The 144,179-nt window shown below is 44.0% G+C and overlaps 1 protein-coding gene, 1 long non-coding RNA gene and 1 other non-coding gene across 5 annotated transcripts; 2 read left to right on the top strand and 1 right to left on the bottom strand.

Moving 5' to 3' along the window:
• Window positions 1-32,921: 32,921 nt before the first annotated feature.
• LOC127775250 (small nucleolar RNA R71) lies at window positions 32,922-33,028 on the bottom strand. The gene has a single exon (XR_008017925.1). It is a non-coding gene; the product is annotated as a small nucleolar RNA R71 (small nucleolar RNA).
• A 27,114-nt stretch (window positions 33,029-60,142) lies between these two features.
• On the top strand, window positions 60,143-107,939 carry LOC127773545 (uncharacterized). 3 transcript variants are annotated; one of them, XM_052299647.1, is made up of 7 exons: window positions 60,433-60,604; window positions 61,519-61,590; window positions 80,832-80,897; window positions 90,618-90,683; window positions 91,822-91,846; window positions 99,226-99,292; window positions 107,613-107,939. In XM_052299647.1, exons 1-7 carry the CDS (start codon window positions 60,500-60,502, stop codon window positions 107,614-107,616), a joined length of 405 nt encoding a protein of 134 aa, XP_052155607.1. In that variant the 5' UTR covers window positions 60,433-60,499; the 3' UTR covers window positions 107,617-107,939. The 3 variants fall into 3 exon arrangements, 2 of the variants coding, with proteins under 2 accessions (XP_052155607.1, XP_052155606.1); XM_052299646.1 differs by lacking the exons at window positions 99,226-99,292; window positions 107,613-107,939 and having other exon boundaries at window positions 91,822-92,247; XR_008017584.1 differs by lacking the exons at window positions 60,433-60,604; window positions 80,832-80,897; window positions 90,618-90,683; ... (1 more) ...; window positions 99,226-99,292; window positions 107,613-107,939 and adding an exon at window positions 60,143-60,426 and having other exon boundaries at window positions 61,519-61,594.
• LOC127773546 (uncharacterized) lies at window positions 68,559-70,832 on the top strand. The gene is made up of 3 exons (XR_008017585.1): window positions 68,559-69,659; window positions 69,735-69,837; window positions 70,756-70,832. It is a non-coding gene; the product is annotated as an uncharacterized LOC127773546 (long non-coding RNA).
• Window positions 107,940-144,179: the final 36,240 nt, after the last annotated feature.

Here is a 144,179-nt window from a genome sequence, read left to right as displayed (position 1 = left end):
TGCAGGCGGAGACACCAATCGGCGGTGGACAAGGCGGCCAGTTGGTGAAGATGTAGACGCCCAACAACGGCGGCATAGTAGGCCAGCCGTGCAAGCGAAGACACCAGTCGGCAGCGGTGAAGGCAAGCCGGTCGGTGAATACGTAGACGCCCAACAACAGCGGCATAATAGGCCAGCCATGCAGGCGATGACACCAGTCGGCAGCGGTGCAGGCAAGCCGGCGGTGAAGATGTAGACGCCTAACAACGGTGGTGTGACCAACCAATCATATAGGCGAAGACACCAGTTGGCGGCGACGATGGCAAGTCGGTGGTGATGTTCTGACCGATCCATTCCTGGAGCGTAAGAGATAAGCTTAAAGCCATGAATCCCTTTTATGAATATCTGGATCTGGATCCTGTAGAACAAACATATATGATGAGTAGTATCTGATGTAAATATAATACTCGAGAAAAATTCAAGTATTTTAAAATGTATGTCAATCTTGATTTCCCCGAGCATATGACTCCTTACGTTTAAACACTCTGCCCGACTAGTCATAGCCCCCAAGCATCGGGAGTCGGCCTAGGCACTTCCCAGACATGCATATGAGTGACATGAGTTCGTCATTAATGGAATAAAGTTTCACGAATCAGAATTTACTACTCGGGTACTTTTGCAATTGTTAAGAGTAGAAAGTAAATTTATCTTATCTCTATCCTTTTGATTTATTCCGAATAATACTTAGCACGTTGCGTTACTCGGTCCATCCAACGAGCCCCCGAGTGGTAGGAATCGGCCCAAAGGCAACTATCCATCGACAAACCAAACGGGAAGCATAGGAAGATAGAACTCCATAACTCGATAGGCACTTTACTGTTACTCGGATTATTTCGCAAGCAATCAAGATAAATATTATGAAATTATTCCAAAATATGACATAACATCTGTAGCCTCTAACTCACTAGTCAACAGCGATCCAGTTGACGTAGTGAGGTAGTAAAAAAGGAAAATATCATATAAAAAAAATTAATGATGACTTAGCTTTTTTTGTATTTCCCTCGGCGACGATAGAGGCGACCGATGTGGGAACAAAGTCGTCCATCAATAGCAATGAAGACACCGGGCAACGGCGGCGAAGGCAAGCCGGTGGTGTAGATGACGAGGCCCATCATTGGCGGCGGAGTTAGTCGGCAGTAGGCGAGGCAGGCCGGCAATGAAGTCATAGACGCCCAACAACGGCGGCATAATAGGCGAGCCGTGTAGGCAGAGACACCAGTCGGCGGCGGTGAAGGCCAGCCGGTCGGTGAAGACGTAGACGCCCATCAACGGTGGTGTGACCAACTAACCGTGTAGGCGAGAACATCAGTCGGCGGTAGACGAGGCGGCCGGTGGTGAATACGTAGACGGCCAACAATGGCGGGCATAATAGGCCAGCCGTGCGGACGAGGACACCAGTTGGCGGCAGACGAGGCGGCCGGCGGTGAAGACGTGGATGCCTAGCAGCGGCGACAGAGGCAATTGGCATGGGTACATGCAAAATAAATCAATTAACAGATTAATCTGTTTAGTACCACATAAAATAAATACGGGTATAAAGAATCTTGTATATGCATGTTTGCATTTATCAATGTGTATATGCAGCTCGCATATATTGATTGGCCAATTAATCTCCTGTAGCAACGGTTGATATGCATCCACACATTGCTCGACCAATCCATGCTCGTGCAATCTAGTCGGGAAGCTTGTCTTCTTATGAATTGGACTCAAACGTTCAATAGACATGCAAAAAGATATGTCACAAATTAACTTGTGATTAGTGAAAAAAAATAAATAATTAATTAATATAATTGCTGTAACCGGCCAGATGATCGGTTGAGAACTCGACACGGCAGCCGGCGATGCTATCCGAAATCTCATTATAGATCTCTATTAGATCAGTCGTTGAATATTGGCCGACTTCAGCCAAATCGCAGGGCAAGATCAGACGCAGAAGCTCTCCGCCAGCGCCGAGCCATGGTGCATACGGTTATGCGGAGGCGATCAGCAGATCTCATCAGCCGCTAGTGCATGCACACAAACAAAGCATCTCACATAAGAGCAATCCATGATTAGAAATCAATTTGATAACAATACATTGAAACGACAAACCAGTAGATGTTTGGAGTGGTCGAAATTGTTGAGATTCCATCGCTCTTCTTTGATAGGAACTCGGCGCACCAACTGTCGAAACATGAATTCGGCAATAATTAAAGGGGGCAGCGCACGAGACCTAAAAGTGGATGGATGCAGAGACAAGGATTTAGACAGGTTCAGGCCCTCTCAATGAGAGGTAATACCCTACTCCTGTTTGGGGATTTGAATCCACCGGGTATAGTATAGATCTGACGATCTGGTTGTGTCTCAAGCCCCCTAGAGGGCCTCCTGCCCACCTTATATAGGATGGGGGGCAGGATTACAAGATAGAAACCTTAACCACTACGGTATCGGTTTTCTAAATCTACTTTACAATCTTATCTAACCCGGACTTTAGGCCGTTCCATAATATACAGGGAAACGTAATACCCAAGTCATGATCCGTTACATATTCCTTAGATATAAGTTATCCCCTATAACCAGTCGGATAACCATGCCGTGTGGGTATGGGGTACCCATAATCTCCACAGTGTGTGTGGTATATAGTGCAAATGGTATATGAGGAAAAATCAAAAAAATGCTTCTCTTTTGTGCTTACTTTCTTCTCCCAAAATCCTTCTTTTATTGATTAGGAGAGGGCATGACTACATTTTTTTTTCAACATCATGCTCATGGTTGATGGAGCATAACTTTTTTTTCTTGTTTTTATAACCATGCCTTTCCCTCCTCTCTCTTTTTTTTCAAAAGGATTTTTTTTCTTTTTAGGAGAAGACAACACATGAAAGCATGGAGAATTTATTTTGGTGGTAATATGGAAATGGAATGGAATAGTGCTTAGCTCCCAGTGTAGGAGTTTAGCATGCGCATATGAGTGGGTGTATGATCTTGATCATAGAGCATGAGAAGTACCGACACAAATCACAAGAGTTTGACAAAGTTCAATGGAATGGCAAGTAACCAGAATATATACGGTTTAATCATGATAGCATATTTTTGGCTTTGGTAGGAATTTATATCAAATGAGGAACCTCCAATTTTATCATTTTGAAAAACAAAACATCCGGAATTTAAGTCAAACTAGTATCAGGATCATAGCAACTCATATTTACTATCTCATATCTCGCAACAGCTTAGACTTAGATTAGCAAGTGCAGCCCATTTACCTCAGGTTCCCGGGTAATTGTTGGCTACTTATATTCAATCCTTGAGAGAGTATTTACCAAGAACCCATCTATCAGAGATATAAAACAAAGCAACTATTCATCATTTCAACAAAGAGAACTAGCTTGTCTTTCCTAGCATGACTCAAACCTATCCTATCTTTTTGGTATTTTCTATTTTGCAAATTTTTATATTGTTTTCATTTTTTTTATAGGATGCAATTGGAAAGCAAATATGCAATTGGAAAGGGAGATATGCAATGTGATACAAGTTACCTCAGTGGGGGTAGCGACGTCTCCCCTTCAAGCTTGGCTTTCGCTTAGGGTCCTTTATAAGGATTGAACCCCTAAAAGCGAAACTACGCTTGAAGGTCATCGTGCTGTTGCTGCATCATGTTGTTGATGTTGGCGAACTGAGGTTGTACTGGATCTCCCCTGTCTACACATCAAGGGTGTCCATTCTCCTAGTGATTTCACCCAAGTCCCAACGAGAGGAACTCGAGCGCCATTCACTTGGAGATTGAGGCACATCACTTGACCTGAGAGGTTGGTTGCCCCCCCGTGGATGTCATGAGGCGCATGCCACCGGTCCTCACTGGCGCTTGCCCACGTTAAGACTCCGATGCTATGGCGTGGAGCTGGGGTCCATCCGGGAGCATCCCCAGTTGGTGCCCAACCTGCCTCATACATCTGCACAGGTGTTAAGGATGATGAACTTTCTCGTTCGTTCCTTGTCGTGTTGCGCGTCTCCCTGTATGTTCCACCTGCACGAGATTCTTCTATGGTCTGCAGGAGAATGGTTAGTTCATGGCAGTTGTACAAATGATACCACGCATTTGGCAACGGGATTTCATTTGTACAACCGAGGAAAAAGTATATCAAAGATCCATCTGCTCCATGTTTCAAAATATGCCCTTGCACTAGATAAGCCTCATCAATACGCGGACGAGCGGCTGAGATAAAAGCAATTTGGTTGCTAACGACCCCTAGCCCTTTTGCTATCCGAGTAATCAGAGAAGTGCACTCAACAGGAGCAGAGAACTTTATACTTTCTAACCATTGCCTTATCATACATTTCACAGGAGATATTTTGATTTTTCTAACTATGGCAAACATGATAATTAATTCATCTCCCCTAATGGATCTCAGATCACTTTTAGCAAACAAAGTCATAGCAATCCATTTGTGCATGAGCCTAAGTGTAGGATTATGGATATCATTCGTTCTAGGTTTCTTGCAAATTCGAGCACCAGAAATGTCTTCCCAAAACCTATTTTTCTCGAACCCAGAAATTCCTTTCTGGAGATCGATTTTACAGGAATCGTGAAAACCAAGAAGTGTACTCAAGCCTTTCGATGTGAGTGTGTCACGCCCGGAATTTCTATCCAAAATTCCAAACGCTTACATGTGCGCGAACCCTCGTCCAGGAATCAGCCGAGGCACACAATAACAAATTGATAATAGAGTACAATTATTACTCTAATTAATAAGCGAATAAAATGTCATTCCAGAGGTAGATAGTTCCTCTCAATCAATAAAGATCTAAGCAGCGGAAAATAAGATAAACGGCGCAGACGATTCCACTCCACAGGCAGCTTGACCAGGGCTACACCTAATCCTCCACACCATCAGCATCACTGTAGAACTCCTCCTCTGATGAATGATTGCAAGGTGAGTATATGACATACTCAGCAAGCCACGCAGCAAATATGCAAGTGCACAGGATAACAAAGGATGGCATAATAGGGTTTCATTTGCATAAACAGCATTTAATAAACATTTCAGAATTTAGTAAAACAGTTGAGTAATAATTAAACAATATTATTCCAACGCTATACAACATACCCTGTTGCATAGGCCCAACCATTCTGAACAACCAATCCCGGCTGCACAGTTCTATCTCCAAACCAGGAATATACCATTCCAAACCAGGAGCTAATCAAATTATTACCAGTCATAGTATCTTTTATTATGATGAGAGGTATGAGACTAATCACGAAAGACATTGTTAAACCCGCCCATAACCGCGGGCACGGCTATTCGAATAGTTTTACTCTGACCAGAGGTGTACCACTGTACCCACAAGACACAGCCCCACGACATGTCACCATGCGCCTTGATACCACCACGGTACCTCAGAAAGGAGCTGTGATAGTACCCCTCGCACAACACAATCCACCACAGCGCACCGTTCCTGGATCATAATCACCCCCTTATAAACAAGGCATGGACTCCCCAGCGACCCCCGTGGGCTTATCTCCGCCACTTCTCAGTCTGGTGCCCCGCAATGAACTATGCTATACAAAAGGTAAAGCCGTTGCCCACGCTGGCTTGTGGTTGGCACGGTTAATGTTTCACAACCGAAACTCGTGAACCGGTCCTTAATTGTCATGAGCACGACCATCAAAACCATGTGCTCACAACCCACCATTAACAGGTTTTAGTTGGCAAATTAATTAATTAACCAATCATGATTAACCATCATGAGTTATCATTAAGCCATCATTAAATAATAGGGAGTCATAAGTTATCCCAATAGTGTGCTAATGTTTCTAAGCATGGCTAAGCAATCACATCTAATATCTAGCCGAACCAATATATAAAGCTCAACTAGTCAATTTATAAGAACCCAAGGTATCAAGGAATAAAGTAATCAAGAACAAAAGGGCTATAACAAACAATAGGTTAATTCCACCCAATGACATTCGAAAATAAATGCAATAGTTGAATAGAAACAATAGCTTTAAACGGGATCAACATGTTCAAAGGGTTATTTGGGATCTGTGTGACTTGCCTTGCTGGCCTTGGAACTCTTCAAATTCTTCTCCTGCGAAAACGGACTCTCCGGAAACGTCGGAATCTAAACAGAAAAGAGCAAAACACCAAAACAGCACATAAACAAGCATGAACAGTACATGTGGATATTTTTAACATGTAGATCTCAATTTTAGAAAAATTTAGAGACTTGAACCAACTAAATCCGAGCTAAGATGAATTAGTTATGAATTTTTAAAGATTAAATCGGATTAAAACACTTATATGGATTTTAATTGAATTATGACGCAATAATGAATTATTTTTGAAAAGGAAAAGAGGATTTATTGCGTCAGCGGCTAGGGTTAGCGGTGGACCGGGTGCACGGCGACGGTTCACAAGATTGGACGGCCGAGATCGATCCATCCAAAACGAACGGCCGAGATCGACCGGTCCACGGCCGGACCACGGCGGACGACATCGATGACGTCGGCGATGACGTCATCTCCGGCGGCGACCGAACCGCGCGAGCTCGCCGGCGAACGACGGCGTGGCGGCGCGAACGGAGAGCACCTACGGGTAGCGGACGGCACGGCGAACTCACCGACGACCAAAGCGACGGCGGACGATGACCGGACGACGTCGGCGACGAGGAAGAAACGGCAGCGACCTCCGGCTTGACGACAGCGACGATGTTCCGGCGGTCGACAGCGACGGCGAAGGGGCGGACGAGGACGGCGACGCGACGGCGACCACGACGGCGGCCTTCCCGAGCGACGGCGACGACTGGAGCGACGGCGGCGCACGGCTGGAGCGGCGGCGACGACGGCGGCGCGAGGACTCACGGCGCTAGGGCTCTACGGACGACGAGAGGCGAAGGCGAGGGTGGCGACGGGTAGCGGAGACACCGGGGATCCTTTTATAGGGGCAAGAACACGGCGGCGAAGGCCCACGGCGGCCGGCGACGAGAAGGAAAGTCTAGGGTTCGGAGGAGAGAGACCGATCCGATTCGAGATCGAATCCTCCGCTTTCCAAACGATTTTAGCCGAAGTTCCAAAAGGGAAAAGGTAGAGGAGATCGAGAAGATCATTTCCCCTCTATTGATTTCACCGGAAACGGAAAGGATCGGCCGGATTTGGAAAGAGACGGCGGCGGCGCGGCGCTAGGGTTTCGGGCGGCGGCGGCGCGAGGAAGACGACGACCCTGACAGGCGGGCCCCACCTGTCAGCGGGCGGACGCGCGCGCGAACGGCGGCTGCGGACTTGGCCGACTTGGGCCAAGGAGGAGAGAGAGAAGGTTTTGGGCCGACTTTCGGCCCAAAGCTAAAAGAGACTTTTAAAAACCTTTTTCCATTTAAATTATTCATGAAATGCAATTCCATTTATTTAAAATACTTCATTAGCTCAAATAAATCCCAGAAAAATCTAGGTATTATAGAATTAAGCAAAGTATTAAATAAAATTTTATCTAGCCCCATTTTATGTTGGAATTTATTATTTAAAATTAGATCTTCTCTTCTAGGCTTTTAAAATCAATTCTAATAATTCCAATTAAACAACAATTTATATATTTGAAATTTTTAGGGTGTGACAAACCTACCCCCCCTTAAACAGAATCTCGTCCTCGAGATTCGGAAGAACTGGCGAACAGATGCGGATGAGCTGACTTCAATTCATCTTCTCGTTCCCAAGTTGATTCTTCTTCCGAGTGATTACTCCACTGAACTTTACAAAAACGGATAACTCGATTCCTGGTTCTTCTCTCATCTGTTTCCAAGATACGGATCGGTTTCTCAATATAGGTTAGATCCTCTTGGACTTCTATCTGTTCAAGATTAGCTTCTTCGGTTGGTACCCTTAAACACTTTTTCAATTGCGACACATGGAACACATTATGGACTCCTGTTAGAGATTGAGGTAACTCCAACTGATAAGCGACCTCTCCTCTTCTACTGACAATCTTGTAAGGTCCCACGAAACGCGGTGCCAATTTTCCTTTAGTGTGGAAGCGATGAACTCCTCGAAGAGGCGTGACACGAAGGTACACATAATCTCCTTCATCAGAACTTAGATCTCTACGACGACTGTCGGCATAACTCTTATGACGGGACTGGGCCACACGCAATCTTTCTTGAATGATTTTTACCTTTTCTTCTGCTTCCCTTAGAATATCAGTCCCAAAAACCTGACGTTCTCCCGTTTGATCCCACAAAAGCGGAGTGCGGCACTTCCGACCATACAGCGCTTCGTAAGGAGCCATCTGAAGACTAGCTTGATAACTATTGTTGTACGAGAATTCCGCATAAGGTAAATTCTTATCCCAACTTCCACCGAAGTCTAAAGCACAAGCTCTCAACATGTCCTCCAAAATCTGATTTACCCTTTCGGTTTGTCCGTCTGTCTGCGGATGATAAGCAGTACTAAAGTTCAGCTTAGAACCCATCTCTTCTTGAAGCTTCTTCCAAAACTGTGAAGTAAACTGACTACCTCGATCAGACACTATTTTCTTAGGGACACCATGCAAGCACACAATCCTTGCCATATACAATTCCGCCAACCGACTTCCGGAATATGTTGTCTTTACTGGAATGAAATGAGCCACTTTGGTAAGTCTGTCGACTATCACCCAAATAGAGTCGTGGCCTGATGATGTTCTGGGTAGACCAGTGATGAAATCCATACCGATTTCCTCCCACTTCCATTCAGGAATCTTCAAAGGCTGCAGCAAACCTGCGGGCTTCTGATGTTCTGCCTTGACTCGCTGACAAACATCACATACTGCTACGTATTCTGCGATTTCACGCTTCATACTTGCCCACCAAAATCTTTCCTTGAGATCCTGGTACATCTTGGTACTACCAGGGTGAATGGAGTACAAAGTATCATGAGCTTCCTTCAGGATTGCATCTTTTAAACCTTTGTTGTCTGGGACGCAGATTCTCTCGCCCAACCATACAGTTCCTTGCTCATCTTCCAAGAAACCGATAGCTTTTCCTCTTCTCATATTCTTCTTAATTTCTTGAATATCGGGGTCATTAATTTGAGCTTCTCTAACTTGATCAATTAGAGTAGGCTTTGCTTCTAAGGCTGCAACAAAATCTCTACTAACAATTCCCAAATTTAATCTTTCAAATTCCTTGCATAACTCCAATGGCAACTGTCGTCCTTCCGTAGCATTGCAATAACCTTTCCTGCTAAGAGCATCTGCTACAACATTAGCCTTTCCCGGGTGATAATGAATTCCCATGTCATAATCCTTAATTAATTCCAACCACCTCCGTTGTCTCATGTTCAGATCTGGCTGAGTAAAGATATACTTTAAACTCTTGTGATCGATGTACACCTCTGTACGAGTACCGAAAAGATAATGACGCCAAATTTTCAACGCATGAACCACTGCAGCCAACTCAAGATCATGAGTAGGGTAGTTCTTCTCATGCGGGCGTAACTGACGAGATGCATAGGCAACCACCTTCCCATCTTGCATCAGAACACAACCTAAGCCAAGCTTAGATGCATCGCAATACACTTGGAAACCCTTCTTTGGATCAGGTAAAATTAAAATAGGAGCTGATGTTAAGCGATTCTTCAGCTCTTGAAAACTCTGCTCACATTCTTCTGACCACTTGTACTTTACATCCTTCTGAAGCAGTCGTGTCATGGGCTTAGCAATCTTGGAGAAATTCTCTATGAACCTCCGGTAATAACCTGCAAGACCCAGGAAACTGCGAATCTCTGAAACTGTCTTCGGTTGTTTCCAGTTGGTTACGGATTCCACATTACTAGGATCAACGGCAACTCCTCCGGCTGATATGACGTGACCAAGGAACTTTACTTCAGACAACCAAAATTCACATTTGCTAAACTTGGCATACAACTGATGTTCTCGCAGCTTCTCTAGTGCAAGACGAAGATGTTCTTCATGCTCTTCTTTTGTTTGGGAGTAGATAAGAATGTCATCAATAAAGACCACCACGAACTTGTCTAGGTATTTCATAAACACCTTATTCATTAAGTTCATGAAGAAAGCGGGGGCATTGGTAAGTCCAAAAGACATAACAGTACATTCAAACAATCCATACCTAGTGGTAAAAGCCGTCTTAGGTATATCCTCTTCTTTAATCCTCAACTGGTGACACCCTGATCGAAGATCTATCTTGGAGAAAACGGTGGCACCTTTAAGCTGATCAAACAAGTCATCAATTCTGGGCAGCGGGTACTTATTCTTGATAGTCACATCATTTAATGCACGATAGTCCACACACATCCTCTGGGTATGATCTTTCTTTTCCACAAAAATAACTGGAGCTCCCCATGGAGATGAACTCGGTCTGATGTATCCCTTTTGAAGCAAATCGTCGACTTGCCTTTTGACTTCTGCCAACTCATTGGCTGCCATTCTGTAAGGTCTCTTATGGATCGGAGTTGTTCCGGGTATCAGATCTATTCTGAATTCAATATCTCTCTTAGGCGGCATACCAGGTAAATCGTCCGGGAACACGTCCGGGTATTCCTGTACTATGGGAATCTCTTCCAAAGCTATTTGGTTCAGACTTGACCTTAAAGACTCAGAGGACAGTGCATGAACTGTTACAACTCGACCATCATTGCTGGTGAGAGTTATTTTTCTGTTGGCACAGTCTATCACACCTTTATACCTGACTAACCAGTCCATCCCTAGGATGACATCAAGATCTTTGGATTCTAACAAGAGAAGGTTGGCCAGAAATGGCACTTCTTGAATTTCTATTCTGACAGAGGGGCTACGTTGCAAAGAGAGTACTTGATTACTCGGGGTACTAACCATCAAAGGACGTCTAAGATCTTCTACTTCCATCCCATGATTTCCCGCAAAACTCATAGATAAAAATGAATGTGTAGCACCAGAATCAAAAAGCACTGTGGCAGGGACTGAGTTAACAAGGAACGTACCCAAAATTACATCTGGAGCACCTTGAGCTTCTGCAGCAGCAACATGATTGACACGAGCCTTTGGCGTAGGTGAGGTAAAGTTACTCTGGGTAGGGGCAACCTTCACGCGTCGGGGCTTCGGACACTTGTCAGAGTAATGTCCTGGTTCACCACAGTTGAAGCATACTCCGGGCTTGCTGCCTTGCTCCTTCTTGGCAGGCTGTTGTTGTGTTGGAGCTGCCACAGGACGTGGAGCTTGATTTCGGATGTTATTGCCAGCATTGTTGTTGAAGAACTGACGCTGCGGACGAACAACAGACGAAGAACCTCCTTGTGGCATGGACTGGGGTCCTAAAGTAAGACGCGGCCTCTGATTATTCCCTTGTTGTGCCTTGAAGTGAGCAATCCGACGTTTCTTCTGCTCCATGCGGTTGTACTTGTCCTCCTGACGAATAGCCTTATCCACTAACTTCTGGAAATCATGGTAATCCCCAGTCATGAGTGGGTAAGAAAGCTCATCATTAAGTCCTTCCAAGAACCTCTCCTGGCGCTCTTCATCAGTGCGCACATCTTCTGGAGCATAACGAGCCAGACGATTGAACTCGTGCACATACTCGGTGACCGTGCGAGACCCTTGGGTGAGCGACCTAAATTCTTTCTTCTTGAGAGACACCACTCCCGATGGTATATGCGTCTTCCGAAAAGCAGCGGTGAATTCAAGCCAAGTGATAGGTTCAGCAGTAGTCCTGTTAAGGCGGAAGTGATCCCACCACTCAGAGGCAGGGCCATGCAGTTGGTGTGATGCAAATGAGACCTTCTCCTGATCAGTGCACTGAAGCAAATACAACTTCTTCTCTATGGCGTGCAGCCAATCACCAGCTTCCACAGGATTAGTGGTGCTAGAGAAAGTGGGCGGCCTCACACGAAGAAATTCTGCTAACTTGTTCTGGGGAGGTGCGTGGTTATTTCCCTGATTCTGCTGGTTCTGGAGTTGCTGCATCATCATGTTCATAAGCTGTGCCTGTTGAGCCAGGACTTGAGCAAGTGTGGGATTCTCTCCATTGTTGTTGCTGTTGTTGTTGGGGCCATTCCCATTGCTGCGAGTGAGCACCATCTGGCACGGGCAAGAGCACAAGAAGAGAAACCGGGGAAAAAACTACTTAGGACAGAGAATTAATTTTTCCACTAACTTAACTTTTATTGATCTTAACTGAGTTTCATTATTACAAAACTGAAGACTCTCTCACACCACTAAACTCACCAACTACCTAACACTCGAAAGCAAACAAACGCATGCACTTACATCCCACCACTGATGTAAACCACATGCAGGACCCACACACACAACCAAACTTAAAACAAGCAAACTAACACAACGATCTAGGACAACGGCTTGACAAGGAACTCTAGGTCTTCCGGGCATCGGAGTTGATTGAAGGCTCGTTCGGCTCGTCTTCATCATCTTGAGTGGCTCCCCACTCGACCTTTAAATGGGTGCGCTTCGATTCTTCTCCTTCATCATCACTTATATTGACGACCGGAGGATCTGCTAGGGCTGGGGTAACTTCTTTCTCCACCACACGGACCTTTGGCGCCAATTGGTAGCGAGGGACGAATAGAGCTCTCTTCCTTGCGGTAAGACGAACCCTGGCCTTCTGCGGCGGTGCTTCCCCCTTCAATGCGGCTAGTTCTTTCTCCAAACGATCCACCTTGTCTTCTAGCTTGCAAATCTTTCCACGATTCCGGTTTTCACGATCTTGAGCTGCTAGCACAACCTCCGCGCGGGTCTCATCCATAGCCCACAGCATTTCAACCAAATACCTTGTGGTAGCATCATTCTCAATCCCCTCAGTCTCAAGGTAGCTGCCACGGTCACTTCCCTGGGGTTGGCGAGGATGGTAGCGATACTCAGTGTCGGCCAACTGATCACTGTAGCGATCACGGAGCTCTCCTATGGCGATCCTTGCCACCTCCTGACATGCATGAATATAATTTCCCCCTCCAGCTTCGAACATCACTCATGGGATATCTTCACTATTACTGTTTAAGGTGACTTTGACTCGACACTTCTCTTCATCCCGATCATGAGGAATCTGGGCATACATAGGGGCAGTCCCAAATCCTATGGCAAAGGACATCGTACGCAACTCCTGGACAAATCCCTCAACACCAAACAAGTACTCAGGCTTGTAGTGCGGCATCTAAAGACAAGTGAAAGGAGGGAGTTAAGACGTTTGTCCAATTAATAGCACAAGTTTTTGGATTAATTTGAATAAATTTAGAAAATCAAAGTAAAAGATAAGTAAATAAGGTAAACCAAGCTTGCAAGATAAGTTGAAACAGTTGGAAACAGGATCACAAATTTTGCACTTTTGAACAACAGGTTTCAACATAAAAGAAAAGCTATAAAATCAACCTGCTAAATTTATTTCATTGTAACAAGATAAAACAATGTTGTAAAACTTTTGCTGGTAAATGAGCCATTAGTACGGTAATAGATGTACGGTACTAATAGCACAGGATTAATAATAAATAAATTTTTAAATGAGAACAATTAAAGGAATTATAAACTGCATGTGCCATTTGTTTGGTTTAATTAAAAGAGAAAGAGAGGAGAATAGTTCTATTTTTCCAATATTTTTAGAGGGCTTCTATGGGTAACCATTTGGCATAACCTAGGGTCAAGGAGGCTCTGATACCAACTTGTCACGCCCGGAATTTCTATCCAAAATTCCAAACGCTTACATGTGCGCGAACCCTCGTCCAGGAATCAGCCGAGGCACACAATAACAAATTGATAATAGAGTACAATTATTACTCTAATTAATAAGCGAATAAAATGTCATTACAGAGGTAGATAGTTCCTCTCAATCAATAAAGATCTAAGCAGCGGAAAATAAGATAAACGGCGCAGACGATTCCACTCCACAGGCAGCTTGACCAGGGCTACACCTAATCCTCCACACCATCAGCATCACTGTAGAACTCCTCCTCTGATGAATGATTGCAAGGTGAGTATATGACATACTCAGCAAGCCACGCAGCAAATATGCAAGTGCACAGGATAACAAAGGATGGCATAATAGGGTTTCATTTGCATAAACAGCATTTAATAAACATTTCAGAATTTAGTAAAACAGTTGAGTAATAATTAAACAATATTATTCCAACGCTATACAACATACCCTGTTGCATAGGCCCAACCATTCTGAACAACCAATCCCGGCTGCACAGTTCTATCTCCAAACCAGGAATATACCATTCCAAACCAGGAGCTAATCAAATTATTACCAGTCATAGTATCTTTTATTATGATGAGAGGTATGAGACTAATCACGAAAGACATTGTTAAACCCGCCCATAACCGCGGGCACGGCTATTCGAATAGTTTTACTCTGACCAGAGGTGTACCACTGTACCCACAAGACACAGCCCCACGACATGTCACCATGCGCCTTGATACCACCACGGTACCTCAGAAAGGAGCTGTGACAGTACCCCTCACACAACACAATCCACCACAGCGCACCGTTCCTGGATCATAATCACCCCCTTATAAACAAGGCATGGACTCCCCAGCGACCCCCGTGGGCTTATCTCCGCCACTTCTCAGTCTGGTGCCCCGCAATGAACTATGCTATACAAAAGGTAAAGCCGTTGCCCACGCTGGCTTGTGGTTGGCACGGTTAATGTTTCACAACCGAAACTCGTGAACCGGTCCTTAATTGTCATGAGCACGACCATCAAAACCATGTGCTCACAACCCACCATTAACAGGTTTTAGTTGGCAAATTAATTAATTAACCAATCATGATTAACCATCATGAGTTATCATTAAGCCATCATTAAATAATAGGGAGTCATAAGTTATCCCAATAGTGTGCTAATGTTTCTAAGCATGGCTAAGCAATCACATCTAATATCTAGCTGAACCAATATATAAAGCTCAACTAGTCAATTTATAAGAACCCAAGGTATCAAGGAATAAAGTAATCAAGAACAAAAGGGCTATAACAAACAATAGGTTAATTCCACCCAATGACATTCGAAAATAAATGCAATAGTTGAATAGAAACAATAGCTTTAAACGGGATCAACATGTTCAAAGGGTTATTTGGGATCTGTGTGACTTGCCTTGCTGGCCTTGGAACTCTTCAAATTCTTCTCCTGCGAAAACGGACTCTCCGGAAACGTCGGAATCTAAACAGAAAAGAGCAAAACACCAAAACAGCACATAAACAAGCATGAACAGTACATGTGGATATTTTTAACATGTAGATCTCAATTTTAGAAAAATTTAGAGACTTGAACCAACTAAATCCGAGCTAAGATGAATTAGTTATGAATTTTTAAAGATTAAATCGGATTAAAACACTTATATGGATTTTAATTGAATTATGACGCAATAATGAATTATTTTTGAAAAGGAAAAGAGGATTTATTGCGTCAGCGGCTAGGGTTAGCGGTGGACCGGGTGCACGGCGACGGTTCACAAGATTGGACGGCCGAGATCGATCCATCCAAAACGAACGGCCGAGATCGACCGGTCCACGGCCGGACCACGGCGGACGGCATCGATGACGTCGGCGATGACGTCATCTCCGGCGGCGACCGAACCGCGCGAGCTCGCCGGCGAACGACGGCGTGGCGGCGCGAACGGAGAGCACCTACGGGTAGCGGACGGCACGGCGAACTCACCGACGACCAAAGCGACGGCGGACGATGACCGGACGACGCCGGCGACGAGGAAGAAACGGCAGCGACCTCCGGCTTGACGACAGCGACGATGTTCCGGCGGTCGACAGCGACGGCGAAGGGGCGGATGAGGACGGCGACGCGACGGCGACCACGACGGCGGCCTTCCCGAGCGACGGCGACGACTGGAGCGACGGCGGCGCACGGCTGGAGCGGCGGCGACGACGGCGGCGCGAGGACTCACGGCGCTAGGGCTCTACGGACGACGAGAGGCGAAGGCGAGGGTGGCGACGGGTAGCGGAGACACCGGGGATCCTTTTATAGGGGCAAGAACACGGCGGCGAAGGCCCACGGCGGCCGGCGACGAGAAGGAAAGTCTAGGGTTCGGAGGAGAGAGACCGATCCGATTCGAGATCGAATCCTCCGCTTTCCAAACGATTTTAGCCGAAGTTCCAAAAGGGAAAAGGTAGAGGAGATCGAGAAGATCATTTCCCCTCTATTGATTTCACCGGAAACGGAAAGGATCGGCCGGATTTGGAAAGAGACGGCGGCGGCGCGGCGCTAGGGTTTCGGGCGGCGGCGGCGCGAGGAAGACGACGACCCTGACAGGCGGGCCCCACCTGTCAGCGGGCGGACGCGCGCGCGAACGGCGGCTGCGGACTGGGCCGACTTGGGCCGAGGAGGAGAGAGAGAAGGTTTTGGGCCGACTTTCGGCCCAAAGCCAAAAGAGACTTTTAAAAACCTTTTTCCATTTAAATTATTCATGAAATGCAATTCCATTTATTAAAAATACTTCCTTAGCTCAAATAAATCCCAGAAAAATCTAGGTATTATAGAATTAAGCAAAGTATTAAATAAAATTTTATCTAGCCCCATTTTACATTGGAATTTATTATTTAAAATTAGATCTTCTCTTCTAGGCTTTTAAAATCAATTCTAATAATTCCAATTAAACAACAATTTATATATTTGAAATTTTTAGGGTGTGACAGAGTGTGAATTCCTTACAGAAAAAGGGAAAAGAAATACCATCTTCTATTTCTTTCAAAGTGCACAGAAATTGCAAAGTAAGCAAATGAGAACCAGGCTCATCTACCACAAGAAATCTCTGCCAACCAATAGCTTTCCAAATAGAACGAAATTCAACATCCATACCTATCTTTTTAAGCAACTCCGGTGAGTATTCTCGCGTATGAGCATACTCCCGGTCGCTCAGCATGTAGTTGGCTTGTCTCTCCTGATCACTGACAAGGTCGATGTCAGTGTCGTTTAGGAGTTGTCGCGGAGCTTCGGCGTCTTCCATCGAGACATCACCTGATGAACGAGTACAGGAAAAATCATGATGACTTAGTGAAGAGCCGGACCCTTTGAACAGACGAGACAATCGCCTCCTCATTCTGCACAATGAAGCAAGAACGGACTAACTCGACAAGGGTTAGAAATGACAAGAGTTTTACCCGCCGGTTAGTTTCACCAAAGCAACTTGTATAGATGCAACTAATTTTTTTTTTTTGAATTTGAGGGAAACTATCAAAACTTGAATGAACTTGAGAGTAAACTTTGGAAAGGGAATGAAAATGTGTTGAAATGGGGTGAAGTCACTTCTCCCGGTCGGTTAGCTTAAGTAGTGCACCCACAATGGTCAAAACCGACCTGTGGAGCCCACTAGCCGTTGCCTAAAAAAGTGAGGCAGCCGACCGTTGCCTGGCTTGTTCGGCCGAATCCCTAGTGGGCCCAACCGGCCCAACTTTTGGCTGTTGGATTCCAACGGTCAGTGCGGTCGTGGCATAGTAAATTTTCGTTGAAAATTTTATTTTGGTTTGCTCCGGAAAATTCATTTGAAGAATTTCCTCAAAATTAAAAAATCCTAAATGCAAATTTGAAATTCAAACATGTGATGATGCAAAAAATTCAAATTGTTGAAAACAAATATGCGGATACATACCAATTTACCTGTTGGCGAAGGTCGCGTCATTTAAAGTTCGACGTGCAAGACCATACCTCCTTTCGGTTTAGTTCACGGATTTTCCACCCGTCTCCGGAGGTGATGAAGCGGGTGCCTTTGGCTTTTCCTTCCACAGCTTCTTTGATTTCGGTGCAGAAGACGACTTCTTCTGAGCCAGTTGCTTTAACTTCTTGGCCGATACAGGTGATTTTACTAGCGTCCTCCAATAACGGCTCCTTGGCATGGCTGTTCCCTTCTCCAGGAAGTTTTGCATGAATTTCACCAGGCTATCCGTTTTGGGTGGCTCCACTTCGACCACTTGAATATTCTATGGATTTGGCCCGTACTTGATTCTAATCATGGAGCATTGTTCCGTCCTCGGTTGAAACTCAAACTTTTCCACCTTCCCATTGATATGGAAACGGATACTCCCTGTTCCCACGTCAATGTTGGCTCCTGCGGTGCTAAGGAATGGACGCCCCAGGATGAGCGGCGTATCTAGACCACAAAATCAACCGGGATGAAGAAATCCCGTATCTTGATTGGCACATCCTCCGCTATCCCTGTCGGGTAACAAACTAATGAATCAGCCAGTTGGAAGCGAATCGGTCTTGGTGCCAACACCGTGAAGTTGATCTTGTCGAAGACGTCTTTTGGCATGACGATGACGCTGGCTCCAAGGTCGCACAAGGCCTAGTCGAATTGTTGTTCCCCGATCGAGCAGGTGATCGTAGGACATGCCAGATCTTTCTTTTTCTCCGGGAGCTTGTGGAGTATCAGGTTGCTGCATTGCTCCATCAGCTTGACCACCTCCGTTCTTGGGAGCGGTCTCTTGTTGTTGAGTATGTCCTTGAAATTAACTTAGGATTATATATAGGCGCGGAGGTATACCCGCACTGAGCTGTCACCATCAGCGGCCCACCTCTCATCCGCAAAATATAACCCCAACTACCAGATACTACTCTAAAATCATCGTTATGACATAGAGCAATTGCATGTGCAAACACTATACCCACACCAAAGCATCTCCTAGATAAGCCAGCCGTACATTTAGTATAACATGAACATAATGTAAAGTTGGTACTCATATACTCGGAAAGTATTTTAATACTAGAAATGTATATAGAAAAGTATTCTAATAAAAGTACAAAGCTTACAAAAGAGGAAAGGAAAGCTACTAGAGCCATACCGAACTCTTCCGATGACTTCCAGACTCCTGATTCCTATTCTAATTCTATTCCACCAGCTAGATACTACTAAACTAAACTTGAGAGGAATGAGAGAGCTCTTGCTTGAGGTGTGTGCTGAAGTGAAGAGAGTGAGCTCCTTATATAGAGGTAGGTATGACGGTTGTGGAAGGGGAATTGTCCGAAGTGCCCACCAACCATCATTGGGATGCAATCCTGGGCGTTCACGCCAAAACCTGGATCCAACGGCGCCAGGATTGGCTCAGCCGAACCACTAGGTTCGGCCGAACCTGGGGCTGGCCCAATCCAGCCCAATCTCGGCTGGTGGCCTCCTCTATGGCTCCACTCCACAGACTTGAATTTGGGCCCAATTTGTCGTGTCAATTCTGAGTTCTTGGCCTATTCACACACAAGTCTGGTTCTCGACATCGTCCGATTGATTTATCGTCTGAGTTGATGTCGATTCTTCTCTACTTTATTGTCATTCTCTGCAAAAAGGTTAGTAGACCTAATACTAGTGGAATATTATTGTTCTAACATATTTATGCATTGCAAGCATCACTAGTTCTCTATTTTGGTAATATTGATAGTCAAAACTAATCGATAACGACCGTAAACAGAAATTAACATAGGATTATATATAGGCGCGGAGGAATACCTGTACTGAGCTGTCACCATCAGCGACCCACCTCTCATCCGCAATATATAACCCCAAATAATGATATCCCGTAATCTAGACACCACGTGTAAACTACCAGATACTACCCTAATATCATCGTCATGACATAGAGTAATTGCACAAGCAAACATTATACCCGCACCAAAGCATCTCCCAGATAAGCTAGCCGTATATTCAGTATAACATGAACATAATATAAAGTAGGTACTCAGATAATCGGAAAGTATTTCGATACCATAAATGTATATAGAAGAGTACTCTAATAAAGGTACAAAGCTTACAAAAGAGAAGAGAAAAGCTACTAGAGCCATACCCTAACTCTTAGGAAGGCTTCCGGACTCCTGACTCCTATTCTATTTCTATTCCACCAGCTAGATACTGCTAAACTAAACTTGAGAGAAATGAGAGCTGTTGCTTGAAGTGTGTGTATGAAGTGAGGAGAGGAGCTCCTTAAATAGGCTGCCAATGACGGTTGTGGCAGTTGGAATGGTCGGAATTGCCCTCCAACTGTCATTGGGGAGTGATCCACGCCGTCCAGCCAAAACCTGGATCCAACGGCGCCAGGGGAGGTTCGGTCGAACCAGGGGCCGGCCCAACCTAGCCCATATTCGGCCGAATCGGCAGGTGGCCTCCTCTGTTGCTTCACTTCGTAGACTTGTGAGGCCTGATTCATCGTGTTAAGTCTGCGTTCTTGGCCCATTCATACACAAGTCTGGTTCTCGACATCGTCCGATTGATTTATCATCTGAGTTGATGTCGATTCTCCTCCACTTTATTGTCATTCTCTTCAAAAGGTTAGTATACCTAATACTAGTGGAATATTATTATTCTAACAGATTTATGCATTGCAAGCATCACTAGTTCTCCTCTATTTTAGTAATATTGACGGTTGAAACTGATCGATAACGACCGTCAACAGGGGAATGATGGGTGGGCCCCAGCCGTCGGCGAGAGCGGACAGGCGGGCCCGCCTGTCGATGGCTGCACGCGAGGGGAGGCCGAGTGGGCCGCGGGGAGTGGGGAGAGAGGGGGAAGGAGTTGGGCCGAATTCGGCCTAGATAGAGTGGTAGGGATTTAGGGTTTTTCTTTTTAGAAAAACTATTAAACTTTGTTTATTTCTTGATAATTATTATTTGTGCTCTAAAAATTCCACCAAAATTTGATTACACTTTTTAGGCTTTGAGAAAGTATACAAAAATTCTACAAACCTCATTTGACTTTTAGGTTTACACATTTCAATGTTGGAGGCTTTAACACGAATTTACTTATTCCAGGAATAATTTAAGGAATGTATTTTAGGGTCGCTTTGGGGCGTGACAGACTAGCAGTATCACCATGGAAGCACCATCTGGCAACATGGCTGATGAATAGGTTGTTGACGGTCGTTATCGATCAGTTTCGACCATCAATACTACCAAAATAGAGGAGGACTAGTGATGCTTTCAATGCATAAATATGTTAGAATGATAATATTCCACTACTATTAGGTATACTAACCTTTTGCACAGAAAGACACTAAAGTGGAGGAGAATAGATATCAACACAGATGATAAATCAATCGGACGGGGTTGAGAGTTAGACTTATGTATGAATAGGCCAAGAACTCAGAATTGACACGACACACTGGGCCAAAATTCACAAGCCACCTACCGAATGTGGGCCAGGTTGGGTCGGCCCTGGTTCGACCGAGCCAGGAGGTTCGGCCGAACCTCCCGTGGCACCGTTGGATCCAGGTTTTGGATGGACGGCGTGGATCACTCCCCAATGACGGTTGGAGGGAAATTCCGACCATTCCAACTAACACAACCGTCATTGGTAGCCTATTTAAGGAGTTCACTCTCTTCACTTCAACACACACCTCAAGCAATAGCTCTCTCACTTCTCTCAAGCTTAGTTTAGTAGTATCTAGCAGGTGGAATAGGAATAGAGTAGAAATTAGGAGTCCGGAAGCCTTTGGAAGAGTTCGGGTACGTCTCTAGTAGCTTTTCTCTTCTCTTTTATAAGCTTTGTACTTTTATTAGAATACTCTTCTAAATACATTTATGGTATTGAAATACTTTCTGAGTATATGAGTACCTACTTTACATTATGTTCATGTTATACTGAATATACGTCTAGCTTCTCTAGGAGATGCTCTGGTACGGGTATAACGTTTGCTTATGCAATTACTATATATCATGACGATGATGTTAGAGTAGTATCTGGTAGTTTAGGCATAGTGTCTAGATTACGCGATATCATTATTTGGGGTTATATATTGCGGATGAGAGGTGGGCCGCTGACGGTGACAGCTCAGTACGGGTATTCCTCCGTGCCGGTATATAATCCTTAGTTAATTCCCCGGGAGGGTATTCCTCCGTATTTAGCCCCGGTTGTATGGTCATGATGGGTTGCCGTAAGGAACTAGGCAGTCAGGGATGGCTTCTCGAAGTACCAGGATGGCATCGGATAGAGGGTATTAGCTAGTATATTAGTTAACTAGAATGTATGTATACTATGTATATTAGAAGTATAGGAATTGATTTTCTTTTTCTTTTCTTTCCACTTAGATTAGATAATATATTTTGAGAGTGAGTAGTTAATGTTTGTGTTTCACTCGACCCTTGGATTATCTTAACCCCTGCTTAGAATATGATCATCACAAGTAATATATAAATTATTAGTCAAGCTCTCTCTACATGATCTTCCCACGGGATAAAATAAATACGATACCCTTGGAATACTCTCGAGTGAAATTCTACAATGGTATATCCGTGTGCTTGCGGATAAACTCTATAACCATAATATACCAGAAGTATTTCTGCGCCATTGCTGGGAATTATATTTCTAGTAATGCCGTTAAGAAATACCAACAGAGGTTCAGCCAGAGAAGACTGTGCCGCAGGAGTACTGCAACACCCAGTTGCAGCCGTTTCTACAAAGAAGCAGGTAACCGTCAGTGGACGAGCAGTTCGCTCGTTTTGTTAAAGTAATCCAGAAGATCCACATCAACATGCCATTGTTGGACGCTATGCAAGTGCCGACATACGCACGTTATCTCAAGGACATCCTGAACAATAAGAGACCACTCCCTACAATGGAGGTGGTCAAGTTGACGGAGCAATGCAGCAATACCATACTCCACAAACTCCCGGAGAAGAAGAAAGATCAAGGGTGTCCTACGATTACCTGCTCGATCGGGACACAGTAATTCGACCAAGCCCTTTGCAATCTTGGAGCAAGTGTCAACGTCATGCCCAAGGACGTATTTGACAAGCTCAACTTCACAGTGTTGGCGCCAACACCGATGCGCTTGCACCTAGCCGATTCGTCAGTCCGTTACCCAGCAGGGACAGCGAAGGATGTGCCGGTAAAGATATGGGATTTCTTCATCCCGTTTGATTTTGTGATGCTGGCCATAGACACGTAGAAGGAAACGCCGCTAATCTTGGGGCGTCCGTTCCTTAGCACCGCGGAAGCCAACGTCAACATGGCATGTTTCCATATCAACGGGAAGGAAGAGAAATTTGAGTTTCAGCCGATAACCGAACAAGGCTCCATGGTCCGAATCAAATACGGGCCAAATCCGCAGAACATCCAAGTGGTCAAAGCGGAGCCACCCAAGACGGACAGCCAGGTAAAATTCATGCAGAATTTACTGGAAAAGGAAACAACGTTTCCTAGGAAACGTTATTGGAAGACGCCAGCAAAAACCAGTACACCGGCCATGAAGCTAGAGCAGCCGGCTCAGAGGAAGCCGTCTCCTGCACCGAAACCAAAGAATGTGTGGAAGGAAAAACCAAAGACGCCCGCCCCATCACCTCTGGAGACGGGTGGAAAATCCATGAACTGAACTGAAGGGAGGTACGGTCTTGCACGTTGGACCCAAAATGACGCGACCTTCGCCAAAAGGTAAATTGGTATGTATCCGCATATTTATTTTCATCACTTTGAATTTTTGCATCAATGCATGTTTGAATTTCAAAATTTGCATTTAGGATTTGAATTTTGATGAAATATTTTCAAATGAATTTTTCATAGCAAACCAAAATGTAATTTTCAACGAAAATTCACTATGCCACGACCACACTAACCGTTGGAATCCAACGGCCGAAAGTGGGCCCGGTTGGGCCCACCAGGGGTTCGGACGAACCCTTGGTTCGGCCGAACCGGTAACGGCTAATGGGGCCGACATGTAATTTTTGACAATTGTGCGTGCCGTATATAAGTCGGCCGGTTGTGAGAGGGAATTAGCTAGTTAATCATATGACTGGAATGTATGTATACTATGTATACTAGAAGTATTGGAATAGATTATTTCCTATTTTCTTTCCACTTAGCTTAGGTAATTTAGTATAAGAATGAGTAGTTCTATGCTTGTGTGTCACTCTACCCTTTGGATTATATTAACCCCTGCTTGGACTATGATTATTACAAGTAATATATAAATTATTAGTGCGGTTCTATCGGGTCCCAAAACTAATAACTTGGATCCGACTGAGATTAATGTATCAATCCCTGGATCAGTAAATATTTATACATGTAATACAGCTGGTTCTTCATTGCATATGTTAAAGTTTACAATACTAAGGGTTTTACAAGGGTAGGTACTCACCTAATTAAACATAGGTGCTAATATTACACAGCGGAAGTTCTAATACATTCTGACTAGAGAGGTATAACCTCTAGGGATTTTCTAAGTTATCAGGGTCATCATAGTAATAATCATAGGGGTACTTCTCTTTTCCAAAATCTGAAAAAGGGTTAATAAGAGCAAGGATGAGTATTCACAAAACTCAGCAAGTTACCATGGAAATATGTTATGCGTTGGCATGGAGTAGAGTTCTTTGCAGAAAGCAATAATAGACAATCTGGAAATATTAAAGCAAGAGTTTGTAAAATATATACTTTAGATTTCTAACCAGGGTACCACATGTGTCCCGGTACTCAATTCCATGAGCACGGCTATTCGAATAGTTTCATGAATATTCTACTGCAGTAGATGTACACTTTACCAGCAGTCCACGACTTGCCAATGTTCATTAGCTTAGTCATGGCCCAGTATTAGGTTAATAGTAGCGAGAGGAGTTCTAGCGTTCCCGGCGTATTTGAGGGGAACTGATCGTATGACACCACGTCATCTCGATCAGGGTTTAGAATTGTAACCATAATTATAATTGAGCTCAACAAATCAATTACCAGTACATGGTAATGGTAGAAATTGCCCTTCGTGGCTATAGTTGCCTCCTGCTTGAGGACTTAAAAAATAAGAACCACTACACAGAGGTACCACATTGCTAAGTAATATAATGACTAGGTCTATCCCCATTCTAGAAACTACGGTCGTACCCGTTTGTTTGACATAAGTACCTGGTGATAACTATATCGATCGAGACAGTACTAGCCACCCGGAAATCATCCAATTCCTACGTATTGTCCCAATCGAAGTACAAAATATTTTAACCAAACTGTAAGCAAAATATGCAATACTAAATTATCTGGGTTTCTATGGTTGAATTATGCATATAAAAATAGAGTATTGAATAGAAAGGCAATAAATAAATAATTTGTAAAATATAGGCTTAAATGATCAAAAGGTAGATAGTAACTTGCCTTGCTCGATATTCTGAGATTGACTGATATTATCTAATGTGTCAGAAGAATCCTCAAGACCTAGGGTTAAACATATAAAATTCAAATTCAAAAGGAATTCGGATAAAATCCAAAAATAGGAAAAAATGAAATAAAATGAGAAAATAGCAAAAATAGCCTCGAAAGATAGAGAAAGATTTTAGAAGAATTTTTGTCCAAGTTTCACTGGAATTGGGTTTATATTTTAAAAGACATGGGCTTCTAAAGTTTGGATTTTGAATTAAATAGAGAAAATACGAAAATTTACTGTTGATGGCCCACCTGTCAATCTTCCTTTCGTTTTCTTTTCTTTTTCTCTCTCCTTCTCTCGTCTTCTTCTTCCTCTCTTCTTTTCTTCTCTTTCCAACCGAGCAACAGAGGAGAAGGAGAGGAGGGGCGCTGGCTCTCCGGCGGGCGGAAGGCGGCGACGCCAGCGGCGGGTGGTGTTCCCGAGCAACACGCACCTGGGGAGGGCGGTGGCTGGCGGAGAGGGAGAGGGAGGAGACTGGAACGCTAGTGGCAACAACATGGTTCGGCCGATTTGGGAGGTAGTGGTGGTGGCTTAACTCAAGGTGGAAGGGATGGGGGGGAAAGGGGTGAAATGGGTTCTCCTCGTCGAGGCAAATGTGATGGCGCAAGGGCTTGCCCGACGGGGCACCGGTGAGGGAGATCGATTTGATTTGGGAAAAGAGGAGGGATGGCCGGCTATTTATAGGCGGCGGACGTCAGTTTGGAGGAGGAGGGAAAGAGGGACACGACGACGGCAGTGGCGTGCAGGGAAGGGCAACGGCGGCCGGCTCTGCTTTCTTAGCGGTGACGAAAGCGAGTTGGCGGCGGCGTGCGCGTGTGCAACACGCGCACCCGGAGGAGGAAAGCGGTTTGACTGTGGGCTGATTTGGGCCAAGACAGAGAGAAGGGCCGGAAGGGAGACAAAAGGATTTCGGCCCAAAAGAATTATTTAGGAATTTGGAATACTTTGCCTAAGGAATATTTTATCTAGAGATCTTTAGAAGAGTTTTGCAAAGATTATGCACTATAACAATGTCTCACTAATAGAAGGGTAATCTAGAGAAAGTTTCTAAGTTTTGGAATTTGAAGGAAATTTGCTAAATTCAGAAAGGTTTAGGATAGGGCAACAATTTATGGTTTATTGGTAAACTAGGTTAAGGGGGTTCTAGGGGTAATAATTGAACCAAAATCAATAATAAAAAGATAACTTTTAAAGAGAATTTTGATTTTTCTAGTCTAAGATTAGAACCAGCATGATGCAGTCAAATTTTAGTTTAAAATTTGAAATGTTACAGGTTCTCTCTATTATCTCTATTATGATCTTCCCACGGGATTAAACAAATACGATACCTTTAGAATACTCTCGGGTGAAATTCTAAAATGGTATATCCGTGCGCTTGCGGATAAACTCTGTAACCATAATATACCAGGAGTATTTCTACGCCTTTGCTGGGAATTATATTTCTAGTAATGTCGTTAAGAAATACCAACATACATAAAATGGAGAAAAATCGACAGAAAATAGATGAATGATCAATCAGACGCTGTTGAGAATAAGACTTGTGGATAAATGTTCTGATAACACAGAACTAACACAAGTAAATAACTATTCTACACCCCCTCCCCCATCTCACCGATCCAAACCCCCACCTCCATCCCACGCGCGGGTCGTCCTGCCCCTCTCCTCTCGCGCCCCCTTCTCTGGACCGCGTTTTTCTCTCCATCCTCCCGATCTCTCTCCCATCTCCCGATCCCACCTTCTCTCCCTCCTCCCGGTCTCTCTCTCCCACCGTCCCTCCACCTCCTCCTGATCTCTCTCCCATCTCCTGATCCCACCTTCTCTTCCTCCTCCCGATCTCTCTCTGCCACCATCCCTCCACCTCCATTTTTCTCTCCTCTCCTCCCGATCCCTCTCCCATCCCGGCGCCCCCCGTTTTTTTTTCTGCTCGATCCCTCCTTCTCTCCCCTACTCTCTCTTCTCTTCTCTTTCCCTCCCTTTGCTTCACGTGGGAAAGAAAATTAAGAATTAAAATGACAAAACTCCCTTTGCTTCACCTGGGAAAGAAAATTAAGAATTAAAATGACAAAACCAAGACTTGAACCCGTGATCTTATGTGTCATAACAAACTCTCCTAACCAAATTTTCCTCTAAAACTATGTGATTACAAATCATGGTTTGCTTTTTTTTTATGAATGTCCAAATTTTGTAATTACAAATCATTGTTTGCTTGCTTTGTTCAAATCATTGGTACTATGATTCTGTAGTAACAATATCAAAAAAGCGCAGTACTATGATATGTTACTGCAAAACTTATAACTTGTTACTGTACTTTTGATAGTAACATCATGCTGAAAATTACAGTAACATAGACATATAACAGTAATAGCGATGCCATAGTAATAATGCTTGTGTAGATCTAAAATCTTTTAAATCTCAATCTATATAGAGCAATATCTCTCACATCATTTTCTAATCCGTTTGCACCATGACATTCGTAAAAAGTTGCTTAACGAAACTAGATCCATCACGACTATTTGGTAACGTCGTTACTGCGAAATGTAGTCCTGTTACTACATATTGACTGTCGCATTACTAAGACATTCCAGCAAGATGAGAACTACAAAATGTCTAAATATCAATCTTTAGAGAGCAATATCTCTCATGTTATTGTTTTTCTAATCTGTCTACACCATGATATTCGTAAAATAGTGCTTAACAAAATTAGATCCATCATGACTATTTTATGATGTCGTTACTGCAAGAAAGGAGTCGTGTTACTGCACGATGGTCATACTGTTACTGCGCAATTCTTATGAGACGAGGACAGCAAAGAGGTGGGTGTGGGGGGCAGTGAGTGGGTGGGTTTCAACGACCTTTGACCGGCAGGGGGACGCTTTGACTGTCCTTTGACCATGGTGGGAGGTGGGTTGGGTGGGGGAGGTTGCACTGGCCCATAGGAGGGGGGTGTAGAATAGTTATTCTATGAGGGGGAGTAGATTAGATTCCGTGCGATAATTCCTCTTAATAAAACCGGTACTATGTACTCATTAGAAACCCTTTGTCATATACATCATATGCTTCGTATCCTTACTGAGTAAAAAATTAACTTGGTCTGACACCAAAATTTTGACAGAACATATACACCGTCACAATCTATAAGCATAAGTTAAATTTTTGTTGGCGCTTGCTCCAGACATCGACGGCGGCATATCGTGAAGGTGGCCGCCGCTGTTCCTCCATGTCCATCGGAGTCCGACCTCACCACCGCGGAGGTCGCGCCGTGCGCCTGGGGGCATAGCAGCTGCCGGATCCACTGTCGCCTCGCCTCCCGCCCGCTGTCACCCGTGCGAGATCCATGCCGGATCCGCCATCGTACTGCCCGCATCCACGCCGGATACGCCCCAGCGTAGCCGGATCCGCGCCCGCGGGGTGCGGAGCGGTGGCCGGATGCGCCGCCTCCTCGCGTCCCACCCGTAGTCGCCTTTCACCGCCGTGCCCCAGCCGTGCCGTGCTGGATCTGCCGACGCCGCGCCCACCACCGCTTAGCGGTGCAGGTGGAGTCATTGCGCCTCCCGCCCACAGTCGCCCGTTGTCGCAGCGCCCGCAACCGTGCCATGCTGGATCAGTCGACACCGCACCTGCAGTCGCCCATTGCCACCACGCCCGCAACTGTTCCGCCTCCTTCCCGCCGATGATGCACCCACAGACGCCCATCGCCACTGAGCCACCGCCTCTCTCTCATTTCCAAATAAATAGGATCGAGATATGTGGTTTGTTACAGGGTGGGGGAACAACATGTATATATATGCTGAAAAGTTGGGTAACATCAAGTAAAAAATTAACTCGGACTATGCGAGTGGGTGAGGGGCGCAGGGGTGGGATCGAGATTGGTCGCCAGTGAGTTAAATTTTAACTGCATACTATGAATCTGGTGGGGAACAGGGTGGGGAGCATGTGTTGATGGGGCTTGGGATTGTATCACGCTTTGTTTAATACATAGCGCCTTAGGGTGCTGTATAGTATAATTTTAGTTGCTTCATTCCTTCTTAAATAGTGTTGGGCATCTTCACACACTTGTGCGAGATATTTGACAGGATCCTACCATCGGTAGATCTATCCGCCGCATCTTCACCGTGTGGCTCGCACCGAAAAACAAGACAACAAACCTGCCGGAGCTCCTCCCCATGCAGGCGAAAGAAAAGTGGGAGCAGCGGGGATAGAATTGGTTCTACATTGGCATGGAAGCCCATGAGCGAGTGTTGACGGTCATTAGCAACCAGTTTCGACCGTCAATATTACCAAAATAGAGGAGAACTAGTTATGCTTGCAATGCATATTTGTGTTAGAATAATAATATTCTACTAGTATTAGGTTTACTAACCTCTTAAAGAGAATGAACACAAAATGGAGGAGAATCGACATCAATTTAGACGATCAATCAATCGGACGATGTCGAGAATCAGACTTATTAATGAACGGGCCAAGAACTTAGGAATGACATGACTAATTGGGCCAAAGTTCAGAAGTCTGCGGAGGGGAGAAGTCCAGGAGGCCACCAGCAAAATTATGGGCTGGTTGGGCCAGCCCTTGGTTCGGCCGAACCCCCCTCATCGCCGTTGGATGCAGGGTTTCTCCAGGACGGTGTAGATTGGCCCCCAATTACGGTTGGAGGGTATTCCCGACCATTCCAACCGTCATTGGGAGGCTATAAAAGGACTTCACCTTCTCACTTTCTCCACACACTCCAAGCAAAGCTCTCTCATATTCTCTCAAGTTTACTTTCGTGTTCTTAAGCTACTTGAGTGTGAATAGAATAGAAATCGTAGTCCGAAAGCCTTCGGAAGAGTTTGGGTATGGCTATAGTAGCTCTCCTTTCCTCTTTCCGAGTATATGAATGCCAACTTATTATTATGTCCATGTTATATTGATTATACTACTAGCTTATCTAGGGGATGCATCGGTATGGGTATAATGTTTGCTTATGCAATTACTCTATGTCATGACGATGATATTAGAGTAGTATTTGGTAGTTTAGGCGTGTTGTCTAGACTATGAGATATCATTATTTGGGGTTATATGTTGCGGATGAGAGGTGGGCCGCTGATGGTGACAGCTCAGTACGGGTATTGCTCCGCGCGTGAATATAGTCGTAACTAAATTTCCTGGGGAGGGTATTCCTCTGTATTTAGCCCCGGTTGTATGGTCATGACGGGCTATCGTAAGGAACTCGGCAATTAGGGGTGGCTTCTCGAAGTACCAGGAGGACATCGGATAGAGGGTATTAGCTAGTTAATCGCCTAGAATGTATGTATACAATGTGTACTAGAAGTATAGGAATAGAGTCTCTTTCTATTTTCTTTCCACTTAGCTTAGATATTTTAGTATGAGAATGAGTAGCTTCATGCTTGTGTGTCACTCTACCCATTGATTTACCTTAACCCCTACTTAGACTATGATTATTACAAGTAACATATAAATTATTAGTACAGTTCTCTCAACTATGATCTTCCCATGGGATTACGCGAGCGAACTGTGCGAGCCATGAGGCGCCAATACGATACCCTTGGAATACTCTCGGGTGAAATGCTACAATGGTATATCTGTGCGCTTGCGGATGAACTCTGTAACCATAATGTACTAGGAGTATTTCTGCGCCATTGCTGGGAATTATATTTCTAGTAATGCCGCTAAGAAATACCAACAAGTATTTCTAGCCCATTGCCAGGGAAGATTCATAATAGTGATTACCAGTACTAATATTTTATATTTACCTCTATATAATCACTATCCTTTGCAGGCTAACCTTGATTGTTTTCACTTTTGTTGTGGAAACAGGGTAGTGCATGATTGGTTTCAACTTGCCGGAAAGCTTTAAAGAAAATCCAAAAGCTTTCTTTCGGAGCGTCAAGCCACGAGTCATTGCGCCACAGAAAACTCTCCCAGCACCACCAACCTTCAAGACTATGGCTGACAAGACCCTCCATGAATTCACTGCTCCCTCTGCTGACAATGTGGCCATTGGGCCGCAAATCAATATGGGAGACGTGGATTTCGATCTGAAGTCCAGCCTTATCACAATGGTGCAGGCTAGCCCGTTCTGTGGCAAGCCTAATGAGGATGCCAATGCTCATTTGCAACAATTCCTGGAGATCTGCAGCACATACACCATGAAGGTTGTCAGTCTAGACGCCGTCAGGCTGCGGCTGTTTCCATTTTCTGTCCTTGGGAAAGAGAAGCAGTGGTTTGTTGATGCGAAAAACACACACTGGCCTGGAAGATCTACTTAACTCCTGTGCAGGTCCAAAATCTCGCCTTTAGGTTCATGAGCGTTCCAGTTGATTTGATCCTGCAATCAACAAGAATAAATACAAGAAAAACCATGGTTAAATCCATAAACGATAACCGATCGGCTAGTTGCCGATGACATATCATTTATCCTTGAGCCAATGTCATATTTAAATATAATTAATAAATAAGATGAAACTAAATCTATTTGATCGGCTGTAGATATCAATATCATGTAGTCTTTACTTTGACATATACATAAACTAAGTGATTGGGATAGATCGGTCGCCATGCCGAGACAGTATAAATCACTTAAGTCGAAATATATACTAAAGCAAAGATTATATAGATGTTTATAGAATAGCCGATCAGATACATCTAGCGCGTATCGTCTAGTACTCCGATACTACTCTATATCAAGATATCGAAGCAAGCAAGATATATCAAATAATAAACCTAATACAACTTTAATGCAATGAGATCTTAACATAAAGGGCGGATTTAGCATAATAATCAAGCATATGAGATATAAAGTACCTAAATCAGATAAGATCGGCTGAAACCCCGATACTATCTCCCTCGATAATCATAAAACAAGTCAGATATCACAATTATAAGTAAAACTCAATAGATCGAACTCAACTGATGCAACATCAAGCATAAAGATAATTGCGGGATCTAAACAAGATGATGAAAACCTCTAAGAGATGGTAGTTACATGATAAATCTAACTTAATAACGAAACATAACACTGTCGGTCACTCCCTGACAATAAGAACTAGCCGATAACAAGTTATATAACGCAACTAACAAAGATTGCAACGTGTATATGATAACTCGACGAATTACATAAACAAAATGAGAGTGTCGTAAAGATGGAAGTACTAATCCCGAGAACGCAAACCGCCATGACAAGTTTACCTCTAGTTGAAGATCGAATCGATGCAGCTCAACCCAAAAGCAAGAACTCGTCGAAATACAACGAAAGTAAAAAAGTGTGGCAATGCACCGAAAGTGTATTGAACGTGTGTTAATTGATTATATGGGTTCAGGTTCTATTTATACACGAGATACAAAATATGTCCTTGCTGGACACGACTCTTATCTCTAACAAACTCTAAGATACTATAAGTCTTTGCGGCAGACTTTTGCCCAAACATATCTCTAACGAAATTATAAAATATCCAAATTAATAGATACAATTGCCTTTCCGAGAGCTTCATCTCCATCGTGGCAATCCTTGTGAAGCACGTTGATAGATTCTAGAAACAACCTTGAAGCCATCACCATTAGAATCGGCCGTATCAACTCCATCGGCTATATCGGCTGTCCTCCATCCGATCACCCTCAGCCGATTCAGACTCCAGCTGATGCCTTCGCAGCCAATGCACACGCTATTCTTTGAATCTAACTCTTTGCCGAATCCGCTTTGATCCTAATGCCGAACATGGTTCATGTCTTACCAAATTTGGTCGTCAACATGGTTCTATGCCAACCGTACTACGATCAACACTTGGGATAAATGCTCTATGGCATTCCTGTCGAAGTTCTTCCAGAAGGACAAGACCAACGCCCTTCACGGGAGGATTTCAAGTTTCCAGCAGATGAGGTATGAGTCCATTCCTGAGGCGAGGGAACGACTTCAGAAATATGTGGCCGCCTGTCCTCATCATGGGATGGATGACTGACTTATTTTGCAAAACTTCTATAATGGACTCACTCCCACGTCCCGTGACCACCTGGACGCGGCAGCTGGAGGAGCCTTCTTCTCAAAGACGGTTCAAGGAGCCGTCGATTTAATAGAGAAGATGGTTTCCAATATGGGTTGGAACGAGGAACGACTCCAGACCCGTCAGCGAGGCACGCACACCGTCAAGGAGACGGAAATGCTTGCTACCATGCTGGACCTCCTCATGAAACGTTTGGACGACCATGACAAGAGGCCCCACGTGTGAGGTCCGTGTTGACGGCTGTTAAGTGCTAAAATAACGCCGTCAATACCTGCATAAAACCATAAATGTGAAACATCGAACATAGTGTTGGTGTATATTTGTATGCAGGTGATCAACCACCAAAGTTGGGAGAGAATGAGGATAAAGAATGGAAATATATTCTGCGCTGATGGACTCACTTGGTTTTGAGCTACAACATATAAAATGTGCAATCATTTGGAGCCAAAACATGGAGCATCATGAAGTGGGGCCCACAAGTCAGCATCCTGAAGAAAGATGTGGGCCAAGCGAGCCAACAAGGGTTCGGCCGAACCCCCAGCTGGCCCAGTCCAGCCCATATTCAGTATGATGGTTGTACTCCTCATCCCAATGACGGTTGTGGCCATTTCTACCGGTGGAAACCGTCATAGAGAGGACACTTGTCAAGAGGAGAAGTGAAAGTGCATTAATCCCCCTAGTGGGTTTTGGTGATTAATGACAAATGTGGTTAAGAGACTAATGAGTTCATTGAGTTACTTTCAGGTGCATTAGTCCAAGGTGTGGAAGATGGATGCTTGGAGACCCCCCAAAAGTATAAAATCAAAGCGGACTGGAACTCGAGAAGTGCATAAGATAGTTTATTTATTGCAATCGAGTTTTTAGGAAAACCCGTACTATTAAGAGGGGTTCCAGGTGATGCTCTGAGATATGTCAAGTGCTCTTAGTGTGAACCAAGTGTCAAGTTTCCTTAGGAGTTATTTTTGCAAATACTCCATCTGTCCAAAAATGCAAGTCCGAAACTTCATATTTTCCTGGTCTAGAAGTTCCGGTCTTGTTAAAAAGATTTTCCTAAGTGTAGTCCGGAAGTTCCTGTCTTACAGGTCCGGAACTTCCTGTCTAGTTTCCAATTCAAAATTGTGAGTAACGGCTAGATGACATCACCTAGCCGTTATACATATACAGCTCGTTTCCAGCTCATTCTTTGACCATTCCACTTTCACTTTTCGAACCTAGAGCTGTTGCTAGCCTCTCCCAAGTGTTTCTTGCCTTCTCCACTCAATCTAGAGTCTAATTCTTATGAGAAGGAGAGATTGAGAGGGAGAAAAGAAGATTTGGAGAGGTGTGAAGACTAGGATCTTGGGTGAGCACTTGGAATATCTCGTGGGCTGTCATTTCGGTGGTTATTACTCTTGGAGATGATCTCCTAGACGGTTAGGTGTCGCCCGCGAGAATCCGTTGCATATTGTGGATGTCCCGGGTAAGTTTGTGAAGGATCTCCTCTCCTCTGAAAGGGAACGAGGTAAGTTAATGAAGTTCTTGTGCTGAGATTCTAGAGGTTTTCAAAGTAGAGCAACCCACACTTGTGGCGGATTTCTAGAAGTAGGTTGAGTTGGATCTTGGTGGTCACTCAATTCTAGAAATTTGCCTAGGGGTGTTTAGGGGTTGAAGGCTGTGGATTTGCTCTGGGGTTTTTGCACAAGTGAGGCAAGGGGTTAATCGAGACCTAGCTCTTTGAAGCTCCTCAACGGAGAGTAGGATCACAAGATCCGAACTTCGGGAAAAAATCGCTCTTGTCTCTTTTTGTGATGTTTTTGTGATCTATCCTCTACTTAGAATACCTGTGCACCATCTTGTGAAGATTGGCTTAGTCTCCTGTTTTGAAATTTGAAGTTCATCTTCCATCTGTTACCCGGAAGTTCCGGTCCTAAGAACACCAGAAGTTCCTGGCTTGGCAGGCCGGAAGTTCTGGAGTTCCTTACCAGGTAGTTCCAGGGCTGTTTGAATTTTACCACTGCGATTTGTTTTTAAGTTTTTAGGGACAGCCTATTCACCCCCCGTTCTAGGCTTCATCAGCGCGTTCAAGAAGGAAGATGCTCTTTGGATTCTATGGAGAATATTCCTAGCATCTCCACAATCCCAAGCAAGCTCCACACTATAAATACCTCTCCCCTCTCCCTCATTCACACACACCAAAGCATGAGCTGAATTACAAGAGGCTCTAGTGTACTTCATTGTATATTAGAATAGGGAGAGAGTAAGGGAGAGAGTAAGATAGAAGGAATCGGAGGAATCCTGGAGTTGTCGGTAATCTCCTCCTACTTTTGTATCTTGTTAATTACTCTGCTTCAATAGAAATATCAGTCTGAGTAATTAAGGTTTTCTTAGTGAGAATTACTTCTTGGTTAGTTCCTAATTAGCATACGAGATCATTGTTCACTATAATCCATTTATTTATAGTGATTGCTTTAGTGTTTGATCGGCACTAGAGTAGTTATTAATTGCGTAGACGCGTTGTCTGGGTAATTAATCTCTAGTGGTTGCTGCGTATCCCACAGTACGTTTGAGGTGGGCGTAGAGGTGGTGACAGCCCTCAAGAGCACTTAAGTCCTCCCTGTCTGGGTACGTAGTAGAGTGACATCTAGGAACAGCGGGTTGCCAGTGCCTGAAGTGTTGCGTTAGGATTAAAGTCAAGCTTTCCCTAGACACTGTTTCTCATTAGGAAATCCTCTCTGCCCTCTACCCATATTAGCTTTGTGTCCTTGGATGAACCTGACGAGGAGATAAACAGACACGTTCCCTTGGATTCGATACCCTTGGAATACTCTGTAGGGGAAGTGCTACATCGGCGGTATATCCGTGCCCTTGCGGATTCTATCTGTGATCGTAACAAATACCAACAAGCATTTCTGGTGCCTTTGCCAGGGATCGGTTGCTGTTCATCTCCGAACCTTGTTCATCCTCGTATCCTTTTTTATTTTTCTTTTCTTCTACCTTCACCCCTGCTATCCCCGAGAAGAATTCCTGTAAAACCTTCTTGACCGATGGAGCCACAATCTATTTTCCAATTATCTGCTCCTTCGGGCGAATTTTACGAGCCACCTCCTTCATCGGAGCCTATTTTAACACCTGGTTATGAAATTCGTCCTGAATTTATTAGTATGGTTAGGGAGAAATCTTTCTCTGGTTTAGGCCAGGAAAACCCCTACCATCATCTGCTGGAATTCGAATAGCTTTGCTCGTGCCATAAGATTCAAGGCATGAAGCAAGAGACTATTAGGTGGAAATTGTTTCCGTTCTCTCTTCTTGAGAGAGCGAAACAATGGTGTCGGGTGTGTAAACGGTGACTGGGAGAAATTGCGACACAGGTTTTTCCTCGCATTCTTCCCTGTAACCCGTATTACTACTCTTCGTGTAGAAATTCTGAGTTTCCAGCAGATAAATAAATAATCGATTGCTACAGCCTGGTCCTGGTTCACTAATTTAGTTCAGTCTGGCCCAACCTTGTCTATACCCGACTACGTGCTATTGCAACATTTCATACGGGTTTAGATAGGGAGTCTGCATTCTACCTTGACATAACTGCTCGAGGGTCATTCATGCACAAAACTCCCGCCGAAGGCAAGGAAATTCTCGATTGCATATCGAAAAATACCTCCTTTGTTGGGCAGTGTGTTGAACCCCATCCAGAAGCATTTGTGTCACGAAGGGAGCAACCTTCTTTTGCCGAGCCTGAACGCGAGCCTTCGCCATCTTCAGGTCTGACTAAAGAGTCCTCCCTAGAGCCATCGCCGGATTCAAAAGAAATTCAAGCTCCGGGTTGTGCTCCTAAATTCAGGGATGATCCTCATAACGATTATGAGAAAACCTTGACAGGCATCCTCCCTGATAATACGCCGATAGAGGAAGTAATGGCAGTTCTACTTCATGAGTCCCCTGAATCTATTCTAGAGCATGATGATCTTCATTTCATTCAAAAAGATTCTGGCGAGACCCTTGAATTGCTCTGCATACAACCACCATCACAACCTCCTATCGAGTCTAAACCTTATCCCTCTTGCCTTAAGAACGTCGTTCTTGATAATCATCAAGAATCAACCTCATTCTTGAGCTATGTCTCTCTTGAGAATGAAAACTTTCAGGGCAGGGATAAGTATGAGACATCAACTCTAGAGGATGAGAACTCCACAAATAAGCATGAAAGCTTCTGTTTCAAAATACCCCAGGATTCATGCTCACATAAGGAATCCCTAGAGTCTTGTCAGTTTAATGTCACTTCCTTATGCGAGGACCACAACCACCTCTCGGGCCATATTGCAAATCTCGTATATGTTGTGGCACTAGTCTTGCAGCATGATGTCTTCATGGTCGAGCTTGTGACCATAAACAAAGCACTGCCGGGAAATACCCCGGATTATCTTGGTAAATTTTCTTTCCAATAAAAGCAAGAACCAGTTTTTAGGATAGTATGCACCTTCGGGTATTCTTGGTCAGTAACCATTTCAGGTTGAGATTAAGAATGAGGGATGTACGATGGCTAAGAACATGAGAGCTACATCAACTGTTCATTTTGGTGATCCTTGGTGCTGAAATACACTTTATAAAGACTCCAACATCACACACTTGGTTTTTGAAGTCTCGCGACACAAAAGTCCAAGTGTGTGGGAGGTCAACTAGCTTGCATGATGAGTTCCATCAACCAAGGCCATCCTGGTTTGCAGTCGGTGTTAGTCTTACCTTGCTAAAAAAAAAGAAAACAAGAAGAAAAAAATGAAAACAAAAGAGAGACGGAAGAAGAAAAAATAGATGAAAGATGGGAGAAGAGGAAGAGATCAAGAGGGTTGACATGCTACATGTAGATCAAAGACCGCATTATGTGCGAGTCTTTTCTGGCTATACACCTAGCTAGTAGTGATCATGCTGCTAGGCTACACCCAACCCCTCTCTTGAGCTCATGTGCCGCCTTGGCTTAGCCTTCATCCACTCCTAGCTGTGCACAACTTCTCGCTCCCACAACACCTGCATGCATACAAGCAAGAGGAGATGCCCTCTTCTTTTCGAGGTGTTTGCTGCTCCACTCCAATTAACACTTGCATACTTGCCTAAAAAGAGATGCGTCCTACGTCTCTACAGCATTGTGCCAATAGAACACGCTTTCAAGGCACAAGATTCTTGCACTAGAGGTGTATGCAGAATCAAACCACCCACCTGAGTTGGCATGGTCAAAATGCCTTCGTCCGCCACAACCCACATCAAGATGGAGGAGAGATCGACAATCACATGTGACCTTGTCACCGCTCCAGAGATTTCAACATATACATCATGATGGCGGTAAGTACACTCAGGTATACAGCAAAAGATTCACCATTTCTTTTACTCATACTTATCTCTAGTCGAGTCTACCTTGATCATACATGGTTATGCATCCTCGGTCCATTTTTGTATGCTATGGTTTGGGTGGTCTTCAACATTCATAGGCTTTTTAAATTAAGCATGATGCTTAGGATAAATAGCCTGCTTTAATCAAAGTTGACGTGGTGTCAAGTTTGCTTAAATGAACCATAGAGCCAGTACTTTCATGAACCTCGGATGTATACCCTTCGTGGACTAACCCCTGCAAGAATATTTTAAAATTGATGGGTGAGTCCTCAAGCTCGAGTCAATTGCCAACAGGCAAAGGAGAAACATATCACCTCTCAAGGTGCACGGTACGTATATTGTCAAATGCTCCTTTGCTATGTTATGTAACTTTATCTCAGCCCTATATGAGTTTTTCTTAAATAAAATTTTGATAAAAATTGTTTTCAAGAATAAAAGAAATGTCTCTCGGAAAAAAAACATTTTTCTCTCGAGTAAAAAGTAAAAATAATGACAAAAATAAAATTATGGCAAATTTATGGGATCCATGCTCATTAAGTTTTCAATCCAATTCCTTTTTAGCATGAATGTGAACAACTAATCTTGAGGCTATGATAAAATCTTTTCAATTTTTTGTAGTCCCTCCGATATTTGTTGTCCACTGACCTTCTGCAGGAAATAAAAAGACAACTAAGGGGAAGTGTATAATAATCTCAACATTCATACCACGCTCCTTGGACTATGAGAAGACAAATGCTCAGGGAACCAGGCAGAGCAAATGCAAAGTTGTGTTGCATTCTTGCATCCGAATCAAAGCTTGGTAAGTCCTATCTAGTAAGAATTCGAAACACCCTATGTATCATTGCGTCACATATGTCCACCCTGCTAGGTTACCCATCACCTCTATTGCTGCCATAAAAAATGATAAAAAAATATAAAATATAAATATAAATAAAAACAAAATAAAAGTGAAATAAAATAAAAGTAATTTTAGGCACTTCATGCGCCTAGAATTACTTGAATAAAATTTGGCTCACCGGTATTTTACCCCGGTGGAAGCCCATTTTGCTTTCCATCATTTTGTTGAATAAAGACAAGGTACAAAACAAGTGTGGGGGAGTCTTTTCGGAACTCCTGACGTGTAACAGCATCGACTCAACATGACAATATGATGAACACCCGCCCACGGCCACGCACAAAACTCAGCAGTCAGAACCAAGTCTTGGTTGGGTTGGCCGAACCAAGTGTTCATTTGACCCATGCCTGGCTCGGTTCTGTCATCGTTCGCCGTGTGGTCAGGTTTGTGCGTCTCCTTCCTTATCCTCCCTTGTTTGTGAGTTAAACTTTGGCAGAAAATTTGAATACAATTTAGTTTAACTCCAAATGAAAATTGAAAGCATTAACTCTCAACAAATAAAAAGAAACTGAATACAATTTTCCTATGATTAATCATGTATACTTTTTATTCTTTGCCAACACTTGTCACTTGTGAACAAACATCCATCATAGGGAACCTTGCTAATCTAAGTAATTGATATATGTGATATGGTTATGACAAAAGAAATTCTTGTCCAACTGTCATGATACTTGGGATTTTGTCTTTGCGAAAATTAAAAAATTCTTTTAGAGCAATACTCCTCACTAACTATATTATTACCTACAAAGGCCATATATGATTCTCATTGCAAAATCCTGATATATGTTTAGGCTGCTTGCATTACATTGAGCTTTGTCAAATTATTGTGACCCGTGTGAGATGCTTTTCATACTTTCATGATCAAGATCACGTACACTCCATATACACACTATGCTAAACTTCTACACTGGAAGGTAGCATCCCTCATCCATCATTTATTTTACCCATTATCCACAAAATAAATACTGCATGTCATTTATGCCTTTTTCTCCAAAATTCTTTCAAAGAAAAAAAAACAGAGATAGAGAGAGGCATGGCTATGCAAAAGAAGGAAAAAAAGTCTTGCTCATACAAGTATGGAGCATTGATAAACAAAAGGGAAGAAAAAAAGATAGCCATGCACTCTCTCAAATTTCCAAAGAGAGAAAATTGGAGGAGGAGATATATCAAAGGAGTTGTTATCTTCTATTTTCCTTTTTCCATCCACACAATTCTCCATACCCATACACAGATCACACACATGCACATTCTTGATCAGAGAGTATGACTTGCTATCTCCTTGGGTCCGGTATCTTGGCTTTGCTATATATGTGATGCAGGTATGCCCCGATTGATCCCTACCGAGCTCCACCTATACAACCTAGTAGAATAGGGACAATTCGGCAAACATGCATGGTGAGGATCCACAAATCAAACCACATGAGTGATCTGAGAGAAGGTCATTTGAGGAGTAAAGCTACTTTGCGAAAATATATGAAAACCCTAAGAGATTGATAGGAGGAAAAAGAAGGACTTGAATCATGACCGTTCCATTCATCAATTTCCCAAGATGGTAAGTTAGACAGGGCAAAAGTTCACAGGTACAGGTATGGCTTAGAATAATTTGTGTACTTGTATTGTATCTTGGGAAATTTTATTCCACATTAATCCTTAATCTTTACTCGGGACGAGTAATGAGCTAAGTGGTGGAGAGTTTTGTTGACGGTTGTTAAGTGCCAAAATAACGCCGTCAATACCTGCAGAAAACCATAAATGTGAAACATCCAACATAGTGGTAGGATTTATTTATAACAATTTCCACGAGTGTTGGTGTATATTTGTATGCAGGTGATCAACCACCAAAGTTGGGAGAGAATGAGGATAAAGAATGGAAATATATTCCGCGCTGATGGACTCAAATGGTTTTGAGCTACAACATATAAAATGTGCAATCATTTGGAGCCAAAACATGGAGCATCATGAACTGGAGCCCACATGTCAGCATCCTGAAGAAAGATGTGGGCCAGGGGAGCCAACCAGGGTTCGGCCGAACCCCTAGCTGGCACAGTCCAGCCCATATTCGGTATGACGGTTGTACTCCTCATCCCAACGATGGTTGTGGCCGTTTCTACCGGTGGAAACCGTCATAGAGAGGACACTTGTCAAGAGGAGATGAAGCTAGAAGGAATATGCTCATAGGATGCTTGGAGCATCTCCACTCTCTCTAAGCAACTCTCCACCTATAAATACCCCTCTCCTCTCCCTCATTCACACACACCAAAGCATGAGATGAATTACAAGAGGCTCTAGTGCACTTTATTGTATATTAGAATAGGGAGAGAGTAAGCTAGAAGGAATCGGAGGAATCCTGGAGTTGTCGGTAATCTCCTCTTACTTTTGTATCTTGTTTATTACTCTGCTTTAATAGAAATATCATTCTGAGTAATTAAGATTTTCTTAGTGAGAATTACTTCTTGGTTAGTTCCTAATTAGCATACGGGATCATTGTTCCCTATAGTCCATTTATTTGTAGTGATTGCTTTAGTGTTTGAAGGACGCGGTGTCTGGGTAATTACTCTCCAGTGGTTGCTGCGTATCCCACAATACGTTTGAGGTGGGTGTAGAGGTGGTGACAGCCCTCAAGAGCACTTCAGTGCCCCCTATCCAGGAACGAAGTAGAGCGACATCTGGGAACAGCGAGTTGCCAGTGCCTGAAGTATTGTGTTAGGATTAAAGTTAAGCTTTCCCTAGACACTGTTTCTCATTAGGAAATCCTCTCTACCCTCTGCCCATATTAGCTTTGTGTCCTCGGATGAACCTGACGAGGAGATAAACACACACGTTCCATTGGATTCGATACCCTTGGAATACTCCGTAGGGGAAGTGCTACATCGGTATATCCGTGCGCTTGCGGATTCTATCCGTGATCGTAAGAAATACCAACAGTCTGCGGCAGCACAAGCCACTCTGGGATTGATTGCCTAGAAACCCGTGAAGAGGCGATGTACATGGGCAACAACAACAACGAGTATCATCCACAATGAGGTCAGTGGTGGAACCAGCCACGCCTATTCTATCAAGGAGGTAACAATAACAGTAATTTCTGTAACCAACCCTCCTTGAAAGATCTCGTCTTTGCGCAAGCTAAAACCACTGATTCTTTAGGCAAAAAGCGAGCTGCTAATGACAAGGTCTTAGAAAACTGTTAGCGGCTGTTAAATGTCAATTCTATACCGCCAACATCTGCATAAAGTTCAGATAATAAAACATCCAACATAGTGATAGGTACATAATCTCACATATTCCACATGTGTTGGTATATATTTGTTTGCAAATGATAAACCTCGATGATGGGAGGAAAATCAGACTAAAGTGAGGAGAAATGTGTACCCCTGCAAGGATGGGTTGTGAACTTCATCAAAACATCAGTAAATCGGCCCAAAATACCGAAGAATGAATAGAGGAGGACCGGGGGGAACATGAGCTGATGGCCAGGCCAGGAGGGCCCAGCCCAGGTTCGGCCGAACCACCACCTCCACTGTTGGATGTGGGGTTTGGCATGGACGTCCCAGATGCATCCCTAATGACGGTTGGATTGCACTTCGGACATTTCCCCTTCGCCAATCCTACCTACCCCTATATAAGGACATCATCTCACTCACATCAACACACACTCCCAAGCTTGAGATGAATTATAAGAGGCTCTATTGTACTATATTGTATACTAGAATAGGAAGAGAGTAGAGTAGAAGGAGTCGGAAGAAGTCCGGAGTTGTCGGTAATCTTCTCCTATTTCTTTTATTTTATTTATTACTCTGAAGTCAATATAATATTCTTCTTGCGTAATTTGGATTTATCTTGTGAGAATTATCTCTTGGTTAGTTCCTAAGTAGCATACGGGATTATTGTTCACTATAATCAACTAGAATATATTGATTGCTTTGGTGAGTTATAAACACTAAGGTAGATATTAATTGCTTAGACATGGTGTTTAGGCAGTTGTTATCCAGTAATTGCTGCGTATCTCACAGTACGTTTGAGGTGGGTGTAGAGGTGGTGACAGCCCTCGAGATCACTTAAGTCCTCCCTGTCCGGGTACGTAGTAGAGTGACATTTGGGAACAGCGGGTTGCTAGTGCCTGAAGTATTGCATTAGGATTAAAGTTAAGCTTTCCCTAGACATTGTTTCTCACTAGAAAATCCTCTCTATCCTAGCCTATCATTTGCTTGGTGTCCTTGGATGAACCGGAGGAAGATCTGATCACACACGTTCCCTTGGATTCGATACCCTTGGAATACTCCGTAGGGGAAGTGCTACATCGGTATATCCGTGCACTTACGGATTTTATCTATGACCATAAGAAATACCAACAAGCATTTCTGGCATCGTTGCCGGGGAATGGTTGCTGATCATTTCCGAACCCAGTTCATCCTCGTATCCTTTTTACTTTTTATTTTACCTTCACCCCTACTATCCTAGAGAAGTATTCCTGTCAAACTCTTCTCGACCATGGAGCAACTGCTTTTTGAGCTGTCTGCTCCTCGGGGCGAATTCTATGAACCACCTCCTTCATCAGAGCCCATTTATACAACTGGCTATGAAATTCGTTCCGAACTAATTATTATGGTTAGGGAAAATCCTTTTTTTGTCTTTGATCTAGAAAATCTCTACCATCATCTACGATACTTTTAACAAGTTTGCTCGTGCCTTAAGATTCGTGGCATGAGACAAGAAACTGTGCGGTGGAAATTGTTCCCGTTCTCTCTTCAAGAGAGAGCAAAGCAATGGTACACCTCTACCGTTGGATGTGTAGGCGGTAGCTGGGAGAAGTTGCGAGACAGATTTTGTCTTGCCTTCTTTCCAGTTACTCGTATTACTGCCCTTCGAGTAGAAATTCTCAGTTTTAAGCAGATCAAAAATGAATCAATCGGTGCAGCCTGGTCCAGATTCACTAATTTAGTGCAGTCCGGACCAACCCTGTCCTTACCCGAGTATGTGCTACTCCAACATTTCCATACGGGTTTGGATAAGGAGTCTGCATTCTATCTGGACATAACCGCTTGAGGATCGTTCATGCACAAAACGCCGTCAGAAGGAAGGACAATTTTGGATCGCATTCTAGAAAATACTTCCTTCATGGCGCAATCCAATGAACCCCAGCCAGAGGCATCCATGTCTAAGATAGAGGAACCTCTAACGATCGAGCCACTCACTGAACCATCCACTTCGGCTAGCTCGATTGATGAGAAGGTTCCTAAGCAGCCGACTATCGAGAATGAAGAAATTCAGACTCCGGATCATGCCACAATTCTGTTCAGGGACGGCTTTGACGAAGACTACGGCAATACCCTGAACTATTTTAGAAAGAGGAAACCACCCGTTCCTTTGCCACCTCCCAATCCTATGGAACTCGGGTTCCTATGAGAAACTGTACAGGAATTAACATCCATAATGAGCGATGAATGGCTAAGGGAGGCAGAACTTTCATCCAAAGTAATTCTGATAAATACCGCTCCCCGAATCATTCCTTGCCATCTGGAAGGGAACGACGTCGGTATTCTCTACAGTCCAACTGTCGGGGCCAATCTCGTTTCCGAGTCTTTTGCATTCGCTTATTTAAGCGATAAGGCAATGACCCCGACTAACAAATTCTTCAAACATCCAAACGGAAATATCATTGAAGGATTTGGAATTGTACAAGATGTGCCTGTCTGCTTTGAAGACAGGGAGGCGATCTTGGATTTCCACGTCTTTGAAATTCAAGATTTCGACATCCTAATCGGGCTGCCCATTAAGCAACTTCTCATTAACACACCCCGTTTAGATAGCCTCAAAATAATGCTGGGAGGGAATGAATTTTCAGTTCCATTCTCACGAGCAAGGATCGCCTTGACCGATTCCCTCCCATAAATTGAGTCAGCGAAGGAGGTTAGTGCAGCTCCCCACTCATGAGTCTCCCGAGGCCCTTCTGGGAGATGTGGTCCCCGATTTTATCAAGGAAGAAGCAGATCCCGTTGAGACTCTCGACCTGCCAATCATGGAACCGTCACCTCGACCTCCGCTTGAGCATAAACCTCTACCTCCAGACCTACGATATGCTTTCCTACACAATGACAGAGAAGCTCCTGTCATAATCAGTGACAAGCTCTCTGAAAACGAGACTCAACGTCTTCTCACCATGTTGGAAAAGCACCGTTCTGTTGGCTACTCGCTTCAAGACCTCAGGGGATTAATCCCGCGCTTTGCACCCATCGTATTCCTATTGACCCCGAGAGTACTCCTTCCAGGGAACCTCAACGACGGCTTAATAATGCAACACGAGAGGTTGTAAAGAAAGTGGTCTTGAAACTCTAGCATGCCGGGATTATCTATCCCGTACCATACAGCGAGTGGGTTAGCCTAGTCCAGGTCGTGCCAAAGAAGGGAGGAATGACGGTCGTTGCAAATGCTCAAAATGAACTAATCCCGCAATGAACCATAACCGTATGGAGGATGTGCATCGATTACAGGAAACTTAACAAGGCTACAAAAAAGGATCATTTCCTGCTACCCTTCATTGATGAAATGTTGGAACGGCTGGCAAATCATTCCTTTTTCTGTTTCCTTGATGGGTATTCCGGGTATCATCAAATTCCTATCCATCCGGAGGACCAAAGTAAGACTAAGTTCACATGTCCGTATGGCACCTATGCATACTGTAGGATGTACTTTGGACTGTGCAACACTCCTGCATCTTTCCAAAGGTGTATGATGTCTATTTTCTTGGACATGATAGAGGACATTATGGAAGTCTTCATGGACGACTTTTTGGTCTATTGAAAGACCTTCGGTCATTGTCTACGAAATTTAGACAAAGTCTTACAACGATGCCAAGAGAAGGACCTAGTACTTAATTGGGAAAAGTACCATTTCATGGTCCATGAAGGGATAGTTCTTGGGCATTGAGTGTCCGAACGAGGAATCGAAGTTGATCGGGTTAAAATTGATGTTATAGATTAGCTTCCTCCTCCTGTGAACATCAAAGGAATTCACAGCTTCTTGGGACATGCCGGCTTTTATAGAAGGTTCATCAAGGACTTTTCTACAATCGCTAGACCTCTGACCAATTTGCTAGCCAAGGATGCGCCCTTTGTGTTCGATGACACGTGCCTAAAATCTTTTGAAATTCTCAAAAAGGCACTCGTCTTCGCTCCAATCATTCAACCTCCTGAATGGACTCTGCCCTTCAAGATCATGTGTGATGCAAGCGATTTCGCTCTTGGTGCGACCTTGGGCCAAACCAAGGATAAAAATCATCATGCAATCTGCTCTGCTAGCAAAACTCTAACCGGAGCTCAGTTGAATTATGCAACTACCGAAAAAGAGCTGCTCGCGGTTGTTTTTGCTATCGATAAGTTTAGGTCTTACTTAGTGGGAGGCAAGCTGATAATCTATACTGATCATGCTGCCTTGAAGTACCTGCTCACTAAGAAAGATGCTAAACCACAAGATGGATTTTGCTGCTCCAAGAATTTGACTTAGAAATAAAAGATATAAAGGGAGTAGAAAATTCCATAGCGGATCATTTGTCCAGGCTGCAGATCACTGACACGCAGGAACAGCCGATAAACGACTTCTTGAGAGACGACATGCTGATGACGGTTCGCGACTCCAACCCGTGGTATGCCAACATAGTAAACTACATGGTATCCAAGTACATACCACCAGGGGAAAATCAACGAAAACTGAATTATGAAAGTCGCCGTCATATATGGGATGAGCCATACCTATATCGGGTCTGCTCCAATGGCTTACTACGAAGATGTGTGCCAACTGATGAAGAACTTAAGATCATAGAGCGATGCCATGCCTCACCCTATGGTGGCCATTACGGTACATTCCGCACTCAGGCCAAGATTTGGCAAAGTGGTTTCTTCTGGCCAACAATGTACGAAGACTCAAAAGAATTCGTCAGAAGATGCACAAGCTGCCAGAGGCAAGGAGGAATCACTGCTCGCGATGCAATGCCCCTCACACACAATTTGCAAGTCACTAAACGATTAAGTAGAGATGTATGCAAAGAATGTCGAGATATTCGATGTTTGGGGTATAGACTTTATGGGACCTTTCCGTAAGTCTCGCAACTGCGAGTGCATTCTAGTGGTAGTTGACTATGTCTCCAAGTGGGTTGAGGCTATGCCATGCAACGCCGCGGATGCAAGGCATGCTAAGAAGATGTTCACAGAAATCATCTTTACAAGATTTGGTATCCCCAGAATGGTCATAAGTGACGGAGGTTCTTACTTCATTGACAAAACCTTCCAAGACCTCCTACGAGAGATGGGAGCCAAACACAATGTGGCCACTCCTTACCATCCGCAGACCAGTGGTCAAGCAGAAACATCAAACAAACGGATTAAGAATATTCTGCAGAAGACGGTCAACAAAATGGAAACAGGATGGAAGGATAAATTGTCGGACGCACTGTGGGCTTACCGGACAGCGTACGAGACACCCATTGGAATGTCCCCATATCAGATAATCTACGGGAAGTCATGTCGACTACCCGTGGAACTTGAGCACAGAGTATACTGGGCCATCAAAAACTGGAACATGGACTTTGACGGAGCAGGAGAATGGAGGAAAATGCAAATCACAACGCAAAGATATACAAAGAAAGGACGAAGCACTGACATGACAAAAGGATAAAAATCAAGAAATTCAAGCCAGGAGACAAAGTGCTAATGTTCAACTCCAAGGTTAAGCTTTTCAGTCACGGAAAATTGCGTAGTAAATGGGAAGGACCGTTCAACGTCATCAATACCTCTTCACACGGGGCAATCACTCTCTGCAACAATTCAGGTAATATATTCAAGGTAAACGGTCAACGCTTAAAAATTTTCCTTTAGCCAAATGAAACTTTAGATGAAGAAGTGGATGTCGTTGAATTAATCGATTATGAACCATGATGATCTCATCTTATGCATGCTTAAAACCCTTTATAATTGTCATGTTTGTGCTTAGCTTAGAAATTAGTAGGCTTAGGAAAGAAAATGGTGGCCTGTCGGACCCACCAGGGTTCGGCCGAACCAGGGCGGCACCCGTTCGGCCCCATTTTTGGATGGTAGACTCCCCCGCCCGTCCTGAGTCTGTTTAGATGCGAGTTTGGAGGTAGAGCGATCGGATCACGCCCCTGAGCTAGTTCCTCTCTTTCTTCCTCCTTTGCAAAAGCCTCTCAATTCAATCTCCCATTCACCCTCAAAAACCTTTGATCCAAGTCCTAGTGAACACCCATGGCTGGTATATCTCAGGACGAGCTCCCGGCCAATATCAAGAAGATGAGGTGAAGTCGTCAGAGCCCTCGATCCATAAGCTCGCCGCGCAAGTGAAGAAACTCCGCAAGGAGAATATAGAGCTTAGGGATCGCAACACGGAGCTAGGGGTAGAGCTTGCTGAAATTAGAAATAATTTCGATAACCTTAGTCGCGGTTTGTGCACTAAGATCAAGCGCGCATTCGTAGAAATGGGAAAGGAAAATAAGTATTACGCTAATTAGATGTTTCCTTTCCCATGAATAAAATAGTAGTAGGTGGTTGGTTTTATTTTTCCAATCATGTAAGCACTTGCTATGAATAATGTGGCTCATTGGTATTAACCCCAATGTTTGCCAAAGTTTATTTTTGTTTTATGTTTAATAAAATTCAGGTTTTGAATAAGTGTGGGGGAGATATCCCAGCTTCTGGCGTGAAGATAATCTGAAAATTGATGAATATCTGAACACCTGGAAAGCACTAAACTCTACAGAAAATTGCAGAGGTAGTGGACACCAGAGTGGTCCGGCCGAACCACCAGGTTCGGCCGAACCAGTGTTGGCCCCAATACCTCTCAGTTTTCATAGGTAAGCAGGTGAGCACGTCTTGTATCTGTATATCTCCACCATGGTATAGTACTAGAGCTGAAAATTCAGAAAACAATCGGTTCAATCATAAGAAAGATAAAATTTCCAACTAATGAAATTCTTCATATGATTGATCTTGTATATCTATCATTCTTAGCTGAACTTGTGCTTGTGAAAAACCTTCCATGTTTAGGGAACCTTTTGCATCTAATTAATAGCTTTATGTGAGATGATTGAAGATGAAAGGAATTCTTGCAACTTGTGTTATGACTCTTAGGAATATATTTTCAAAATAAAATTGTTTTAAAACCTCAATCCTCCAATTGACTTCATCTTATACCTACCAAGGCCATATGCAAGTACATTACTGATCAACTTTATTATGCATATAGTTGCTTGACATTGTATTAAGCTTTGTCAAATTTATGTGACTTGTGTTAGATATCTTTCATACTCTCATGATCAAGGGGTCATTGCCATTTCCATCTTTTTCCACATATATAATTAAGCTAAGCTTCTACACTGGAAGTCGGCTTTCCATAGAAAAAATTCCATTTAAATAAACTCCTATATTAGACTATGCTTTCTTCTGCTGGAAAAGTTCGTGGCAAAAAGAAGATGAAAAAAAGAAAAAAAAAGGGGAGGAAAGGCATGGCTATGAAAAAAAAGGGGAAGGAAATAAAAGCTTGCTCCAAAAACATTGAGCAATGTTGGAAAGAAAATATAGCCAAGCCCCTTCCATGATCATGCCAGAAAATATTTTACTTTTCCATTTTTCACCACAAATAAAGACCCTTGATCTAGGAGTATGGCTGATGATCTTCTTAAGTCCATATTTTTGGCTTTGCAATATATATGATGCAGGTATGTCCCGATTTATCCCTACCAAGCTCCACATATCAGCCTTAGAATAGGGGTGAATTCTGGCACATTTTGCCCTAGTGAGGATCCAAAAAGAAAAAATACATCCTAGAGAGACAAGAGAGAGAGTCAATAGGAGGAGAAGAGCTGATTTGCGAAAATTTCTAAAAATCCCATGAGTCTGACAGAGAAGCAAGAAGGACTGTAATCGAGATCATTCCATTTATCAATTACTCAAGATGGTAAGATAGCTACTTATAAAGTTTACAGGTACAGGTATGGTTGTGAATGATTTATATGCTTGATTCATACCTTGAAGAAATTCATTCTGTACTAACCTTTACTCAGGGACGAGCAAGGGGCTAAGTGTGGGGGGTGTTGTTGGCGGCTGTTAAATGTAAATTCTATACCGCCAACATCTGCATAAAGTTCAGATAATAAAACATCAAACATAGTAATAGGTGCTTAATCTCACATATTCCACAAGTGTTGGTATATATTTGTATGCAGATGATAAATCCCGATAATGGGAGGAAAATCAGACTAAAGTGAGGAGAAATGTGTATCCCTGCAAGGATGGGTTGTGAACTTCATCAAAACCTCAGTAAATCGGCCCAAAATACCGAAGAATGAATAGAGGAGGACCAGAGGAGAACATGGGCTAAAGGCCAGGCCAGGAGGGCCTAGCCCAGGTTCGGCCGAACCCCTTGGTTTGGCCGAATCACCACCTCCACCATTGGATGTGGGGTTTGGCGTGGACGTCCCAGATGCATCCCTGATGACGGTTGGAGGGCACTTCGAACATTTCTCCTTCGCCAACCGTCATACCTACACCTATATAAGGACATCATCTCACTCACTTCAACACACACTCCCAAGCTTGAGCTTAATTATAAGAGGCTCTATTGTACTATATTGTACACTAGAATAGGAAGAGAGCAGAGTAGAAGGAGTTGGAAGAATTCCGGAGTTGTCGGTAATCTTCTTCTATTTCTTTTATTCTGTTTATTACTCTGAATTCAATATAATATTCTTCTTGAGTAATTTAGATTTATTCTGTGAGAATTATCTCTTGGTTAGTTCCTAAGTAGCATACGGGATTATTGTTCACTATAATCACCTAGAATATAGTGATTGCTTTGGTGAGTTATAAACACTAAGGTAGATATTAATTGCTTAGACGTGGTGTTTAGGCAGTTGTTATCCAGTAATTACTGCGTATCTCATAGTACGTTTGAGGTGGGTGTAGAGGTGGTGACAGCCCTCGAGATCACTTAAGTCCTCCCTGTCCAGGTACGTAGTAGAGCGACATCTGGAAACAGTGGGTTGCCAGTACCTGAAGTATTGCATTATGATTAAAGTTAAGCTTTCCCTAGACACTGTTTCTCACTAGAAAATTCTCTCTATCCTAGCCTATTATTTGCTTGGTGTCCTTGGATGAACCGGAGGAAGATCTGATCACACACGTTCCCTTGGATTCGATACCCTTGGAATACTCCGTAGGGGAAGTGCTACATCGGTATATCCGTGCGCTTGCGGATTTTATCTGTGACCGTAAGAAATGCCAACAAAAACATAAATGATAAACTAGATGGCTTTGCTTCTGCATTTCAAAACCAGCAAAGCTTTAACAAGATGATTGAAACCCGGCAGGCTCAATTAGCTGTTTTAGTACCTGCAAATGAATCTTGGAGGATTCCGGGGCAGCCCGAATCCTCCGTAGAAAATGTTAAGGCGATCACAACGAGGGGAGGTAAGTCCACTCGTGATCTGCCGTACCCTAACCCTGCAGGGACTAGCAATATCGCCAAGGAAGCGCCGTCTGGTAATTCGGTTGATGAAGAGGTTCAGCAAGAGAAGACTGTGTAGCAGGAGTACTACGACACACAATTGCTGCCGTTTCCACAAAGGAACATAAAACCGTCAGTAGACGAGCAGTTCGCTCGTTTTGTTGAAGTGATCCAGAAAAATCCACATCAACGTGCCGTTGTTGGATGCTATGCAAGTGCCAACATACGCACATTATCTCAAGGACATCCTCGACAATAAAAGACCGCTCCCGCCAATGGAGGTGGTCAAGCTGACGGAGCAGTGCAGCAATGTCATACTCGACAAGCTCCTGGAGAAGAAGAAAGATCCGGGGTGTCCTACGATTATGTCGGGTCCCGAAACTAATGATTCCGAAACCAACATGTTTAGACTGTATCAAGCCCTGGATTAGTAAATTGATACAGGTTCAACAATCTGGATCTTCATTGCATACGTTTGAATAAGGCTCCAAAGGATATATCATTACAAAATATATGGGTATTTACAAACTTGTGGCTAACTAATACAGCAGAAGCTATAGAATGACTTAACTCTAATGTTTGGCTATAGACTTAAACCATCTATCTAATCTAGACTTGAGAATTAGCTTGAAATGAAACTAACTTATATGATTGAACTCCCAGCTTCGGCACAAACTCCAAAATGACTCTGAAAAAGGTGGGGTTGAAGCAAGGGTGAGTACAACGTACTCAGCAAGCTATTATATTCAATAATGTATGAAATAGTAGCATTTGAGTAAGGCTAGATTTAATTCCAGAAAGCAGAGGATGTAGAAGAAGAAAGCCTATAATGACTTTAATGCAACAGTATTTAGTAAAATCTTGAATTTGGTTTCTAACCAAATACCATATGAGTCCCGCTACTCAATTCTGTGAGCATGGCTATTCGAATAGTTTCATAAATATTCTACTGCAGTAGATGTACGCTTTACCCACAGTCCACGACTTGCCCAATATTCATTAGCTTAGTCATGGCCTAGTATTAGGTTATTAACAATTGTGGCACCTGTTCCATGAACTCTAGTCCCCATGCGCTCTAAACGTAACGTTATCAGCAGCGAGAGGAGTTCTGGCGCTCCCGGGGTCTTTAGAGAGAACTGATTGTATGACACCATGTCATCGCAATTAGGGTTCACAAACAGACTAGTCATCATAATTTATCTCAAATATTTACCTGTGGCTCGGTAAATATTACAATCGCCCTTCGCGGCGTAAATTTGCCTCCTGCGCGAGGACTTACAAAAGGAACCACTGTACAGAGGTACCACATTGTTAATTAACATAATATCTAGGTCTGTCCCCATTCTAGAAGCTGCGGTCGTACTCGTTCGTTCTTCACAAGTACTTGGGCAGTCTTATGTCGGTTGGAACAGTACTAGCCACCCGGAAATCAACCATTTTCTACTGTACTGTTCCAATCTAAGTTCATTATATTTTATGCAGTCTAACTAGCCATGGCTAAGCAAAAGCTAGCATATCTGGTTTGCTATGTTCAGGTTATGCATTTGAAATCATGTATGACTAATGCATAGAAAAGCGATATAGAATATAGGACATTTATGCTCAAAGGAGAGGAATAATAACTTGCTTTGCTCCAACACACATAAATCTGAGATAGACAACCTAATTATCCGATCCTCGAAATACCACAGGTTGTCATTCAAAATACAATAGACTCTACTTGAAGAAGAGAAAGAACCAAATTCAATAAAAGCCATGAAATGTCAAAAGAATGATAAATGGCTAGAAGGGCTAGAGTTTAGAGTATAAATATCTCCTTTATAAGGTATATAGGTTATTGGGCTTATATTAGTTGTATGATTTCTAAAGGGTTGGAGGCTAGGGTGGAGGGAGGATCAAGCAACTAATGTTGCTTATATTTTATGTGAAAGCTTTGATTGGTTGGAAGGATGGGAAGTAGCTAGTTTGGATAGTTGTCTTGGTTAGGCGGGTATGTAGCTAGCTATGATTTGCTGGCGGTAGGTTTAGGTAGTATCATATCTAGGGTTTGGTTATATGGGAGTTAATTGTGGTGTAAGACAATATATCGGCTAGGTTCTATATTTTATGTATAGGTTCTAGTGGGTGAAGAGTAGGTGGCTGAGAGTATGGTGGATAGGCGATACTGGTGGGTGTGGGACTTAGATGACGGTTGGAATTCAACTAACAAGGTGTCAGCTAGAGTTTGGTTGTATGCTAGTCGATGCTAGAGCATAATGACTAGATTTGGTGTCTTCTGTAGTCGGTGTCAGCAGGCAGCATATCGACTAGAGGGAATAGGAGATGGGTGCAGGTTTAGTAGGGTGGAAGTGTTACTCCGACAACCGTGGGTGGCGGCGGAGCGGCTAGGATCACACAGAGCCCGAGAACTAACTGTGCAGCATGCTGTGGAGGTCGATGGAATAGTGAAGCTTCGACCGCTATACGCATCGAGGCGTGGGGTGCCAGGAGCAGCACTTCGACCTTGGGATTGGTTTATGCCGGGCTTTACAACCAATGGTTCGACGTCGGGGCCAAAAGACCGCGCGAACGTCCCCATGGAAGGCGTAAAGTTCCAATCGGCAGTTTTTAGTGGCTAAAGAGTAGTTTTGGGTAAAAAGGAAATATTTGAAAGGCAAATCTAAGTTTAAATTGGGAATTCAAATATAAGATTAAATCAAATATTTATTCAAATAGTATTTGAATAAATTAAGGAAATTGAAATAAAAAATTAAAATAGAAAATTTTGTATCAAAATGTATATTTTGAATTTATATGAATTTAGGTCCAAGTTTGACTGGAATCGGATCTACGGTTTAGGAGATATGGGGTTCTAAAGATTGGATTTGAATTAAATAGAGAAATTGTAAAAAGTCACTGTTGATGGGCCCACCTGTCAGTACCTTTTTCCTTTTCTTTTTCTTTTTCTTTCTCTTCTTCTTCCTCCCGTCGTTCTCTTCCTTCCTTCTGCTTCTTTTTTCCCGAGCCAATAGAGAGAGAGAGGGAGAGGGGGCAGCGGCTTTCCGGCGGTCGGAAGGCGGCGACGCCGGTGACGGGTGGTGTTCCCGAGCACCGCACAGCCGGGGAGGGCGGTGGCTGGCCGAGAAAGTGAGGGAGAAGGTCGGAACGGCGGATGGAAGAGCTCGGTTTGGTCGGTTATGGTGGCGACGGTGGTGGCTTAAATCTGAGGGGGAAAGGAAGGGGGAAGTAGGGGAATGGATTTGCCTCGTCGAGGCAAAGTTGGTGGCACAAGGGTTTGGATTGGGATGCTTTAGGGACGGAGATCGATCGATGGCCGACGATGGTCGCCATGGGAGGAGAGAGAGAACTTGGCTCATGTGTGTAGAGGGAGAAGAAGAACTCGCCGGCTATTTATAGGGAATGATAGACGGTTCCGGATAGTCGGTTCGGAGGAGGAGGAAGATGAGGAGGACACGGCAACAGCTGCTTAGGGGAGAAGAAGACGGCGCCGGCGGTGGCCTGTGATTGGTCGGCGACGGCGGCGCGTACACGTGGCTGATAGAACTCTCTATTGGATCACCTAGGTTTAGATCTAGTCGGGTGGTTCTATTTGAGATGAATGACTGAACAACAATAGAGATTAAGGGAAAAAGGGTTTAGGGATGTGACCGGTTGACGCGTTGGATGAGGAGGAAGTCCCGGCCATCGTCGTTGGCGTCGCTCTGCTTGACGTGGGCGGCGGCGATGGTGGTTGTGACGGCGACGGTGCTGCGCAGTAGTGGCGGCCGTAGGCGATCCCGGCGAGGTCGTGGGCGGTGGTGGAGTCTTCCCGTCACTGGCTGCGCCCCCTTGATCGGTTAGGGTTTTGGGGTGGAGCGGCGGCGGCGGCGATGAACCTCGTGTCTTGTGCCGTCCCATCCTCCACCCCTCATTATATGGCACAGTGTGACGGGGGCCACCAGCCATTGGGCTGGGCGCCCCCGATCAGGGCCCGGGTCAAGGCCCCCTTGAGCCGTTGGGCTCAAGGGGAGGGAGATCTATCTAACATTCTCCCTCTTGATCTCACTATTTCTTTTAGCTTTTTCTATTCCATCACAGATTTATATATAGAGCATGTTTCATCGTCACGGTTAATTACCGCTGGATTTGACAGCCACTATACACATCTCTATCCAGAAACAGATACTTTAACTTTTAGGCCCTACAGTCCATGACTCATAAGGCTTACCTTAAACCCATGCATGCTACATGTTCCTTGAACATGTTGGGAGGTAGGCCTTTCATGAGCGGATCCGCGAGCATCCTCTCTGTTCTTATGTGCTCGAGACTGATTGTTTGATCCCAGACTTTGTCTTTCACAACATAGTACTTTATGTCAATGTGTTTGGCAGCACCACTTGACTGATTGTTGTGAGAGAACATTACTGTGGGTTTGCTATCGCAGTATAACTTTAGTGGTTTCTCAATACTGTCAACCGCCTTTAAAACCGGGTATGAACTTCTTTAGCCAGTTCACCTGCCCCGTTGCCTCATAGCATGCTATAAACTCGGCATATATAGTAGACCCTGCAGTGATGGTCTGTTTTGAGCTTTTCCATGAAATAGCTCCTATTGCAAGGGTAAACACGTATCCCGATGTTGACTTTGTATTATCTTTTGCAAAGTCAGAATCTGAATACCCCACTGTCTGGGGCGATTCTGATTTTCTGTAAGACAGCATGAGGCCTTTTGTTCCTTGCAAATAACGCAAGACTTTCTATACCAATTTCCAGTGCTCTGGGCCTGGATTACTCTGAAATCTGCCAAGTAACCCGGTAACAAATGCCAAGTCAGGTCGTGTGCACAATTGAGCATACTGTAGGCTTCCTACAGCTGACGCATTTGGCTTTGTTTTCATTTCATTGAGCTCACACTGATTTCTGGGACATTACGATGCCCCATACTTTTCGCCTTTGACTATAGGAGTAGGTGTAGCACTGCATCTGTTCATATTGAATTTCTTTAACACCTTTTCTATATATGCCTTTTGAGAAAGTCCCAATGCATACTTTGTTCTATCTCGGTGAATCTCTATGCCCAAAACATGTGAATTCTCACCGAGGTCTTTCATGTCAAAGTTTGAGGATAAGAATTTCTTTGTTTCCTGCAGTAGACTGACATCACTACTAGCAAGTAGAATGTCATCTACATACAGAATTAGGAAAATAAATCTCCCATTCTTAAACTTTGAATAAATACAGTTGTCCTCGACATTCTCTTGAAAACCCAAATTTCTTTATTGTTCCATCAAACTTCAAGTATCACTGTCTCGAAGCTTGTTCTAAGCCATTGGGCTGGGCACCCCCAGTCAGGGCGCGGGTCAAGGCCCCCTTGAGCCGTTGGGCTCAAGGGGAGGGAGATCTATCTAACAGTGGCAGGTGCAGTGGGGTTGGGCGGCGGGAGAAGGAGAGCACGGCACGGCGTCGATGTGGCATGGTTGGCAAGGCAGCGGTGCAAGCGGTGGGCGGCGGCGTGCGAACCATGGCAACGGTGGTGGCGGCGTATCCATGTACAGAGGAAGGAGAAGGGAGGTAATATAGACTTATTCCTGACTGGGCCAGATGAAGGAACTTTGGCCTAAAATGAATAGGAAGCTTTGCTAATTTTGGATAAATTTTAAGAAGGTATTAGAAATAGAGGAATAAGATTTTAACCCAGTATCATATGGTATGGACTAAAGGAAATTTGGATTTTTGAATGAAAAGGAATGAAAATAAATTTCTTAGCACAAGAGCAATCATTCATATATTTGTAATAGTATTATTCTTGTGCCGAGAAGGAAATCAAGCCACAGAAATTAAATTGGTGGCTAGGTCAAAAGAAGGAATTTGGATATTTGGATCAAGAGTCAAAGGATAGGTTTAAGATCAAAGGATGGGCTAACAATTAATTCCAATAAAATTGGAATTACTTTGGTTTAGGTTCAAGGGCAACATTGGGAAGGTTTCTTGGACTACAATTCACAAAGGGGTTTTTAAATAAATTTAAATAAAGGAAATCATGGTATAAAAGGAAGTATCAAATCACGATATAACTGAAGATAGGTTTTAAATAAAAGTCATAAAATAATTTAAATAAACGAAGAAGTTTTATGCAAGTTAATTTTAGGAGGTCTCTCTCTCTAATTATATTTTCCTAGGTTTAGAAGGTTAATAAGAACATAAGAACCGGCATGATCAGGAAATTCTTCCCGGGTGCACACGAGTGAGGACAAAGTGTGCAGAAAAGACTTGTGTTAGTCTGTGAGGGCATTCTATGACCTATGAGAGCTATCAGATGTAAGCGGCCCGGCCTGGGAGAGGCAGAATGTTACAGTCAGGATCAAGTGTGGGCAAAATCTGTAGAATATTCAAGTGGTCGAAGTGGAGCCTGGTGAAGTTCATGCAGAATTTCCTGGAAAAGGAAACAACGTTTTCCGAGGAACCGTTATTGAAAGACGCTGGTAAAATCCAGTACACCGGCCAAGAAGCTAGAGCAACCAGCTCAGAAGAAGCCATCTCCCGCACCAAAACCAAAGAGGGTGTGGAAGGAAAAGCCAAAGACGCCCGCTCCATCACCTCCGGAGACGGGTGGAAAATCTGCGAACTAAACTGAAAGGAGGTACGGTCTTGCACGTCGGACCCAAAATGACATGACCCTCGCCAACAGTTAAATTGGTATGTATCCGCATATTTATTTTCATCAATTTGAATTTTTGCATCAACACATGTTTGCATCAACATAGGTAAATTAGGTTTACTAACCTCTTGCAGAGAATGAACTCAAAATGGAGGAGAATGGACATCAAATCAGACGATCAATCAATCGGACGATGTCGAGAATCAGACTTATCAATGAATGGGCCAAGATCTCAGAAATGACACGACTAACTGGGCCAAAGTTTAGAAGTCTGTGGAAGGGAGAAGTCCAAGAAGCCAGCAGCCAAATTATGGGCTGGTTGGGCCGGCCTTTGGTTCGGCCGAACCCCCCTCATCGCCGTTGGATGCAGGGTTTCTCCTGGACGGTGTAGATTGGCCCCCAATGCCGGTTGGAGGGTATTTCCGACCATTCCAACCATCACAACCGTCATTGGGAGGCTATAAAAACCCCTCACTCTCTCCATTTCAATACACACTCCAAGCATATCTCTCTCATTTTCTCTCAAGTTTAGTTTAGTGTTCTTAAGCTAGTGGAGTAGGAATAGAATAGAAATCGGAGTCCGAAAGCCTTCGGAAGAGTTTGGGTATGACTCTAGTAGCTCTCCTTTCCTCTTTTGTAAGTTTTGTACTTTATTTAGAATACTCTTCTTTATACATTTCTTGTAACAAACCCAAATTGTAGAAACTTGGAAATTCAATATAATGAAAAAAAATATTATTGTGGTGAAAATTTGTTTTAGGTGTTTTTGGATCTTCTATGCATCATTTCATTTTGCATATATAAATTAAATTAGAAAAAAAAGAGTAATAAGATTAGTGATGAGTATAATAAACAACAAATTTAATTAGTTATAACTCAGCTTTTGCATCTCAATTAAAAAGATGAAGGCAACCAAAATTAATTTAAATTGGAATAAAAGAAGGAAACTTGTTTGAATTTCCAAAAAATAACTGCACATGAGAAAAATCTCAAAAAAAAATCACCAAATGGAGTTCACCACTACAGTAACTTGCAGTAAAATTGGCGCATGCTTTTGAGCAGTGTAGTCATTCCAAAAAAAAAAAAGAATTCGTCAAACCCTCAGCCCTCTCTAAAAATCCCTGGGAAGAAATGTTCCTCACCTCCCCTATTCCTGTACTTCTCTGATCAACGGGGCCAAGCACCCTGGACCCCACCTGCCAGTGGCCCAGCACCCCATCCCACTCTCCTTTTCTTTCCCATCTCTTTCCTTGCAGATATTTCATCGAACACATAGGATGCGAGCTGAAAGTCGTCGCCTCCAAGCCGCCCATTCCTCCTCTGCCCGCGAATCTCACTGCAAGGCTGTGCAAAGCTGACGACGCCTCTACCCCGCCTCTGCCCGATGCCCTGCCGCACCCAGCGCTGCCATCGCAGCCGCTGCGCCCAACCGACGCCGTCCCTCTGCCCGGAGCGACGAGACGCTACAAACTCGATCGTCCCTCTGCCGTCTGCAAAGCCGACGCCCCTGCCTCCGTGTCTCCCGCCTGCAAAGCCGGCCTCGCAGCGCGCCTCGCCAACCCGGAGCTGCCGCCCTCTGCCAAAGCCGACGCCCGAAGCGACAAGGCAAGACCGACCGCCCCTGGCTTCCTCTGACTACCCCTGCACCCCCTCTGCAATCCCTGCGCAAACCCGACGCCTGCTGCCCGCCGTGTTCCCCGCCGACCACCGCCTGCGCGCACGAGAGACGCTGAACGCATCACGACAACCTCCGCGTCCGCCTCTCGCTCCTCCCTCGCCTATAAATCGAACCCTCGCGCTAGCTAACTCTCCAGACCACCTTCTACCTCCACTCCTAAAGCGGAAGCCCTAAACCCTCTGATTCACCGGGAACGGCCGCGCCACCGTCGCGCCCCGCGCCGGCCAAACAGAACGCCGCCGCTGAGCCCACACCATCGAGCCGTCGCCTCGGTGAGTTTCCTCTCGATTCCTCGCGCCATCAGGCTCATAGGACCTCCATAAATCCATTTTCGAAATCTCTTCGATGACCCCTCGACCGGAGAGCCGCCGCCACCATTGCCGCCGCCGACCGCCTCGGGAGCTCGTCGCCATGCCACCTCAGACCGCCTCCGCCCAAAAGGAACGCGGGGTAAGCCACCACATAGTCCCTAGGTGCTTCCCTGTCCTTTAATCGAGTCGCCGTTCACCATAGCCGCCGGCCGCCATCATACCGAACCACTGCCGCCGCTTGCCATGGCCAGCCGCCTCTAGCCACCCCCGGCCACGCCACCGCCACTAGGAGATGCACGTGAACCTCCTCTAGCCACCCCTGCCTCTGCCCTAGCCAGCCCCGCGGCCGCTCGCCGCCGGCGAGCCCATCCGGAGCCGCCCTCGTGCTCCCCTCTGTGTGTTGCGAACGGAGGAAGAAGACAGGAGCTGTTCGTAAATAAGAAAAACTCTAGGGCTCTTGATACAAAGCGCCAATACACTTACATGTTGGACCGAGACCAAGATCTCAATAGCCGCAAGATTAGGGTCTGTTCTGCGAAACATCGAGACACTTACATGTGGACCCCACTGTTTAAAGTGGATGAGCACTACCGCAATACGTTTTGCATGTAGGAAAGCGTACTCTATATAGTATGCTTCAGCCTTTTGTAAAGAGAAATTAATAAATCTAAGAAAATGGTTTCGGTTAATTATTTATGCACTATAAAATGCTGAAACTTTGTAAAATCATAGAAAATTCATTTTAACTCCGATTGAGGTGAACCAAATCTCGTTAGATTCATAATAATGTTGTCTTTAATACTGTACACTCAACTTATCACCACTGTTGTGAAAATTTTCACTAATTTAAATTTGAATAGTAAACTTCGTATTTACCGTACTTTAAATATTAGAAACAGGATAACTTGCACATACAACATCAGGTTTAGGCGATTCTTTCTCATTTATATTAAATCACTCTCTTTACACTGAACATGTTCATGCACCATGCATCATATTTTATCTTGGAGTTTTATTGGATGTTCATTTGAATGTACGTTTAAATTTAATTAGAGGACGAATCGATTGTTGCCGTTGGCGAGAGTGTGCAGGACCAAGAGTTATTTGAGGAACCAACTGAGCAAGGCAAGTCCTATTCAATTCCTACTTCGATCATGTTGAATCCTATATCTTCGCAAATGCTTTATTATTTTATAAATTGCATGCGATGTTTTATAAAGAAAATGGGGTATTGGTAGAAATAACCTAATTGCTACATTACCTACCTTGATATATTGATTATCGTTGAAGCCCTAGGCTGAGAATATGTCTGTGTTGTACATGCACAATGTGGGTATATTCGAGCTGCTACTATATTAAGGACTAAACTATGTGTCACCAACTAAGATTACAGTGCAACCACATGTGTTGGTTATGGGGCAACCTTAGCTTATTATGTTGCTTATTGCTTAACCTTGCATTGGGAGGCCGTTGTAGTAGGGACTAGTCTGAGCGATGGTTCATAGGAGCTACCCATGTGACCCTCTATGGGAACGGTTGTGTTCGCCATATGGCATGGGCATCTGAGCATATCCAATATAACAGATAGTGCCTCGTTGAGGGAACGGATGTGTTCGCCTCACGGCATTAGGATTAGGTTGGGGCCCACCTTTCCTAGCAGCATTGGTTCATGGCCAATGTGGAGAAACACTCTCCGTGCTCATGCAAGGTTAATCTTTGAGCAATGTAGTGGTTTCGTCATAGGCTAGCAAAACGGGTACCGGTTTGGTATCGCGTGGCATGGTTTACATGATTGCTAGCTCGTGTCATGTGGGTAAAGTGCACAAACTCGGCAGAGTCTAAACTAATCGATTAGCCGTGTTCACGGTCATGAGTGACTTGGTGAAATGATACAAGTATAATGTTGGTGACTTTTGTTAAGTAAATTCTGAAATGGGTATGGTGAATAATGGTGATGATTTATGCCCAGCATGGGTTAAGAATAAAATTGTTACTTGTTGCCATGGAGGGCACAAGGATGGTACTATGATAACATTAATGTTACTATTATTGTTGTTTATCCTTTGATTTACAAAATTTCGTTGCAATCTACTATTATTTACTATTGTGAAACAAAATTTGCTTTATGCTGAAAATGAGCCACAAATATAGCCATCCTTGATCTCAGCTTGCAATAGTCCTAGGTTTCCCAAGGTTTGGGTAGGACTTGCCAATACCTAGTGTATTGACCCACCTCTTATTGTTGTTTTTAGACTTGGATGCAGGATGTGAGGTGCCTAGTGACGATTACTTTGCACCAAGTACCGGAGTTTTTGAGGATGGTTCTTTCTAGGGAGATTCCTAGTCGGTTGCCTGTGTGGGTTGGTAGATGGGCATACCGAAGAACATATGTATCTTTATATTTTCCGCTGCGTTTAAACTCTTTTATTTGGCCGGTCGGCCTAACTACTATGTAAGACCTATGCACCGTTAAGTTATGAGAACCACTTATCTACTTATATGTCATGTATGATTGTATGGATGTGATAACAATGTTGTGGATGCGTGTACTAGCCACTGATCATGGTACTGGTGCAGTGTATGCTCCAGGTATTCGGAAATTCAATCCCCGGGTGCCGACAGCCTTGGTATCAGAGCCATACTAACTGTAGGAAGCCCTAGATAGAATGGTCATTAGAATAAGGACATAATTTTTTTTAATAAAAATATATTAGTTGACAAAATTATTTATGAAAAATTTTAGGATATTCTCTGCTACTTTTATCCCTCTAAGAAAATCTATTCTTACCTATGTCATTCTTTCTAAACTCTTCAAATAATTTCAAAAATAAATGTTTGAGTCTTTTCTTACCTCTTTCAAAATGGTACCAGAAGTGTTAAAAAGCATCTTGAAAAAAAAAGAGAGGATTTACTCATTATTCTAATTTCTTACCTTGCCTTCAAACATATTAATCTAGTGTCCGTGACAAACGATTAGTTTGGGGTAGGATGAGCTCAAGTATTGTTTGTTTGTTTGTCTTTCGTTGATTGTTAGATCGTAGAAAAAAAATATAGTTGTCACTCAGTACTAGAAATTTTAGGGTGGATATTATGCTAACCTTGATAGCCTCAATAAATACCTTGAGTAAATTAGCTTTGGGGTTAGTCAATTAATGAGTAGATAATACATACTCCTATCCCTAAGAATAAACTTGGGCTAGAATTGATAGGTTGGTTTTTATGTTATGTTTGTGGTGATTATTGATGGTTGGTTCTTATGGATTTTTGATTGTGTGATTGTAGGATAGAAAATCAGCAAAACATGTTTACTTAGGTTTTAAGCTAAAGTTTCATGCTTGCTGTCCACAAAAAAAAACATATAAGACTTAAAAACCTATCAAAGGGATATACATATAACAGCAAAAAGAAAATAAGGATTTACCCCTTGTCTTATGATAGTCAAATCATTCCTACCCTCAGGATGACGAACACCCGTTCCATGAACGCAAACACCACAAGAGGTACAGGCACAAGCCAACAAGGAGCTACACATGAGGAGCCACGAGGAACCTACTATGGCTCAAGTTCTCGCCATGCAGAATCGTCTTTTTGAAAGGATGGTTCAGAACACTGAGAACCTTAGTGCCGCTATTGCCCAGAATGCGGGTCAACTCCAATCCAAGTTAGGGGAAGTGCAGCGCACTCACCCGCCAAACTTCTCTTCAGCAGTCGATCCTTTGGATGCCGATGATTGGCTCCGTGACATCGAAGGAAAGCTAGACCTTTGCCGCTGCAATGATGAAGAAAAGGCAGCTTATGCTGCCTACTACCTCCAAGGTGCAGCAGCAGCATGGTGGGAAAGCTACAAAACTATCCTTCCACAAGGTGTGCCTGTCACTTGGAACGTTTTCAAGGAGGCATTCTGCACTGCTCACATCCAGGAGGGTATCATGGAGATCAAGAGGAAGGAGTTCCGAAACTTGCAGCAAAGTAACATGTCATTCATGGACTTTCTCAACAAGTTCAACTATCTTTCTCGATATGTGCCTGAGGAAATGACCACTGAGTCTAGAAAGGTCAATCTTTGCCGGGAGCGCTTGAACCCAGAAATAAAGCATGCACTCTCAGCTCATGACATTCCTAACATGAAGTCCCTAGTCGATAAAGCTCTCCGTGTGGAGGAAAGTGCTAAGGAGGTGCTCGCAGACCGTAAACGCAAGTGGGTTGCACAAAAAGCAGCAAGCAGTGGTTCATCACGACCATGTACCTGGCAGCCCGCTGGCATTCGTCCTATTGCACCACCACCAGCAAGACCTCAAGCTATTACACCTCGTCCTCTAATGGCCGTAGTTCAATCCTATAACAGCGGGGGACAACGGACCGGTGCTCAAAACCGGGCCAATGTCGATTGCTTCAACTGCGGGTGTATGGGACACTATGCCAACCATTGCCCGTACCCGAAGAAGACAGCCCCTCCACCTCAGCTCCGTGGAGTGCAGCAACAGCCCCGTGGCCCAACACAGGGTCGGGGAGGGCAACGAGAGGGCCAAACCGCTCCCAAGCCAGCTCAGACTTTTGGTCATGGTCGTCTCAACCATGTGACCGCGGAAGAAGCCGCCATCTCACCAGATGTGGTTCTAGGTACATTTCTTGTACACTCAGCCCCTACATTGGTTCTTTTCGATTCCGGAGCATCTCATTCATTCATATCTACCAAGTTAGTGAACCAACACAACATACAGACCAATCTATTGAAAGATGTCATGCTTGTTCAATCACCTGGCTCGATTATTAGGTCAAGACAAGTATGCAAAGACATTAAAATCTTAATTAATGGGGTAGAGTTCAAAGCCGACCTTATCCAAATAAATTCCCCTTGTTTAGATGTCATTCTTGGCATGGATTGGTTGTCCAAACACAAATTAAACATCGATTGTGCTAATAGAGCCATCTCCCTAGTCAATACCGATGGAAAAACCGTTGACTTGACTTCCTATCGTGCTTCCAATTCCCATCAGCCATCACTTCATTCCCTCTCACTTCCGGAGATGAACTCAATACCTATTGTGTGTGAGTATCCAGATGTGTTCTAGACGAATTGCCGGGAATGCCACCCGATCGTGATATCGAATTTGTGATCGATCTAGTCCCCGGAACAGCACCTATCGCAAAAAGACCATACCGTATGTCATCTGAGAATCTAGTAGAACTTAAGAAACAAATTGATGAGCAATTAGAGAAGGGTTTCATTCGTCCTAGCTCATCACATTGGGGTTGTCCAGTGTTATTCGCGCCCAAGAAAGATGGTACCCTACGCATGTGTGTGGTTTACCGACCCCTTAATGAAGTCACCATCAAAAACAAATATCCTCTTCCTAGAATAGATGACCTCTTTGATCAAATGACTGGTGCCCGAATCTTTTCTAAAATCGATCTAAGGCTAGGATACTTCCAACTCAAAATCAGACCGGAGGACATTCCGAAAACTGCATTCACCACCCGCTACGGTTTGTATGAATACACCGTGGTTTCTTTTGGATTAACCAATGCTCCTGCCAGTTTCATGAACTTGATGAACAAAATATTCATGGAATATTTGGACAAGTTCGTGGTGGTATTCATTGATGATATCCTCATCTATTCCAAAAATGAAGAAGCGCACGCACAACACTTGCGTATGGTGCTTGACAAACTTCGTGAACACCGGTTATATGCGAAGTTTTCCAAATGTGAGTTTTGGTTGAAGGAAGTTGCCTTCCTTGGCCATGTACTCTCTAAAGGGGGCGTCGCTGTAAACCCGAGCAACGTGCAAAATGTGCTCAATTGGAAGCAGCCCCAATCTGTCTCAGAGGTCCGGAGTTTCCTTGGTTTAGCCGGTTACTACCGTCGGTTCATCGAGAACTTCTCTAGAATTGCTAGGCCTATGACCCAACTTCTGAAAAAGGAGCAAAAATTTGAATGGTCAGCAGCTTGTGAAGCAAGTTTCCAAGAGTTGAAAAGAAGGCTCACAACGGCCCCAGTGCTTGTGATGCCCGACACTCGCAAAGGCTTTGACATCTATTGCGACGCATCCCACCATGGTCTTGGTTGTGTGTTGATGCAAGATGGAAAAGTTGTGGCTTATGCCTCATGCCAACTACGGCCTCATGAAGTCAATTATCCAACTCATGACTTGGAATTGGCAGCCGTTGTTCATGCTTTAAAAATATGGCACCACTATTTGATCGGTAACCGGTGTGAAATCTATACCGATCACAAGAGCTTAAAATATTTCTTCACTCAGCTAGATCTAAACCTCAGGCAAAGAAGATGGCTTGAGCTCATCAAGGACTATGATCTTGGCATTCACTATCATCCTGGCAAAGCAAATGTTCTTGCTGATGCTCTCAGCCGAAAACTCCATCATATCACTGCCTCCTTCTTAGTAAATCAACCGGAGTTACATGAAGAATTTCAAAAGCTCAACCTGGAAGTTGTTGAGGATGGTGTCATCGCAGCCTTAGCACTGCAACCAACTCTCCTGTCCCAGATCAAAGCTGCTCAGCTCATAGATAAGAGAGTAGCCGAAATCAAGACCCAAATAAAAGAAGGGTTAACTTTCAATTTCTCTCAAAGTCCCGATGGAATAATCTTGCATGGGAAGCAAATATATGTCCCTGATGATCTGCAAATAAGAGAGCTAATCCTCAAAGAAGCACATGAATCTCCACTGTCTATCCATCCTGGTTGCACCAAAATGTATCAAGATCTCCACACCCATTATTGGTGGCCTAGCATGAGGCGAGATATTGCCGCCTATGTTGCTATTTCCGATGTGTGTCAACGCATCAAGGCAGAACACCAACGACCAGCAGGGTTGCTCCAACCATTACAAGTTCCTGAGTGGAAGTTTGATGAAGTCGGGATGGACTTTATCACTGGCCTACCTAAGACTCCGCACGGGCATGACTCTATTTGGGTCATTGTTGACCGCTTGACTAAGGTAGCCCATTTCATTCTGGTACATATGACATATAATGGAGACAAGCTTGCTGAGCTCTATATGACTCATATCGTTCGTCTACATGGAGTATCAAAAGTCATAGTTTTAGACCGTGGCCCTCAACTCACTTCAAGGTTTTGGGAGAACTTACATGATTTCCTCGGAACTGAACTATTCTTCAGCACAACCTTTCATCCTCAAACCGGTGGCCAAACCGAACGTACAAATCAAATATTGGAGGACATGCTTAGAGCTTGTGTGCTGACATATGGCGCAAACTGGGAAAAGTGCTTGGCATTCGCTGAGTTTTCCTACAACAATAGCTACCAAGCAAGTCTACAAATGTCTCCTTTCGAAGCTCTCTATGGAAGAAAATGTAGAACCCCTCTGTTCTGGTCTGAAGTAGGCGAAAGACAATTCTTTGGACCATCCATCATCAATGAAGCCCAACAAAATGTTGACCTAATCCGAAAACGGCTCAAGGAAGCACAGTCACGTCAAAACAGCTATGCTGATCGTCGCCGCCGCGAACTGAGTTTTGAGGTGGGTGACTTTGTCTATCTCAAAGTTTCACCACTGCGGGGTACCCGCCGTTTTCAAGTACACGACAAGTTGGCCCCTCGGTATATCGGTCCACACAAAATTCTCGCTCGAAGAGGAGAAGTGGCGTACCAGTTAGAACTGCCACCACAACTTTCAGACGTGCATGACATATTCCATGTCTCTCAACTCAAGAAATGACTTAGAGTCCCCACCGAGCTCACTCTAGTTGAACGCATCAACCTTCAACCAGATCTTTCTTACCAGGAATACCCAATCCGAATTCTCGAAGAAGCCGAGGACATACCCGTAGCCATTCAATAAAGATGCTTAAGGTTTAGTGGAGTAAGGCCACATGGGAATGAGAGGACCGCCTTAAAGCCGACTTCCCAAGTTTCTTTAGCTAGGCCTAGCAAATCTCGAGGATGAGATTTAATTTAAGGGGGTAGGTCTGTCACAAACCCAAATTATAGAAACTTGGAAATTCAATGTAATTAAAAAAATTATTATTGTGGTGAAAATTTGTTTTAGGTGTTTTTGGATCTTCTATGCATCATTTCATTTTGCATATATAAATTAAATTAGAAAAAAAAGGGTAATAAGATTAGTGATGAGAATAATAAACAACAAATTTAATTAGTTATAACTCAGCTTTTGCATCTCAATTAAAAAGATGAAGGCAACCAAAATTAATTTAAATTGGAATAAAAGAAGGAAACTTGTTTGAATTTTCAAAAAATAACTGCACATGAGAAAAATCTAAAAAAAAATCACCAAATGGAGTTCACCACTACAGTAACTTGCAGTAAAATTGGCGCATGCTTTTGAGCAGTGTAGCCATTCCAAAGAAAAACAAAAGAATTCGTCAAACCCTCAGCCCTCTCTAAAAATCCTTGGGAAGAAATGTTCCTCACCTCCCCTATTCCTGTACTTCTCTTATCAGTGGGCCCAAGCACCCTGGACCCCACCTGCTAGTGGCCCAGCACCCCATCCCTCTCTCCTTCTTTTTCCCATCTCTTTCCTTGCAGACATTGGATGCGAGCCAAAAGTCATCGCCTCCAAGCCGCCCATTCCTCCTCTGCCCGTGAATCTCGCTACAAGGTTGTGCAAAGCTGACGACGCCTCTGCCCTGCCTCTTCCCGATGCCCTCGCAGCCGCTGCGCCAAACCGACACCGTCCCTCTGCCCGGAGCGACGAGACGCTACAAACTCGACCGTTGCTTCCTCCGTCTGCAAAGCCGCCGACCTGCGTCTGCCGTCTGCAAAGCCGACGCCCCTGCCTCCGTGTCTCCTGCCTGCAAAGCCGGCCTCGCAGCGCGCCTCGCCAACCCGGAGCCGCCGCCCTCTGCCAAAGCCGATGCCCGAAGCGACAAGGCGAGACCGACCGCCCCTGGCTTCCTCTGACTACCCCTGCACCCCCTCTGCACTCCCTGCGCAAAGCCGACGCCTGCTGCCCGCCGTGTTCCCCGCCGAACACCGCCTGCGCGCGTGAGAGACGCCGAACGCGTCACGACAACCTCCGCGTCCGCCTCTCGCTCCTCCCTCGCCTATAAATCGAACCCTCGTGCCAGCTAACTCTCTAGACCACCTTCAACCTCCACTCCTAAAGCCGAAGCCCTAAACCCTCTGATTCGCCGGGAACGGCCGCGCCACCGTCACGCCCCGCGCCGGCCAAACAGAACGCCGTCGCCTCGGTGAGTTTCCTCTCGATTCCTCGCGCCATCAGGCTCATAGGACCTCCATAAATCTATTTCCGAAATCTCTTTTAGGACCCCTCGACCGGAGAGCCGCCGCCACCATTGCCACCGCCAACCGCCTCAGGAGCTCGTCGCCACGCCACCTCGGACCGCCTCCGCCCAAAAAGAACGCGGGGTAAGCCACCTCATAGTCCCTAGGTGCTTCCCTGTCCTTTAATCGAGTCACCGTTCGCCATAGCCGCCGGCCGCCATCATCCCGAACCACTGCCGCAGCCTGCCATGGCCAACCGCCTCTAGCCACCCCCAGCCACGCCACCGCCACTAGGAGATGCACGTAAACCTCCTCTAGCCACCCCTGCCTCTGCCCTAGCCAGCCCTGCGGCCGCTCGCCACCGGCGAGCCCATCCGGAGCCGCCCTCGCGCTCCCCTCTGTATGTTGCGAACGGAGGAAGAAGATAGGACCTGTTCGTAAATGAGAAAAACTCTAGGGCTCTTGATACAAAGCGCCAATACACTTACATGTGGGACCGAGACCAAGATCTCAATAGCCGCAAGATTAGGGTCTGTTCTGTGAAACATCGAGACACTTACATGTGGACCCCACTGTTTTAAGTGGATGCGCACTACCGCAATACGTTTTGCATGTAGGAAAGCGTACTATATATAGTACGCTTCAGCTTTTTGTAAAGAGAAATTAATAAATCTAAGAAAATGGTTTCGGTTAATTATTTATGCACTATAAAATGCTGAAACTTTGTAAAATCATAGAAAATTCATTTTAACTCCGATTGAGGTGAACCAAATTTCATTAGATCCATAATAATGTTGTCTTTAATACTGTACACTAAAATTATCACCACTGTTGTGAAAATTTTCACTAATTTAAATTTAAATAGTAAACTTTGTATTTACCGTACTTTAAATATTAGAAACATGATAACTTGCACATAGAACATCGGGTTTAGGCGATTCTTTCTCCTAAATTTATATTAAATCACTCTCTTTACACTGAACATGTTCATGCACCATGCATCATATTTTATCTTGGAGTTTTATTGGATGTTCATTTGAATGTACGTTTAAATTTAATTAGAGGACGAATCGATTGTTGCCGTTGGGGAGAGTGTACAGGACCAAGAGTTATTTGAGGAACCAACTGAGCAAGGCAAGTCCTATTCAATTCCTACTTTGATCATGTTGAATCCTATATCTTCGCAAATGCTTTATTATTTTATAAATTGCATGCGATGTTTTATAAAGAAAATGGGTATTGGTAGAAATAACCTAATTGTTGCATTACCAACCTTGATATATTGATTATCGTTGAAGCCCTAGGGTGAGAATATGAGTGTGCTGTACATGCACAATGTGGGTATATTCGTGCTGCTATTATAGCTACTTGCTTAGTCATGCTTAGAAAATTTCCAATGGTTATATATGACATGGTAATCATTCTTTACAAATGGGATATTTTTACAGAGGAGTTGCCTTTGTTGTTTATGAAGATTGGAAACTGAAAATAATGATTTTAGACTTGGGCGGCAAGTGGTGTGCATATCATAGTAGTTGCGCACCGATAGGGGGAGTGTTCGCCTAGGTCAATTAAGGACTGAACTAAGTGTCACCAACTAAGATTACAGTGCAATCACATGTGTTGGTTATGGGGCAACCTTAGCTTATTATGTTGCTTATTGCTTAACCTTGCATTGGGAGGCCGTTGTAGTATGGACTAGTCTGAGCAATGGTTCATAGGAGCTACACATGTGACCCTCTATAGGAACGGTTGTGTTCGCCATATGGCATGGGCGTTTGAGCATATCCAATATTACGGATAGTGCCTCGTTGAGGGAACGGATGTGTTCGCCTCGCGGCGTTTGGATTAGGTTGGGGCCCATCTTTCCTAGCGGCATTGGTTCATGGCCAATGTGGAGAAACACTCTCCGTGCACATGCAAGGTTAATCACTGAGCAATGTAGTGGCTTCATCATAGGCTAGCAAAACGGGTACCGGTTTGGTATCGCGTGGCATGGTTTACATGATTGCTAGCTCGTGTCATGTGGGTAAAGTGCACAAACTCTGCAGAGTCTAAACTAATCGATTAGCCGTGCTAAAGGTCATGAGCGACTTGGTGAAATGATACAAGTATAATGTTGGTGACTTTTGTTAAGTAAATTCTGAAATGGGTATGGTAAATAATGGTGATGATTTATGCCCAGCATGGGTTATGAATAAAATTGTTACTTGTTGCCATGGAGGGCACAAGGATGGTACTATGATAACATTAATGTTACTATTACTGTTGTTTATCCTTTGATTTACAAAATTTCGTTGCAATCTACTATTATTTACTATTGTGAAACAAAATTTTCTTTGTGCTGAAAATGAGCCACAAATATAGCCATCCTTGATCTCAGCTTGCAATAATCCTAGGTTTCCCAAGGTTTGGGTAGGACTTGCCAATACCTAGTGTATTGACCCACTTCTTGTTGTTGTTTTTGAGGATGGTTCTTTCTAGGGAGATTCCTAGTCGGTTGCCTGTGTGGGTTGGTAGATGGGCATACCGAAGAACATATATATCTTTATATTTTCCGCTGCGTTTAAACTCTTTTATTTGGCCGGTCGGCCTAACTACTATGTAAGACCTATGCACCGTTAAGTTATGAGAACCACTTATCTACTTATATGTCAAGTATGATTGTATGGATGTGATAACAATGTTGTGGACGCGTGTACTAGCCACTGATCATGGGACTAGTATAGTGTATGCTCCAGGTATTCGGGAATTCAATCCCCGGGTGCCGACATTTCTGGTATTCAAATACTTTCCGAGTATATGAATGCCAGCTTAGTATTATGTTCATGTTATACTGATTATACTGCTAGCTTATTTGGGAGATTCATCGGTACGGATATAATGTTTGCTTATGTAATTACTCTATGTCATGACGATGATATTAGAGTAGTATCTGGTAGTTTAGTTATATGCTGCCGATGAGAGGTGGGCCGCTGATGGTGATAGCTCAGTACGGGTATTCACTACTAGAAAAATCATTTGTTGCCACGAAAAAAATCGTGGCATCAATACTCAAATTGTGGCAATAGATACATCTTGCCACAATTGTAAAATCGTTGCTAGCCGTGGTAATAGGTTATTGCAACGATTTTTATTTTGTGGTAATAAATTTAGATGTTGCCACGGAATGGATGTGGCAAAAAGTCATATTGCAACACTTCACATCGTTGTAATAAAAATTATTGCCACCACTCCATATGTGGTATTAGTTTTACGTACCAAATTAAAAGTTCAAATATTAATCTATCATCCTATCTATTTATCTACTTATTTTTTTGATTTTGTGTCTTGGCTAGGATTCGAACCCAAGACCTATCCTTCACGCGTGCTCTCCTTTACCAACTCATCTACGCATCAATTCTGTTGGAAAATGCATATCGTTCCATTTGAGCCTAGCTAATTGAGATTTGAATCATAGATTTGAATATCTAAAAGATTTCAAATGAAAAAGTTATCACCTATAAAATTGTAGATCTCGTCGAGAGCTATAATTTCCATATAAAATTTGTCTCAATCCGTGTCCATATGAAAAAATTAATTGAAATTATGAGACGACAATTTTTTTATTGCAACGAATTTGTTGATCGTAGCAACAAAAAAAATAGTGAAAAGTACCATGTATTACATAAATTGCCACAAAAATTAAAATTGTGGTGATAGAACATGTTTTTTTGCAACAGTGCGATTTTTTGTGGCGATATATCATTTTCTATTGCAACAAAAGTACTAAATAAAACAACGATTATAGATCGTTGCAATAAAAAATAATTATTTGCCACAGAAAAATTATCATTGCAATAGTATAATATATTGCTATGAATTATTTTTTGTTGCAATAATTTGGTAGCAATAGCTCAATTATCTTGTAGTGATTCCTCCATGTGTGTATATAGTCCTAAGTTAATTTCTTGGGGAGGGTACTCCTCCGTATTTAACCCCGGTTGTATGGTCATGACGGGTTGTCATAAGGAACTCGACAGTCAGGGGTGGCTTCTCGAATTATCAGGAGGGCATCGGGCAGAGGGTATTAGCTAGTTAATCATATAATTAGAATGTATGTATACTATGTATACTAGAAGTATAGGAATATATTTTCTTTCTATTTTCTTTCCACTTAGCTTAGATATTTTAGTATGAGAATGAGTAGCTCCAAGCTTGTGTGTCACTCTACCCTTTGATTTATCTTAACCCTTGCTTAGACTATGATTATTACAAGTAATATATAAATTATTAGTTTCTCACTATTATGATCTTCCCACGGGATTAAACAAATATGATATCCTTGGAATACTCTCGGGTGAAATGCTACAATGGTATATCCGTGCGCTTGTGGATGAACTCTGTAACCATAATATACCAAGAGTATTTCTACGCCATTGTTGGGAATTATATTTCTAGTAATGTCGTTAAGAAATACCAACAGCGAGTCCTCTTCACCCTTGACATAGTAAAGAAACTGGAAGTTTGGACTGAGGTGCTGCTGGACACGGGCTAATCAAGGCCGGCCTTGATGCCAACATGGTTGACAACGACTTCCACCATCGGAGCTTGGCCATCCTGAACTAGTGGAGCTGACGGTGCTGGCTCTATACCAGTCCTATGGACATCAGTCAAACTCAACCTGATGACCTGGAGGAGGCCGCGCTAGACATGGTTTTTGCGCATCTCTTAAAGGTGGCGCAACGCCTGTCCTGAAATTGGGATTGCTAAGACACACGCTGCAACCAAGATCATCGATGTAAAAGACGCTACCCTAGAGAACGCGGAAGATGCCCCTAAAGATCTAGAGCCAGCTTGGTCAGTGCCTCTAATCCTGCATCAACTTTATCGTGCAAGGAGAGGAAACATTATCAGCATGTGACCCTTGCTGAACCAATGACAAAGCAAAGGAGGCTGGTGACTCCTCCCCACATCGTGAGCGAACAGGACTACTTTGCCTAGGCAATGTTGGACGACGACGAAGCCGGGACGATACACCTCGATGGTTCGGCGATATTGTTTCCAACACTGTTTCCGGCCAATGTGCGTTCTGAATTTGGCAAGATTCAATCTCCTTTGATTATGTGTCGATATACATCTCCAAATCTGAGTCTATCTTGTCAAATTTCGCTCTTAACACCGGATTCCCTATCACTGGGCTTCCTCTTGGGACTTAGCAACTAACTCCTTGGCCCAGTGATGTGTTGGTTAGGCACAACTAGTTAATGAACATGTTAGTTCTATAGTAGAGCCACCATGTGTTGAGTTTAAACATGTTATTCACATTGCTAGCGAGAATGAAGAGCTTAAATTGCTATATTCTTTAAATACTTAAGGTTATATTTGTCAGGGTTATGGATACCACATACTTAATAGTAGTTGACTAAATCTCGGCAGGACCCACCACATACCATGTCTTATACGGAAACTGACCTCGAGGGAGTTTCGGATAAGGAAAGACAACAAGAGTTCTATATGAAAACAATAAGGACTACTCGGATTGTATCCATATTGGTTTCCCTAGTTTTACTTGGACAAGGGGACACCTATGGGTATAAATACAAGACCCCATAGGAGGAGAGGGGACGACCACCTCAATCAACACCCACCACAATCAACATACACGGAACAATAGATCAATACACAAGATCAACATACAAGCCAACATACAACAAGACAAGCCGCCGGATATCGACTTCAGGGATAAGCACGGCTAGTCCCCTATGGTGTCTCCGGATACTGTCTGGAGAGACGAAAGCGTTATTTCTGATCTCGCCAGGCACGGATTCGAGGAGGAAGACTACCCTGTTGTCGACTACGAGTCAGACCTTCAGACCGCCATGTCGACAACAGTTAGATAGGCTACCCCAAATATTGTACTAGTGTGTGATTATGGTGAATAAGAGCACTATTGGCTTCGGCCAACAGGATGTAGGGTTATTACTTGACAATTTAGGGGCCTGAACCTGTATAAAAATCCTCGTCTCCATCCCTTTTACCTCAGTCTCGCATATATCCTAGTACCAACGATCCCCATACTATGCAAATACCGGAATCGCGACATCAAACGTCGACAATATTCAATTTGATGATCTTTGTCCACTCAACTGTTTAGAGAAGAAATTATTTGCTAGATTTGAATTGCCATGCCCTTTTGATGTGATTTTTCATGTTATTGGAAATTATGATAGTAAAGGAGAATATAATGTGCATCGAGTATATATTTGTTTGAATTTGACTATACCTCCTTTTCATGATGAAATGTATTGTCTAGAGGACAACATGCGTATAAGTAATTCTCTATCTAGTTCCTCTAGTTGTTTAAATGAGTTACAGGTTGGTTTGTAAGAAGGGGAGTGTTGTGGTTTTTCGACTACAAAGATGTTAGGACCCAATCATTTGGCCATCAAAAAATGTTCCGCAACAAATGTTGTGATAGATAAAGATAAGTTCAATATGCTCCATGACGAAGTGAAACCGAGGACGGTTTCCAATCAAGAAGGGGAGGATGATGAGGACACAACTAGCTCGGATATGACCATGACTAACTTATGTATTTATCAACCAAAGGTGCATATGTTCTATATTAGATTTACTGGTTATATATTTGAACAAACGTTCCTACACAAGGAAAAGGGACCGAGCATAACGAATGCATGGATCATCAAAGAAGTTGATTGGGGACCAAAACAAAACCTTCGCCAAGTCTACTTCTAGCTCACCACGTCATTTTTCGTCCATCCAAGAGAAGAGATAAAGTTCTACGCATTTTGGATTCGGATTCGGGGCTCCTGACAGCATCAACTTCAAATGGACATAGCCGCTGATCTAGAATGAATTTTAGGGCCATGACTACTTCTTGCAAAGCTTATAGAGTCTACTTTCAGATGGTTTTGGTCCCACGTCAAAATTTGTACGGATCTATCGGGAATATGCAAAACAAGCCATGTACCTCATCTAGTCCAAATTTGATTTGGGTTTCGGGCCTTGTAATTGTGTCGTGGGCTTAGCCTAAGGGGGTGTGCACCCTAGGGCAACCCTAGGACATCCCTAATAATATATATTCAGTAGCCATCATTGTTCATAGTCAGGTTTTGCTTAGGTTAATCTGTCAAGAACAGTTTCGCTGCTAGATCGGTTTGTGAAACCCCAAATTCAAGTGCTTAATCATTCATATGCAATTGTGTTGCAATCTATCTTGTTCTTTCTTGTGTTCTTCGATTCGCATGTAGGGATTAGCCTTCTCGGCGTGGTCAATCAGGTTTCGGCATAGTTGATAACCAGAGGAGACGTGGTACTGCGATTGCGGGGCTCAACTGTCATGTCCCAAAACGACTCTAAAGTATATCCTTTAAATTATGCCTAGAATAATTAAAATCCGTGTGAAGGCCTCCAACAATTAAAATGTGCAAAGTTAAAAGTCAAATAAGGCTTAGAGGATTTTTGTATATTTCCTAAAAGCCTAAAATGTGTAAATAAATTTTAGTGGAATTTTCAGAGCACAAATAATAATTATTAAGAAATAAACAAAGTTGAAAAAGTTTTATAAAAAGAAAAAACGCTAAAAGTCCCCCTTCCCTCCCTTGGGCCGGCCCGGCCCATCTCCCTCTCTCCCCCCCTCTCTCTCTCCTCTTCCCCGCGGCCCACTCGGCCTCTCCCCGCGCGCGCGCCGCTAACGGGTGGGCCCGCCCGCCACCTGTAACGTCCCGCCTTCCCCCAGGCCGGGCCCACTTACATCTGATAGCTTTCACATGTCTTTTCTGCACACTTTGTCCTCACTCGTGTGCACCCGGGAAGAATTTCCCGGTCGGTCACCCATCCCAAATTGCTCCAGGCCAAGCACGTTGCAACTTGTTAATATGAGTATTCTATTAATCCTATTAAGCCCTAGGCCGGGATGTTACACCCTCACCCCCTTAAGAGAGATCGACGCCCCCGTTGATCAACCCCAGGCCAGGAACGACCTCTCTTGGCCACGTCCATGTGTCCAGTGCCAGCACATGTGCCATGTTGTGTAACCACTCCCGGTCTTCACCAGCCATGCGCACCATGCCTGCGCAACTGCGACATACGCGCCCGTGAAACCGTGAGAGTCGGCTCTGATACCATTTTGTAACGTCCCGCCTTCCCCCAGGCCGGGCCCACTTACATCTGATAGCTTTCATAGGTCATAGACTGCCCTCACAGACCAACACATGTCTTTTCAGGCCAAGCAAGCTTAACCCTGGAGTTCTTTGGAGATTGGCTTCCGGAAAAGAAGTTGCAACTTGTTGATATGAGTATTCTATTAATCCTATTAAGCCCTAGGCCGGGATGTTACACCACTTGTCACGCCCGGAATTTCTATCCAAAATTCCAAACGCTTACATGTGTGTGAACCCTCGTCTAGGAATCAGCCGAGGCACACAATAACAAATTGATAATAGAGTACAATTATTACTCTAATTAATAAGCGAATAAAAAAATGTCATTACAGAGGTAGATAGTTCCTCTCAATCAATAAAGATCTAAGCAGCGGAAAATAAGATAAGATAAACGGCGCAGACAACTCCACCCCACAAGCAGCTTGACCAGGGCTACACCTAATCCTCCACACCATCAGCATCACTGTAGAGCTCCTCCTCTGATGAATGATTGCAAGGTGAGTATATGACATACTCAGCAAGCCACGCAGCAAATATGAAAATGCACAGGATAACAAAGGAAGGCATAGTAGGGTTTCATTTGCATAAACAGCATTTAATAAACATTTCAGAATTTAATAAAACAGTTAAGTAATAATTAAACAATATTATTCCAACGCTATACAACATACCCAGTTGCATAGGCCCAACCATTCTGAACAACCAATCCCGGCTGCACAGTTCTATCTCCAAACCAGGAATATACCATTCCAAACTAGGAGCTAATCAAATTATTACCAGTTATAGCATCTTTCATTATGATGAGAGGTGTGAGACTAATCACGAAAGACATTGTTAGACCCGCCCATAACCGCGGGCACGGCTATTCGAATAGTTTTACTCTGATCAGAGGTGTACCACTGTACCCACAAGACACAGCCCCACGACATGTCACCATGTGCCTCGATACCACCACGGTACCTCGGAAAGGAGCTGTGCAATACCCCCGTGGGCTTATCTTCGCCACTTCTCAGTCTGGTGCCCCGCAATGAACCATGCTATACAAAAGGTAAAGCCGTTGCACACGCTGGCTTATGGTTGGCGAGGGTGGCGACGGGTAGCGGAGACACCGGGGATCCTTTTATAGGAGCAAGAAGGCGGTGGCGAAGGCCCACGGCGACCGGCGACGAGAAGGAAAGGTTAGGGTTCGGGAGAGAGAGACGAATCCGATTCGAGATCGAATCCTCCGCTTTCCAAACGTTTTAGGTGAAATTTCCAAAAGGGAAAAAGGTAGAGGAGATCCCGAAGATCATTTCCCCTCAATTGATTTCACCGGAGAAGGAAAGACGTGGCCGAATTTGGAAGGAGACGGCGGCGGCGCGGCGCTAGGGTTTCGGGCGGCGGCGGCGCGAGGAAGACGACGAGTCCGACAGGTGGGCCCCACCTGCCAGTGGGCGGACACGCGCGCGGGCGGCGGCTCGGCTGTGGACTGGGTCGGCTTGGGCCGAGGAGGAGAGAGAGAGGGTTTTGGGCCGACTTTCGGCCCAAAGCCAAAAGAGACTTTTAAAAACCTTTTTCCAATTTAAATTATTTATGAAATGCAATTTCATTTATTAAAAATACTCCCTTAGCTCAAATAAATCCCAGAAAAATCTAGGAATTATAGAATTAAGCAAAGTATTTAATGAAATTTTATCTGGCCCTATTTTATATTGGAATTTATTATTTAAAATTAGATCTTCTTTTCAAGGCTTTTAAAATCAATTCTAATAATTCCAATTAAACAACAATTTATATTTTTAGGATTTTTAGGATGTGACACCACCCTCGCTGACGGGTGGGGCCCACCCATCATCCCCGACCTCCCGTCGCTCCCGCCGCCTCGCTCGTGCCCTAGCGCCGCCACCGCCGCAAATCCCGCCGCCTCCCGTCGTCCCGCGTGCAATAAAGTGGGGGGAAATATTCCCCATGATCCCCTCTCCCTTTCCCCCCAATTTTCCCTCCCTCTCTCCCTTGGATTCGTTTGGAAACCCTCCCCTAATCCCGCCGGCGCCATTGATGGAGCCCGAGACCACCGCGCCGGTTTCCCTCCCCTCCGGCTGCTCTCTCCCCCTTCCAACCCTATTTAAACCCTCCCCGCACCTCCTCTGTCCGTTTTCGCCTCTCGCCGCCCTTCCTCCTCGCCGGATTCGAGTTCGCGACGTCGCTCTCTCTCTCCGCCGTCGCTGCCGAGCTCTGGTCCGCCGCCGTCGTCGCCCCGGACCGCCTCCCACCTCGGCGCCGCCTCCTTCGGCTTCGCCGCATCCTCGCCGACCTCGTCCACCCCTCCGATTCGGTCGCCGACCGCCGGAGCGCCGCCGTCCCCGTCGACCCGAGCCGCGCCACCGCCTCCCTCCGCTCCGGCCGCCTCCTCCGTCGCCGCCGTCGCCCCGGGGTGAGCCGTGGACCGTCGCCTCCTTTCCCCCTTCCCTCCCCTCTCTCGGCCGTCGCTCCGCCGCGCCGGTGGTCGCCAGCGGCGACCATCGGGGCGCGGGCGCGCCGCCTCCCGCCGACCGTGCCGGCATGGCCGCCCTCGGGCGCGCCGAGTGGCTGCCGCATGGGGCCCGGCCGTCAGCCGCCCGTGCCCTCGGGTGCGGCTGACGTGTGGGGCCCACGGCGCCGGCCGGTGTGAGCCCGGGTGCACCTGGTCCACCGTGGACCGTGAGGCTGCCGCGTGGACCCCACTCCCGTGGACCCGGTCCGCACGCCCCTCCCCCTCGGCTGACGCAATAAACCTTTTTTAAATTAAAATTTAAATGAAGAAATTCGCAAATATTCATTTAAAGAGCATATAAACTTCAAATGGCCATAACTTGGCCATTTGAACTCGGAATTGGACCGTTCAAGTCTCTAATTTTTCCTTAAGAAGTCAAGAACCCATTTTTGTGCTTTGTTCCTGCTTGTTATATAGAGTTTATTAGAGTAAAAGCCTTTTCTTTTCCGTTGGTCGTTTAGACGCTGCAGCTTCGGAAGATCCGCTCTTCGTGGAGGTTGAAGCCGACGTTTGGGAAAGCGAGCAAGGCAAGTCACATCATCCTTGAACATATTGGATCCCATTTTATAAAATTATTTTGATTTAAATTATTGCATTATCGCTTTACTTAAATTCCCGCATTATCACTGTTTTATTTAGCCATGCCTATTTACCTTTGTTATGACCTTATTATTATTGTTATTGATATTATTACCTTGTTCACCCTAGATTAAACAAAACCCCAACTAGTGGACACTCTACTCATGGTAGCACTAGTATGAATTTAGGTAGATGCTTCGCTGGTTAATTAGGCAACATTAGGTGGTTTTACAACTCTAGACTTTGGGAATATTCTCATCACCTGGACACTATGGAATGGATGGATTATTGTGGAATTGGATTCACACCTCCCTCTCTATTCAAAATCCTCAAAATGGTTTTAGGCTGGGCTCGGGGTGCATGGTTTTGATAGTAGCACCTCGGCCATATAAGGACCGGTCTTCGGGCCTCTATTGCAAAGCACTACCGTACTTCCACATGTCTAGTGGGTAAGGCTTAGTTTGTGGCTTAGTCTGGTTATAAACAAAAGTACACGGATGGAGATGGACGAAGTCGGGGGTCGATGGACATCTCTAGGGCAAATGAAGGCTACACGAGCTGCGGCCGGGTAGTCGAGATGTCATGGCACAGGGCCGGTGTCCTGCTGCTAGGGGCTCAGTCCTGCCTACCTGTCCCGGAGGTTCCGGCCGTAGGTGGGGTTGGGTCGGTACTCTTGTCTATGGCTAGGATGGGTTCGAAACTATGTCACGTCTTCCGTCCGTATACCGTGGTGGTATGTGGCACGTGGTTACACGTGAGGAAGATGTGTCTTGTGGGTAAAGATGTACACCTCCGATCAGAGTAAAACCTATTCGAATAGCCGCGCCCTCGGTTATGGGCAAGCCGAGCAATGTACCCAAGTTAGTGTTTTAATTCTTAAAACCTGCTTAACAACTAAAATGTGGAATGGTTAGCCTGGGTTGGCTTGGGACGAGCTGGGACCCAGGGTCGGGTTGCCAGTTCGGTCTGAATCATCGTAGGCCTTGGGTTAAGGCAGGTTCGTGTGGGTTCACGGCCTTGATTAATAATATTGTATAGCTTTAGGACCGTGTTTACAAAGTAGCTTTGAGCAACTAAGTGACTTTTAATGCTGTTTACTGCAAACCCTAACCCCCTATATTGTGGCTCCCTTGTACTCCCTTACATTTATTCTTCACTTGTGGGTGTGTCTTGTTGAGTACGGTGGTTGTACTCAGTCTTGCTCAATTTTTCCCAAACCCAGAAGAGGAGTTCCTGGAAGATGAAGGCTTTGGTGTCTAGCTCGTGCCTGCCGTCAAGCGCCTGTGGTCATCGCCCTAGTCTTCCGCTGTTTCCCGTTTGTCTTTGTGTGTGCTGGGCCTTCGCCGCCCATGTAATAAATTAATTATTTACGCTTCCGCTTGTTAAACTCTGAAATGTATCAACTTTTGGTGTACCTTGCCTCCTGGGACAGGGAATAATACACGCACATCAGGAATGCCCGTTGGGTTATTTTTGGTCGTGACATCAACAGAGTGTTCGTTCAGAAGCCGGATCGAGTTGTGTCGCAGCTCCACCAAATCGACTGTTTATCAATACCTATCGGAAGATCAGGACCTAACATCGCCATCACTTTGGATTTCTATTGTGTTAGAGGGGCTACAAAAAACTGATGTTGAACTATTTCCCGGGGTTGTAATTCTCATAGGGGCTCTCTAAGTTGCTCTCTTATAAACCCATGTTTCCCAACAAATTTCTTTGAAATAAATAAATGTGTTGCACCAGAATCAAATAATAATATAGCAGGAATTGAGTTCACGAGGAACGTACCCAATACGACATCCGGTGCAGCTTCAGCTTCCTCTGCTGAAGCATGATTGACACGAGCTTGGACGACCTTAGGTCCATTGCAGTTCGGCTTAGAAAACTTATCAGCAAAATGTCCGTGCTCATTGCAGCTCCTAAGTCCTTCTTCTGTTGTTGGGGCTACGAAGCTTGAGACTGAGCCATTGGTGGGCGTGGGGTTGCATTGCGGTTATTCTGATTCCCACCATTGTTGCTCCCACTGTTGCCGTGGCCAAAATTTCTTGCTTGATAGGGCTGGTGCTGTTGAACAATTATGGTAGTAGGACCACTGTTGATGCGAAAAACACACATTGGCCTGGAAGATCTGCTTAACTTCTGCGCAGGTCCAAAAATCTTGCCTTTAGGTTCGTGAGCGTGCCAGTTGATTTGATCCTGCAATCAACAAGATAAAAGACAAGAAAACCACGGTTAAATCCATAAACGATAGTCGATCGGCTAGTTGCCGATGACATATCATTTATCATCAAGCCGATGTCATATTGTAATCGATCGACTGTCATGAGTGAATAAGACAAAACTAAATCTACTCGATCGGCTGTAGATATTAACATTACATAATCTTCACTTCGATGTATATTTAAACTAAGTGATTGGGATATATCGGTCGCCATGCCGAGACAGTATAAATCACTTGAGTTCAAATATACATTAAAGCAATGATTATATAGATGTTTATAGCATAGCCGATCAGATAGATCTAGCATGTATCGGCTAATACTCCGATACCACTTTATATTAAGATATTAAAACAAGTAGAATATAGTAAACAAGAAGCCTAATATACCTTAATGCGATAAGATCTTAACATAAAGGGCATATCTAGTGTATCGATCAAGCATATAAAATATAAAGTAGCTAAATCAGGTAAGATCGGCTGAAACTCCGACACTATCTCTATTGACAGCCATAAAACAAGCCAGATATCACAATTATAAATAGAACTTAATAGATCGAACTCAATCGATGCAGCATTAAGCATAAAGATAACTGTAATATCTAAACAAGATGATGAAAATCTCTGAGAGATGGTATATATACGATATAATCTAAATCAATAACGGGATCTAACTCTATTGGCTACTTTCTAACAATAAAAACCAACCGATGGCAAGTTATATAGCGAAACTAACAAAGATTATAAAGTATATATGATAACTCGACGAATTACATAAACATGATTATAGTGTCATAAAGATGTAAGCAATAATCCCGAGAACGCAAGCCGCCATGACAAGTTTACCTCTAGTTGAAGATCGAATCGATGCAGCTCAACCCGAAAGAAAGAACTCGTTGAAATAGAATGAAAGTAAAAGAGTGGTGATGCGCCGAAATTGTGATTGAACGTGTGTTCATTGATTACATGGGTTCGGGTCATATTTATACCCGAGATTACAAAATATGTCCTTGCAGGACACGACTCTTATCTCTAATAAACTCCAAGATACCAAAAGTCTTTGCGGCAGACTTTTGCCCAACCAAATCTCTAAGGAAATAATACAAAATATCCTAATTAATAGATACAATTGCCTATCTGAGAGCTTTATCTCTATCGTGGCAATCCTCCTGAAGCACATTGGTCGATTCTAAAAACAGCTCCGAAGTCACCGCCATCGGAATCGGCTGTCCTCTATCCGATCCATCTTAGCCGATGCAAACTCCAGCCGATGTCATCGCAGCCGATGCATACTCTGTTCTTCGAATCCATCTCTTTGCCGGATCCGCCTTGATTTCAATATCAAACCTAGTTCATACGTTACCAAATTTGGTCGTTAACAACCACCATGCTGTCCAGAACTATATCGGGGCTTATGCTGTCCACCTTGTTGAGCTCTAAATTGGATATCCTTCCTCTTGTGTTCCATCTTATTCCGCTGATCTTCCTAACGAAAAGCTTTGTCCGCTAGTCCCATAATTCGCATAATCACAAAAAATAAGCTGATTAGTCAACTCATCATCCAATACTGCTAGAAACTTCTCCATTCTCTCAGCATGAGTACGCACATCCTCAGGAGCATAATGTGCGAGATGATAGAACTCATGCAGATACTCAGTAACAGTCTTGTTTCCTTGATGCAGAGACCTAAACTCTCTCTTCTTCTATGCCACTATTCCATCATGAGCCTGAGCTTTCCTAGAGGCACAACAGAACTCATCCCAAGTAGCCTCTGCTCTGCAGGGCCTAGTAACCATATAGTTATCCCACCAAGCAGAAGTGGGACCCTACAACTAATGTGTAGCAAAAGCAACCTTCTCTTGATCAGTGCACTGCAACAAATCAAGCTTCTTGTCAATAGCATGCAACCGATCATTCGCCTCCATTGGATTGGTGGTGCTTGAGAAAGTCAACGGACGGACATGTAGGAACTCTGGTAGCTTGCACGGAGGTGGGTGTGGGGGACCATTGTGCTACTGGTTCATCTGCTACTGTTGAATCATAGGTTGCATCATCTGATGGTGCTGTTGCTGCATCTGATTCATTATAGCTGTCATCATTCGCGCTTGAGATGCCATGACCTGGGCAAGCGTAGGGTTCTCTTGGATAGCACCATTGCCACTTCCTGACTAAAGGTTTTTCTGGGCTTCACCATGTCCTGTCTCCCTTTGACCACTTTCACCCGTCGCACGGCCACTTGCCCTGGTGTTAACCATCTGATGTAGAAGACGGAAAAGAATAGAGAAGAAGAAAACAGATGCTCAGAAACCTATCATTTATATTTATTATTCAAACTGTAATTGCTCTGCTCTAAATTAAAATACACTCAAATCCTAATAAGACCGTCATACCATAGGCATATGGTATCGACTGTCTACTAAACCCACAAGCAAGCACACCTAAACACAAAATCTAACAAGCAACGACTAAGCAAAACGATAAGCTAGAGTAGCAAGCCTAATGCTCGAAACGACTCCTACGGTCGGTAGAGTCGACGGCGGTAGAGTCGACGGCATCATCGTCTTCATCTCCACTGGAACCACTGTGACCCGGGGTAGACATCATTCCTCCATTACCATTAGCTGGACCACGGAAAGCTAATGCTTTGGTGAAGAAACTTGAGCTGGAGCGATAGCAACGACCGGAGCTGACGGGGTTGTAGTCCGCTCCCTCGGCATCAAACGGATCCTAGTTCCTCCCGGGGGGACTGCTAATGCACGGTTGATCGCTCCTAGTGATCACCCCGCACTCCCCTCCCCCCTATACGCAATACCTCCTCCCTCTTCTCCCCCTTCCTCCTCCCCTTCTTCTCTTCCAACTACAGTACACCACAATTTTTTTTTAAAAAAAACAAAAGTTAGAAAAATTTATGTATAGAAATACTATATATAAAAAATTTGAATTCAAATTCAAATTTGAACCGGGTATGTAAACATTTGACTTATAAACTTTGGGTCTATAAACTTTAGGTGTATAAACTTTAGATGTATAGAAATACTATATATAGAAAATATTTGAATTCAAATTCAAATTTGAATCAGATATAATTCAAATTCAAATTTGAATCGGGTATGTAATCTTTTGACTTATAAACATTAGGTCTATAAACTTTAGATGTATAGAAATACTATATATAGAAAATATTTGAATTCAAATTCAAATTTGAAATGGGTATATAAACTTTTGACTTATAAACTTTAGGTCTATAAACTTTAGGTGTATAAACTTTAGATATATAGAAATACTATATATAAAAAATATTCGAACTCAAATTCAAATTTGAATCGGATATATAAACTTTTGACGTATAAACTTTTGGTCTCTAAACTTTAGATGTGTAAACTTGAGGTGCATAAACTTTAGGTGCATAAATTTACTAAAATAGGAAAGTAATGCGGTGCCGAAAAAGAAAACCAGGTGGAGGGGGGGTGAATTGATCGCTACCCGATCGCCCTTGCGATCGACCTTGAAGAGGATGCAGCAGCTGGAGGAGGTGCAGGCGATGCCCATCACCTAGAGGTGTGAGGCCCTCCGCCCTTTCTCTAGATTTTTGAAGTTTTTCTTCTTTTTTGCGTTTGCCGGGAAAGGCGAACAATGTACATTCGGCCTCTTCCCTCCATATTGTAGCCGAAAACGTCCCTTTGGGTATTTGGAATGTATGACTCTATCTTAGTCACTTTTTATGGTCGATGCCTTTGGCGTATATGATTATGTCATTTTCGTATTATGTAATATTTCCTCTTCTTTCGCCAATTCTTACTATACAAATCGTCTTTTGCCCTTTCTGCACTGTTTAACAGGGTGTTCGCCAAAAATTGTGTATTCGGTGAAGCAAAAACAAGAAATTTGTGGCGTTGAAGGGTTTGCCAACGGTGCGATGCCCATTTCGGCCTGTTTATTGCGAAATATTGATAAACGGCCGCAGCTATAAGGTTTTTAAGGTTGCCGACTGGCTACAGGCGCACCCCGGGCGAACCTTAGAAGACTACGATCTTATTCATACAAAACGTTTGGAGGATATGGCTCGCTTTTGGCGAAACCATCAGAAGACTGATCGGCAGGAGGCAATCTCCCAGCGTCGTTACAGTCTAGTCTGTGTTTCGCCCCCTTCTCCTCGCTCGTATTGGGGCGCAGTTTGGCTTCGGCCATGGCGCTGACAGCTTTCGCACTTCTTGACTTGCTCAACACAGACTTTCAGCACGGTGGTCCAGTATACTCCTTGTCGAAACACTTTGGAGGCAACTGTTCTTGCGGCCTGGTGTGCGCCACAGAGCCCCTGGTGTATTTCCTTCGCCATTTCCTCGCCTTCGGCAAAAGAGATGCAGCGAAGCAAAGTTTAGAGTATGCCGGAGCGATATAGTTGGCCCGAGACCATTTTGTATTTCGCGGCTCTGAGCTGTAAGCGCTTTGCTTCTGCTTCATCTTCCGGGAGCCAGCCGTTCTTGAAGTATCTTACGAATGGGGTTCGCCAGTCTGTTGGATCCTCGCCCAGTTCTGTCTGGTCGATTGCCATGACATCTAGGCCCTCTGCAGGCACACTTGGTGCGTATAGGACTTCGAAAAAGATGCCCGGCGAATGTGGGCCCCCATAAGCAGTAGATTTCGCCAAGGCGTCTGCTTCCTCGTTCTGGCCTCTAGATAAATGTTCGACCGTTATGCCGGCGAAGCACTTTTCCATAGACCGAACAGCCTCCAAATACTTCTTCATTCCTTCTTCCTTTGCCTCAAAGGACTTGTGAACGTGACCTGCCACCAACTTGGAGTCGGTTCGGATGAGCAAGCGCCGAACCCCCAATGTTTTCGCTTTTTTTAGGCCCAGAAGAATAACTTTGTATTCTGCTGCGTTGTTGGTTGTGTCGAACTGCAGCCTTGCGACATACTGAATCGGCACACCCCCTGGCGAAGTGAGTACCGCCGCAACGCCCGCCCCCTTGTGCGACCACGAGCAGTCGGAGTACATCACCTAGGGTTGTTCGACGGGCTCGGGCTCAAGGGCGAATGCCAGTGTCCATTCAGCCACGAAGTCAGCTAGCACTTGAGACTTGACAGCAGTGCGGGCAACAAAATGCAAGTCGAAAGGGGATAGCTCCGCCGCCCACTTGCTGAGTCGACCAGTAACTTCCTTGCCTCGGAGTACTTTGCCCAAAGGGTACTGCGATGGCACCGTGACTTTGTGGGCTTGAAAGTAGTGTTTAAGCTTGCGCGAAGCCATCACTAGGGCATAAGCAAGCTTCTCCATTTCAATGTATCTTTTCTTTGCTCCTTGCAATGCTTCGGAGACAAAATAGACCGGTTTCTGGCCTGACTCTATTTCTTGGACAAGAGCAGCACTGACTGCCACTGGCAAAGCTACCAGGTATAGTAGCAGTTCGCTTCCTGGTGCTTTGCTGATCAGAGCAGGCGGGCTTTGTACATATTGCTTTAGCTTGTCGAACGCTGCTTGGCATACGGGAGTCCACGTGAATTTTCCCGCGCCCCGGAGGGTCTTGAAGAAGGGCAACTCTCTTTCGGCTGCCTTTGAGAGGAATCGACTGAGTACCGTAATTCGGCCTGCGAGCTTTTGTACTTCAGAGGCTTCATTTGATGAATGGCATCGATTTTCTCGGAGTTTGCCTAGATGCCTCTTTTAGAAACAAGGAAACCCAACAACTTGCCCGCATGAACACCAAAAACACATTTCTCAGGATTCAGTTTCATACCCGCCGCGCGTAAGTTGTCGAAGGTCTCCTGTAGGTCGAACACGTGGTCGAAAGCCTTGCGGCTTTTTACGATGATATCATCGACATAAGCTTCCACATTTCGCCCCAACTGCTTGTAAAGGACCTTGTACACCAGCCTGGCGAAGGTTGCGCCGGCATTCCTCAGGCCGAAAGACATCCTGAGGTGACAAAAGGTGCCAAATGGCGTGATGAAGGCTGTCTTGGGGATGTCGGCCGGGTTCATGTGGATCTGGTGATAGCCGGAATATGCATCCAAGAAGCTCATGAGTTCGCAGCCAGCTGTCGAATCCACGAGTTGGTCGATCCGTGGCAAGGGGAAATCGTCCTTCAGATATGCCTTGTTTAGGTCTGTGAAATTGACACACATGCGCCATTTGCCGTTTGATTTTTCCGCACCAGCACTGGATTCGCCAGCCACTCAGGATGGTCGATCTCTTGGGCAATTTTTGGAATTCGACTTTTGCTGCTTCTTGGCGATCAACGGACATCTTGCGTAGCTTCTGTTTCCTTGGCTTGGCATCCGGCTTGACTGCCAGGTGATGCATGATGAGATATGTTGAAACACCTCCCACCTCATCGGGGCCCCAGACGAAGATATCAATGTTTTTATTGAGTGCCTCTAGGATGTTCTCAGCCTCTTTTTCGCCCATGTCGCCCCCCAGCGATACGAACTTTGTGGGGTCGGCGTCATCAATATGTATCTTGATTATCTTGCCATGAGGGGCGGGCTTTGGCGCATGCTTCGCCCGGTCATGTGGTTCGGCATCAACATTATGCACTGCTCTGTTGATTATGGCCAGATCGCATTTTGCAGCGGCCGAAGGCTGAAGCCCTTGACCACGATCACTCCTGCCGGGCTAGGCATCTTGAGCTTGAGATAGTTGTGATGGGAAATGGCTTCGAACATGTTCAAGGTCGCACAGCCGAAGATGGCATTGTAGTTGTACGGGATGACGACAACGTCGAACAATATTTGCTCTTCACATCTGTTTTCGCCTGTGCCGAAAGCTACCAGAAATTGTGCTTGGCCTAGAACTTGAACTGCTTCTCCACCGGAACCACGGTGCGAGGCTGGTGCTGGGGTAAGGGCTACGGTGGGCAATCCCATCTTGGCATATCCTTCGGCGAAGATGACATCGGCCGAACTCCCTCCGTCGCCGTCGGTTGCCGTCCGTCGTCGTCCGAGCCCTCGGTGTGTTCGCCGTGTCGCCCTCTACGCGTAGATGCCCTCCATTTGCGCCGCCACGCCGTCGTTCGCCGGTGAGCACGGGGTGCCGACCCGCCGTCGGTGATGACATCATTGTCGACGTCAGCGCCACGTCAGTCGTAGACCCGCGGTAGATCGGTTAGATCTCGGCCGTCCGTTTTCATTAGATTAGATCTCAGCCGTTCGTTCCGTAGACCGTTTCCGTGCACCCGGTCCACCTTGAACCCGAGCCCGCTGACACAATAAATCCTTTTTCCTTTTCAAAAATAATTCTTTATTGCGTCATAATCCAATAAAAATATAAATAAATGATTTAATCCGGTTTAATCTTCAAAAATTCATAACTAATTCATGTTAGCTCGGATTTAGTTGGTTCAAGTCGCTAAATTTTTCTAAAATCGAGATCTACATGCTAAAAATATCCACATGTGCTGTTTATGATTGTTTATGTACTGTTTTGGTGATTTTGCTCTTTTATGTTTAGATTCCGACGTTCTTGGAGAGTCCGATTTTGCAGGAAAAGACTTTGAAGAGTTCCAAGGCCAGCAAGGCAAGTCACACAGATCCCAAACAACCCTTTGAGCATGTTGATCCTGTTTAAAGCTATTGTTTCTATTCAACTATTGCATTTATTTTTGAATGTCATTGGGTGGGAATAACCTGTTGCCTTTGTTATAGCCTTAAGTTATTGATTACCTATACTTTGTCACTTGGTTAATAATTGGATTAGCTAGAACATTATATGGTTTTAGCTAAAGTAATTAGGATGCTTAGCCATGCTTAGAGACACTAGCTCATATGAATGGGATAATTAATGATTCACTATTACTTAATGATGGCTTAATAGTAGCTCGTGATGATTAATCATGATAGGTTGATTAATTAAGATGCCAACTAAAACATGGTAATAGTGGGTTGTGAGCACATGGTTTTGATGATCGTGCTCATGACAATTAAGGACCGGTTCACGAGTTTCGGTTGTGAAACATTAACCGTGCCAACCACGAGCCAGCGTGGGCAACGGCTTTACCTTTTGTATAGTGTGGTTCTTTGTAGAGCACCAGACTGAGAAGTGGCGGAGATAAGCCCACGGGGGTCGCTGGGGAGTCCATGCCTTGTTTTATAAGGGGTGATTATGATCCAGGAACGGTGCACTGCTTTGAATTGTGTTATGCGAAGGGTATTGTCACAATCTCTATTCGGGTACTTGATAAGTATCGTGATGCATGGTTGACATGATGTTGAGGTTGTGTCTTGTGGGTACAGTGGTACACCTCTGGCCAGAGTAAAACTATTCGAATAGCCGTGCCTGCGGTTATAGACGGGTCGAACAATGTCTTTCGTGATTAGTCTCATACCTCTCACCATAATAAATGATGCTGTAATTGGTAATAACTTGTTTAGCTCCTGGTTTGGAATGATATATTCCTGGTTTGGAGATAGAACTGTGCAGCCGGGAATGGTTGTTCAGAATGGGTGGGCCTACGCAACGGGTATGTTGTATAGCGTTGGATTAATATTGTTTAGTTAAATACTTTACTGTTTTATTAAATTCTGAAGTATTTATTAAATACCATTTAAGCAAATGAGACTATATTATGCCATCCTTTGTTATCCCCTGCACTTGCATATTTGCTGCGTGGCTTGTTGAGTATGTCATATACTCACCTTGCAATCATTCATCACAGGAGGAGTTCTACAGTGATGCTGAAGGTGTCGCCTGCGCTCTTTATTTTATTTTCCGCTGCTTAGATCTTTATTGTTTGAGAGGAACTATCTACCTCTGTAATGACTGTATATTCGCTTATCAATTAGAGTAATAATTGCAGTCTATTATCAATTTGTTATTGTGTGCCTCAGCTGATTCCTGGACGAGGGTTTACACACATGTAAGCGTTTCGAATTTTGGATAGAAATTTCCGACGTGACAAGTTGGTATCATAGCCTCCTTGATCCTAAGTTATGCCAAATGGTTACCTATAGAAGCCCTCTAAAAATGTTAAAAAAGTAGAATTGTTCTCCTCTCTTTCTCTTTTAATTAAACCAAGCTAATGGCACATGCAGATTATAATCTCTTTAATTGTTCTCATTCAAAATTTATTTATTATTCCTGTGTTATTAGTATTGTACATCTATTACTGTACTAATGTCCCATTTACCAGCAAAAGTTTTACAACATTATTTTATTTAATCGTGTTGCAATATAATAAACTTAGCAAGTTGATTTTATAACTCTCTTTTATTTTATTTCTTTTGAAACTTGTTATTCAAAAGTGCAAAAATTTGTGATCCTGTTTTCAACTGCTTCAACTTATCTTACAAGATTAGTTTACTTTATTTATTTACCTTTCACTTTGATTTTCTAACTTTATTCAATATAATCCAAAAACTTGTGCTATTAATTGGATAAATGTCTTAACTCCCTCCTTTCACTTGTCTTTAGATGCCGCGCTTCAAGCCCGAGTACTTGTTCGGTATTGAGGGATTTGTCCAAGAGCTGCGTACGATGTCCTTTACCATAGGATTCGGGACTGCACCTTTGTATGCCCAGATTCCTCATGATCGTGATGAAGAGAAGTGTTGTGTCAAGGTCACCTTGAACAGTAATCGTGAAGATATCCCATCGGCGATGTTCGAGGCTGGAGGGGGAAGCTATCCTCATGCCTGTCAGGAGGTGGCAAGGATCGCCATAGGAGAGCTCCGCGACCGTTACAATGATCTGTTGGCCGACACTGAGTATCGCTATCATCCTCATCAACCCCAGGGAAGTGACCGTGGCAGCTATCTTGAACCTAAAGGAATTGAGAATGATGCTATCACAAGACATTTGGTCGAGATGCTGTGGGCCATGGATGAGTCCCTCGCTGAAGTCGTGTCAGCTGCTCAGGCTTGCGAAGACCGGAATCGTGGTAAGATCTGCAAGCTGGAGGACAAAGTGGATCGTTTGGAGAAGGAACTAGCCGCGTTGAAGGGAGAAGCACCACCACAGACGGCCAGGGTTCATCTTACCGCAAGGAAAAGAACTCTTTTTGTCCCTTGCTACCAGTTAGTGCCTAAGGTTCGTGTGGTGGAAAAAGAAGCTGCCCCAGCCCCAGTGGATCCTCCGGTCGTTAACATAAGTGATGATGATGGAGAAGATTCAAAGCGCACCCATTCAAAGGTTGAGTGGGGTGCTACTCAAGATGATGGGGACGAGCCGAACGAGCCTTCACTCAACTCCGACACCAGGAAAACCTAGATGTCTTGTTAAGTCGTTGCCTTAGTTCGTTGTTTTAGTTTGCTTGTTTAAGTTTGGTTGTGTGTGAGGGTCTTGCATGTGGTTTACATCATTGGTGGGATGTAAATGCATGCGTTTGTTTGCTTTCGAGTGTTAGGAAGTTTGAGTTAAGTGATGTGAGAGCCTTCAGTTTTATGTAATAATGAAACTAAGTTCATATCAATAAAAGTCAAGTTAATAGAAATTAATTCCCTGTCCTAAGTAGTTTTCCCCCTTGTTTCTCTTCTGGTGCTCTTGCCTTTGCCAGATGGTGCTCACTCGCAGCAATGGAAATGGGCCCAACAACAACAACAACAACAATGGAGAGAATCCACGCTTGCCCAAGTCCTAGCTCAACAGGCTCAACTTATGAACATGATGAAGCAACTACTTCAGAACCAACAGAACCAAGGGAACAATCATGCTCCTCCCCAGAACAAGTTAGCAGAGTTTCTTTGTGTGAGGCCGCCCACTTTTTCCAGCACTACCAATCCTGTTGAGGCTGGTGATTGGCTGCACGCCATAGAAAAGAAGTTGGACTTGCTTCAGTGCACTGATCAAGAAAAGGTCTCCCCCTCTGAGTGGTGGGATCACTTCCGTCTCAACAGGGCTATTGCTGAACCAATCACTTGGCTTGAGTTCACTGCTGCTTTCAGGAAAACTCACATACCATCAGGAGTGGTGTCTCTCAAGAAGAAGGAGTTCAGGGCGCTCACTCGGGGATCTCGTTCTATCACCGAGTACCTGCATGAATTCAATCGTCTGGCCCATCATGCCCCAGAGGATGTGCACATAGATGAAGAGCGTCAGGAAAAGTTCTTGGAAGGATTGAATGATGAGCTTTCTTACCCGCTGATGACTGGGGATTATTCTGATTTCCAGAAGTTGGTGGATAAGGCCATTCGTCAGGAGGATATGTACAACCGAATGGAATAAAAGAAACATAGGATTGCTCACTTCAAAGCTCAGCAAGGGAACAGTCAGAGGCCGCGCCTCACTATGGGACCTCAGGCGGTGTCACAGGGAGGATCTTCGTCAGTTGTTCGTCCGCAGCGTCAGTTCTTCAACAACAATGCTGGCAACAACAACCGCAACCAAGCTCCACGTCCTGTTGCAACTCCAGTCCAGCACTAGCCTATCAAGAGGGAGCAAGGAAACAAGCCAAGGGTGTGCTTCAACTGTGGTGAACCAGGTCATTACTCTGGCAAATGTCCGAAGCCCCGACATGTGAAGGCTGTTCCTGCACAGAATAACTCCAACGCACCCACGTCAAAGGCTCGTGTCAATCCGGTTGCTGCTGCAGAAGGCCAAGGTGCTCCAGATGTGATTTTGGGTATGTTTCCTATTAACTCAGTTCCTGCAACAGTGCTTTTCGATTCTGGTGCTACACATTCCTTTTTATCTATGAGTTTTGCGGGAAATCATGGGATGGAGATAGAAGATCTTAGACGTCCTTTGATGGTTAGTACCCCCAGTAACCAAGCACTCTATCCACAACTTAGCCCCTCTGTCAGAATAGAGATTCAAGGTGTTCCATTTCTAGCCAACCTTATTCTGTTAGAATCCAAAGACCTCGATGTCATCCTAGGCATGGACTGGTTAGCTAGATATAAAGGTGTGATAGACTGTGCCAATAAAAAAGTAACCCTCACCAGCAATGACGGTCAAGTTGTAACTGTTCATGCAATGCATTCTGAACCTTTAAGGTCAAGTCTGAACCAAATAACTTTGGAAGAGATTCCCATAGTACGGGACTACCCGGATTATCGTGCACTAAATGATGTGACCATTAAAAATAAGTACCCTCTGCCTAGAATTGATGATTTGTTTGATCAGCTTAAAGGTGCCACCGTTTTCTCCAAGATCGATCTTCGATCAGGTTATCACCAGTTGAGGATTAAAGAGGAAGATATACCTAAGACGGCTTTTACCACTCGGTATGGGTTGTTTGAATGTACTGTTATGTCTTTTGGACTTACCAATGCCCCTGCTTTCTTCATGAATTTGATGAATAAGGTGTTAATGGAATACCTGGACAAGTTCGTGGTGGTCTTTATTGATGACATTCTTATTTACTCCCGAACCAAAGAAGAGCATGAAGAACATCTTCGCCTTGCACTAGAGAAGTTACGAGAACATCAACTGTATGCCAAGTTTAGCAAATGTGAATTTTTGTTGTCTGAAGTAAAGTTCCTTGGACACGTCATCTCAGCCGGAGGAGTTGCCGTTGATCCTAGTAATGTGGAATCCGTAACTAATTGGAAACAACCGAAGACAGTTTCCGAGATTCGTAGTTTCCTGGGTGTTGCAGGCTATTACCGGAGGTTCATAGAGAATTTTTCCAAGATTGCTAAGCCCATGACGCGTCTGCTCCAGAAAGACGTAAAGTACAAGTGGTCAGAAGAATGTGAGTAGAGTTTGCAAGAGTTGAAGAGTCGCTTAATATCAGCGCCCATTCTGATTTTGCTTGATCCAAAGAAGGGTTTCCAAGATGGGAAGGTGGTTGCCTATGCATCTTGTCAGTTACATCCCCATGAGAAGAATTACCCTACTCATTATCTTGAGTTAGCTGCAGTGGTTATGCCTTGAAGATTTGGCGTCACTACCTCTTTGGTACTCGTACGGAGGTGTACACGGATAACAAGAGTTTGAAGTATATCTTCACCCAGCCAGATCTGAACATGAGGCAGCGGAGATGGTTGGAATTGATTCAGGATTACGACATGGGAATTCATTATCACCCGGGAAAGGCTAATGTTGTAGTAGATGCTCTAAGCAGGAAAGGCTATTGCAATGCTACGGAAGGACGACAGTTGCCATGGGAATTATGCAAGGAATTTGAAAGATTGTATTTGGGAATTGTCAGTAGAGGTTTCGTTGTAGCTAGAAGCGAAGCCCACTCTCATTGATCAGGTTAGAGAAGCTCAAGTCAATGATCTTGATATCCAAGAGATTAAGAAGAATATGAGAAGAGGAAAGGCTATCGGTTATTTGGAAGATGAGCAAGGAACTGTATGGTTGGGCGAGAGAATTTGTGTCCCAGACAACAAGGAATTGAAAGATGCAATCCTGAAGGAAGCTCATGACACTTTATACTCCATTCACCCTAGCAGTACCAAGATGTACCAAGATCTCAAGGAGAAATTTTGGTGGGCAAGTATGAAGCGTGAGATAGCAGAGTATGTAGCTGTGTGTGATGTATGTCAGCGAGTCAAGGCAGAACATCAAAAACCCGCGGGCTTGTTACAACCTTTGAAGATACCAGAATGGAAGTGGGAGGAAATTGGGATGGATTTCATCACTGGTCTACCCAGAACGTCCTCAGGCCATGACTCTATTTGGGTGATAGTCGACAGGCTTACCAAAGTGGCTCATTTCATCCCTGTGAGGACAACATATTCCGGAAGTCGTTTGGGCGGAATTATATATGGCAAGGATTGTGTGTTTGCATGGTGTTCCTAAGAAAAGAGTATCTGATCGAGGTAGCCAGTTTACTTGAAAGTTTTGGAAGAAGCTGCAGGAAGAGATGGGTTCTAAGCTGAATTTCAGTACCGCATATCATCCACAAATAGACGGACAAACTGAAAGTGTAAATCAGATTTTGGAAGACATGTTGAGAGCTTATGCTTTAGACTTCGGTGGAAGTTGGGATAAGAATCTGCCTTACGCAAAATTCTCGTACAACAACAGTTACCAAGCTAGTCTTCAAATGGCTCCTGATGAAGCACTGTATGGTCGAAAGTGCCACACTCCGCTTTTGTGGGATCAAACGGGAGAACGTCAGGTTTTAGGGACTGACATTCTAAGGGAAGCAGAAGAGAAGGTAAAGATCATTCAAGAAAGATTGCGTATAGCTCAGTCCCATCATAAGAGCTATGCTGACAATCGCCGCAGGGATTTAAGTTTTGAGGAAGGAGATCATGTGTACCTTCGTGTCACGTCTCTTCGGGGAGTTCATCATTTTCACACCAAAGGGAATTTGGCACCGTGTTTTGTGGGACCTTATAAGATTGTCAGTAGAAGAGGTGAGGTCGCCTATCAGTTGGAGTTACCTCAATCCTTGGCAGGTGTTCATAATGTGTTCCATGTGTCAGTTGAAAAAGTGTTTAAGGGTACCCACTGAAGAAGCTAATCCTGAGCAGATAGAAATTCAAGAGGATTTGACTTATGTGGAGAAGCCAATCCATATCTTGGAGACAGATGAGAGAAGAACCAGGAATCGAGTTATCTGTTTCTGCAAGGTCCAATAGAGTAATCACTCGGAAGAAGAAGCTACTTGGGAACGAGAAGATGAATTAAAGTCAGCCCATCCGCATCTTTTCGCCAGCTCTTCTGAATCTCGAGGACGAGATTCTATTTAAGGGGGGTAGGTTTGTCACACCCTAAAAATCTTAAATTCATAAATTGTTGTTTAAATGGAATTATTAGAAATGATTTTAAAAGCCTAGAAGAAAAGATCTAATTTTAAGTAATAAATTCCAATATAAAAGTGGGCCAGATAAAATTTTATTAAATACTTCACTTGATTCTAAAGCTCCTAGATTTTTCTGGGATTTATTTGAGCCAAGGAAGTATTTTTAATAAATGGAATTGCATTTCATGAATAATTTAAAAAGAAGAAGGTTTTAAAATCCTTCTTTTGGATTTGGGCGAAAGTTGGCCCAAGTCTCTCTCTCTCCCCGGCCTGTGCACGCCCGGCCCAAGCCGGCCCAGTTCGCCCTGCTCTCCCTCCTCTGTTCCGCTGACAGGTGGGGCCCACCTGTCAGGCCCGTGTTCAACCTCTCGCCGCCAGCCGCGCCCTAGCCGCGCGCAAGCCACCGCCGCCCTTCCAAATTCCGTCGCCCCTTTCCCGATCCGATCAAATTGATAGAGGGGAAATGATCCCTTCGATCTCCTCTATCTTTTCTCCTATAGAAACTTCATCTAATTTCGTTTCGAAATCGTTGGATTCGAGCTCGATTCAGATTCGATTTTTCCCTCCAACCCTAAACCTTCCATCGCCGCCATGGGCCTAGCCATTGCCCCCTAGCCCCTATAAAAGGACCCCCGAGTCCTCCTCTTTTCGTCGCCACCTTCGCCTTAGCTCGCCGCCGCTCGTAGCGCCCTAGCCTCTAGAGCCCGTGCGTCGCCGCAGCCGAAGGAAGTCCGGTCGTGCGCCGCCGCCGTTCCGGTCGTCGTCGTCGCTCGGGAAGGCCGCCATCGGGTTTGCCAAGTCGTCGCCGTCCTCGTCCCGTCCTCCGTTTCCGCCGAAGACCGCCGGAGCATCGCCGTCGTCGTCGACCCAAACGCCTCTGCCGCTTCTACCTCGCCGCCGTCGCCGTCGGTTGCCGTCCATCGTCGTCCGAACCCTCGGTGAGTTCGCCGTGTCGCCCTCTACGTGTAGATGCCCTCCGTTTGCGCTGCCGTGCCGTCATTCACCGGTGAGCACGAGGTGCTGAGCCGCCGCCGGTGATGATGTCATCGTCGACGTCAGCGCCACGTCAGTCGTAGACCCGCGGTAGATCGGTTAGATCTCGACCGTCCGTTTTGATTAGATTAGATCTCGGCTGTTCGTTCCGTAGACCGTCCACCGTGAACCCGAGCCCGCTGACACAATAAGTCCTTTTTCCTTTTCAAAAATAATTCTTTATTGCGTCATAATTCAATTAAAATCTAAATAAATGATTTAATCCGGTCTAATCTTCAAAAATTCATAACTAATTCATCTTAGCTCGGATTTAGTTGGTTCAAGTCTCTAAATTTTTGTAAAATCGAGATCTATATATTAAAAATATCCACATGTGTTGTTTATGATTGTTTATGTACTGTTTTGGTGATTTTGCTCTTTTATGTATAGATTCCGACGTTCTTGGAGAGTCCGATTTTGCAGGAGAAGACTTTGAAAAGTTTCAAAGGCCAGCAAGGTAAGTCACACAGATCCCAAACAACCCTTTGAGCATGTTGATCCCGTTTCAACCTATTGTTTCTATTCAACTATTGCATTTATTTTTGAATGTCATTGGGTGGGAATAACCTATTGCCTTTGTTATAGCCTTTTGTTATTGATTACCTATACTTTGTCACTTGGTTAATAATTGGATTAGCTAGAACATTACATGGTTTTAGCTAAAGTAATTAGGATGCTTAGCCATGCTTAGAGACACTAGCTCATATGAATGGGATAATTAATGATTCACTATTACTTAATGATGGCATAATAGTAGCTCGTGATGGTTAATCCTGATAGGTTGATTAATTAAGATGCCAACTAAAACATGGTAATGGTGGGTTGTGAGCACCAAGAATGGGCGATGCCGTCTAGAGCGAGATGTATTACCTTTACCTTGGTATTTTCGTCACCATGAGCCGCTTCGATCGCGGACTCGTAGATGGAGAGGAATTCCTTTGGGTTAGTTTCGCCTGAATAGCGTGGGACAGGTGGGAACTTGAACTGGGGTTGGATTGGACGGATCTTGATTCCCCCACTCAGCAGTAGCCCCTCTTCGCCTCTGCCCTGTTCGCGGCACCTTGCTGCGGATAGGGCGTGGCGAAGGGCAAAGTCATGGCCTGCGCGTGAGGTTGGGCCATAATGTTCGTGTGCCCGGTTGCGATTGGTGATGCTTGGTGAGCCCCCATGGATGGGTCGAACGTTGGCTAGGACCATGTCATGGCGGCCAGGTTTGGTGCTTGGTTTGCCCCAAAGCCTGGTGTCGGTGCTTGCAGTCGAATGGTTGGTGCCGGAGCAGTATTGATGAAATCGAACTGCGGTCCTTGACTCCAAGGCGAAGCCCCCAGACCCGGCTGATTCGACGGCAACCCGCTAGGCGCACCTTGACCTGTATTCCCCTCCGGCTGTGCCAAAGGGGCTGTACTTGAAATGCTGTGGAGTTGGCTATGTTGTTGAAGGAAAGCTTGAAGCTGTGCTTGCAAAGCCAAAGCCCCTTCTGCCATTGCTAGTGGCACTTGGCCAGGCGGCTAAGAGTGTGCTTGGGCAGCGACCGGCTGAGCTTGCAGCTGCGCGTGAGGGGCCGGATATACTGCCGCGGTCGAAGGCTGCCCGGCGAAGTACACAGGCACTTGCGTGGCTTGTGGCGGAAGGGGCTGGATCGGTGCTTGTGGATAGACTTGGGGTGGGACGTAACCCGCCGAATACTGGAGGATTGGGGCCGAAGCGGCCTTGGCCCGCCTCGCTGCCTCATACGCTTGCTGCATTTCTTGCATCTGCCGAAGCATGTCCTGGAGGCGTGTCATGTTTTGTCGCATGGTTTCCATGTCGGCTTCAGCCTGTGTTTCAGGGTCATGGTTGACTTGTACAGCGGCGAGCGCAGTTGAGGCCGTAGCCGGCTGCAACGGGGCGGCTTGGGGCACCAGTAGTTTGCTTGCCGAAAGGATCTCCGCCCTGGTCTGGAGTGCCCTTGCCACCGCGGCTGCCTTCGCCACGTCAGCCATGTTCGGCACCTAGCCAGAGGCGGCAGGAGCCGAAGGCGGCAGTGATGGCACAGGCGCGGAGGCAAACGGCGCTCCTCCATCTTCGGCGATGGGCACCGAAGGCTCTGCTCCTTCCTCGGCAGCCATCTCCCCCCAGCTTCGCTTTCCTTTTGCCTTGTAACCTTCTCCTTCACGACCCTCTTCGGTGGCATTCGCTCTCAATGGTTTCGCTCGGAGGTCCCCACGGTCGGCGCCAGCTATTGTCAAAGCGACAACTGCATATGTCGAAAGACATGGTTACTCAACAGTAGTTGGAAAAGAAGTAAAGTGTATTAAATTGAGAATTTTTCTTGGGATCCCCCTATTACATGGCCCTATGAGACTATTTATAGCCTCATTACAGGTTCTTACTACTAGGGTTCTGGTTATACAAGGGAATTTACATGGTTGCCCTTATGAAAGGGACATTTACATGGGTATATAGTGTAACTGAGGTTCATGGGCCCCTAATGGACCATCAGGCGATCGTCGGCCCAATAGCCCCTAGGCTTCATGGGCCAGGATGGCTTCTTCCGTCCTTGCGGGACCGAACTTGCTATGGCGAAGTCGTCTCCCTTCGGCATATACTCTTCGCCCTACACCCTTCGCCGAAGAGGCCTTCTGCTTGGCGAGGTACCCGCGCGATTCCCCGCCTCTCGCCGTCCTTGTTCCATAGTCTTCACCATGGGGGGGCTTCGCCCTGACTAACCTTGACGTCTCGGGCTTGAATCCCCACTGGTTGCATGGTTTCGGCAGGTTTGGTCGAAGGGCCTCATGCCATACCGCCAACAATACCCGAAGGTGCATAATATCCTAAAAACTGGTTCTTGCTTTTATTGGAAAGAAAACTTACCAAGATAATCTGGGGTGTCTCGCGGCAGTGCTTTGTTTATGGTCACAAGCTCGACCATGGAGACATCTCGCTGCAAGATTAGTGCCACAAATACATACAAGATTTGCAATATTTATGATAAATAAAAGCATCCACAACCACACTTCTAATCATGTTAGAAATGAGGACCATAAGGTGGTTATGGTTCTCGCACAAGTAAGTGGTACTAATCGGACAGAACTCTGAGGATTCTTTATGTGAGCATGATTCCTGAGGAAATTTGAAAGAGAAACCTTCATGCTCAAAAGTGTCGTTCTCATCCTCCAAAGTTGATGTCTCAAGGTTGTCCATGGCCTGCAGGTTCTCCTTCTCAAGAGATGCTTCATGCAAGAACAAGGTTGTTTCTTGACAAATATCAAGAACAACATTTTGATGGCCAGAGGGACAAGGTTCACGCTCGATAAGAGGTTGTGAAGGTGGTTCTTTAGAGTGCAATTCAAGGGTCTCGCCAAAATCTTTTTGAATGAAATGAAGATCGTCCTGTTCTAGAATAGACTCAGGAGACTCATGAAGCAGAACCGCCATTACTTCCTCTATCGGCGTATTATCAGGGAGGATGCACATCAAGGTTTTCTCATAATCAGTATGAGGATCATCCCTGAATTTAGGAGCGCAACCCGGAGCTTGAATTTCTTTGGAATCCGGCGATGGCTCCACGGAGGACTCTTTAGTCAGACCCGAAGATGTTGAAGGCTTGGGTTCAGTCTTGGCAAAAGAAGGTTCCTCCCTTCCTGACACAAATGTTTCTAGATGGAGTTCAACATACTACCCGATAAACGAGGTATTTTTTGATATGCGATCGAGAATTTCCTTGCCTTCAGCGGGAGTTTTGTGCATGAATGACCCTACAGCAGTTATGTCAAGGTAGAGTGCAGCCTCCATATCTAAACCCGTAAGAAAATGTTGCAATAGCACGTAATCGGGTAAAGACAGAGTTGGGCCAGACTGAACTAAGTTAGTGAACCTTGACCAGGCTGGACCAATCGATTCTTTATTTATCTGCTGGAAACTCAGGATTTCTACACGAAGAGTAGTAATACGGGTTACAGGGAAAAATGTGAGGCAGAACTTTGTCTCGCAATTTCTCCCAGTCACCGTTTACACACTTGATGGTAGATGTGTACCATTGTTTCGCTTTCTCATGAAGAGAAAATTTAAACAATTTCCACCAAACAATCTCTTGCTTCATGCCTCGAATCTTAAGGCACGAGCAAAGCTGCTCGAATTCCCGTGGGTGATGGTAGGGGTTTTCCTGGCCTAAACCAGAGAAAGATATCTCCCTAACCATACTGATGAATTCAGGACGAATTTCGTTGCCAGGTGTTAAAATAGGATCCGATGAAGGAGGTGGCTCGTAAAATTCGCCCAGAGGAGCCGATAATTGGAAAATTGATTGTGGCTCCATCGGTTGAGAAGGTTTTACAGGAATTCTTCTCTAGGATAGCAGGGGTGAAGGTAGAAGAAAGAAAAATAAAAAGGATACGAGGATGAACAAGGTTCAGAGATAAACAGCAACCGTTCCCCGGCAACGGTGCCAGAAATGCTTGTTGGTATTTCTTACGATCACAGATAGAATCCGCAAGCGCACGGATATACCGATGTAGCACTTCCTCTACAGAGTATTCCATGGGTATCGAATCCAAGGGAACGTGTGTGGTTATCTCCTCGTCAGGTTCATCCAAGGACACAAAGCTAATGTGGGCAGAGGGCAGAGAGGATTTCCTAATGAGAAATAGTGCCTAGGCAAAGCTTATGTTTAATCCTAACGCAATACTTCAGGCACTGGCAACCCGCTGTTCCCAGATGTCGCTCTACTACATACCCGGATAGGGAGGACTTAAGTGCTCTTGAGGGCTGTCACCACCTCTACACCCACCTCAAACGTACTGTGGGATACGCAGCAACCACTGGAGATTAATTACCCAGACACCGCGTCTACGCAATTAATAACTACTCTAGTGCCGATCAAACACTAAAGCAATCACTATAAATAAATAGACTATAGTGAACAATGATCCCGTATGCTAATTAGGAACTAACCAAGAAGTAATTCTCACTAAGCAAAACTTAATTACTCAGAATGATATTTCTATTAAAGTAGAGTTATAAACAAAGTACAAGAGATAAGAGAGGATTACCGACAACTTCGGAATTCCTACGACTTCTTCTACCTTACTCTCTACCTATTCTAATATACAATAAAGTACGCCAGAGCCTCTTCAGCTCAGGCTTTGGTGTGTGTTTACAAGTGAGGATAAGAGGGGTATTTATAGGTGGAGAAGTGCCTTGGGAGTGTGGACATGCTCCAAGCATCCAAAGAGCATCTTCTCTCTTGTGTTGCCAAGTGTCCAATCTTATGACGGTTTCTACCAGTGAAACGGCCATAACCGTCATTAGGAGGCGGATTGCTACTGAACTGGACTTGGGCTGGGGCGAACAGCCTCTGCCAGGGTTCGGCCGAACCCGGTACGGCCCCGTTTGCTCTGGTTTTCGTCCTAGACACTCATTTTAGGCCCCTCAATTCATTGGTATGAATGTTTGGCCCATTTGGAGGTGTTTAATTGGGTTTCTGGGTCCAAAACTCCATATGTTCAGATACGGGTTTGATTCTCCTCCTCCTTCATGTATATTTCCTCTCAACATAGGTAGTTTGTCACCTGCATATGAATATACACCAACACTAGTGGAAATCATTCGAAATAAACCCTACTACTATGGTTGATGTTTTGCATTTATGGTTTTATGTAGGTATTGACGATGTAAATTTTGTATTTAACAGCCGTCAACACCAGTACTGAGCTGTCACCATCAGCAACCCACCTCTCATCCGCAGCATAAAACCCCAAATAATGATACCCGGTAATCTAGACACCACGCCTAAACTACCAAATACTACTATAATATCATCGTCATGACATAGAGTAGTTGCAATAGCAAACATTATACCCGTACCTATGCATCTCCCAGATAAGCTAGCAGTATAATCAGTATAGCATGACCATAATGCAAAGTTGGCATTCATATACTCGGAAAGTATTTCAATACCAGAATTGTATAAAGAAGAGTATTCTAAATAAAGTACAAAGCTTACAAAAGAGGAAAGGAGAGCTACTAGAGCCATACCCGAATTCTTCCGAAGGCTTTCGGACTCCGATTTCTATTCTATTCCTACTCCACTAGCTTAAGAATACTAAACTAACTTGAGAGAATATGAGAGAGATCTTGCTTGGAGTGTCTGGAGGAAGTGAGGAGGTGAAGTCCTTTTATAGCTGAACTATGACGGTTACGACGGTTGGAATGGTAGGAATTACCCTCCTACCGTCATAGGGGCTTCATCTCAGCCGTCCAGCCAAAAACTGGATCCAACGGTGGCTAGGTGCGTTTGGCCGAACCCACTGGTTCGACCGAACCAGGGGCTAGCCCATCCAGCTCACAAGTTGGCTGGTGGCCTCCTCTACTGCTACTTTCCATAGACTTGTGAATTTTGGCCCAATTCATTGTGTCAATTCTGAGTTCTTGGCCCATTCATGCATAAGTCTGATTCTTGACATCGTCCGATTGATTTATCGTCTGGTTTGATGTTGATTCTCTTTCACTTTATGGTCATTCTCTGCAAAAGGTTAGTAAACCTAATACTAGTGGACTATTATTATTCTAACATAAATATGCATTACAAGCATAACTAGTTCTCCTCTATTTTGGTAATATTGACGGTCAAAACTTATCGCTAACGACCGTCAACAAAACCCCCCAAGCTTATACCTTTGCTCGTCCCGAGTAAAGGATGAAAGGAAACAAGACTTGGTTGTTGATTAGGTGCTGCTAGTATGCTGTATGTCTCAAATGTACAGGTGCAAGGTATATGTACTTTCTCATATTAAATAATCTTTGGCACGGTTGCTTACCCTTACCCCTGATTCTCACGAGACACTGCATATCCTTGCCTTGAGCGGTTGAAAGACAGAATAGCAATTAGCGCACTAATCACCCAATCTTTATTCAACTTTTTTCCGGAAGTTTTCAAATGATTTTGCAAAAGAAATCCAAGTTCCTCAAATGATTCACTATGTCTCTCCAAATGTATCAATATGAAGTCCTCACCTTTTTACCTTTTTGATTCCTACTCTAAGGTTTGATATGTGGAGCTTGGTAGGGATCAAACATGGCATACTTGCATTCACATTTATTACTAAGTCAAAAACATAGACTAAAATAGATTACCAAACATACTCAAGATCAAGATCGTGCAAAGTGTGTCTGTGATATATGGTGGAAATGTGAAGAAAATTAAAGAAAATGTTACTCCTTTGTGCTTACTTCCATCTCCCAAAAGATAATATACCAGGAGTATTTCTATGCCATTGCTGGGAATTATATTTCTAGTAATGTTGTTAAGAAACACCAACAACTATGTATACTAGAAGTATAGGAGTAGATTCTTTTCTATTTTCTTTCCACTTAGCTTAGATAATTTAGTAGGAGAATGAGTAGCTTCATGCTTGTGTGTCATTCTACCCTTTGGATTATATTAACCCCTGCTTTGACTATGATTATTACAAGTAATATATAAATTATTAGTACAGTTCTCTCTATTATGATCTTCTCACGGGATTAAATAAATACGATACCCTTGGAATACTCTCGGGTCAAATGCTACAATGGTATATCCGTGCGCTTGCGGAAAAACTCTGTTACCATAATATACCAGGAGTATTTCTACGCCATTGTTGGGAATCATATTTCTAGTAATGTCGTTAAGAAATACCAACAAGGACCGAAAGCATTTCCTCTCGCCACAGCCCTTTCGGTGCTCCTTGCAGCATCTTTCTCAAGACTTCCAGAATTTTGCCATTTTCTCTTTCAGCCGCCCCGTTCGCTTGTGGGTGTGTGACCGAAGCAAATTTGATTTTGAAGTTTAGCCCCTCACACATCTCCTTGAACTTTTCAGACTTAAACTACTTCGCATTGTCAGTGATGAACTCCTTCAGCACATCGAATTGGCAGATAATGTTTTTCCACACAAATTTCTGCACAGCTGGCGAAGTGATTGACCCAAGGGGCTCTGCTTTGATCCATCTAGAGAAGTACACTATGGCAACGTTGGTGAAGCAATACCCATTCCTGGCTATGGGAAATGAGCCGATGACGTCCAATCCCGACACGGCAAAAGGCCATACGGTGGTGATTTGCTGTAGTTCATACGGCTGGGTGCCTTGCCTCGACCGTTGCACTGGCTACCTTACACATTTTTTCACCTGTTCGACACAAAACGTAGAACGGTTGATTTGGAGGGATTATTTTCTCTCTCTGGCTATTTTCTAGGTCACTGGAATGGATGATTTGCAGGGATTTTTTGATGGGGAGAATTGAGGTAGGACGCAAATAGGTAGGTCCATAGTTGATTTTCGCTAAGGGCGTGGATTTTTGGTGGCAGAAGGCTTGAGGATCTCAAACCCTAGCTTTGGCGGCGCTGTGCGTGAATAGGAGCGTGAAAGGGGTTTTGAGAAGATGATTGTTTCAGAGAAATTTTTATAATTAGTGTATCAAAAGATACTGTTCATTTGGGTCAACGCCTGTGAAATGTTTTCAGCCCGTAATACCAGGTGTGGCCTGTCGTGCTCTCTTATAGACATTGGCGTCTTTTGCTTAGGCATAAAACGCGCATGATTAAGTACACGATACCTTAAAATCCTTTTATACCGCAGTTGTATAACTCGTTAGGAGATGACACAAAGCATTTTAAAAGGTGCCTAGTGTTGGCGGCTGTTAAGTACTCATTTTATACTGCCAACATCGGCGTAAAATTCAAATAACAAGACATCCAACATAGTGATAGGATTTATTTCTAATATATTTCACAAGTGTTGGTGTATATTTGTATGCAGGTGATAAACCCAGAAGTTTGGAGGAAATCCAGACTAAAAGTGAAGGAGAGTCCTATCCATATAAGAGTTGGTTCTTAAACTTAATCGAATCTATACAGGATAGTCCCAAAACTTCGAGAATTGGATAAAGCAGGCTTAGAGGGAGAGATGGGCCGAAGGCCAGGCCAGGACGACCTAGCTAGGGTTCGGCCAAACCATCCTTTCCACCGTTTGATGTGAGGTTTGGCATGGATGCTCCGGATCACTCCTTGATGATGATTGGAGGGCACTTCGGACATTTCCCCTTCTACAACCGTCATTACCTACCCTATAAAACAAGCTTCACTTCTTCACACTCAACACACTTGAGTTGAATTATAAGAGGCTCTATTGTACTATTTTCTATACTAGAATTAGGAAGAGAGTAGAGTAGAAGAAGTCGGAGGGATTCCGGAGTTGTCGGTAATCCTCTCATGTTTATTTTATTATGTTAATTACTCTGTTTTCAATAGAAATATCTCTCCGAGTAATTTAGATTTGCTTGTGAGAATTACCTCTTGGTTAGTTCCTAATCATCATACGGGATTATTGTTCACTAAAATATAGTGATTACTTTAGTGAGTTATAATGCTTAGACGAGGTGTTTAGGTAATTTATATCCAGTAATTGTTGCGTGTCCCACAGTACGATTGAGGTGGGTGTAGACGTGGTGATAGCCCTCAAGAGCACTTAAGTCCTCCCTGTCTAGGTACATAGTAGAGCGACATCGGGGAACAGCGGGTTGCCAGTGCATGAAGTATCGCATTAGGATTAAAATTACGCATACCCTAGACACTGTTTCTCACTAGGAAATCCTCTCTACCCTTTTCCCACCATAGCTTGGTGTCCTTCGGTGAACCTAATAAGGAGGTAATACCTTACAATCATCTGCGGGACTTCGAGCAAATTTGCTCATGCCTTAAGATTCGGGGCATGAAGCAAGAAACTGTATGGTGGAAGTTGTTTTCGTTCTCTCTGTAAGAGAGAGCGAAACAATGGTACACATCTACCATAGGATACGTAAACGGTAGTTGGGAAAAGTTACGAGACAAGTTCTGTCTCGCCTTCTTTACAGTTATGTGTATTACCACCCTTCGAATAGAAATTCTCAGTTTCCAGCATATTAATAAAGAATCAATTGGTCAAGCCTGGTCCAAATTCACTAATTTAGTGCAGTCCGAACGAACCTTGTCTATACCCGAATATGTGCTTTTGCAGCATTTTCATACAGGTCTAGATAAGGAGTCTGCATTTTATATGGACATAACTGCATGAGGATCTTTCATGCACAAAACTCCATCAGAAGGAAAAATAATTCTAGATCGAATTCTAGAAAATACTTCCTTCATGACACAATGTGATGAACCACCTCCAGAGTCATCTATGTCTAAGATAGAGGAGCCATCGATAGTCGAATTACAACCTGAACCTTCCACTTCAACCAATTCAACTGACGAACTAGCTCCTGAGCCATCATCCGTTGAGGACGAGGAAATTTGGACTCCGGATCAAGCTCCAGTTTTATTTAGGGATGGTTTCGATGAAGACTACAACAACACCCTGAATTATTTCAGCAAAAAGAAACCACCTGTTCCTTTGCCACCTCCTGATCCTACGGCAACATCCATAATGAGTGACGAATGGCTGAGGAGGCAGAGCTTTCATCAGAAGTAATTCGGATAAATACCGCCCCCCCAGTCATTCCATGTCATTTGGAAGGAAACAATGTCGGTATTCTTTATAGTCCAACTGTCGGGGCTAATCTCGTTTCTGAGTCCTTTGCAATCGCTTATTTAAGTGATAAAGCAATAACCCCGACAAACAAATTCATCAAACATCCCAATGGAAATATTATTGAAGGATTTGGGATTGTGCAACATATGCTTGTATGCTATGAAGACAAGGCGGCAATCTTGGATTTTCAGGTCTTTGAAATCCAAGAATTTGGTATTCTGATCGGGCACCTAATAGAACAGCTCCTTATAAACACACCTCAATTAGATAGTCTCGAAATAGCTCTAGGAGGGAATGAATTCCCTTCCAGAAGACGAGTGCGCGGACGAAGTGACGGCAGTTCTCCCTCACGAGTCTCCCGAGTCCATTCTAGAAAATGAAGTCCCTGATTTCATTAAAGAGGAAGCGGTGCCCCGTGAGACTTTCGAGCTTCCAATCTTAGAACCGCCGCCTCGACCTGCGATTGAGCTAACATGTTGACATCATGCGTATATCGTCTGATTTCTTACAACCACGGGATGGACAAAAAACAATGGTTTTGCTATTGCCCTTCATAGTAAGCAGCAGGGACTTCTAGTAGTCATTACATTGAATATAGGTTCAAATTATATTCAGAAGCCGCTTGATATACATAGTTGATGATATAGTTGTCATCGGAATAATTTTATTTTAAAAAATACTAACCCAAAAGGTGTACCGCGCTAAATCAATGACGTCATAAAAAACAAATAAGGAATATTCTTCTAGCAAGTTAGTCTATTTGTTTAAATTAACTTCATGTTTGGTTTTAGTCGCTATCTTCGTTTTACTTAACAAGTAAGATAAGGGCGGCCTAATCCCTCATACCCCACATGTCGGTTCAAGATTACAATAGAGTGAAATACATGGCCGCGTTGACGGTTGTTATAAACCAATTACGACCGTCAATATACTCGGAATAAAGTAGAACTAGGTATGCTTGCAATGCATATTTTGTTTTAGAATAATCTATCTCCACTTGTACTAGGATTTTATTTGTTTGTAGAGATTGAAGTAGATATGAAGGAGAATCGACGGAAAATAAATAGATTTCTTGAACCAGTAGCTTATTATCATCGGAAGACATAACAATATCACCGATGCTTCCTTCCCAAGAGAAAGACACCACTGCTTCTAAATTCTTACAAGCTTGCCTAACTATAAGCTACTGCATTTGTCCAAAAATATACTACCTTCGTTATTTTACCGTTAACCTTTTACATCATATTTGACTGTCCATCTTACTCAAAACATCTTTCTTTTTACTGTAGCATGATTTGTCACTAAAGAAACTTAAAGCATTACTGTAGCTCGATCCCGCCGGACACTAGCGCCCCTCCTGCATCGACCTAGAGGCCGGCCTGCTAAACCCCACGCTGAAAGAAGAGAGAGAGGAAGAATAAGAGAGAAGAGAGAGTATGACAGGTGGGTCCAACATTTTTTTATAAATAGAATGCTGACTGGACTGCCACACGTACGCCACGTAAACCAAAACCACCGTGGATTGGGTCGAGAGGGGTAATTCTTCCGGTTTGCATAGTTGGGGGTGAAGAATATCCGGTTTTGTGGTGCGGGGGGCGGGGTAATTCGGTCGGCCATGATAGTTCAGGGGGTAATTCGTACCTTTTCCAAAGAAGATAACAAAAGGTACTTATATGCATATGGGATACCCATATAGAATAAATAATATTCTCCATCTCTACTTTTCTCTTCTACTGATGTTGCCTTGTATATATGTGGAAATGCCTATATTTAAAGTCAATATAACGAAACAAGATTTCGGCAATACGAAAAGGGGGTGGCAATCAAGCTGGAAAACTGGATGGGTTTGGAGACAAGAGATTTATACAGGTTCAGGCCCTCTCAATGAGAAGTAATACCCTACTCCTATCCGGGGAATGATCCGCCGAGTGTGTTATTGATCGTATGATCTGGGAGAAAAGTTATGCCCCAAGAGGCACCTGGACCCCTCCTTATATAGTGGGAGGAGTCCGTATTACAACATGCAGCCCATATTCCTAACAGAATAGGCAAGTAAAGATAAAATACAATCGTAATCGACTAGGACCCTATGTATTTCCTTAACACACAAGTTAGGAATTTAACCTGAGTCCCTTAAAGATATTCTATCTACATATGGTTCCCCTATACCCAGTCGGATATATATGCCGTGTGGGTATGGGGTATCCATAATCTCCACAGTAGCCCCTGAGACCTTTACAGTCGACGAAAATAATCTTCTCTTTGAGTCTTCAATATGATGATCCCAAGTGCTTCAATTATTCCTGCCTTGGTCTCCCGAGTGCTTGAATCAAAGACTGTGAAGGGCTAAAAAATAAAATTAGGTGCATTGACTAGATGCATCTAATTAGATGTAGCCCCCGACTATGTGATTGTTGAATAAAACTAAACATATAGTCAAGGTATATTTAACATCCATCAGAGTGGTTTTATGAATCAATTACCGAAGTAATTACATATCCAAGCATATGCGACCTTTGATGAAATATTCAGCCGACTGCTTTAACTGGATTATTATACCTGAGAGGTATATAGAGATCCGAGAAAAAACACTCCAAAGATCTGTCAATCAACATATATGATGAAAAATCCGAGTAAAAACTCTTAAAGGATTTATGAAATGTTGGAGAAATGATAAAAGACGAGTTTAGATAGCTTAAGCTATGACTCATACCATTATCAATTTAAGCATTTAACATGCCAAGAGGATGACAACTTTGAAATTGGTCATCTCAATATAACCCGAACAACTTTGCAGCCCTACAAAGGCCAGCAAAATTAGTATGATACTTTTCTATTGGGCACCTTTTTATTTGCATCGTAGTAATTCCAAAGAATTATCTAACCGCACAAAAAGGATTTTAACGGTATTGGGCAATTTCGTCGTGAGCAATTTTTGCCAAAGCAAAAAATATGCCTAAGTCCCTAAGGATCACAACCAGCCACACCGAAAGTGAAGTTGGGCTGAAAATACTGTTAAGGCCCAGGCCCATTAGTATTTCCCGATACCCTAGTGAAATAATCGCAAAAATAGAATGCTACTTCATCTTCCCCGCCGCGATCTCATCCATTTTCCCCACTTCTCGCTACAGTGCCAAAGTTGCGCCGGCGAAAACTACGGTTCACAAACACACACCAATCCGCCTCTTCCGAAGCTTCGTGCTTTTGCGAAAATCTTCCGCACAACCACCGCATCAATCTCCCTTCCAATCTCCGCCACCCTCGCTCCAAATCTCATCATCCATCTCGCATCTATGGCAGAGGAGAGAGAAAGCTTTGAGAGTCAATGGGCACGCTCCGATGTCACAGAGAAGAACTTGAAGGAAATGATGGCGCACGGCGTTCTCCCGGCAAAGGAAATCATCAGATGGCGTCCAGCATATGGCGAAGCCTTCCCGACCCCCGACACCCATGAGGTCGTTGTATTCTCCCACTACTTCTATGGGGGTTTTGCCCTTCCAACTTCGAAGTTCTTTGGGGGATTCTTGAATTTTATGGAATCAGTTTGCATCACCTTAACCCGAACTCCATTGTGCATATTGCAAACTTTGTTCATGTATGTGAAGCCTTCTAGGGAATTAGGCCGCATTTCGCCCTATTCCGTCGCATCTTCTTTTTGAAACCCCAACCAAATAAAAACAAGCCGGCTCCCATCATATGGCCTAAACAGCCAAAGAATAAGCCAATTTTAAAATTTTCAAACTTAATTTTGAGATTGATTTTGAGTTATTTTCAACGTAGTTTCTTTTACAACATTGGTTTTTAAATCACCAAGAACACATATAAAAGTTTTACCTACAAATTCATTTGTATTTCCTAATAAGCCGTTTTGGCTTATTATGGATAAAGCCAAACGATGGGGGTTGCAATGTGTTATCGGGGGAGCAGGTTTCCAACTGCGGGGCACCTTGAGCCAAAAATACATCTCCATGGCTTTTAAAACATCCAACAAGGGTTGGCACGCAAACTGGTTCTATCTCCAAAATCCTGAACCGGCGCTTCCCGAGTACTCTTGTCTTCCCCCAAAATATCAGGAAACATGGAACTCACTTCCAATGGGAGATGAAGCCGCTCAAGCCCTCACCTTGTTAAATCGTCTGCTGAAGCTCAAGGAGCAAGGTTTGCAAGGGGAGCAAATCACTCAGCGCTTTATCAAAAGCCGACTGGCGCCCATCAAGGAGAGGTCTCGTACCGCCTTCGAGTTCGATGGAAAAAATGATCCCAATTGTTAAGATCCTGACTCCCTCAGATCCTGAGTCCCTCGAATTCAAGATTATGAAGGAGAGGATATATAAAATTTTCTCATCGGCCATTGAAGTTAGCTATTCGCATATATTGCCAGTGGTCCCATATCATGCTTTCAACCCTCCTCCTCCGGTAAGTATGGAAACATATGAACTCTCTCATGATCTTTGTTGTCCTCTGCAATTTTTATGGCTAAAAGTTGAAATGTCATCTTTAGGAATTCGCTCTGATGAAGTCCGATCCACTGACCGCTCAGCGCCGTTCTCCTCTCCGACACCCTTAGACTAGCAGCCCAAAGCCAACTGATCAAACAGGCCCCAGGAAGAGGAAACTGGTCTTAAGTGATGACGAGGGTGACGATGTCAAAAAAGCCAGCAGCAAAGGGACGACTGGAAAACAGCCTAAACAGGCTAATCCACCAAAGAAGAAAACATCCAGGCGTCCAATACCCAAAATCAAAAAGTCTTCCAGGTACGAGCTTGCTGTGATCTTCTCTTTCTTTTTTAAACATGCATCTTCCGAAACAACATCGATAACGTCTTTTCAATCTTTAGGAAGCCATCAGACATCGATCCATTCGGAAAGGACTCTGACTCAGCTGTAAACTCCGAGACAGCTGATAAAGAAGCTAGTTCTGCTACTGCTGCTGAGGCCGAAACTTCCAGAGAAAACTACCCGATAGGTAGTCAGTCAGCAACCGGTGATGCAGAAGCCGGAAATACGCCTCCGACTGGAAACCAGTCGGCGGACGCCGAAACTAGTGCTAACCAGGAGCTCCGACTGGAAACCAACCAGGTGATGAACAACAAGATGAAGATATCCCTGAAATGGAGGGGCAAGCTAGCAGCCCTCCCTTAAATGACATTGATGCTGGTGCAGAAACCAGTACTTTTGACAAGGTAGAGGGGCCTGCTCGTCCACTGCCGAAGATCATAACAGGTAACAATCCTCCGTGTATATTTGCATCTAGAAAATCTTCTTCAATTGCTTTATTGTTCTCTTTATACATGTAAAGGCACAATGACTGGTGATAAAGAAGAAATTCTTCAGATCCGATCAGCTGAAGACTCACGACCCCCTATCTTAGTTAAGTGGTGGGACGACGAGATGCAGCTGCAAGGCATAGTCATAAAGAAGCAGAAACAAGACGAGGAAGTGTCTCTGCTAACAAGGACACTTAACCAAGCCATTCGTCTTGTTAATGTAAGAATTCTGCCCGCAGTTTTACTCATCCAATTGATAGATCTACTGAAATGATCGAGTATATAATGTAGAGAATTCATCTTCGAAACGAAGCAAAAACCACACAACCCGCGAGAAGCTGGTCCGTCATCTTGGAACTCTGGAAGAAACCAGAACTAAACTCCATGAAACCAGGGAGCTAGCTAGGAAAACAGATCATGATCTTAGGGACCGGGTTGCTGAGCTTCAAGATGCCAACTTCGAGTTGAGTGGTTCTTCAAAAGGTGACTTTATTCCTGCTCAATCCATTTTGAGTTGATGTTTGTGCTCAAATAACCATCGAGTTCATAATAGTCCAAGCTGCCAAGATCACCGAATTGGAGGAGCGAATTAAAGCTCTTGAAAAATACAAGGGTGATCTCATTAAGGAGAGTGACTCGGCTACAAAAGACGTCGAAGGTAATCTCAATTAGAATTCCAAAAGTAAACCGGTCTTTGCATCCTGATACTGATACAAACATAAATGCTCGTGTAGATCACAAAATTAAATCTCAGGCTCAGTTTGTCGTCTTGATTAATAAAATTAAGAAGCCTTAAGGGGCGCGAGATGAAGTCGCCAATGCTGCCACTCCTTTGATCCTAGACATGTTTTATAATAACAATGGTCCAAGTACTGTTGAGGCAGTTGAAGTCTTCGACAAATTGAGAGCTGCACCGGACATGTATTTTAAGAACATCAAGGAGGCTGGAGCATGGGAGCAAGCATGGCGCTGGGAATGACCAAATCATTGTATCCGAAGATTGATATTGATGCCATTGACGGTTTCGCAAACGGAACAAGTGAAGAGGATGCCCTTCACCTTATCAAGTGAAGGCCGCCGACAAGGTTGCTGCAGATGTTGTAGAAAGATTTCAAGATAACAATCTTGGTCCGACTGGGTCTCATGAATGCGACGATGAAAAAACTGAGTCTGACTGACTTCAAATGATGTAATCTTTGACGATGGAGCCTCAATTTGTACAATACTGATATATTTATGTTGTGCTTGATGATTTCAATTTAGTCGTTGATTTCTTAAAAGTTTTTGTCAAACCTTATTGAGCTGAGCCGAAAACCTGCAAAAATTGTCAAAAAACTTTCAGTCTTCATTAACTAAGCCAAAAAATCATACAAGGCAATGATAAATCAAGTAAGCAAATTGAATTGATAAAAAACACACTCCATTATTATTATAATAGCCCCCGACTGGTAACTCAAGAAATAACTTGATGTTGGCAGTCGAAGAGGGAAAAAGTATACAAAAGTAATTCCTAAGCATAAAAATGACGAAGATGCTCAATATACCAAGAATTGTCGACGACTGAACCATCTTTACGCTTGAGTCGATAAGAGCCCGGCTGAGTAACTTCAGAGATTATAAATGGTCCTTCCCATAAGGGGGATAACTTATGCTGATCTCGTGTAGATTGAATCTTCCTCAAGACCATGTCACCGACTAAGAATGCACGTGATCGAACATTGTGATTGTGATAGCGCTGCAATCCTTGTAAATACCGAGCTGACTGGATTAAGGCTGCCTCGCGAGCTTCCTCCAGTCGGTTGAGATCAATCACTCGGTCTTCTCCGTAGTGCTCCTGTTTGAAATTGCGAAAGCGTAAGGATTCGAATTCCACCTCACTCCGCAACATTGCTTCCGCACTATAAACTAAGTAGAACGGTGATTGCCCCGTAGCCCGACTAGGTGTAGTGCGCAGAGACCAAAGTACTGACGGCAGCTGATCAACCCACTTGCCAGCGTACGGACGCAGTCGGTCAAAAACCCGTGCTTTGATGCCTTGAAGTACCATACCATTCGCGCGTTCAACCTGTCCATTGCTCATAGGATGCGCTGCGGATGCGTAACAAATCTTGATACCAAAGTCTTCACAAAAATCTTGAAACACACCACCAGTGAATTGGGTTCCATTGTCTGTAATGATATGATTAGGCACCCCGAACCGGTGAACGATGTTGATGAAAAAGTCTCGAGCTTTGTCAGCAGTGATTGTGACGACTGGTTTAGCTTCAATCCACTTGGCAAATTTATCCACAGCTACAAAAAGGTGAGTGAAACCACCGGTGGCCTTTTTGAAAGGACCAACCATATCAAGCCCCCAAACCACAAAAGGCCAGGAAAGATGGATAGTTTGCAACTCCTGAGCTGGTAAATGAATTTGTTTGGCAAAGAATGACAACCTTCACATGTCCGCACAACTTTCTTGGCATCGGATATTGCAGTGGGCCAAAAAAACCCTATCGATAAGCTTTGCCAACAAATTGTTTGTGCGACAGCATGGTTTCCACAAATGCCAGAATGTATGTCCTGTAGCAATTGTCTTCCTTCTTCTAAAGAAACACAACATTGTAGAATTCATGACGGACTTTTCTTGTACAATCAGCCTCAATCATGACATAAAGCTTGCTGCGTCAAGAAATCCGCTCGGCCTCATTTTTGTCTTGAGGTAACTCTTGCTTAGTCAAAAATTTGATGAAAGGCTCTCTCCAGTCGGTGTCAATCATGCTGACTTCTTGAGTACCTGCTGTCTCGATTACATCCTTTCTTGGTACTGATGGCTCATAAAGGTGCTCAACAAAAAGCTTCTCGTATTGAACCAAAGTTCGCTAGTCTGTCGGCCGCTTCGTTGTTGTGCTGAAGCACATGAGTTAACTCTAAGCCGTCAAACTTGTCTTCTAGCTTATGCACTTCTTGTTGGTATGCAGCCATATTATCATCGAGGCAGGACCATTCTTTCATAACTTGATTGACAACCAATTGGGAATCACCGTAGACTATTAGACGTTGAATCCCTAGATATGCTGCAATCCTCAGTCCATAAAAGAAGCGCTTCATATTCCGCCACATTGTGTGATGCAAAAAAGTGTATTCACAGCACGTAACTTAACCTTTCTCCAGTCAGGAAATCAAAACGACCCCTGCTCCAGTACATGAAAGCCTCTTTGACCCGTCAAAATGCATAGTCCAATACTCCAGCTTCTCCACAGGCATGTCTTCTTGGCACTCGGTCCACTCAGCGACGAAATCTGCCAAAACTTGGGACTTGATATAAGTGCGTGGCTTGACGGATAAACCCAAAGACATTAACTCCAGGGGCCATATCGCAATTCGCCCGTTAGCCTCGCGATTGTGAAGTATATCTACGAGTGGAAACGATGTGACCACCGTGACCTAGTAACTTTGAAAGTAATGTGATAATTTTCTGACGGTAATTAAAATACCATATAACAACTTTTGTACCTGGGGATATCTTGTTTTGGAGTCGGCTAAAACCTCGCTAACGAAGTAGATCGGTCGTTGAACTTTTTGAACATGGTCATCCTCCTCTCGCTCCACGACCAGGACCGTGCTCACAACTTGTGATGTCGCCGACACATATAACAACAGCGGCTCTTGTGGACGTGGTGATGCTAGGACCAGCGGAGTTGTGAGAAGTTTCTTGAAATCATCAAAAGCTTGCTGGGCTTCGGGTACCCACTGGAAATTGTCAGTCTTCATGAGTAGCTTGAAAAAGGGCATCCCCCACTCGCCGAGTCGCGAGATAAACCGGCTGAGCACCGCTATACATCCAGTTAGCTTCTGAACATCTTTCTGGGAACTAGGTGGTTCCATGTTAAGGATGGCATTGATTTTCTCCAGGTTAGATTATATGCCTCTACGAGACACCATAAAGCCAGGCAGCTTCCCTGACGGTACTCCGAAGGTGCACTTTTCAGGATTCAACTTCATCCTGAAGGAACGGATGTTAGCAAAGGTTTTTTCTAGATCAATAATTAAGTCATCCCGAAGGCACGGATGCTTGGTCTTGACAACTACATCATCAACGTAGGCTTCAACATGGCGACCAATTTGAGTTGAAAGGCATCTCTGGATCATGCGTTGATAGGTTGCTCCAGCATTTTTTAATCCGCAGGGCATGGTGATATAACAATAAGCTCCAAATGGTGTGATAAACGAGGTCTTCAAGCGGTCGGATTCCTTCAAGCTAATCTGGTGATAACCCGAGTTACAATCCAAAAAGCTGAGTAGCTCGCAACCGGCTGTTGAATCAACCACCCGGTCAATGCGAGGTAACCCAAAAGGATCCTTAGGGCACGATTTGTTGAAGTCGATGTAATCAACACACATGCGCCACTATCTTGTCTTCTTCCAAACCAAAACTGGGTTTGCCAACCAGTTGGGATGTAAAACTTCCTTGATGAAGCCTGCTGCTAACAGCTTGGTTAATTCCTCCTTGATTGCATCTTTTCTATCTTGTACGAAACGGCAGAGTCGTTGTGTGATGGGATTAGCATCTTTAACATTTAAGGAGTGCTCAATCACCTCTCTGGGAATACCAGGCATATCAGATGGTTTTCACGCAAAAATATCTTTCTTAGCTTGAAGAAAGGTGATGAGCATGCTTTCCTATTTACAATCTAACTCAGCGCCTATTACAGTAGTTTTGGATAGGTCAGACGGATCAAGGGGAATTTTCTTAGTCTTGGCGTCGCCTTCTCCGATCTTCAATAACTTGGTTGCAGGCACTTCTCCTTCGGTTGCGGTTGATGTAGCCAGTCAGATCTCATCCTGAGCGAGTGCAATCTCACAAGACCGGGCCATTTCACAGCTTTCTTCGTCGTAGGTGACGGCTTGCTTGATGTCGCTCTGCAAAGATCTGACTCCTCGAGGCCTTGGCATCTTAATCATCATGTAGGTATAGTGTGGGACTGCCATGAATTTGGCTAACGCCGGGCGTCCGAGTATGGCGTGGTACGCCGTCTCAAAGTCCACAACCTCAAAGCAAATATTCTCTGTACGAAAGTTCTCCCGAGTGCCGAAAGTGACAGGCAAGGTGATTTGGCCGAGTGGAGTAGAAGACAACCCTGGGATGACGCCGTGAAAGGACACGCTACTCGGCTTCAGCTCAGTACGCAGGATCTGCATATTGTCTAGAGTCTTGGCAAAAAGAATATTGAGTGCACTGCTACCATCAATGAGGGATCGTCGGAGCTTGACATTGTGAACCACTAGGTCTAGTACCAGGGGATACCGCCCCGGGTGGACCACTCGGTCAGGATGATTTGAGCGGTCGAACTTGATTGTTGTTTGTGACCGACGAAGGTATTGCGGTGTGTCGGCTGGACAACATTGATCTCCCTATCAGTCAGCTTCTGTTTCCGCTTGGACTCGTAAGCTTGCGGTCCACCGAAGATATGATTGAACTCTTTGCGGGAATCTTGAAAACCAGTCGGGCCGTCATGTTCATCATCCTTCTTCTTTGAGGTGTTTTGATCTCCATCTGTAGACTTCTTTGCTTGCTTGGTGTATTGCTCCGCAAACTGCTTGTAGATGAAACAATCTTTGGCTGCATGGTTGGAATTTGGATGATGCGAGCATTGAGCGTTCATGATCTTGTCGAAGGTGTTGTCTTCAGGCTTATGCTTGCGATCCTTATGGTTGTTACTTCCACTCCCACCGGCGGCTGGCGTATCTTTCGTGGACTTCCAATTGCTGCCCGACTACTTAGAAGCATTGACCGCATCATCAGACTTGGCATACTCGTTGGCTTTTTCAAATATCCGCTTGACTGTCCTAGGAGGCTTGCGTCCAAACTTGCCGACTAGGAGTTCATGACGAACAACCTTGGTGAATGCAGCTATGATGACATCATCAGTGATGTCTGAAATCTTGTTGCGTTGCTCAGAAAAACATCGGATGTAGTCCCGAAGGGATTCACCGAGCTTTTAGATCACATTGTAGAGGTCAAAGTGGGTGCCGGGACGTTCGAAGGTGCCTTGAAAATTGGCGATGAAGTGCTCACGAAGTTCTGCCCAAGATCCTATCGTACCACGGGGTAACCCGTGAAGCCAGGACCGAGCGGAATCTGCTAGAGCTACAGGCAAGTAGTTTGCCCTAGCCTTGCTATCTCCTCCAACTGCGCAGATTGCGAGGCCGTAGATTTTGAGCCATGACTCGGGATTTGTTTTGCCGTCATACTTCTCGATACCAGTCGGCTTGAAACCAGCTGGCCAATCCACTCGACGTAGGTCACTTGTAAAAGCTGTGACTCCATCTTCATCGTCGTCATAGCGATCTGGTGAACGGTGTGGTTGGTAGCCTCTTTCTGCGCAATGTCGGTTGAGTGTTTCGTGAAGATCGACGGGTTGCCGATGACGTGGAGAGCGAAGCTATTCAACACAGCGCTCTCTGTGTCTATCGGCAGGCAAGTGAACAGAACGTTCAGCATGATCCCTGCTCCTGCGATTAGATCCTGAAGCAGCTACGCTGAGGCTTGGTTGGTGATTATCTAGAGATCGAAGAGGCGGAACCCGACTGCTAGTAGGCGTGCGGACACTTGCTGAGTTAACTGGAACCGAGGCAGCGATCATGGTCTTCGTCTGGTTGATGATGTTGAGAACATGGTTGGGCGCATCTTCCTGAAGGAGAGTATCTAAAAGGGTGATTGCTGCTACCGCATTCTGCTGTGGGGTGCGAAAAACCGCTGTCCCCTCGACGTCTAGCTGTCCAATAAGGTCACATGGTCGTCGTCCGGCTTTGAATGCACATTGTCGTTGATCCTCAGCCTCCTTCGCAGCCCGCTCGCGTTCCTGCTGCTCATGCTGCAACTGGGTTCGCTCTTGAGCTTGTCGTTCCTCTTCCAATCAGTGACGCTCGGCTTCTTGTCGTGTGCGTTGTTCTTTTGCTTCACGAAGTTGACGCTATTCTGCCATCTCGTTATTGGCCATGAAAACGCCAAAAAGAGAGGCGTGTAATTATCTTCGTAGCCGTCGTCGAAATCGTCAAGGTTTGCTGAAGTCGTAGTTGTGCCGAAGTCATCATAGTCGAGGATCTCCGTTGGCCATGAGCCGACGCATGGAGAGTTGAGGTAGCCGTCCAACTCTTCTGTTGAAACCATCCCGAGGGGCTGAAGTATGACGCCGACTTCCCTGAAGCTAGATTGGATCGGGGCCGAGGCTAGATCCCGTCTAGACCTCCGGGGAGAAGACGCCTTTGTGGTGAAAACAGCGGCCAAATCGTTGGGGAGCTTCATCAGGATCGGTGGATAGGCCACATCGTCTTGATCTAGTCGTGTCGAAGTAGATGAGATCTCGTCCGAGTGGTTTGAGGCCAACCCGGACATGATAATCTTTGGGTAAAACTCGGCCGAGTTCGGGAGACCGAACGGGGCGGAGACCGCATCTCTTCCCGACTGATTTGAATCTTAGTTGAGGAGAGAAATCTTGCCGAAGTCGTCGGTAATGAAGTCGAGGCTGCCGAAACGGTACACCTGCCTAGGAGGGAAGGCGAAGTCGTCGATGCCAGAAACGAATCCCATCGCATTGATCGGCGAAAAACTTGACGCAACCCCTACCTAGCGCGCCAACTGTCGAAACAAGATTTCGGCAATACGAAAAGGGGGTGGCTATCATGCTGGAAAAGTGGATGGGTTTGGAAACAAGAGATTTATACAGGTTTAGGCCCTCTCAATAAGAAGTAATACCCTATTCTTGTCCAGGGATTGATCCACGGAGTGTGTTATTGATCGTATGATCTGGGAGAAAAGTTATGCCCCAAGAGGTACCCGGACCACTCCTTATATAGTGGAAGGAGTCCGTATTACAACATACAGCCCATATTCCTAACGGAATAGGCAAGTAAAGATAAAATACAATCGTAATCGACTAGGACCCCGGGTATTTCCTTGATACACAAGTTAGGAATTTAACTCGAGTCCCTTAATGATATTCTATCTACATATGGTACCCCCTATACCCAGTCGGATATACACGCCGTGTGAGTATGGGGTATCCATAATCTCCACACAATATATGTAGATTTCGTTTATATGGATCACTTTTGTCGACGTTTGATAGTCACGGGAGTATGCGACTAAGTCTCCCGTCTCGCTGTAATTGAGAATTTGGATTGAAGTCAAGAAATACCATCTCGGTGGGTACACCATTGCTTGTCGAACTCCAGCAGCCATTCTCGGATAATCGAGAAGGTGCAAAGTCTGCGACAAAACCTTGAAATCTGACTTGGCTATTCTAATGTCTGACCTTCCTGAAATCAATACTTAGAACAAAATATTAAATGGAAATAGCCCCCGAGCGAATGCTCAAGGGTAACATGATATAATATGTATGGAAAAATTGAAAATAAATTGAATCTGCGCGTAACAATAAAGAGTACTCTCGCTAGAGTTGCCCTCAGCAATCGGAGTTCGGTACTCCTCCTAGCCCCCAGCCTTGTCCTCGGGGAAGCCTGTTCTCGGAGGAGAAGGCTTGATGACCCGTAACTTGCCTAGCTGAAATTGCGATTTACCTAGCCCCCAGCCATGAAGTTGGAAAAACCAATTTCCGATTACACGGCTTGGTTAATACGCATTATGGAGCACTCTTACATGACCAAGTTTTACATGGTCGTTTGGCTCTTTAGGATCATACAAGACCTTATCTGCGTTGGGCGTCCCCAGCCGAAATTCCCTTAGGTTTCTTCGAGGCTTGTCAGACTGGCGTAAAGGGACAATAGGTTCGATTTCAAGAGTAGGTGTTATCGTGGTAATGGATCTCTGGACAAATATTGCACATACAAGCACTTACAGAAGGTGACGTAAATGATGAGACGACCACCACACTAGGCAAAGACCAGGTGTATAGTTGTGCCCAACAAATCACATAGGTAGTGGGAGAATCGCTACATCGCTGGAAGAAGACCAGTTGTAGCGATAACTCGACCACTTGAAGTGGAGGTATGAGAGATCACTACGACCTACTGGTTCGAGAACTAGGAGTAGGAGTCTTCTCAACCGTTTGAAATTAAGGTGCGAGGACCGTTACGTTGCCGGTCAAAGACTAGTCAGAGTCGTACCTCGACCATCAGAAGTCGTGGTGCGAGGACCGCTACGTTGCCGGTCAAAGACTAGTCGTAGTCGTACCTTGACCATAAGAAGTCGTGGTGCGAGGACCGCTACGTTGCCAGTCGAAGACCAGGTTTAGTCGTACCTCGACCATCAGAAGTCGTGGTGCGAGGACAGCTACATTGCCAATCGAAGACCAGTTGTAGTCGCATCTCGACCATTTGAAGTGAATTTTTAGGTGGTGAGAGATCGCTACAATCTACCGGTCGAGGACCAGGTGTAGGCGTATCTCGATCACCTGAAGATGAAATTTTAGGTGGTGAGAGATCACTACGATCTACCAGTCGACAACCAGGTGTAGGCGTATCTCGATCACTTGAAGTTTTAGGTGGTGAGAGTTCGCTAGGATCTACCGGTCGAGAACCAGGTGTAGGCGTATCTCGATCACCAGAAGTTTTAGATGGTGAGAGATCGCTACGATCCACCGGTCAAGAACCAGGTGTAGGCGTATCTCAATCGCCTGAAGATGAAGTTCTAGGTGGTGAGAGATCGCTACGATTTACCAGTCGAGAACAAGGTGTAGGCGTATCTCGATCACCTGAAGTTTTAGGTGGTGAGAGATCGTTACGATCTACCGGTCAAGAACCAGGTGTAGGCGTATCTCGATCACCTGAAGGGGCGCTAGAGTTAGTGATTACATGTGTATCTCATATGGCCAGCATGACTCACATACCCAACTCGTAACATATCCGGATGCCCATTCGCAATCATGTCGGCTGATCAAGCCGACGTCGTTCGCAAGGGATTACCCGTTAATGACATATTCTCCCATAGTCTGGACGTGGCCGGTAATATATGTGAGATAAGTCGTCAGTCTTCGTTGGTAGGTTGGGTGCGACGACTCAGCCTTTATCGAGAAAGTTCTCGACAATGGGGTGTACTCGACCACAACCTACTCGAGTGCTCAATTGTTTCTGAAGAATATTTTCTAGAAGACAAGATATATAGCAGAGAATATCGAGTATGTACTCAAAAAACTGCATGAATCTTCTAGTATTATCATGATATAACGAGCAGATTAAATATCAGGCATTATGTAAACCGCAAAAAAGCATGATTTATACTGAAGAAAATAGAGCGAGCCCCAGTATTAAACCGTTGTCGGCCTAATATAGGGGATGCTCACGTAATAGATATCGTATAAAAAACATACTCTATGTAAACATAATAAATTATGAATCTGATAGTATCGTATGATATGAAAAATAGGTACGGTAAACCGTATATAAAATATTGCGTAGCTTTATAAAAACATGCCGGACGTATCTACGAAATTAGTAGATTAATTTAAAGAATCAATCTACTAAATACCTTTATTGACTTATACTTTATAGTAGACCGTATATTGATGCATATATGGCCTCCACGTGCACAGCCATGCGTACAGCACCCGTGTGCATGTACGTGTTGTACATGCAGGGCAAGTATTCCCTCCTGTGACCTGTCCGAATCCAATCCAAGAGATATTGGTCCACCAGCCAACCGGATGGCAATCGGACTCGATTGAAGACAAGGCTCTGTAGATTGAATTGTTGATAGTGATTCTGATCACGTTGGCGGATGTACTTCGGCCGGGTTGGATCTCCCTGGTCCGAAGTCGTCGAGTAGCTTGTTGTTGGAGAATCCGTCTCTTAAATCCATCTCGTCGAAAACCTTGAAACACCAAAAATCCCTCTACCTGGCGTGCCACTGTCGACGTTTGATAGTCACGACTAGAGTATTTGGATGGTATGGGGATCATTGGTACCAGGATATATGCGAGATCGAGGTAAAAGAGATGGAGACATGGATTTTTATACAGGTTCGGGTCCCTTATCTTACAGGTAATAGCCCTACATCCTGTTGGCTGATGCCAGTGTTGCTCTTTATTCATCTGGATCACACAAATATAATATTTGGGATAACTCATCTAGCCGTTGTCGACTTTGCAGCATGAACTCAACTCGTAATTGACGACATGGTAGTCTTCCTCCTTGAATCCGTACTCGGCGAGATCAGATATGGCGCTAGATCCCTCTTGCCGGCTTCCGTAGGTACCGGATGGGGTATGGCTAGGCTAATCTCCGATGTCGAGATCTGCGGCGTCTTGGCTTCTGGCTTTGTAGCGTCGTAGATTGTGGTGTAGGTGTGTTCCCTCTCCTCCTAGGGGAGCTTATATTTATACCCATAGTTGCCCCCTTATCCAAGTAAGACTAGGGAAATAAATATCGATACGATTCGAGTAGTCCTTGTTCGTTTCCATATAGAACTTTATTCATCTTTCCTTATTCGGAACTCTTTTTATATACGAAGTTTGTTTCCGTATAAGATATGGTATGTGATGGGCCCTGCCGAGCTTAGTCCATTACTTATTGGGTATGTGGTATCCATAACCCTGATAACTTTTGAACTATACAATGGTGATGCCCTGTTGACAGTATGAATGCACGGTGAAAGGGTTGGTTTGTTGACTGATACTCCTTTCGTCCAAAACACAATACTCCCTCAGTCCCAAAATATAACAACTTTTAGCTCTCAGGATTTATCCCAAATATAACAACTTTATCACCAGCATTCTCTTCCCAACCAATCCCAGCCCTCCACCATTCAATTTTCCCACCAACCTCCACTGCTCATCCAATCACAACCCTCAACCACTCACTTCTATATTTTTTCTTAATAACTGTGTCCAACTCTGAAATTTCTTATATTCTGGAACGGAGGGAGTAATTTCTATAACTCACCAACATTCTCTTTCTAACAAAAACACAATCCTCCACTATTTAATTATCTCGCCTACCTTAATTTATCAACTAATCATAATTACTCTTATTTAATTTACCTATATTTTCTAATAACCGTATTTCACTCCAAAACTTCTTATATTGACTCTATATAATGGTTTGTGTCGACCTGTCGTTGTTGCTTGCTTCACGCAATCAATGTGTCAACTCTGAACAGAGACTCAGCTCGTATACTTCTACACGCATCGATCTGCACCTGTGAAGATTTGATAAATCTTCGTGTCCAGTGCATAGGTTACCAATTATTAACTGTCCACTGCAGCTGCAAGCAGTCGTATGCAGCGCTGGCATATTTCTCTGCATAAGTGTCACAACAACACCGACTATTACTACTTCCATTCCATTTTAAATATAGTTGTAGGCTGGTGTATTCAACATATAACTATCCGTTTTATTTAAAATTTTAAAATATAAGTCACATATAAAGTATTTATGTTTTGTAATCTAATAACAATAAAAATATTAATCATAAAAGTTTTAAGTAAAACGAACGGTTTAATATTAGACATAGAATGTCACAACAGCACGGAGGGATTAGCTTGTTGCATAACCACCTTGTAACATCACTACAAAAGGTGTGTCCTTGTCAGAAGTGGACCGTTTGCTTACGTGGAAACGATCACAAAGAAACAAAGTATACAAGGTATTATGTGTTAAGAAATCTATCGCTGCGATCTTGCTTGTAGGGCTTCCGGTCACGGTCCTGGCCCCGTGGCGGCGATCTTGCTTGTAGGGCTCCCGGTCACGATCCTGGCCCCGTGACAAGTGAAATACAGTTATTTGTTTATTTGCAGTTGAATCGATGAGGATGGAAAAATGTACTCACCTTTTCACACCACTAACTATTCAATTTTTCTGTTTGTACCATAATTTAGCTAATAGTTAGCTTTATTTGAGTATGACCAAATTATATTAGAATAGATGGTGTATTTGCTTTTTTTTTAACATTCAATATATTAAACAGTAGAAGCACAAAATGTGCACTGTAGATACATGATTGTCTTTCCAAAGAGCAGCTTGTAAGAGTTGCTTTGTAGGACAAGTTTTGTTATTACAAGTATGACTAATATTTTGACAATTCAGCACTTCAGATTCAGAAGATGTTCTATCTTTCTTAGATAGGTAGTCAGCCATTTTGTTCATGTCTCTGGGAATCCATTTGATGTTGAAGGGGCCATCACCTGCGAAAATGTTTTAAATGTGCAAGAAGAGGAAAAGGCTCGTGGCAATTCTGATTGATGTAATAGTACGTATTTTGAAGTAAGAGTGTTGGCTCTTGATTGTCTGAAAGAAAAAGAGGATTTGCAATATTAAGAAAATTACAGATGATGAGAGCAAGTTTGAAAGCTGCAAGTTGTGCTTGCAAGTTGTGCTTGCATGGGTGATTTGTAGAGACTTGATTTGCCCTGCACAAAGATATCTTGATGATTAACCGGATTATGAAGAAAAAGGCCAACACATGTCAGATTGTCCTTCAAAGAAGCATCTGTTTCCTGGTAAAAAGTTTAGACAGACAGTAGGATTTTCATTTATGATAGGAGTGTCATTATTATCTTCATTATTGGTTAAAGCTGTAATGTAGTTTTTAGACATGGCATTGGAGGCATTACAAATTTGTAAAGTTTCCCAATCTTTTTTTCTTAAGAAGTGATCATTTCTAGCGTTCCAAATATGCCAAAGAAGAATAAAGATAATCTGAAGGTTGTTATCAAAACTACTAGAAGCAAGGAGATAGGCAATGATGTGAGGGAGGGAGGTGCTGCCAAAATTTTTAGCGATTTTTTAGGTGACACAACATTATATACCCCCTTCTTCCTCCTCCAGCCCGAGCCATTGCTACAAAATAAACCTTTGAGGGAGGGAGGTGCTGCCAAAATTTTTAGCGATTTTTTTTTGTGTTAATAAAAAATTTGAGGTTTCTAAAACGTTAGCAACTTCATCCTCCTATATTTTTTTTGCATAGCATTTACATTTAGAGGTTTTTTTGTACACATTTTTCCTTCTAGAAAATGTGATGGAAGATGATGAGAGAGAAAGTATATGTAGGGAATAAAGAATATAGACAATTTGTTTATTTAGAATTTTATAAATACTTGTTTGAATAATTACATATAATTATTGTATGATTGTTTGGTTAGAAAACTAAGTTAATTTAAAATTAAAATAAGTTCAACATACTAACTATTTGTTTACAAATTTAAATATAATTAAAACATGAATAATATGTGGTATTATTTTATAATAATGATTGTATGAATAATTATATTCAATTATTATATGATTATTTAATGAGTTTGTATTTCGTGGATTTTATATATTTACGATTTATATGCATTTCATGTAGATGGATCGACAATGGATATATGCGGACCGGCGGTCAAAAGAGTTTATTGACGGCGTGCATTATTTTTTGGGTGTGGCCAATGATAACAAGCGTAACGGTTTTATAAGCTGTCCATGCGACAAGTGCAAAAACTTGAAGGAGTATTCCACTACACAAACTATTCATTCCCACCTGTTTCAGTGGGGGTTCTAGCGTAGCTACAATTGTTGCACCTCGCACGGAGAGCTAGGGGTTGCAATGGAAGAAGATGAAGTAGAAGACAAGAACATTCCAGACTGGGCTTAGTACGGGGATTTGAAGAAAAAACAATGGGCGAGGCGGAGGTGGATGTTGAAGGTAATGACGGTGCTGATGAACTTGGTCAAATGTTGCGGGACGTACAGGAGGACTGCGAAAGTGAAAAGGAGGTGTAGAAACTGGAGTGCATGTTAGCGGACCACAGAACATCGTTATACCCAGGTTGCGAGCAGGGCCACAATAAGTTGGGTACCACGCTGGAATTCTTGCAATGGAAGACTAAAAATGGTGTGAGTGACAAGGCATTTGGCGATTTATTGAAAGTTGTAAAGAACATTCTTTATCGTACGAAGCTAAGAAAGCAGTCTGCCCTCTAGGTCTGGAAGTACAGAAGATACACGGATGTACGAACGATTGTATCTTGTATCGTGGTAAGGAGTACGAGAACATAGAAGCATTCCCTGTTTGCAAAGCACTACGATACAAGATTAGACGACATGATCCAGGTGAAGTTAACGGACAGCCTTCGAAGAAGAGAGTTCCTGCTAAGGTGATGTGGTATTTCCCTATAATACCACGACTGAAGCGGTTTTTCAGGAACAAATCACATGCTAGAATGATGCGGTGGCACGCAAAAGAACATAAACAAGACGGGATGCTGAGACACCCCGCTGACAGGTCGCAGTGGTGAAATATTGACATAACATTTAAAGACTTCGGAGAGGATGCATGAAACGTGAGGTTCGGAGGTTCGAAGAGATGAGCAGTAGCCATAGTGCTTGGCCGGTCACCATGTGCATCTATAATCTCCCACCTTGGCTATGCATGAAGCGGAAGTACATCATGATGCCGATTATTATTCAAGGCCCGAAACAACCTGGTAATGATATTGGTGTGTACCTAAGATCATTGGTTGAAGATCTAAAAGTGCTGTCGAGGTAAGAGGGCGTCCCCGTGTGGGATGAGGACAAGCAGGAGCAATTTAATCTGCGAGCATTGCTGTTCGTTGCCATTAACGATTGGCCTGCACTTACTAACCTATCCAGACAATCAAACAAGGTTTACAAGGCTTGCAATCACTGTATGGATGAAACTGAAAGTACGTATTTGAAGCATTGCAGGAAGGTTGTAAACATGGGCCATCGTCGATTCCTTATTGCAAACCACCCTGTACGGAAGAAAGAAAAGCACTTTGAACAGAAGGCAGACCATCGTACTAAGCCTAAACATCGCAACGGGAAAGCAGTGCTTGCTATGGTGAAAGATCCGAAAGTAGTACTTGGAAATGGGCCTGTCAACCAACCTATAGAGAGCGAAGATGGTCACGCGGCGATGTGGATGAAGAACTCTATTTTTTGGGAGCTACCCTATTGGGAAGTCTTGGACGTCCGCCACACAATCAACATGATACACCTCACTAAGAACCTTTGCGTAAACCTGCTAGGCTTCTTAGGTTAATATGGGAAGTCTAAAGATACACTCAAAGCACGCAATGTTCTCAAGCATATGGAACAACGCGAGGGCCTTCATCCGGAACCGACTGAGAAAGGAAGCCATTACTTGAGTTCAGCGAGTTACACTCTGAGCAAGGAAGAGAAGGAGAGTATGTTTGAATGCCTAGAGAGCATCAAGGTACCGTCTAGATACTCCTCGAATATAAAGAGAATAATAAGCACGAAGGATAAGAAGTTCACAAACCTAAAGTCTCATGACTGTCACGTGCTGATGACACAGCTGCTTCTTGTTATAATTCATGGTATCCTTCCAGATAATGTCCGGGCAACAATAACGAAGCTTTGTGCTTTCATGAACGCAATTTCACAGAAGGTCATCGATCCAGAAAGTTTAGCTGCTCTTTAGGTGGACGTGGTGCAATGCCTTAACAGCTTTGAGTTGATCTTTCCACTGTAATTCTTCAACATAATGACGCATCTTCTATGCCACCTTGTGAAAGAGATCGGTATTCTAGGTCCTGTGTACCTACACAACATGTTTCCTTTCGAGAGGTACATGGCGTTCTAAAGAAGTATGTTCGTAACCGTTCTCATCCGGAAGCAAGCATCGCCAAGGGGTATGGAACAGAGGAGATCATTGAGTTCTATGTAGATTTTATTGAAGACCTCCAGCCAATCGGGGTACCCGAATCAATCCATAAGGGGAGACTACAGGGAAAGGGCACTTTTGGAAGGAGAGCAATTCTGACTGTAGACAACGATTTATTCCGTAAAGCACATTTCACGGTTTTGCAACAATCTTCATTGGTTTCTCCTTACATTGAGGAGCACCTGGTGATTGTGCGCTCAGAAAACATTGACAAGTCCGATACTTGGATTACATGCCATCATATTGATACTTTCCCCACTTGGCTGCGACAACACCTCATGGGTAACGAGACGATTGACCGACAACTAGCCTTCTTGGCTAGGGGACCATCTGGCTAGGTAACGACATTCCAAGGTTATGAAATCAATGGATACACATTTTACACAGGAGCCCAAGACAAAACGAGCATGAACCAGAATAGTGGTGTTCGTATCGATGCCATAAGATAAGATGGTCCAACTAGCACGTATTACGGTATCATCGAGAACACATGGGAACTAGAGTATGGACCCCTGAAGGTCCCTCTGTTTCCGTGCCAATGGGTTAGGCTGACTGGTGGAGGCGTAACGATTGATGATAGCGGGATGACAACGGTTGACCTTAACAACGTTGGATACTCAGACGAACCATTCATCCTACCCAATGATGTAACGCAAGTTTTCTACGTGAAGGACATGGCTAGCAAACCAAAGAAGGGGAAAGGACCCGATGAGCCAAGACGCCACGTTGTTCTCCAAGGCAAAAGGAAAATAGACGGAGTCGAGAATAAGACTGACGAAAATTATGACCTGTTTGAGGGTCAACCTCCGTTCGTAGTGACGATTGACCCGAGCATCCTCCTACCAAAGGAGGACATTCCTTACTCACGCAACGATGATAGCGAAGGAACAATAGTGAGGAGAAAGTATGTGAGGAAGACAGTGACATACGTTGTTGTATGGACGATGTAAATTATTTGTAACGTATTGAAGGTCAAACAATTATATGTGATTATTTGTATTTATTAGGATTTTTAACCATTTAAATAGGCCATATGTTAATTATATGTGATTATAGATATTTATTAGGATTTTTAAACCATTTAAATAGGCCATATGTTAATTATATACGATTATTACTATTTGTTTGCACTTTTAAACCATTTAAATAGGCCATATGTTAATTATATATGATTTTTTCTATTTATTTGCACTTTTAAACGATTTAAATAGGCCATATGTTAATTGTATATGATTATTGGTATTTATTAGGATTTTAAAACCATTTAAATCGGCCATATGTTAATTATATATGACTACATTTGGTACTCGTACGGAGGTGTACACGGATCACAAGAGTTTGAAGTATATCTTCACCCAGCCAGATCTGAACATGAGGCAGCGGAGATGGTTGGAACTGATTAAGGATTATGACATGGGAATTCATTATCACCCAGGAAAGGCTAATGTTGTATCAGATGCTCTCAGCAGGAAAGGCTATTGCAATGCTACGGAAGGACGACAGTTGCCGTGGGAATTATGCAAGGAATTTGAAAGATTGAATTTGGGAATTGTCAGTAGAGGTTTCGTTGCAGCATTAGAAGCGAAGTCCACTCTCATCGACCAGGTTAGAGAAGCTCAAATCAATGATCCTAATATTCAAGAGATTAAGAAGAACATGAGAAGGGGAAAGGCTATCGGGTATTTGGAAGATGAGCACGGAACCGTATGGTTGGGCGAGAGAATTTGTGTCCCAGAGAACAAGGAGTTGAAAGATGCAATCCTGAAGGAAGCTCATGACACTTTATACTCCATTCACCCTGGTAGTACCAAGATGTACTAGGATCTCAAGGAGAAATTTTGGTGGGCGCATATGAAGCGTGAGATAGCAGAATATGTAGCTGTGTGTGATGTATGTCAGCGAGTCAAGGCAGAACATCAGAAACCTGCAGGTTTGCTGCAGCCTTTAAGGTACCAGAATGGAAGTGGGAGGAAATTGGGATGGATTTCATCACTGGTCTACCCAGAACGTCATCGGGCCATGACTCTATTTGGGTGATAGTCGACAGGCTTACCAAAGTGGCTCATTTCATCCCTGTGAGGACAACATATTTCGGAAGTTGTTTGGCGGAACTGTATATGGCAAGGATTGTCTGTTTGCATGGTGTTCCTAAGAAAATAGTATCCGATCGAGGTAGCCAGTTTACTTCAAAGTTTTGGAAAAAGCTTCAGGAACAGATGGGTTCTAAGTTGAATTTCAGTATTGCTTATCATCCGCAGACAGACGGACAAACTGGAAGGGTAAATCAGATTTTGGAAGACATGTTGAGAGCTTGTGCTTAGACTTCGGTGGAAGTTGGGATAAGAATCTGCCTTACGCGGAATTCTCATACAACAACAGTTATCAAGCTAGTCTAAAAATGGCTCCTTATGAAGCATTGTATGGACGGAAGTGCCGTACTCCGCTTTTGTGGGATCAAACGGGAGAACGTCAGGTTTTTGGGACTGATATTCTGAGGGAAGCAGAAGAGAAGGTAAAAATTATTCAAGAGAGATTGCATATAGCCCAGTCTTGTCATAAGAGCTATGCTGACAATCACCGCAGGGATTTAAGTTTTGAGGAAGGAGATCATGTGTACCTTCGTGTCACGCCTCTTCGGGGAGTTCATCGCTTCCACACCAAAGGGAAATTGGCACCGCGTTTTGTGGGACCTTATAAGATTGTCAGTAGAAGAGGTGAGGTCGCCTATTAGTTGGAGTTACCTCAATCCTTGGCATGTGTTCACAATGTGTTTCATGTGTCACAGTTGAAAAAGTGTTTAAGGGTACCCACTGAAGAAGCCAATCTTGAGCAGATAGAAATCCAAGAGGATCTGACATATGTTGAGAAACCAATCCGTATCCTGGAGACAGATGAGAGAAGAACCAGGAATCGAGTTATCCGTTTCTGTAAGGTCCAATGGAGTAATCACTCGGAAGAAGAAGCTACCTAGGAACAAGAAGATGAATTAAAGTCAGCTCATCCGCATCCGTTTAAGGGGGGTAGGTTTGTCACACCCTAAAAATCCTAAATTTATAAATTTTTGTTTAAATGGAATTATTAGAAATGATTTTAAAAGCCTCGAAGAAAAGATCTAATTTTAAATAATAAATTCCAATATAAAAGTGGGCCAGATAAAATTTTATTAAATACTTCACTTGATTGTATAGTTCTTAGATTTTTCTAGGATTTATTTGAGCCAAGAAAATATTTTTAATAAAAGGAATTGCATTTCATGAATAATTTAAATAGAAAAAGGTTTTAAAATCTCCCTTTTGGCTTTGGGCCGAAAGTCGGCCCAATTCTCTCCCTCTCTCTCCTCGACCTGCTTGCGCCGGTCCAACCAGCCCGCCGAGCCGAGCCGCCCGCTCCCCCTCCTCTCTCCCGCTGACAGGTGGGGCCCACCTGTCAGGGCCGTCGTCTTCCTCCCGCCCAGCCGCGCCCTAGCCGCGCAAGCCGCCGCCGCCCCTTCCAAAATTCGCCCGCGTCTTTCCACCTCCGATCAAATCAATAGAGGGGAAATGATCCTTGGGATCTCCTCTTCCTTTTCTCTTTTGGAATCTTTCGCTAATTTCGTTTGGAAATTGTTGGATTCGAGCTCGATTCGGATTCGTTTTTTTTCTCCTAACCCTAAACCTTCCATCACCGTCGCCGGCCACCGTGGGCCTCCATCGCCGCCCCTAGACCCTATATAAAGACCCCCGTGACCTCCTCTATCCGCCACCACCCTCGCCTCAGCTCGCCGCCGCTTGTAGCGCCGCCTCTGCGACAACCCGTGCGCCGCTGTTGCCGCCGCGAGTCCAGCCGTGCGTCGCCGCCGCTCCGGTCGTCGTCGTCGCTCTGGAAGGCTGCCGTCGGGATCGCCAAGTCGTCGCCGTCCTCGTCCCGCCCTCAGTTTCCGCCGAAGACTGCCGGAGCACCACCGTCGTTGTCGACCCGAACGCCTCCGCCGCTTCGACCTCGTCGCCGTCGCCGTCCGTTGCTGTCCGCCGTCGTCCGAGCCCTCGGTGAGTTCGCCGTGTCGCCCTCTACGCGTAGGTGCCCTCCGTTTGCGCCGCCACGCCGTCGTTCGCTGGCGAGCGTGAGTTGTTGAGCCGCCGCCGGTGACGATGTCATCGCCGACGTCAGCGCCGCGTCATCCGTAAACCCGTGGTGGATTAGTTCGATGTTGGCCGTTCGTTCCGTAGACCGTCCCCGTGCACCCGGTCCACCGTGAACCCGAGCCGCTGATGCAATAAATCCTATTTCCTTTTCAAAAACAATTCTTTACTGCGTCATAATTCAATTAAAATCTAAATAAATGTTTTAATCCGATTTAATATTTAAAAATTCATAACTAATTCATCTTAGCTCGGATTTAGTTGGTTCAAGTCCCTAAATTTTTATAAAATTGAGATCTACATGTTAAAAATATCCACATGTACTGTTCATGATTGTTTATGTGCTGTTTTGGTGATTTTGCTCTTTTATGCTTAGATTCCGACATTCCCGAAGAGTCCGATTTTGCAAGAGAAGACTTTGAAGAGTTCCAAGACCAGCAAGGCAAGTCACACGGATCCGCATGTTGATCCCGTTTAAAGCTATGGTTTCTATTCAACTATTGCATTTATTTTTGAATGTCACCGGGTGGGAATAACCTATTGCCTTGTTATAGCCTTTTGTTATTGATTACCTATTCTTTGTCACTTGGTTAATAATTGAATTAGCTAGAACATTATATGGTTTTAACTAAAGTGCTTAGGATGCTTAGCCATGCTTAGAGACACTAGCTCATATAAATGGGATAATTTATGATTCACTATTATTTAATGATGGCTTAATGATAGCTCACGATGGTTAATCGTGATTGGTTAATTAATTAATTTGCCAACTAAAACTTGATAATGGTGGGTTGTGAGCAGATGGTTTTGATGGTCGTGCTCATGACAATTAAGGACCGGTTCACGATTTTCGGTTGTGAAATATTAACCGTGCCAACCACAAGCCAGCGTGGGCAACGGCTTTACCTTTTGTATAGTGTGGTTCATTGTAGAGCACCAGACTGTGAAGTGGCGGAGATAAGCCCACGGGGGTCGCTGGGGAGTCCATGCCTTGTTTATAAGGGGGTGATTATGATCTAGGAACGGTGCACTGCTTTGAATTGTGTTATGCGAAGGGTATTGTCACAATCTCTATTCAGGTACTTATTAAGTATCGCGACGCACGGTTGACATGATGTTGAGGTTGTGTCTTGTGGGTATAGTGGTACACCTCTAGCCAGAGTAAAACTATTCGAATAACCGTCCCCGCGGTTATGGGCGGGTCTAACAATGTCTTTCGTGATTAGTTTCAAACCTCTCACCATAATAAATGATGATGATAAAAATTTTTTTAGCACCTGGTTTGGACTGGTATATTCCTAGTTTGGAGATAGAACTGTGCAGCCGGAAATGGTTGTCCAGAATGGTTGGGCCTACGCAACGGGTATGTTGTATAGCGTTGGATTAATGTTGTTTAATTAAATACTTTATTGTTTTATTAAATTATGAAGTATTTATTAAATGCCATTTATGCAAATGAGACTATATTATGCCATCCTTTGTTATCTCCTGCACTTGCATATTTGCTGCGTGGCTTGTTGAGTATGTCATATACTCACTTTGCAATCATTTATCAGAAGAGTAGTTCTACAGTGATGCTGAAGGTGTGGAGGATTAGGCGTAGCCCTGGTCAAGCTGCTTGTGGGATGGAGTCGTCTGCGCCGTTTATCTTATTTTCCGCTGCTTAGGTTTTTATTGTTTGAGAGGAACTATCTACCTCTGTAATGACTTTATATTCGCTTATTAATTAGAGTAATAATTGTACTCTATTATCAATTTGTTATTGTGTGCCTCGGCTGATTCCTGGACGAGGGTTTACACACATGTAAGCGTTTGGAATTTTGGATACAAATTCCGGGTGTGACAATATATATGATTATTGGTATTTATTAGGATTTTTAAACCATTTAAATCGACCATATGTTAATTATATATGACTACATTTAAATATCTTTAGTCCTGCAATTAACCCTAGCCGGTACCAAACTAAATTTTTGGATAGCGGGAAAACATCTTTAGTCCCGGTTCGTGGCTCCAATATCTTTACTCCCGGTTGGAGCCACGAACCGGATATCTTTACTCCCGGTTAGAGCCACGAACCGGGATTAAAGATGCCCCGCACCACACTTAGCACTTCCTACACGATCTTCTTCTTGCGCGCGCCATCACCGCCCGAGACGCTGCCGCCGCCGCCACTGTCATCGTCGTCGTGCTCGCCGCACTTAGCCGCCGTTGCCGACACCACCGCCGTCGTCTCCTCCCTCAAGGTGAGGGGCGCCAATCTTGCGCCTCCGATCGATCTAGATCGATCTCTCTCTATCTCTTTTCTTCTCTTGGATGACTCCGGCATCAGCGCCGTCGCTCCACCATCACCCCCATCGCTGCTGCCGCCGCCGAAGACTCCGCCTCCCCGCGCGCCACCAGGCCACCACCACCACAACCATTGCCCCATCGCCGTTTGAACTGTCGCCGCCATGAGCACGAACGAACGACTTAGTGGATGGGACATAAACCCTAAACGGTCTAACGAACGAATGAACGTTTTAATGACTTAGCAGTGACTTTCACGAACGAACGAACGTCCCCATAGTTAGCGACTTTCACGACCGAACGAACGACGACTTACTGACTTTCCCGAACGAACGAACGACATAGCGACTTTCCCGAACGAACGACTTAGCGACTTTCCCGAACGACATAGCGACTTAGTGAGTTTCACAAGTTTAACGACTTAGCGACTTAGTGAGTTGCACGACCTAGCGACTTAGCGAGTTTCACTAGTTTAATGACTTAGCGACTGTCACGAACGACCTAGCGAGTTTCACGGCTTAGCGAGTTTAACGACTTAGCGACTTAGCGAGTTTTAGGACCAAACAAACGACTTAGCGACTTAGCGAGTTTCACGAGTTTAACGACTTAGCGACTTTCACGAGTTTCAGGACTTAGCGACTTTCACGAGTTTCAGGACTTAGCGAGTTTCCTGATTTAGTGAGTTTCAGGATTTAGTGATTTCCAGGATTTAGCGACTTAGCGAGTTTCACTAGTTTAACGACTTAACGACTTTCACGAGTTTCAAGACTTAGCGAGTTTCATGACTTAGCGGCTTAGCGAGTTTCACTAGTTTAACAACTTAGTGACTTTCACGAGTTTAACGACTTAACGGGTTGAACCACTTAATACATATATATCTATATTTGTCGAATTTAGACATAGTACCATTATTACAATTGTATTAGCATTTCTATGTACATGTCCTGACTGTCTTTTGTTGTCATTCTCAGAATTACTTGTTCCATCTGCGGTCTGCCACCTTCGCTAAAACATAAGTTGTTCCAAGATCTCCACGCAAAAGAAGAGGCAATGTTTTACATTATTTAATTCCTCTGAGTATATTTGTTTTGTGGTATCCTTTGCTTACCTTTTTTTTCTTCTTTGAACGAACATATGGCAAATCGTGATGACGAACAAATCCTGTTAGACCAGATCGCAGAGGGCAGCAGTCTGTACTGGGTGGATGAGGAGGGCAACCAATGCCTGAACGAGGAGGACAAGGAGGGTAACGATGAGGGGATTGATAGCCAACCATCTGCCGGACAGGAAAGGCCACGCGGAAAATGAGGTGCCGCGAGAAAGCTGGAGGGAAGGCACATTGTGATTGATATTGCCCCAGACGTCGAACCAGTAGCCCCAGCCGGTATGCTGACGCTGTGGACCACCATGCTCGAGACATTCACGGTCTCTAAGGCAGATCGGCCCAGATGCAAAGAATGGACACTGAAGAAAATGGCAAAACAGTTCTAGAGCTACAAATCAGATTTGTACAAGAGATACATCGTTAAGGGCTTGACACGTGATTTCAACGAGCATCCGAAGCTAAGGGATCATTGGGATGCGTTTGTCGCATAGAAGACAGGAGCGCAAGGACAAGCGCCGATAGAAAAGAACAAAGCCAATGCCACTAGGAACCAATACCATCACCGGCTAGGGTCAGGCGGATATGGTAAGGCAATCCCCAAGTGGGAAAAATTGGAAGCCGACTTGATAGAAAAGGGTATCGAGCCGGCCACGACTAAATGGCCTGAACGATCAAGGAACTGGTTCTATGCACACGGCTAAATGGCCATATTTACTTAAGTGCATATGCATGCTTTTTTTTATTTTCAAATAATAAAAGAAAAATAGGAGAAAAAAAATATGACAGATATATGTGTACACTGTATATAGTGTACACATATATATGTAATACATATATATGTATAGATACATATAGTGTACACATATATGTATATGTGTAATATATACATTTATATATTATGCATATATATGTATAGGTAGCACACAATACAACCAAATTTAAAAAAATAAAAAAATATCTTTAGTAGATAGCTGAGCCATCTTTAGTCCCGGTTTACTCCCAGGTATTTGAACCGGGACTAAAGGCCATCATCTTTAGTCCCGGATTCTCCCTCCCGGTTCGCTACCCGGGAGTAGAGGGGGTTGCGAACTGGGAGAGATGAGGAGTTCTCCAGTAGTGATAGCATTTGACATTGGATGCGGACCAATGCATCTGATCGATTGTATGCTTAAGAGCAAGTTTAGTAGTATAGCCCACTACTAGCTCCAATTCATCTATAGCCAATCTAATAGCCAATTCATACAATAGTTGCTTACTATACTACTAATATATGGTCCCACCTGTCATACACACATTGCGTCTTGAAGTCCGCGCTGTAGCTGACTACAAATCTGTAGGCCTTTGCTCTTCTCTCTCATCTTTTATCTCATTAAAATATGTTTATAGCTGGTTAATAGCCTCCTAAGTAGAGATGCAGATGGAGCTGTGCGGCATTGGTTGTGTAGGAAATGGAAGCATGAGCGACACATAGGGACTGGATGGCCTGCACTTGATTTGTCGAGGATCGAGGTGTTTGTGCCGGTGCAGGTCTTGGATCATGACTAGATGCTGGGGCGCGCGCCTTGGTGCGCCGCCTGTGAACAGTTCGTATGATTTTGTGGCTGGTAGCTTGTACGGCATGAAGCAATTGCCATAAAATGTACTACTATGCAATGTACCGTCCATATATTGGATACTTGTAGCAGAGGGACATCCAGGAATCCAGATACACTTTCAGAAATCTGCTTTAAGTTTCCAGATTTAACGTTAACATCAAACAATTTTTTATTGAATATGTAAACCATAATTACTTCAAGTTATTATGCCCCCATCCATGTTTTCGCACAAGCTTTAAAAAAACCCAAGGGACTGCTGCTCAAGATGCACCAAACAAAAAGATTAGACAGCCAAGAGTCTCGGGGCAATTATAGTGGTCGCCATGGTTTGCTAACAGGAATAATAATGCCAAACTGTCCTTGTGAAGCTATCGTTTTGGAGCACATAATTAGTATATTACATCATATTTCATTTGATCCGAGGTCTGTTTACATAACTTAAAAAGATTCCAACTTTACTTCCTTGCATTCAAATGGAAGTATCTTAAACTTACTGTGCGCTGAATTAAACTAAAAAAACATAGCTAAAGCAGCAAAAAGATGTATTGATATTTCTTCCCAAAAAGACACCATCCTGAATAATAAGAAATCCATGCGCTGTCAGAATAGTTTTTAAACAAATAGAGAGCACTGAGATAGATAAATGAATTATGAGCATTCAGTACGACCATGCTAATTATGATTATGACAAAGAGTTTTACGGATTTAATTAGGTAATTGTAGTAGCACTAAAAATTAGACATAAATTTTGCTAAATCTAGAAAAAATAAATCCTTGCTATGTGTAATAATAAAACATGTGACATCTTTATGTGGGATTTTCATCATAAACACCAAGTGGTTTGTATAGACATATTCATGTTTATTAATATAAACCTGCCACGAATGCAGTTTAGTTTTCCTTGTGTCAGAAGGTTTGCTAAACATGGAAAAAAATGAACTTGCGAAAAGCAAGGATTATACCATAGAAGTGAAGAACTGACCATGTAATTATATCCAATACTGACCAGCCTAGATCTACGTAGGAGAATATACAGTTATGTGAGGAACTATGTATCGAACTCTTTGAAATCTAGCAAAAAAAAAAAAAAAGAATAACAAGAAGAAAGAAACTTAGATCCCTACAATCGGACTTCCAAGGAAAGGATTGGTTCCCTCCTAGAACCTTGTCAATGCATAAGAACAGGACAGCCATAATAAAAAAAGAAGAAGAGAATTTGGGGTCTGCCCAGCAATCGTTCACACAAACCTAAAGGAATTATGCCTGAAAATGAAGGCATAAATATGTTTAAAACATGATGGTTCACAAGCCTAAGAATTGGTAAGATCTAAGAAGGAAAACAAAAATAATAGAACAGTTTCTTACCTGAAATCTGTGAATCAGTAACAGGGAATCTCAAGGTCAAATAAATATTCGGTGGCATCTCAGGTGAGACTACACCAAGATCTATTCCCTTCTGAAGAATGAAGATCCTGGAATATTTCAGCATGAGTTTCATTTCACGAGGACACAACTAGTTCGGATATAACCATGACTATCTTATGTATTAATCAACCAAAGGTGCATATGTTCTATATTAGATTTACTTGTTATATATTTCAACAAACGTTGCTACACAACGAATTTTGTGTGTTTTCATTTGCAGAGATACTTGCTTAGGAGAAAGAACAGAAACCGTGCATAAAGAATGCATGGATAATTAAAGAAGTTGATTGAGGACCAAACCAAGACCTTCTCCAAGTCTACTTCTACCTCACCACGTCACTTTTGGTGCATAGAAGACAAGAGAAAGTTCTACACGTTTTGGATTCGGATTCGGGCCTCCTGACAGCATTAACTTCAAATGGACCTAGCCTCTGATGTAGAAGAAATTTCAGGTCTCATGAATACTTGTTGGAAAGCTTATTGAGTCTACTTTCAAATGGTTTTGGTCCCACGTCAAAATTCCAACCGAGCTGCTGGGAATCTACAAAACAAGCCACGTATCTCATCCAGTCCGAATCTGATTTGGGTTTTGGGTCTTCTAATTATGTCGTGGGCTTAGCCCATGGGGGTGTGCGCCCTAGGGTAAACCTAGGACATCCCTAATCATATTTATTCAGTACCCGTCATCGTTTAGAGTCGGGTTTTGGCTTAGATTATTCTGTCGAGAACAGTTTCGCCGCTAGATCGGTTTGTAAGATCCCAACTTGTGAGCTTAATCATTCATCTGTAATTTTGGTTGTATTCTATCTCGTTCTTGTTTGGGTTCTTCGATTGGCAAATAGGGATTAGCCTTCTCGGCGAGGTCATCCGCGTTTCGACATGGGTGATAACCAGAGGAGATGTGGTGCTGTGATTGTGGGGCTCAAGAGCGTGTGCGTTCAAGAAGCCGGATCGATTTGTGTCGCGACTCCGCCCAAATCATTGTTTATCAGAACCTTTCGGACGATCGGGAACCCTAGTGCACATCATGTGGTATCAAATACATAAGGCAGGCATGGTTATATCCGAGCTAGTTGTGTCCTCATCACCATTAGCCAAACTTCTACCAATAAATGGTGCTTAGTATAGCATATAAACATTTTGGCCGCAAAAGAAAGCTCATGCTCCAGCCACATGAATATTTTTACTACCGAGAAAATTTCTGGCCACATGAAAAAGATTCTACTGCACTTGGCATATTTACTAATGTGATGTATTTCATTAGCTACCCTGTGTCACAGGCAGGGTTCTGAAATGAAAAGTTTAGCTCTTATTCTGCGACATGCACTCTGTGACCCATTTCTGGAATTCAATCGGCTTGAAAATAGTTAGGTAGTCTGAAGGCCTCTTGCCAAATCATGGTCTACTCATTCAATTTTTCTTTTCTCCTGGATATAGTAAGGTAGCAATATCTAGAAGTGCTTGTCCAAGGCAACTTTCTAAAATACATAATTTTACAAATGATGCTCAAAACTTTCATCACAACATAAAGCTAACAAGCAATGGACTAAAATGAAGATCAAGGAATCAAACCTGAGGTAAAGCTTCAAGTCTCCTACCATCAATATTCATATAACTCATGCAATTTCAGCACGGTCAAGTGATTTCTACTGCAAAGTTTAGCTCGTGAATACAATATGAAGCCAGCAACCGGCATTTCACCTTCCATCGTTGTATCTCAGGATAAATAACATGGCTTGCACTCTATACAGCAATTAGCAGCCTTGAAATATCAACTACCACATGTGCTAATAAATATGAGGCAGGACCAAAAGGAGAATTGTGAGGTGAGGAAATCGTTTAATGGCCAGCAAGAGATAGATGAAAAACAGATGAAGCTTAAGCCTAGTATTTCTTATGACCATAGATAAATCCGCAAACGCACGGAATACATTTGTAGCACTGCACCTTCGGGTGACCCCAAAAGGAAATCGAACTCAGGGAATGTGTCTAATCTGCCTAAGGCTAAGACGATCCAAGGACAACAATTATAGGTAGGCTGGCTAGGCTAGAGAGAACTTTCTATGTGTTTTAATTATCTAAACTAAGTAAAGGTAATTTCCTATCAGTAGCTTTGGGCACCGACCCCTGCTGGTCTGCAAACGTGGTTCCGGCTATAGCTCTATGATGTATCTGAACGTGGAGGATTACTAGGACGGGATTCAGGGCTGTCACCACCTGTCGTCTACCTCCGACAAATCCGTGGGATGCACAACAAACAAAGGTAATCTCTAACCTAGACACTACGTTTAAGTTATTAATTACTCCCTCCGTTTTTTAATAGATGACGCCGTTGACTTTTTCTCACATGTTTGACCATTCGTCTTATTCAAAAAATTTATGCAAATGTATA

The sequence above is a fragment of the Oryza glaberrima genome, chromosome 5, assembly GCF_000147395.1.
Source record: "Oryza glaberrima chromosome 5, OglaRS2, whole genome shotgun sequence".
Lineage (NCBI taxonomy): Eukaryota > Viridiplantae > Streptophyta > Magnoliopsida > Poales > Poaceae > Oryza > Oryza glaberrima.
The sequence above is the reverse complement of the archived record's forward strand: the minus strand, read 5'-3'. Positions and strand labels throughout refer to the sequence as shown.

Bases quoted from the DNA above. Each gene is read 5' to 3' on its own strand.
- LOC127773545 (XM_052299646.1), top strand. From the start codon at position 60,500: ATGACCCCTCGACCGGAGAGCCGCCGCCACCATTGCCGCCGCCGACCG. The intron at 61,591-80,831 runs GCAAGTCCTATT...TTGGTCGTTTAG, and splicing joins TGAGGAACCAACTGAGCAAG to ACGCTGCAGCTTCGGAAGAT. The intron at 80,898-90,617 runs GCAAGTCACATC...TTTTATGTTTAG, and splicing joins CGTTTGGGAAAGCGAGCAAG to ATTCCGACGTTCTTGGAGAG.